Genomic DNA, 144,179 nt, shown 5'->3' on the forward strand with positions numbered 1-144,179 from the left:
ATAGGAATCTGAAACTTCTCATAATCAAACACCCAAATGCGCTCGATAACACCAAAATACGACAGATTTGCAAATTTGGGGTTTAAGTCCTTCACACTTGATATGTGCATTGCTTCAGCTACCACGGTGACACCACTATTCTGCATAGTACTTTTATCATCTTGTTCTTTGGTATAAAATGTGTATCCATTAATCGCGTATGCGCTATAAGAAAAAACATGGAAACTTGGACCATATGCTAAGCATCTCAACCTTTCTGTTATTGAAGCGGGATCTGAATAATACTTTGAATAAATATGATCCTTAAACCAAGGTATAAAACATCGATTGTGCTCTCGTACTATCCAATTTTCATTTCTATTGGGATTTAAACCTCGGAGAACATCCTTGTGAATTTCAACATACGGCTCAACCTCATTCTCATTGTGCAGAACATACAAATGCACTTGATCCCGTTCGACCCTTGATACTGCCACGATTTTATTTCCAATTAGATTTTTTCCTTCTTTCTTTTCGACAAGCTGAGACTTGGGGAGTCCGATTGACTGAACATTAGACAAATATTCAGTACAAAACTCAATCGCTTCTTCAACAATGTATCTTTCAACCATACAACCTTCTGGTCGACTTCGGTTCTTCACGTACCCTTTTAATATTTTCATATAACGTTCAACAGGGTACATCCATCTCATATAAGCTGGTCCACACAATTGTGTCTCTTTCACAAGATGAACAACTAGATGTACCATTATGTCAAAAAATGATGGAGGAAAAAACATTTCAAGCTCACACAAAGTAATAACGATTTCTTTTTGCAACATTGGTAAGATCGCAGGATTGATCACCTTACTGCAAATTGACTTGAAGAAAGAACACAACTTAGTTATAGAGCTTCTTACTTTTTCTGGAAGAATAGAACGTATACCTATTGGGAGAAAATGTTCCATTATAACATGGCAATCATGGGTCTTTAAACTCTTTAACTTGAGGTCTTTCATAGACACAAGTCTTCTAATATCTGAAGAGTACCCTTCTGGAACTTTAACTTCACTTAGAAACTTACACAATGTTTTTTTCTCCTTTCTAGATAGAGTATAAGCAGCAGGCGGTAGATATGTTCGTTTTCCTTTCTTCAAGGGTCCTAATTCAGTTCTTATTCCCATCGCTATCAAGTCCTTTCTTGCCTTAAGGCCATCCTTAGACTTTCCTTGTATATTGAGTAACGTGCCAATAACACTTTCAAATACATTTTTTTCAATATGCATAACATCAAGAAAATGTCTCACATACAAGGACTTCCAATACGGCAATTCAAAAAAAACTGACCTCTTCTTCCACCCACTTTTGACAAGTGTGTGGGCAAAAGGCTTGCCAAACTGAGTATCCAAATCTTTCACCTTTTCAAAAATTTGATCACCCGTCAATATAGGTGGAGCTCTGCCTTGTTCTGTCTCTCCATTGAACGCCTTTCTCCATCCACGGTAGTGATGATTTGAATTTAAGAATCTCCGATGACCGAGAAAAACATTCTTCTGACCAAACTCCAAGCGCTTCCAATCTGTTTTATCTTCACAAACAGGACACGCACATTGACCTTTTATGCTATACCCTGATAGATTTCCGTATGCTGGAAAATCATTAATTGTGCCAAACAACATCGCCCTCAAGTTGAAACTTTCTTTCCTATATCCATCATAAACCTCCACACCGGTCTCCCACAAAATCTTTAAATCTTCGATTAAGGGCTTCAAGTACACGTCTATGTCATTCCTTGGTTGTTTAGGTCCAGAAATCAACATAAACAACATCATGTACTTACGCTTCATACATAGCCATGGAGGTAGGTTATAAATCATAATAATCACAGGCCATGTACTGTGTGAGATACTCTGGATACCGTGTGGGTTCATTCCATCAGTAGATAATGCCAAGCGAAGGTTTCTTGATTCTTCTCCAAATTCAGGATAATCATTATCAATTTTCAACCACTATGGTGAATCTTCCGGATGTCGATACTTTCCATCTATAATTCTTTCATCTGCATGCCAGGTCAAGTGTCTTGAATCGGTTTCACTACGAAACATGCGTCTAAATCTCGGAATAACAGGAAAATACCACAAGACCTTTGCTGGAGACAACTTGTTCTTATATCGCGAGACACCGCATTTAGGACACTCATTTAACGATGCATACTCATTTCGAAACAAAACACAATCGTTTGGACATGCATGTATCTTATCATAGCTCATGCCAATAGAGCACAACATCTTTTTGGTCTCATATGTTCGATTGGGAAGAACATTATCCTCAGGAAGCATATCTTTCAAAAGGGCTAATAACTCTGTGAAACTTTTATCCGACCACCCATTGCCCGCCTTTAAGTTGTACAACTTTAATACCGCAGACAATCTTGTGAATTTAGTGCAACCATCATACAAAGGTTTCTCTGCATCACTTACCAACCTCTCAAACATTTCGGGACAATCCTTAAGATCTCCTTCAAGTGCTTCTGCAATCTCTTCAACTCGATCACAATCGTATGTATCTGCGCCACTATAGTTTGAGGCATAGGTCGTACTATCCCCCGGTTCAATATTCTCGTTACTTTTCTCACCATGCAAATTCCAACATGTATAACTTCGATCAATTCCATGCCTCATTAGATGCGATGTCAACTGAACTGCGTCAACCCGTTTCCCATAACAACAACCCAAGCAAGGACATATCATTCTACTGGGGTCTTCGGCGTGCGCAACGGCAAACTTAACGAATTCTGATACCCCATTCTCGTACTCTCTCGACAACCGATTGGAAGACATCCATGTATTATCCATTACTAATTAGAATAAATAAAAAACAATTTCAGAAGAGTTCAAACACATTTGGACCTAGGTTTCTAATGATACTGGTGTTGACACAAAATCAGATGTTCATAGGTCGTATAACCCATTGCATCCGCAATCATGGTCACTAAAAACCAACCGTCAATTTCCTAGTGCATCCGCTATCATGGTCGAAACAAACGTAGAAGGAGGAAACGCGCAGTAATAAGGTAAAACAGAAATTGGGCAAAGCTAAAACAAAGCAATAACATAAAACAGTAATTGGGAAAAGCGTGTACCTTTGATTGGTAGAAGGAGGAAACGCGCATGTAGATCTAACAGAGGTGGAAGGAAAACGCCTCAGAACCCTAACGTGAAAAAGAACGCTAATAACAGATAGTGAAATAACAAAACGCGCAGTATGTTATAATTTTAATGTTTACTAAAGGAGACATTAGAGGGCGCTTGTGGAAAAAAAGCGCCCTCTAAAGGGGGCCTAAGAGGGCGCTTATGAAAGCGCTCTCTAAGGCTTTCCAGAAGCGCTTTATAAACTGGAAATATACATGGACTTAGAGAGCGCTTTTTCAAAAGCGCCCTCTAAGGGTAACCTTAGAGGGCGCTTTCACAAAAGCGCCCTCTATTGTTGTCCCTCCATTTTTTTTTGGCTTCACTTTAGAGGGCGCTTTGTTACAAAAGCGCCCTCTAAAGGGGGCCTAAGAGGGCGCTTCTAAAAGCGCTCTCTAAGGCTTTCCAAAAGCGCTTTATAAACTGGAAATGCACATGGACTTATAAAGCGCTTTTTTAAAAGCGCCCTCTAAGGGTAACCTTAGAGGGCGCTTTCTAAAAAGCGCCCTGTATTGTTGTCCCTCTATCTCCTCCTTATTTTTTCGCTTCACCTTAGAGGGCGCTTTATTACAAAAGCGCCCTCTAAAGTGCGCTGTCTATTCCAGTTGTTCGCTCCTTATTTTTTCTCTTAACTTTAGAGTGCGCTTTTGTAATAAAGCGCCCTCTAAGGGGCGCTATCTATTCCAGTTTTTGGCGTAGTGAAGTCGGTCCATTTTTCGAACCAAAGGCACTGATACCATTTGTTAGGGGAGTTTTTCATTAGGGAGCATCGAACATTATGAGACTTCTTTTTTTATTGCAACACCATTGTGAGAGACGCACCACATATTCACCTAAACCTTAAGGTGATAGGTGGGTGGGTTCTCTCTGTTATAAATGCTCAAGTCTCCATATTTCCAACGAATGTGGGACTATTATCCACACTACTCATACTTGATACATTCTCAACAATCACTTCAAGATTATAACAAAGACACAATGTGCACCCGTTAAAAAGAAATAGAGAAACACAAGATTCACTGCAACATTTTAACAAACACACAGTGTGCACGCGTGTCAAACGGAAACATAAATAAGCTAACAGAAGTTGAATTCTCTAATATCTAATGTTAACCAACACAATAATGCAATAACCATAGAATATTAATAAATAAACAAAAATGCCAAAATCTAAACAAAGAGAATCATCTTACAATCTTATTTTTCATTATCATAACAATTTTAATTAACGGGGATGAAGGTAAACAAGTCTTATTTTTCTAATGCTCATGTATGTTTTGTTTTTCTTGCATCAACATTGAGATGCTTATCCTCTCTAATTTCGATATCGCAAAAAATTACACATGAGATGCTTCAAAATCTATTAAAAAAATAAAGAATCATAAGAAGAAGAATTATTGAGATGAATAACACTCATATACAACCACATAATTAACAAAAACATGAAGATGATGAATAATAATAAACCAAAATAAATGACTCATAAAAATTACAAATATGAAATTGAAACAGATCTAAGATTTGTGTTGAGTATAAATAATTTTTTTTAACATAAGGAACAATTATTTGAAGAAAATTAAGTAGAACACCACGAAGAAGATGAAGAAAAATACCATGAACAACCAATAAAAAAAGGAATCAATAGTAAGTGAGAATTTTTTTAACTTTTGATCTTCTACTAAATTCAACAAATGTTATATTTTCTGTGAAACTGATGGTATTGTAAGGTTGCTAATGCTATGATACATGGGTTGTGAAATACAAAGAGTTTAAAACGTGGAAGTCAGCGTATAAAAAAACGAAAAAGTTTATGTTTGAAGAATAGATAAGTGAAGGAATCATTGGGAACGATAAAAATATGCATGGTTTATAGAGAAAAAAAAGTAAGCCAAACATATTTATATCTTTATACTAAGTAAAATTAATCATTAATTATTCCTTAACATTTGCGAAGTTATGTGTAAGAAGTAATGGCATTTGCAGAGATAGTTCATTGAAAACAAATTGGAAGCAATAATGCATTCAATACAAAAGCAGAATCACATTAAAAAAAGTAGAAGAAAATTAAGAAATTAATAAAGTGATTAGGATTGAAATGACCATTATGGATATAAAAAACTTTGTTTAATTACTCTTAATCATGATTTATACGTAAATTTAGTAGTAGTTTATTTTCTTATACTAAATATAGATTCACACATGGTTACAGTTGGTGTGGTTGCGAGATCAAACAATAACGAAGAATTGTAAAGTATTATCATATTTGATAATTATAAATTTTGGTATCTATTAATTAAATTACTTTGTTATAAACATTTAAAGAACAACTTTCATTTATTAAATAGTATGAATTTCATTGTGAGACTTATTTTTTTAGAGCAACACCATTGTGAGACACACGCCACATATCCACCTAAAACCTTAAGGTGATGGGTGAATGGGTTTCTATTTTATAAATGTTCAAGTATCCATTAATTAAACCAATGTGGGACAATTGTCCATACTAATCACACTTGATACATTCCCAACACCCTATTAAGTGTGACTCAACAATGCTCCCCCTTAAGTGAAAGCTCTCGCCATTGACACTCTTCAAAGAAACATTTCTCATTCACTACAATGGTGCCATTGAAACTTTTCAATGGAACATTTCTTATTCACCACACTTGCGTTGATGATTTTCGATACAAGTAAGTCGGTCCATTTCTCGAACCAAAGGCTCTGATACCATTTATTGGGGGAGTTTTTCACTAGGAGGCATTGAACATTATGAGACTTCTTTTTTTAGAGCAACACCTTTGTGAGAGACACACCACATATTCACCAAAACCTTAAGATGATAGATGAGTAAGTTCTCTCAGTTATAATTGCTCAAGTCTCCACATTTCTAACGAATGTGGGATTATTATCCACACTACTCGTACTTCATACATTCTCAACAACCACTTCAAGATTTCAACAAACACATAGTGTGCACCCGTGAAAAAGAAATTAAGAAACGTAAGATTCACTGTAACATTTTAACAAACACAATGTGCACGTGCGTCAAATAGAAACATAAATAAGCTAACAGAAATTGAATTCTCTAATATCTAATGTTAACAAACACAATAATGCAATAACCATAGAATATTAATAAATAAACAAAAATGCCAAAATCTAAACAAAGAGAATCAATTTGCAATCTTATTTTTCATTATCATAACAATTTTAATTAACAGGGGTGAAGGTAAACAAGTCTTATTTTTCTAATGCTCATGTAAGTTTTGTTTTTCTTGCATCAACATTGAGATGCTTATCCTCTCTAATATCCAGATCGCAAAAAATTACACATGAGATGCTTCAAAATCTATTAAAAAAATAAAGAATCATAAGAAGAAGAATAAGTGAGATGAATAACACTCACATACAACCACATAATTAACAAAAACATGAAGATGATGAATAATAATAACCCAAAATAAATTACTGATAACAATTACAAATTTGAAATTGAAACAGATCTAAGATTTGTGTTGAGTATAAATAATTTTTTTTAACATAATGAACAACTATTTGAAGAAAATTATATAGAACACCACGAAGAAGATGAAGTAGAATACCACGAACAACCAATAAAAAAGGAATCAATAGTAAGTGAGAATTTTTTAAACTTTCGATCTTCTACTAAATTCAACAAATGTTACATTTTCTGTGAAAATGATGGTATTGTAAAGTTGCTAATGCCATGATATATGTGTTATGAAATACAAAGAGTTTAAAACGTGGAAGTCATTGTAAAAAAAATAGAAAAAGTTTATGTTTGAAGTATAGAAAAGTGAAGGAATCATTGGGAACGATAAAATATGCATGGTTTATAGAAGAAAGAAAAAGTAAACCAATTATATTTTAACCTTTATACTAAGTAAAATTAAGAATTATTCCTTTACATTTGCAAAGTTATGTGTAAGAAGTAATGGCATTTGCAGAGATAGTTCATTGAAAACAAATTGGAAGCAATAGTGCATTCTATACAAAAGTAGAATCACATTAAAAAAAGTAAAAGAAAATTAAGAAATTAATAAAGTGAATAGGTTGAAATGACCATTATGGATATAAAAAACTTTGTTTAATTACTCTTAATTAGGATTTATACATTAATTTTGTAGTATTTTATTTTCTTATACTAAAAATAGATTCACACATGGTTACACTTTGTGTGGTTGCGAGATCAAACAATAATGAAGAATTTTAAAGTATTATCATATTGGATAAATATAATTTTTGGTATCTATTAATTAAAATACTTTGTTATAAACATTTAAAGAACAACTTTACTTTATTAAATAATATGATTTTCATTGTGGGACTTCATTTTTTAGAGCAACACCATTGTGAGACACACACCACATATTCACCTAAAACCTTAAGGTGATGGGTGAATGGGTTTTATTACTGATAAATGTTCAAGTATCCATTATTCAAACCGATGTGGGACTATTGTCCATACTAATCACACTTGATAAATTTCCAACACCCTCTTAAGTGTGAGTCCATAATGCTCCCCCTCAAATGAAAACTCTCGTCGTTGACACTCTTCAATGGAACATTTCTTATTCACCATAATGGCATTGTTGACACTCTTCAATGGAACATTTTTTATTCACCACAGTGGCATTGTTGACACTCTTCAACGGAACATTTCTTATTCATTGTAGCGGGGTATTCGTTACCTTTAGATTTATTGATTAAATAAAAAGTAAATCATACAATTTGAGTCGCCACCGCACTTCTATTTATCCAAAGGAAATGTTAGAAAGCGAAAAAAAACCGAGAAGTTGTATCAAATCAAAAACTAATAAAAATGTAAGAGATCTGGGTAAGGGGATTGGTTATGCAATGGGAAGGTTTTAAGCACCCAGAACATCCTTAGTACTCTAAGGGAGCCCTTTTTACGAATGTTGTAAGGTAGGTTGGTATTTGTGAAAATATTTGTGCAAACATGATTGGGGAGATGAGAGAAGAATATACAAATTATTTACAATTTTTGTGTTTGAATGGATAAACCCATTGCCTACGTACCATCTTCAAAAGGTAGGAGCAAAACCTCGTAGTTCGGGGTAAAAATCTCAAAAGAAGTTGGTGATTTGATTGGCCAAAAGCCTTAAGGTCTTTTGTTATCAAAGGGAGAAAACTCAACCTAAAACCACAAATCCACCATGTGAGGAGAGCTTCAACATGCTAGTGAGGGGTTAGCCCTATAATAAGCATGGAAGACTTATTGTCCATCACTAAGGATATAGGTGAGTATTATATCAACCTCTAGAATAACTCAAACCTAATAGCTAATGTTTATGAAAAGCTTTAACACAAATGGTCATTGGAACCACAAAAACAATTGAGTGAGTTGTATTCACAAATGAAAAGTATTCACAAAGTAAGGTCAAAGTTGACTTAAGATTCAATTCAAAATAAGTATTATGAAAAGAGTTTGGAAAATCAAAGCCATAGTGCCTAGGTTTTTAATTTAAAAAAAACAATGTTAATGTTTGCACAAAAGTTTGGCTTGGGTTAGAGTGGAGAGAAGAAGAGAATGGCTAGGTCCTAAACATGCAAAGGTGAAGGAAGAGAAATAAAACCACATTGGAGTTCCCTTCTTGAGATCATAAAGATGATCCAAGTTGCTCCATTCCTTTGGATTTAGCAAGCAATAAGCAAATAACTCAAGCAATCAAGCAAACAATCAATCAAGCTCCTAGGAATCTTCCAATTGGCTTTTGTATCTCTTATCTTGAATGTTCATGACAATGGTTCTTCTAATTGGCTCAAGTTTGGGATCCCTAGCACACAAGAATACAAAAATCAAAAAGTTCCACAATGCAATAGAAAGAATGGACAAGAGTGAGTTTAGAATTAGGATCCTTTCAATGTTATCTTCAAGATTTAGCATTCTAAAGGCATGAGGCCTAGTTGCTCTTTGACAATTTTAGCATTCTAAAGGCATGAGGCCTAGTTGCTCTTCAAACTCCATTAGCATAGGTACGGTCCTAAAAGCTAAGTCCTTTCTCCATTTGTATTGGGTTCACACAAACAAAACAAAACAAACACAATAGTATATACACAATAATGTGCTCAAGTGAGCAAAAGGCAAATTGCATTAACATAAACATGAGCTCAAGTGAGCAAAGGGTAAATACAAATGAATTAATGAACAAGATATTAAATTGCATTAAAGTAAATTGCAATAAAGTAAATTGCAAGAATTAAATGCTTGAATTAAAAGTTAGTAATTAGTAGTTAGTGTTAGTGTGCCATAAGGCAATTTAGTGCTATGTTAAGCAATCGTAAGTGGACTAATGTAGTAGTCACACCTATCTGAGGCCGGTCAATAAAACTATAGGCAACAAACACAAGTTAGAGATCATCACTAGTAAGCCAAGCTCCTACAACTTGCCATGCCAAAAGAAAAGAAGAAAGATCTTGTATGGATTTAGGTTTTTTGCTTGACCAAGAAGCAACCTATCTCTAATGCAAAGAAATTCACTTGATCTTTGATCAATATGAATTTGATTTGGATCAAAGAAGGTTAAGCCCCTCATATGTCAAGGCTAACCACCAATCATTAACTCATTGATCAAAAAGAAAAAAGAAGAAGAAGAAGAAGAAGAAATGAAAATGTACATAATTGAAATTCAAATGACATAAGCAAAATACATTGATCAAATATGAAATGAATCAACATCAATCAATGGTAAACAGAAGTGAGATGGAACTTAGAAGTCAAGAAACAATAAAAATATTTTTGGTATTTTTTGGAATCAAAATAATACTTGAATTAAAATAAACAAATAAAGGTCAAACTTCAAATCTATTTCAAATAAACTTGGAAAAGTCCAAAGGGATCATCCTAAGTTCAACATGGTCAAACAAGGTTTGACAAAATTTTCCATCATTTTTAGAAACCAGAAACTAATTTTAAACAGTTAAAAATGAAAAGAAAATAACATAATTGAACTAAAATCTCAAATAAATCTCAAATCAATTAAGAAATTGATGAGAATATTTTTCATAGATTCATCATCATTAAAAGATGTTAAGAAGATATTTTTGGCATTTTTGAATATTGGAAACTATTTAAAATGAATTAAAAATAACCAGAAAAGAGAAAATTCACAAAAAAAATATTAAATGGAATCATAAAAAATATTAAAAATCTTTTTCAGAAACTAGAATTAAAAAGGGAAATAATGCAATTAGTCCCATATTTTTTGGATTAAAAATGAAGAAGTTATGAATTTTTGAAATAAAATGAAATAAAAGAAAATAGAATGGAAAATCAGAAATTAGAAAAATCATGGAGGGTCTGATCAAGGTCTCATTAATTGACGTGGCGCATCAGATGGTTGAGAGATGCGCGCTGTAGCACCTCAAATTTGCACCTCCCATTTGTACATTCATTTCATTTTTAGGTCATTAACATTGAATTAACATTGCATAGTACCTTGCATTTTATCAGTCAAGACTGGTATCAGGAGGATTCATTTGTGCAAGAGATCAGGCATTTCCAGGAGATAAAGGCCCTATGGTTGTTCTAGAGAGCTTACATGAATCAAGGTTCATTTTAAAGCATTTGTACCAAATATCAGAGGCTCAAAGTCATCAGTACATGTCCAAGTCATCTGAGACCCATAAAAGTCAACTGCAAAGTCAACTGAGGGCTAGGAGGTGGAGAAATGGTCTGAGACACTTCATCCATGTCCAAAAAAGGTTTATTCATCATGTCAAGTGTCTACCTTGAAGATTTTGAAGTCAGATCAAAAGTTTCCAAAAATGGAAAGTGACCTGTAATTTCAAGTTTCCAAAAATGGCAAGTTTTTGGACCAACTTCAACTCAACTTTCTAACATCAAATAAGCTTCAAATGAAATTTTGTCTAACATTAAAGTTGAAGATCTTTCTCTCCCATTTCCAAAAAGTCCAAGATCATGAATTTGTGATGAATGGTTAAGGAGTTATGATCAAATCATTGCAAAGTGTGCTTGAAACTTCAAAAGGCCATATCTTTTGAACCAAGACTCCAATTTGAGTGCTCCTTTTTGCATAATTCTTCTCATGACATGAATTTTCCAAATCACTCATTACATGGCATGAAATTCATTCACACAACCATTTCCTCATGCATGCTATTTTTGAAGGGAAATTGCCAAAATCTAAATTGGTTGATCACATGCATATAATTCCAATTCCAATGTGTGCATGGGCTGATTTTGAATGAATTTGGGCCCTCTTTGTGCACTGTTCACGTAGCCATTCCATGCATGAGGTGAAAATGGCAATTTGTGCATACACCTTATATCTTCATAATCTCAATTAACCATGGCTTAAAATTAATTTCAGATTAATTAAGAGGAGGTATATAAGGTTAATTGTAACTGCATTGCTGAGAACAGAGGATTCTAGATCTAGAATTTGAGTTTTCTTCCAAATTTTCTCTTACAAAAAACTTCAAAATTATTCACATAAGAACCAATTTTCTTGGTAAATTCATGATCCTGGTGCAGTTTAGAGCAAGAATCAATCGTTACTTGGTCCAATTCGTGCCAAAATCGTGCATGCTCAAAGCTTGAAGATGGAGATGAATCTTGAGGATTGAGCTCGATTGAGTTGGTTTTAGCTGCAAAACTTCACATCAAGCTTCAGTATACTAGTTGAGAAGAATATCTGGAGCTAGAGAGAGCTGTAGCACGCGTTTTCATTGCACTGTTCTTCAAGAAGGTGAAATTTCGATCTCCATTATTTTCCAATCTATGTACATAGACTTGTAGAACTTTTAACACTGATGATTCTGGTATGAATTTCATGGAAAATGGTGAAATATTGCATGAGTTATGCTTAGTAGAAGTTTGTATGATCATTTTGTTTCTCTTCGATTTGCCTTTGTTATGAGGTTTTAGACTGAATTAATCATTGATTTGGAATGTGTGATGTAAGAGCTTTCGATTGGTATGATTATTTCGTGTTTCTGGGAAATTTTGTTTGAGCTTCATACTGTTCATCACCGTCTTCGCGAGGAAGACGGTGTTTTCCACCGTGAGGGGCTGCAAGAACCACCGTCTGGTTCAGGTCTACGTGGCTAGGGTTTTTGTCCTGTTCAGTGCTTGTGTGTGCGTCCCTGTGTCCATTCCATTGGTCCAGGCTTCTTTGACCTTCGCCACGCATACGTTTGACCATGACTGGGCATGCCAGTGAATAAATGAAACGCCAGTGTTTCAGTAAGTGGAGCCTCATTTGAATTCGTACTTGGTTCGATTCTGGCCGAGGCAAGTTTTCAAATTAATCCACATTTTTCCATTTCCCTCCATATTTGCCTATGCTTCATTTTTATTTCACATATTTTTTAGCCAACTTTAAAAAATCATAACTCATTGAATATTAATCCAATTCACCTCCAATTTTTTGCCAAATGATCCTTGTGATGTCTAGTTTTTTTTGGTGTGATCTCCTGATTTTTACCATGTCTGGATTTTTGAATGTGATGGATTGATTGAACATAATGCAAAATGTTATATGTGATGCTATTTGGCTCATGAAATGCTCAAAAATAATCCAATGGCCATGAAATTTTGTGTGTAGGCTCTTAACATGTTGATTGACATTTTAGGCTTGGTTTGACATTTTTCTCATGTTCCATCCCTGTTTTATGTACATGTTAATATGGTGTGACAATGCATGTCACACAATTGGATGTCCTATTTGATCATTTTCATTGATAGACCAATTGATCTCTTCTGTTTACAATTTTTGGTATGATGGTTGTATTGGACATATTGTATGCTCATGAAAATTTCCAAAATAGCTTGATGCATCTCTAATTTAATGTGCATTTTCTCACTTGTATGCCCAATTGATGATCATGTTGTGTGTCTTTGCCATATTTTGTTCCCCACATGACTTTGCTTGATGATTTTGGTTTGGTCCTTTTTAGGACTTGTTCTTACTTGATTAAATGTGATTCATGTTGAATATAAAGTTCTATTTTGGATTTTTGATCCACTTTTGACCCTAGGCTTTGACCTAGTGGTTTGAACTCACATTTGAGTTGTGCATTTCAGGTTCAAGCTTCTAGTCTTGATGGATGATGTTGATCTCATAAATTGAGATGCAAAATGATGTGTTCCACTAACATTTGCTGTTTTGTAGGTTCTTTGAGTGATGAAACAATTTGAGTTGCTTGCCTCTTAGGCCTTGTACTGTTTGTTTGTCTGTGAATAGTTTGTCTGAATACCATACTGATTGTTTGGTTGTTTACACAGGTACTTTAGCCGCTTTAACTCATTATTTGAGTTGTTTTGCTTTGCTTGTGGTTGGCATACCACTTAGGTAAATTCTTACTCTTCATGTAGTCTGGAAGACCTGTCATGTTACTTTGGCAGGCACCTGTCTGAAGCCCTCCTTAAGAGGCAATGTTTGTGGTTGTTTATCTTTATGCCTTGTACATTCAAAGACCTCATAAGTGAAGAGGCATTGGCAGATAGAAGGGATGTGCAATTCATCCCCTGCTATTCAGTCGTGTCTTTCATCTTGCTCACACCATGTGTTGATGCACTTTGAATAAGAACCCAAAATCTTGTTGTGTCAGTCATTGTGGAGTAGAGTTCCTGATTCTGGACTTCCACACTTTCATTGTTTGAAGCTCTCCCAGGCCAGGGATAAGAGCTATGAGGTCTGACCCTCATTTCCCATTTCACCTGCTTCACCCTAACTCTCAATGTTAGGGTTAAGAGCTAATAACACCCTATTCCAGTTGGCTTCTTTGTCGAGGTTGATATGACCCCTTAACTAAAGCCCAACCTTGTATGAGCCACTTGTTTGCATATAGTGTGTGTGCTTGCTCTCTTGTGCTTGTGTTTGCTTTTGTGCTGTTTAGGCTGGCTTGCTCCCTGTGCAAGTTAGGTTAGGATTAGAGACCTCAACATAGGGATCGTATGCATGACAACTTCTAGGCTCGAGTCGTAGTCTCCCTAGTAGCTTGTTATCTCCCTTGTCTCTGGTTAGGATAGAAGTTCTTTCTCTGTTAAGGGGAACTACGTCGCCCTGATCCTCATACCAGATGAGGTACGTAGGCAGGAGATGAGCTGATCTCTCCGGGCGCCCTTTTTCTTTTTTCAACCTCTTTGTGTTGTGTTGGAGTCTGACGTAAGTCCAGCGATTGGTAGTCGGTTTCCTGTGTGTGTTTGTTTGTCTGGAGTCTGACATAAGTCCAGCGATTGGCATTCGGTTTCCTGTGTGTGTTTGTTGGTTCAGAGTCTGATGTAAGTCCAGCGATTGGCATTCGGTTTCCATGTTTGCCTGTGTGTCTGGAGTTGGATGTAAGACCAGCGATTGGCATTCCGTTTCCAGTTGTGTGTTTTGTTTGGCGTGCGTTAGCCGAGCTACGAGTGCTCTGATTCTCTCTCTGGTTAGAGAAGATACGTATGCATAGGATGCGACATCCTAGCGAGCACGTTTCCCATGTCCCTGAACTACGTCCACTCTGATGTTTATGTTTGACAAACTACGTAGGCCCAGGATGCGATATCCTGCCGAGTACTTTCCTTTCGTCTTTCATCTGTGTTTCCTTCCAGTGTGTGTGCAGTGTTTGAGTAGTTATCTAGCAACCTTCCTTCTATTCTTTCTGAGCGTGGATCCCGTCGAGTACGACGGATGCGTAGGGGTGCTAATACCTTCCCTTCGCATAACCGACTCCCGATCCCATCAACCTCTAGTCGCGAGACCATTCCTTTCCAGGTTTACTTCGAGCGTTTCCTTTCCCTCCTTTGGGATAAATAACGCACGGTGGCGGCTCTGTGTTTCTTTTCCCGCCGGTTTTTCGCGTAATGCGACAGCTGGCGACTCTGCTGGGGACTATCCCGAGAAGTTGACCTATTGCTGGTCCATCTTCCCTAAGCGAGTCAATCCTAGTGCTCTTTAGGATAGGTTTTGGTTGCTTTTACTGTTTTATTTATTGCATTTATGATTATGTTGTGATTGTATATGTTTGCATTTATGTTTGCATTTATGTTTGCACGCATCATACTTTCATTGTACTGGCTGTGTATCTGTCTCTCTGTGGGGTGGGAGTTACAAGAGGTAAAAGGCCCAATACCCAGGCTATGAGTGAACTTTAGGACACCTAGGAATAAAGTGATTCATGGGAAGCGGGTGGTATAACGCCACTTAGCGGAACATGATATCACGAGCAGTTCAGATTCTGATGGGGTATTATCGTTGCATACATCTGGTGTGTACATGATGATATTCTTGAAAGGGTTGTTTATCCTGCGTTTCTCTTGACCTTACCCTGGCTTAGATGACACCCGTGAATGGGGAGGGAATGAATCATTACAGGTACTGTTGGTGACTTGATCTGTTGGTGACTCTTGGTTCCTGTTGGTGACTTGGTTCTGAAGTATGGGTTCCAGATGACTTTGGGTTCCAGATGATCTTGAGTTGTGGTTTCTGGTTCCGAAGCCGAAGTTCTGATCTTGTGCTCCGTGATACACAACCAACCAGTCATAATTGCATCATTTGCATCATAGCACGTTTATTTTCAAAAAATAAAAAAAAATGATAAAAAAAAGAAAAGAAAAAAGTCAAAAAGATAATCTCCTCATGCATATCATTTCTCAGGTTCATTTAGGAGTCTGTTCATTGTGAGAGATGGCAACCATTCCAGAGTTGAAGAGGAAGACTTGCACCTACAGTTTTCACCGTGAGCCGTTGACATCTTTGGTAGAGTTGAGCAATCTTGTGACCGGTGGTAATCAGAAGGTGTTTGATGATCAGTATGGGGATATTCTGGCACTGCTGAAGATGGTGGTAGATCCAGTACCTTTGCAGACTCTCCTACAGTTCTATGATCCGGAGCTCCGTTGCTTCACCTTTCAGGATTATCAGTTGGCTCCCACTCTTGAAGAGTATTCCATCCTGATGAATGTCCCGATCAGATATCAGGTGCCCTTCTTGGATGTTCCAAAGGAGGTGGATTTAAGGGTTGTTGCTAAAGTTCTCCATTTGGGTATCAAAGAAGTGAGTGACAATTGGAAGTCAAGTGGTGATGTTGTGGGTTTTCCTTTGAAGTTCTTGGTGAGAATGGCTAAGGAGAAAGCAAAGAGAGGTAATTGGGAAGCTTTCAATGCTCAGTTGGCTATCGTGGTCTATGGAGTTGTGTTGTTTCCGAGCATGCCTAATTTTGTGGATCTTGCTGCTATCACTATTTTCATTGGAGGAAACCCGGTTCCTACCTTGTTAGCTGACACTTATTATGCTATTCACAGCAGGCATGGTAAGGGTGGAGCTATCAGGTATTGTCTCCCATTGTTACTCAGATGGTTCTTGTCCTTTCTGCCAACCAGTGGACCTTTTGTGGATACCCAGAACACTCATAAGTGGACTCAGAGGATTATGTCTCTCACATCCTATGACATCAAGTGGCAGGCTTACCGGATGAATGTGCGTAATGTCATCATGAGTTGTGGAGAGTTTCGTAATGTGCCACTCATAGGGACTAAGGGTTGCATCAATTACAACCTGGTTCTTTCTCTTCGTCAGTTGGGATTTGTTATGAATGGAAGACCGCTAGATGCTGAGATAGCTAAGAGTGTGTACTTTGAGAAACAGAGTGATCCTGTTAGGTTGGAGCAAGTAGGAAGAGCTTGGAAGACCATTGGTGTCAAAGATGGATCTGTTCTAGGGAAGAAGTTTGCTATTGCTATGCCTGCCTACCTTGATTGGGTAAGGGAGAGAGTTGAGACCTTGTTATTACCCTATGATAGGATGGAACTGTTGCAGGAGCAACCGCCTTTGATCCTTTCTGAGAATGTGTCTGCTGAGCATTACAAACAAGCCTTAATGGAGAATCGCCGGTTGAAAGAGAAGGAACAAGATATCCAGATGGAGCTTTACAAAGCCAAAGCTGATAAGTTGAGTCTGGCCCATAAACTCAAAGGAGTGCAGGGTGAAAGTGCTAGTAGATTGGGAAGCAAAAAGAGGTCCTATGAGGAAGTAGAAGCAATGTTGGAGGGAGAACACCATGAGCGCTTGAAGTTGCAAAGGGCGGAAGCCAATTACCAGAAGAAGATACGAGACTTGGAAAAGCAGCTTAAAGACAAGGACATTCAGTTGAAGAAGGAGGTAGACCTGAGGCATGCATCAGAGAGCCAGCTCGGAGAAGAAGTTGTGGAGCTCAGAAGGCAATTGAAGGAGAAGATCACCCCTTTACCCGAGTGTTCAGAGTGTGGCCGGTTAGTTGATCAGTGCCAGTACCTGAAGACTCTCATTCCTAGAGGACGACTTTCTTAGTTTATCTTGTTGTTTATTTTGAGAGTCACCTCCAGGATTGTTGGATGGGATTCCTTGTACTCTGATGATTTGAATTTGTGATTGAACTATGTTTGTATGGTCTTTTTTTTTTTGCTCATGTCTATAGATGAGATTGTTGATGTTTCACCTTTTGCTCCTTATCCTGGGTAGGTTGCTTCTTTGTTGTTTTTGTTGCAGGTTGCCATTTTTCAAAAGTGAATAAGGCTCTTGAATGCTTGGGAAATGATAAAACCTACCATATGCATCATATGCATCATGCGCATCATACACATATCATTCTTGCATTACAGGTATTCTTGAAGAAGACTTCTCATTCTGGTTCCTGTTTCAGGCAGGATTGTTGATCGTCGTCCACACCGCTACGCGACCAGGTTGAATCAACAAAATCAATAGAGAGACATGGATCAAGTTCAAGCTGAGTTGGCTGAGATGAGGGCTAACATGGCCCAGTTTATGAATATGATGCAAGGGGTTGCGCAAGGGAAAGAGGAACTTCGAGCCCTGGTTCAGAGACAGGAAGCTGCAATTCCACCCGTCAACCATACTTTGCCAGAGGGAGGCCCAATCAATGACACTGTTACTGCTGCTGCTCCCATCAACAACTACGCTGTGGGTGATGAGTTGAGGGGTATCAGAATAAACGGACAACCTATTGCTCCAGAGACTGCTAATGTTAGAGCAACCCGTGCTCCAGTTCGTCATCCTGCTCCGTTGGTTGACATACAGGAGGACATGTTTACTCTCCTCAGTGATGATGATGAGGTTGGAAGGATTGAAGAGAGGGACAAAAAGGTTGATGCCCTAGCTGAGAAGATCAGAGCCATGGAGTGTCAGAACTCTTTGGGATTCGATGTGACCAACATGGGATTGGTTGATGGGCTGAGAATCCCATACAAATTCAAAGCGCCATCCTTTGATAAATATAATGGCACTTCTTGTCCTCGCACTCACGTGCTGGATTACTACAGAAAGATCTCTGCATACACTGACGACGAGAAGATGTGGATGTACTTTTTCCAAGACAGCTTGTCTGGAGCTTCCTTGGACTGGTACATGGAGCTGAAGAGAGAATCCATTAGAAGCTGGAGGGATCTGGGTGAAGCCTTCTTGAGGCAATATAAGCATAATATGGATATGGCTCCAAGCAGGACCCAACTGCAGAGCTTGTTTCAAAAATTTGGTGAAAGCTTTAAAGAGTACGCCCAGAGATGGCGTGAATTGGCCGCAAGAGTGCAACCTCCTATGTTGGAGAGAGAGCTTACCGATATGTTCATCGGGACTTTGCAAGGTGTGTTTATGGACCGTATGGGGAGTTGCCCGTTCGGTAGCTTTTCTGACGTTGTTATCTGTGGAGAGAGGACTGAAAGTCTCATCAAAGCAGGTAAGATTCACGATTCTAGTTCTTCATCTTCAAGTTCGAAGAAGCCATTTTCTGGGGCACCCAGAAGAAGAGAGTGTCGCATCCGCGAAAAACAACCGGCGGGCTAAAACAAAAACAAACAGAGCCGCCACCGTGCGTTATTTATCCCAAAAGAGGGAAAGGAAACGCTCAGAGTAAACCTGGAAAAAGCATGGTCTCGCGACCAAAGAGAAAGGGATCGGGAGTCGGTTACGCAATGGGAAGGTATTAACACCCCTCACGTCCGTCGTACTCGACGGGATCCACGCTCTAAAAGAAAGAAAAGGTTGCTAAAAAACACCACACACACACACCGAAAACAACACGGGTGGGGTTCGGAGGAAGAGGGCTCACTAGGACATCACATCCTATGCCTACGTATCTCGTCTGGAACGAGAATCAGAGCTGTCGTAGTTCGGCTCACGCACGCCAAACAAGACACACATAAACTTAGGCAAACTTGGAATCCGAACGCCAATCGCTGGACTTACATCGGCTTCCGAACCAAACAAACACAATCAGGATACGGATAGCCAATCGCTGGGCTTACATCCATATCCTGACACACAAAAGGGTTAACAAGCAAACACACACAAAAAGGAAAAAAAGTGCCCGGAGAGACCTCGCACGGTCTCCTGCCTACGTACCTCATCTGGTATGAGGATCAGGGCGACGTAGTTCCCCCGAAAGGGAGAAAGACTAACCAGACACAAAGGGAGACGCAATACTAGGGAGCTGGACTCGAGCCTAGGCGTTATCATGCATCATTGCCCTATGTTATGGTTTCTACCTACTTGCACAACAGCAAGCTAATCCTATCCAGGAAGAAAGCAAGCATGCAAGCATAAACAAAGCAAAGCAAACATTCCATGTAGCACACACTATATCCAGTCAAGTGGGCTCAAACAACGGGTCAGACCGCCAAGGCAAGTCATCTGTACAAGGGTAGTGTTAGCTCTTAACCATGACATTGAGAGTCAGGGTGAAGCTGATGAAAGGTGAGTGAAGATTAGACTTCACAGCTCTTATCCCTGGCCAGGGAGAGCTTCAGACAAAGGAGTGTGGGTCCAGAAAGAGGGAACCCTTCTACACTCATGACTCTGACACAACTGTACAAATGTACAAGATCTTGGGTTAATGTCCCAATGCGTCAACACAGTGGTGTGAGCAGAGGGACGACTCAACAAGAATAGCAGGGGATGGATTGCACATCCCTTGGGTTCTGCCAATTGCCTTAATCAAGGTCTTTACCTACTTGGGGACAAAATTAAACAATCACAAACATCGCCTCTTAAGGAGGACTTCAGACAGTTGCCTGGCCAAGTAACAGGCCAGGTCTTCCAGACTACATGGAGACAAGAAAGTCTACCTCAATTGGTTTATACAACCAAGCACAGCAAGCAAGTTCTTAAAGAACTGTTAGCAACTAATGTACCTGAAATCAATCAAATATCATCAGTATACCAGACAAACCAACATTAAACAGCAAAAGTCAAACAGTTAATCTGTACAGTCAAACACAAGTTAATGCACACAAGTGCAAGCCATGAGCTCAAACTCAAGCATCAAACCCTACAACACAAAGTCAATGTTAATCATAAACAATTCACAAGTCAACTTAATTAACTTGCATTTTCCTCCTTAAGGCATTTGCATCTCAACCTGAAAATCCAAACCAAACATGAGAAACAAGACCACTAGGCCAAGCCTAGGGTCCAAAGGGAGATGAAAAAATCAAAACAGCAAGTGAAAATTATCCATAATCTCAATCAATCAATTTAGAAGCAAATGCAATTGATCCCATGCTCATATCATTCATTATCATCATTTCATGCACAAAAAGGTATCACACATGCAATTTGCAACTTCAAATGACCAAACAGAATGATCAACATCAAATCCATACCAAAACAATTCAATTAATTCCACAAAAATTCAAGTCTAAACATAACATATCCAATGAATAGCATATCAAATTTCAGCTCAATTGGACAAAAGGAAGTAGGTCAATGAAAATCAGAAAGTTCAGACAATTTCAAACAAGCCAACACAAGGCATCAACACAAGCATCAATCTTCCAAAAATCATAAAACAGTGACACAACATGATAAATGAATGGGATCAAAACCACAATGACCTATAATGTGTCTACAATCCACATGTCAAATTTCACATCCATCCAATTAAACATGCGAATTTCACAAATCAAATGCCAACATGTGTCACAAAAAATCACAAAATGAGCCAACAGAAGAGAAAATCTCAATCAATTAGGAAATGTCATCAAAAATTCCAGAAAAATTCACATGTGATCTCAACATACATATGTTCATTCATGCAAAATTTCAGCTCAATTCAACATCCCTAAGCACATCAAATAAAATCATGAAGTTCATCAAGCTTGGTGTGACACAAATTGTCACACCTCTATTCAAAAATTCATATCTCAACAACCAAGTATCAAAAAATTACAAACTCTACATCAAAATCACCATCAAAGAGTCCAGAATATGCACAAAAAATTTCATCCATTTCTTTGAAAGCATCATCATTTTATGAAAGATATGGCAAAGCATGTACCAATGTGACACTACCAAGCAAACCCTAGGCATTTTAATTTTTTACACGTGCACAAAAATCACAAAAATCATGATTAAATTCTACACACTACAAGGAGAATCATGCAAAAAATCTCACTCAATTTGGACAAGAAATGAATCCTCTATGAATTTTTAAAGATCATGTGAAAAAAATGAAATAAAATGAGAAAAAGAAATAGAAATAAAACAAATTAATTCTGATAATGGCACAAGCGTAATTTTTAACAGCGGGACCAAAACGGCGTCGTCCTTCATTAATGTGTTGGCGCGTTCCTATTGGCCTTTGGGAGCGGGAAACAACTATTCAAACCAAGGCCAGGGAATTGAAGATCTAAGCGCGCGTTTAGGCACGTTCTTCATCAAGAACAACTTCCATTTTCCAGAAAATGATGAACAACAAATCTCAACCAAATGCTACGAACTCTATATCAAAAGAACCGTCTCAACTAGCACATCACGAATATGTAATTGATTTCTCCTAATTCTCAACACGCAAGGCAAATCGAATGAAAAAAGAATGCACATCAAAACTTTAGATCCAAATATCTCATCCAATATTCAACCAAATCAAAAACCACAAGTTGCATCGTGTTCTACATCACAAGATCTACCTAAACCACATCAAGATTTTGAGAATTAGAGAGTTCGAGTTCTGACCTTAAAATGATGGCAGTGGTGAATCCGCGAGCTTCACCGTCCAAATTGTGAAAACAGACGATGATTAATGTCCAGGAAGATGATTGGAAAAGGTTCCTTGGCTCAATGATGCTCCAGTTGCAAGAACCTTCGATTTGCCATGAATGAGCTCACTTCCAACAGTTGCGATTCTTGAAGGTTTTTGCCTCGATTATATGAAACAGTTCTTCACCAAGGTTTATGGAGTGTGGATCAAACAAGATTGATGAAGATTTTGATGAGAATTGGTGAAAAATGTGTGATGAAGTTTGAGAGAATTTGGTGAAAAATGGAGGGAAATTCTGTTATGCCTTGAAGAATGTGATGTGTTTTGCAATTTCTGTTATGATTAGTGATATATACCCCTGCTTAATCCATTTTGCTAATCACAATTAGCAAATTGAGTGAAATTAGTGTTAATGCCATTTTCATGTGCTATGTCAAAAATGTCCTTCTCCAAATTATGCAATGTGACAGCAAATGACAGTTGGAGCAAATTTCATTTGGCATTTGTGAAGTGTTGGAAGTGGTCTCATGTGCATTGGCCTTGTATTTCTCAATTTCACTATCTCACACCAAAAATTCAAAAGAATCCACTTGAAAAATGACTTTTTGCCTTGACCATTTTTGATGAATTTTGACCATACATCATGAAAGTACATGTGAAATGGGGTTTGCTCAAAGAAAGATCACCCAAATTGGACATTCCATGTGAAAGTTATGCCACTTTGATTTTAGGCATTTTTGGAAAATGATTGGGCCATAACTTGTCAACCATACATGGGAATTTCAAGTTCTTGGACTTTTTGGAAAGGTGAGAGCAAGATATACAACTTTCATGTTGAACAAAATTTCATTTGAAGCTTTTTTGGACATGTAATTTTGAGGTGAAAAAGTTTCCATTTTTGGAAACTTTCATTATAAGTCACTTTCTATTTTTGGCAACTTTTTGTCTGACTTTATTTTTTTCATTATTGATGTTTGAAATGTCAAATGAAACTTGTTTAGACATGAATGAAGTATATCCAACCCTCTCCCACCTCCAAATCCATAAAATCAAGCACAGTTGACCACAGTTGACTTTTTTAACTGATAGATGAATTTGGCAATGCACTGATCAAGTTGAGCCCCAAACTCCTGATGAAATGGCTCAATGATGAAACCCTAGCTTCCATAAGCTCAATATAATCACATGATGACCCCCATGTCCATTGTAGACCCCATCTCCTTGCCATGCCTTGATTGGCCCAATGCAGCTGATTAGGGTTGACCAGTGGTCAAAACCCTAATCTCAAGGTATCTGATCAATCTCTTGAACCTCTTGGATGATATCAAGACCATGATGATGATGATGTATCATTTCAACCAAGATCAAGACCAATCTCCTTGAGAATCATGAAACCCTAATTTGAATCACCAACCCTCAGATAGTTAATGATCAATCCAATCAATGAAACCATCAGCTTGCATATATCCACCTCTTTATCTTCTGATCAAGACTTGGAAGATGACTTGCACAATGTAACCACATGATATGCAAATATGCAATGCCTAATGACCTACAAAATGATATGCAATATGTTAAGCTAGTCCCAAGAGAGGAGGGCAAATTTTGAGGTGTTACAGCTGCCCCTATTCAATCCACTGTGAATCTGTCAATATGAATAGCCTCGGCTTTCAGATGACCAGAATGAAGAGTGATCGAATACCAAGAACAGACGAACAATTTGCACTCTGATGGGAAAATAAATAACAGCGCCTGTCAGAATCGGCAAGGAACACAATCTCTGAAGAAAAATGCGTCTGGTACGGATAAAGTCGGCCTGATCACCGAAACAACCACGTCGACCTGGATACCAAAATAAATGGTAACGCAGGGATAACCATAGCCTGAACACCACACCCGCTGGGGATTATTATTACTATTTTTATGCTTTTCTTGAACCCCGAAAATTTTTCTTCTCTTTTTTCATTTTCTTGAACCCCGAAATTTTCTTTTGCGCAAATGATCCCGGATCATAGCATTTGAACCCCGTTCTCCTGTTTGCCAACATAATGAACCCCATTCTCCATTTGAACCTCAGTCGCCTGACGATAGCTCGCGATCGCCATTGTGAACCCCGTTCTCCAGAAAACACCTCGTGTCTCCTTTTCTCCATTTGAACCCCAATCTCCAGAAAATGCCTCAACACTTCCCTTTCTCCAGTTGAACCCCGTTCTCCCACTTCTCGTGATAATTCCGCTGGCAACATCGGAAATAACACCAAACCACTCTGAGGGCGACATATCAGAGGGTACACCTTCACAAAAGGAAGGTAACATGTGCATCTCTTCCTCAGAAGACACCCATAACGACCTCCACTGGCCTCCGCCAAAGTCTTAGGTGACACATGAACAGAAGATACTCCTGAAGACTTCATCCCGGATACAATCTTCAACTCCAATCTCCATATGAACCCCAGAAAATGCCTCAGCATTTCCTTCTCTCCGTTTGAACCCCGATCTCCAGAAAATGTATCAACATTTCCTCTTCTCCATTTGGACCCCGATAGTCGCGCTGATCGCGTAACGTCCTTTGATTTCATTTCCATCTCCGTCCGACGGAAAAAGGTCCTCCAGTATCGCACTACTGGGGAATATTACTGATCTGACATCACGATGCTAAACTCCTCAGAGTAACATCTTCACCATCCGGCGAAACCAAAACCTTCAAGCGGTAACCACGGCTTGAATTGCGCTGATCGCATAACATTTCCCATCTCCGTCCGACGGAAAAATTTCTCCAGTATCGCACTACTGGAGAACACCTTTGATTAAAACCACGATGCTAAGCTCCTGGGAGTAACACCTTCACCTTTGGGCAAAACCGCCTCTCAAACAGTAACCACGGCCTGAGACTAGCTTATGCTTGCAATATGATGCATGACTTTTTCTGCGTAATGCTCCACAATTATGGAAATGCTACGCGATTTATTTTTCCTATGCAATATGCTATGCTTACGCTACATGATGAATGCATAAAAGGCATCCCCCTCAAGGGACTCTTCTGAGGAGCTCGAGACACTCTGCTGAGGAACTCGCCAATACTCCGATCTCCACCCTGCTGGGGAATGACACTGCTGCTGCTGGGAAAAGGCAACCCTTGCTGGGGAAAACCTTCTTTGCACCCAATCCGCTCGGGAAACTGCTGGGGATAAGAACCACCAACGCACTCTGTGGGGATACAACAGTCTTTGACTTGCTGGGGATATCAATCCCAACTCTGCTTGGAGAACCCTCACAAATACCTGGCGACTTCACTGGGGAAATGCTCACAGATATCTCTATTGGGGAAACAGCAACCTCCAGGCCTGGGGAAGCATCGATCTGACACCTGCTGGGGATAACGAGCCGGACCCTGCTAGGGGAACCACAGACCTTGGATCTGCTGGGGATTTGGTCCTCATGACTCTGCTTGGGGATATACATCCCGACTCGTCTGGACCTTTTCTGCTCCATCATCTTGTATTCCCAACCGCTCCGTGCTCGACGGAGAGCGAATTCCTGGGATTATACAAACTTTTCAATTTTCCGACTTTGAAGAGTCTTCTTGATTAATTCCAAGGATCGTTGTACGTCCTGCCGTCTCTTCATCGTTCTTCTATTCATTCGTCCCTTATTGGACTCCACGGGGATTTGTTTTGTCAACAGCTTCCACATCACAACCTGCAAGTGAGTGAAAACATCTAACAGCATCTGCAAAATAGACCGTCAGATAAAACCGTGCCCCAGGCGTGTCAAGATTTCAACACTTGGGTCACTCAACCTTCCGAATAAGATTTCAAGCCTCAATCTTATAAGCATGCATTGAAAGGGACCTGTATGTCTTAAAATGCAAGATTCTTTATCAAAAATAATCGGATGTTTTTGCAATCAAAGCGGTAATGAAAAACAAAAACAAAATTATTTGACTGAATATGCATTTTATTCATTGAAAAGTGTGGCTCAAATTGAGCAATACAAAGGAAGCAATTCCTGAAAAGAGGTAATTGCGCACAAAAGGAAAAATCTATCCTAATGGCAATGTGAAACCCGTGATCTCATCGAGTTCCAACTCGGTTACACCCCATATGTCCTCAGACTCTCCGTGCTTTCTGCCTTCTGAACAAGACGTTTCCGATTGATCCCTACCGGGTATTATCCATGATGCTTTAACCAAAGCGCAAACGATCATGCCAGACGCAATTGTTCGTTTCAATCCCTCTTTTGCCTGGACCGCCCTTTCGGGTTTTCAGTCCACCGGGATACCCATTTTTGCCCAAGTCGCCTTTTCAGGTTTTCGAGTTGCCGGGTGTACAGTTTTTCTTCTTTATCCCTAATTTTTGCCCGAACCTTTTCTTCTTCTTTTTTTTCGGTTCGCCGGGAAGCCCATTTTTGCCTGGACTATTTTATTCTTTTCGTCCAGCGAGTCCATTTATACGAAGTATTTTTTAACTGCGTCCGCATTCACAGGGGATGGAAAATCCTCGCCATCCATGGTCGTTAGCAACAAGGCTCCGCCAGAGAAAACCTTCTTGACCACGAACGGACCTTCATAATTCGGTGTCCATTTGCCCCTTCGATCGTTTTGAGGAGGAAGGATCCTTTTCAGCACCATATCACCTACGTGATATACCCGAGGTCGTACCTTTCTGTCAAAAGCACGCTTCATCCTCTGCTGGTATAACTGCCCATGACAAATGACTGCCAGCCTCTTTTCCTCAATTAGGCTTAACTCCTCATACCGGGTCCTTACCCACTCAGCCTCGTGTAATTTCACGTCCATCAGGACTCTCAAAGAGGGAATCTGAACCTCAACCGGTAGTACAGCTTCCATTCCATATACCAATGAGAAAGGCGTTGCCCCAGTAGATGTACGCACCGACGTTCGATACCCATGCAATGCAAACGGCAACATCTCATGCCAGTCTTTATAGGTTACCACCATTTTCTGCACAATCTTCTTGATATTCTTGTTGGCTGCCTCAACCGCCCCATTCATCTTCGGACGATAGGGAGAAGAATTGTGATGCTCAATCTTGAATTCCCGGCACAGTTCTGCCATCATCTTATTGTTCAAATTAGAACCATTATCAGTAATGATTCTCTCGGGAACCCCATATCTGCAAATGATGTCTCTCTTGAGAAATCTGGCAACGACCTGCTTCATCACGTTCGTATAAGAGGCTGCTTCTACCCACTTGGTGAAGTAATCAATAGCCACTAATATGAATCTGTGCCCATTCGAAGTTGTAGGCTCAATCTTTCCGATCATATCAATGCCCCACATAGCAAACGGCCATGGAGACGACATTAAGCTCAACGGATTTGGAGGCACGTGCACCTTATCAGCATAAATCTGGCATTTATGACACTTCCGACGAAATTGAAACATTGGGCCTCCATTGTCATCCAATAATAACCTGCTCTCAGCAGCTTCTTCACCATTGCATTCCCACTGGCATGGGTACCAAACGATCCTTCATGAACCTCTTTCATCAATTGGCTTGCTTCTTTATCATCGACGCATCTGAGCAAGACCCAATCAAAATTCCGCTTGTACAAAACCCCATCTTTATTCAGATAGAACACCATGGCCAACCTCCGCAGAGTCTTTCGGTCCTTCTTGGATGCTCCCTCAGGATACTCTTGAGTCTCTAGATAGCGCTTGATATCGTAATACCACGGCTGCTCATCATCAGGCGCTGTATCAACAGCAAACACATAAGCCGGTCTATCCAAACGACCTACTTCAACACTGGGGAACTGATTCCACCACTGCACCTTAATCAAGGCGGCCAGTGTAGCCAAAGCATCTGCCAAAGGATTCTCCTCTCTGGGCACATGATGCAACTTCACCTTGGTGAAAAATGTCAACAATCTCCTCGTATAATCCCGGTACGGCACTAAATGAGATTGATGCGTATACCATTTCCCGTTAACCTGATTTATCACCAGAGCTGAATCTCCATATATGACAAGGTTCTTGATCCTCAAATCAATCGCCTCTTCAATCCCCAATATGCAAGCTTCATATTCAGCCACGTTGTTGGTGCACTCAAATGTTAGCCGGGCAGCAAAAGGAATGTGGGATCCTTTCGGCGTAACCAAAACAGCACCAACACCGCTTCCATTCACGTTAACGGCCCCATCAAACATCAGAATCCATTCGGATTCAGGGTCAGGCCCCTCCTCCGGGATTGGTGCCTCGCAATCTTTCGATTTGAGAAACATGATGTCCTCATCAGGGAATTCAAACTTCATCGGTTGATAATCATCAATAGGTTGCTGGGCGAGGTAATCAGACAATACACTCCCTTTATTGCCTTCTGAGAGGTATACTGTATATCATATTCTGTTAAAATCATTTGCCACCTCGCAACCCGTCCGGTCAATGCTGGCTTCTCAAAAATGTACTTGATTGGATCCATCTTGGAAATCAATAAAGTGGTATGAACCAGCATGTACTGCCTTAGTCGGCAAGCAGCCCAGACCAAAGCACAACAAGTTTTCTCGAGCAGTGAATATCTTGTTTCACAGTCGGTAAACTTTTTGCTAAGGTAGTATATGGCGTGATCTTTTCGACCAGACTCGTCATGCTGCCCCAATACACATCCCATAGACCCCTCGAGGACTGTCAAGTACAGAATTAACGGTCTTCCCTCCACAGGAGGCATCAAAATCGGAGGCTCTTGCAAATACTCTTTTATCTTTTCAAATGCCGCTTGACAATCATTATTCCACCTGACCGTTTGATCTTTTCTCAATAACTTGAATATCGGTTCACACGTGGCTGTTAGATGAGATATGAACCGTGAAATGTAGTTCAATCTACCTAAGAAACCATGAACCTCCTTCTCTGTTCTCGGTTCAGGCATTTCTCTTATTGCTTTTACTTTCGCAGGATCAACCTCGATTCCTTTCTCACTCACAATGAACCCCAGCAATTTACCGGACCGCACTCCGAAAGTGCACTTGTTCGGATTCAACCTCAGTCTGAACTGTCTCAGCCGGTCGAACAACTTGGCCAGATCTACCAAATGTCCCTCTTCTGTTTGGGACTTTGCTATCATGTCATCAACATAGCATTCAATTTCATGATGAATCATATCATGAAACAAAGTCACCATGGCTCTCTGATAAGTAGCACCGGCGTTCTTGAGACCGAATGGCATCACCTTGTAACAAAAGGTGCCCCACGGTGTGATGAACGTTGTTTTCTCCATATCATCTGACGACATTTTGATTTGATTATAGCCAGAAAAGCCATCCATGAAGGAAAACACCGAGAATTGAGTTGTATTATCTACCAACACATCGATGTGAGGTAGTGGAAAATCATCCTTCGGACTAGCTCTGTTCAGATCTCGGTAGTCCACACACATTCTCACTTTACCATCTTTCTTTGGGACTGGCACAATGTTCGCGACCCATGGCGGATAATTAGTGACAGCAAGGAAACCAGCATCCCACTGCTTCTGCACTTCTTCTTTGATTTTCATCGCCATGTCAGGTCGAGTTCTGCGCAGTTTCTGCTTCACAGGAGGACAATCTGTTCTCAACGGTAGCTTGTGCACAACGATATCGGTATCCAATCCTGGCATATCTTGATAAGACCAGGCAAAGATGTTGACATACTCTTTCAACAACACTACCAACCTGCTCTTGACACTTTCCTCCAAAGCAGCCCCGATTTTCACCTCTTTCTTGACCTCATCGGTACCCAGATTCACCACCTCAATCTGCTCTTCATGTGGCTGAATCACCTTCTCCTCTTGTTTCAACAACCTGGCTAATTCCCCTGGCAGTTCACAATCTTCTTCGTCTTCTTCTTCTGCATGATAGATTGGATTGTCGAAGTCATACAAGGGTGTAACAGGATTGTTATCAATGAGATCCGGAGAGGAATCGCATCTGCATGAATGTTGATTCATGCATTGCTTTAGAACCGGTGTGAGTCAAATAAAAAAAGAAAAATGAAAACATTGCCATTTTTATTTTGTTTTTATTTTTAAACTGCAAAAATAAATGAAAAACAGGGAACACCGCTTTTAACTGAAAAACATCCTTTTATTAATGATGCAAATTTGCAAATTTTAAACATGAGGTGGCCCTTACAATGAACCATTACGTGTCGGGCAACACGTATGGCTTTCATGCATATAAAACCAAAACAGGAAAAATATTACTCTTCCAGCAGAGTGACCCTGATGATCTTTTCAGCCTTCCAGTTCTGGATTCCCATCCCTGGTGCGCACGGCTTTATCCACTGGTCCATCTCGCAGTCGCTATCAGCTTCCTCACTCATCATGCAAATGTGATCCGGATCCAGCATTCCGGCACTAGTGAACGTGACTGACGTACGACGTCCTCTGCCCTGTCCTGAGCCTCTGCCAGGCTGATACCCCACTCCGAAGCGGTCCTTCTTCGCAGAGACATCCATCATCCTGCCCCAGCCAGGAGCCTCTCCATTCTTCACCACCTCAGCGGCCTGCTTGTATGAAGATATGGACGGTTTTTCCTCCTCCTTTGCAAAAAGAGCATTCTCCACCTTAACGGTTTCGAACGCTTGACTTGGCGTCTCCCAGATTTCGCCGTCCATCTCAACGTATTTGAATGAGGACAGGTGGCTGACAAAGATGTCCTCCTCTCCACAAACGGTGACAACTTGTCCTTCCCATATATACTTCAACTTTTGATGTAAAGTCGATGTTACTGCCCCAACAGCATGAATCCATGGCCTACCCAACAAGCAACTGTATGCTGGCTGAATATCCATGACATAGAATGTCGACTTGAACACCTCCGGGCCTATCTTTACAGGAAGCTCCACCTCTCCAAACACGGCCCGCTTTGACCCATCAAACGCCCGCACTATCAAATCAGTGGGAGTCAGGATCAGCCCGTCACAATTCAGCTTAGCCAGAGCCTTCTTTGGCAACACATTCAATGAGGAGCCGGTATCAACCAGGACATGCGAAAGCACGGCCCCTTTGCATTCCATTGCGATGTGTAACGCCCGGTTATGATTCCTTCCATCCACAGTCAGGTCCATGTCCGTAAAACCCAGCCCATGGCTGGCATGCACATTAGACACGACCGTCTCCAACTGGTTTATGGTTATCTCTTGAGGAACATAGGTTTTCTTCAAGATTTTCAATAAAGCCTCCCTGTGCCCCTCAGAGCTTAACAGCAAAGATAAAATTGATATCTTGGAGGGAGTCTGCTGCAGATGGTCAACCAACTTGTACTCAGACTTTTTGATGATCCTCAAGAATTCCTCTGCATCATCATCAAGTTTCTCTTCCGACCCCACCGGCGCCGGTGTCACCACTGGAGTACCATTATTCACCACTGCTTTCCCTTTCGCCCTGGCTAAAGCCTCGGCCTTTTCTTTTTTCTCTTTCTCTCCTTCTCCTCCCCTCAAGGCATCTGGTGCAAACAATCTGCCACTGCGAGTGAAACCGCTGGTACCGGCATTATCCACCTTTGACACGGTGGTTTCACTGGCAACTTGGTCCTCTACCCTCTCACCGTTACAGTATACTTCTCCCCCATAATGCCATGGCACGGCATCATCTTTGTCATACGGAATTGGTCCAGGTACCGTGATGGTAACTGGAGCCGCCTCAGCTAGATTAGACAAATCCACCGGGTCAAAATAAATTGTTATGGTGGAGACCTCATCTTTCCCCTTATCAACTTTCTCGATCAAAATACTCCCATCGTCCATCAGACCCTGGACAGTCTTCCTCAACAATTCACACCCGTTCTGAACAACAGCGCACTCAGCACAATCCATACCACAGCCCAGATTAACCCCATTCAACAACAACTGCCGTTTGACCTCAGCCAACGGAGTCTTCAGTTGATCAACAGTAGACAGCCCAACTCTACTCTCTTCAGAAATAGCATTCACCCCCCTTTGACCATGCGCAGGCATGGGATTAACATTGACGTTGGGAGATGGTGCGAAGTTGATAGCTTTCGAATCCACCAAGTCTTGAACCACGTGCTTAAAAGCTTTGCAGTTCTCTACATTATGTCCGGGAGCACCCGAATGGAATTCGCATTTTGCATTCTCATCATAATTGGCTGGCCTCTGATCAGGTCTCAAAGGTGCCAAAGTTCTGAGTTGTACCAGCCCCAAATCTATCAACTTTTTCAACAAGAAAGAATAAGTCATCGGTGGCCTGTCAAACTGCCTGTCATTCATTCGGCCCCTGACCTGGTAACCAGCCCTCTGTGGCCTCTGTTGAAACGGTTGTCTCTGTTGTTGAGGTTGTTGTTGTTGCTGCTGATTATCAGCAGGAATGGTTACCGCAGCAGTGTGCTGGAAGTAACGATCCCTACTGGGTCCCCTCTGTGTATAGACGGCACTGGTATCCCCCTCCTTCTTCCTCTGACCATTCCCAAAAGGCTTTTTCGACCCTGAAGAAGAAGCGTTACCCTGAATCTTCCCGAGCTTCAGCCAGCTCTCGATCCTCTCCCCGGCCACGATTATATCCGAAAAGTTAGTCACCGGACAACCAACCATCCTCTCAGCATATGCCCCTTGCAGGGTCCCCATAAAGAGATCAGACATCTCTCTGTCAACTAGTGGAGGTTGCACTCTGGCAGCCAACTCCCTCCATCTCTGGGCGTATTCTTTAAACCCTTCGCTATTCTTCTGAGACATACCCTGTAGCTGGGTACGACTCGGGGCCATATCAGCATTGAACTGATACTGTTTAAAGAATGCGTCCCCAAGATCTTGCCAATTCTTGATATCTGAGGATTTGAGCTTGGTGTACCATTCCAGTGAGCCTCCGGACAGGCTGTCCTGGAAGAAATACATCCACAGCTTTTGGTCCATAGTGTAAGCTGAGATCTTACGGACAAACGCCTGAAGATGAGTCTCAGGGCAGGAACTCCCATTGTATCGATCAAATGCGGGCGCTTTGAACTTTTGCGGGATCACAATCCCCTCCACCAGCCCCATGTTTGACATGTTGACCACCCCAGGAGTGGCATAACTTTCTAAAGCCCGGATCTTTTTAGCCAGCAGCTGAATCTCTTTGTTCTGTGGCGGGGCACCATACTGACCAAAAGGTTCATTGTGCATTGAAAACTGATCGGCCTCTCTATCTTCCTCTCTGTCGTCATCAACACCGAAGAAAGGCGGGAACAGACTGTCTTTCATATTCTGACCCGGTTGACAACCCGCAGTACCGAAACCGGCAGCATTGTTCACCATACCCACAGTTGCTCTCTTGCCACCATCTCTGGAACCACCCAGCCCCTGGTTGGAGACACCATCCAGGTTCACACCACTGTTTGCCGCTGAAGCCCGCTCGAGCTTCTCAACTTTGTCAGTTAGAGCCTTTTGACCAACTGCAAAACCTTGCATGATGTTGATCAGCTCGCTCATCTTGTCCTTCAGCTCGAGGATATCTGTGTTCGGAAGATCCATCAGTCGAGGAGTATTGCGTCTGGTGAAGTATCTGTGAGGACGGGTTGAGTGCAAAGGTACAGCTCTGCGAGCACGAGCAATGATTCCTGTAACAATCAAGCACGTTAGAACTGATACCTGCAAAATAAAACACAAGTTATTATGATCATGCATGAATGCAGTGTTTATCCACATGAGGAACACTTTGTCTCTTGATCCTGGCTTCATCGAGACAAATAATAATCCGGTATCAATATTCTGACGTTCAGCATTTGATTTCATCATACAGATCAGAGATATATGATTTAGCAAGATACACCCAACCATGTGTGTGCTTGTGAGTGCATACGGTAAAGCAAATAAAGCTTGAAGATCAATCACTGAATGAAAAACAACCATCACATAACAAAATGCACAATAAGTGCCATAGTCATACATCAAAGCTGATATAAATCGAATACAATTCTCCAGAATCAAGAAGGAAATACAAGCAAATGAATTACGTCAACAAGCCTGACGGTAATCCACACAAACAATACAGGCTATCCTGATGAGGGTCCCACAGATGGCCCTATCTCATCAACCATCTTCGCGAACTCTGCGGCGAACCTGAGCTCGGTGTTCTCCTGCTGTAATCTCCCCACCTCTTTCTGGTGAATCTTCATCTGCCTGAAGTAATGATCTCTCTCAGCAATGCAATGATCTCTCTCGGCGATGCAATGATCTCTCTCGGCGATGATCTTCACATTCTCTGATTCCTTGGTCTTCAACTTGGCTTCCCACTCAGCAATGAGAACTCGGACTTTGTCGTCCCTCTGATCTCTCACGAGGATTTGCCTCCTCTTCTCGTCTTCAATGACCCTTGTAGCTCTGGCTAGCCTCTCCTTGGTGATGTCATGCTCCTTTGTTGAATATGCCAAAGCCTGACTGACCTTCCCATAGTAGACAGTATCCATCTCAAAATGCTTTGCTTCCAGGGCATGCCGCTTGTCTTGATCTTCCATCCTCACTTTGATCTCCTGGTTGGCCATCTGAACCCGAGCAACAGTCATCTCCAATTCCGCTTTCTCTGCAAGCAACTGATCTCTCTCCCGCTTCATCTCTAGGAACTCATCCATACTCACTGAAGAAGGAGATTTCTCAACCAATGGATACCAAGGATCGACCATAGGAAATGGTAGACAAGTAAGCTCCACTCTCTTACTGAGCCAGTCATCGAACGGAGGAAAAGATCTGTTATTAGCTCTACCCCAAGAAACCTTGCCTTTCCTTTAAATGCTACGCCATGCCTCGGATACTAGCTTCAACCTGGCCTGATTGCCCCCAGCTGGGAAGTACAAAGTCTCCTGAACCTCACTCTTGAACGGAGGAAGCTCCATAGCGAATCCCATTTGTCTCTTAAGAAGTGTCGGGTTATAATTAATGCAACCCTGAACTCCTATAAGCGGCACATTGGGAAAACCCCCACAACTGCAGATGAAATCTTGTCCAACCCTACTACTGTGAGTCCAAGCTATGTCTTTGGCCCTCAAACCCATCAGCTTGGTTGCCCAATTAACATTTTGGCCAAGCAGAACAAAAGCACCCTTGGAAGGCAAGTACCCCATAAACCACTTGTATAGCAATTGAGCGCAACATCGAATCAACCCCCCACGCCTCTTCTCATTCCGATTGTGGACCGAGTAATAGACATCTCCGATCAAGGTAGGAATAAGATTCTTCTGAACAAACAAGCGGATGGCATTAATATCCACGAAGCTCTTCTGGTTAGGAAACAGAATAACCCCATAAATGCCCGCAGCAATCAAAGCACAGACAGCTTTCCAGTTACCCAACTCCGCCTGCTCCTTAGCCTTAGCCTCTAGGAAACTCAGATGAAAACCAGGCAACTTCCCCTTCTCTTTCAAACTTCCCTTCACCACCTCCGGACTCAAATAAAGAGCACGGGAAATTCCTCCAATGTCGGGTTCTTCCTTAGTAACATAGAAAGGAACCTGATTTCTGATCTGAATGCCCAACATGTCAGCATAATCCTCCATCAAAGGCCCGAGTAAGTAATCTGGGAAGACAAAACACCTCAAACCAGGATCATAGAACTGGAGAAGAGTATGAATGGCGCTCCTGTCTCTGTCAGTGAGTCTGAAAACCATCTTCAGAATACCCCCATACATCTCACGAAACAGCCCCACATGGTCGGGTGTAATCAAAGCTATCATATCCTTCAGCATACCAATCTCTGGGTCAAAGAAGCTATAGGCAACATCGTCCTTCAAACCGAGCCTTCTCATATCTGAGCAGAAAGTCTCTCAACCAGGATCTCGATCAAAAGGGTCCCTGCATATGGATAAACATGTGTTAGATGCAGGTAAATGCAAGATGTAATGATGCTGATGAATGCATGCAATGCATTGCCATCCTCCGAGTCGTCTGATCATCTGTTGCTCTGAGTCACAACCTTGATCTCTGAACTGATCACAACCATCTGAAGGAATATGTAACCACAAATCCATCTCCAAGGTTCCGAAATAAACGGAAGATACATCACCATCATCATCAGAAAATCTCTGAGCAGATACCCATAATCATCTCTGAATCGGCCCGGGGAATCCTGAAATAAACGGATCCCCACTGATAAATAACCCGGACAACACTCCGGCGTCTCAGAAATAAATGGCCATAAATCCGACTTATAAATAGGACCCTGATCAACGGAACCAAAAGTCACCATCAAAGTCACCATCTGAACATGCATCTGTAAGAATCACCCTCCCCTCACAGGTAAATTCTAATCAGGTCATCCTAAGGCGGATAATAGTCTCGACAATCGGGCGGAGATACTCAATGGGTTTGCCCTTTCGGGTGTGCCATTGTAGCTCCCTTAAGACCGTCTAAACCAAAGATCCGGGAAAGATCGGTCACCGAAGTCAATAGCTCAAAAGAGATAACCCAACCAAAGTGGGAAACCCCACTGAGGAAGAGCACTCTCAGATGAACCTCGTCCGGCTTGTGGTATGTCACGTCGCAACAGCATGCCCAACCAGCATGTGAGGAACGTGAGACCACACTAATCCTAGGTGTACACTCGGGCCTGGGTTTTAGCCCCACTCAGAACACCCACCCCAAAACAGAAGAACCACCTGCACAGAGGACGGCAACATGATAGTATGATGCATGCAAATATTTATGCAAATATATACACAGTCAGAATAATAAATGCAATAAATAACAACACAAGCAACCTAAACTATCCTAGAACGCTAGGAGAGACTCGCTTAGGGAAGATGGACCAGCACAGGTCAACATCTATGAGGATCCCCAGCAGAGTCGCCAGCTGTCGCATCTGCGAAAAACAACCGGCGGGCTAAAACAAAAACAAACAGAGCCGCCACCGTGCGTTATTTATCCCAAAAGAGGGAAAGGAAACGCTCAGAGTAAACCTGGAAAAAGCATGGTCTCGCGACCAAAGAGAAAGGGATCGGGAGTCGGTTACGCAAGGGGAAGGTATTAGCACCCCTCACGTCCGTCGTACTCGACGGGATCCACGCTCTAAAAGAAAGAAAAGGTTGCTAAAAAACACCACACACACACACCGAAAACAACACAGGTGGGGTTAGGAGGAAGAGGGCTCACTAGGACATCACATCCTATGCCTACGTATCTCGTCTGGAACGAGAATCAGAGCTGTCGTAGTTCGGCTCACGCACGCCAAACAAGACACACATAAACTCAGGCAAACTTGGAATCCGAACGCCAATCGTTGGACTTACATCGGCTTCCAAACCAAACAAACACAATCAGGATACGGACAGCCAATCGCTGGGCTTACATCCATATCTTGACACACAAAAGGGTTAACAAGCAAACACACACAAAAAGGAAAAAAAGTGCCCGGAGAGACCTCGCACGGTCTCCTGCCTACGTACCTCATCTGGTATGAGGATCAGGGCGACGTAGTTCCCCCGAAAGGGAGAAAGACTAACCAGACACAAAGGGAGACGCAATACTAGGGAGCTGGACTCGAGCCTAGGTGTTATCATGCATCATTGCCCTACGTTATGGTTTCTACCTACTTGCACAACGGCAAGCTAATCCTATCCAGGAAGAAAGCAAGCATGCAAGCATAAACAAAGCAAAGTAAACATTCCACGTAGCACACACTATATCCAGTCAAGTGGGCTCAAACAACGGGTCAGACCGCCAAGGCAAGTCATCTGTACAAGGGTAGTGTTAGCTCTTAACCCTGACATTGAGAGTCAGGGTGAAGCTGATGAAAGGTGAGTGAAGATTAGACTTCACAGCTCTTATCCCTGGCCAGGGAGAGCTTCAGACAAAGGAGTGTGGGTCCAGAAAGAGGGAACCCTTCTACACTCATGACTCTGACACAACTGTACAGCTGTACAAGATCTTGGGTTGATGTCCCAATGCGTCAACACAGTGGTGTGAGCAGAGGGACGACTCAACAAGAATAGCAGGGGATGGATTGCACATCCCTTGGGTTCTGCCAATTGCCTTAATCAAGGACTTTACCTGCTTGGGGATAAAATTAAACAATCACAAACATCGCCTCTTAAGGAGGACTTCAGACAGTTGCCTGGCCAAGTAACAGGCCAGGTCTTCCAGACTACATGGAGACAAGAAAGTCTACCTCAATTGGTTTATACAACCAAGCACAGAAAGCAAGTTCTTAAAGAACTGTTAGCAACTAATGTACCTGAAATCAATCAAATATCATCAGTATACCAGACAAACCAACATTAAACAGCAAAAGTCAAACAGTTAATCTGTATAGTCAAACACAAGTTAATGCACACAAGTGCAAGCCATGAGCTCAAACTCAAGCATCAAACCCTACAACACAAAGTCAATGTTAATCATAAACAATTCACAAGTCAACTTAATTAACTTGCATTTTCCTCCTTAAGGCATTTGCATCTCAACCTGAAAATCCAAACCAAACATGAGAAACAAGACCACTGGGCCAAGCCTAGGGTCCAAAGGGAGATGAAAAAATCAAAACAGCAAGTGAAAATTATCCATAATCTCAATCAATCAATTTAGAATCAAATGCAATTGGTCCCATGCTCATATCATTCATTATCATCATTTCATGCACAAAAAGGTATCACACATGCAATTTGCAACTTCAAATGACCAAACAGAATGATCAACATCAAATCCATACCAAAACAATTCAATTAATTCCACAAAAATTCAAGTCTAAACAGAACATATCCAATGAATAGCATATCAAATTTCAGCTCAATTGGACTAAAGGAAGTAGGTCAATGAAAATCAGAAAATTCAGATAATTTCAAACAAGCCAACACAAGGCATCAACACAAGCATCAATCTTCCAAAAATCATAAAACAGTGACACAACATGATAAATGAATGGGATCAAAACCACAATGACCTATAATGTGTCTACAATCCACATGTCAAATTTCACATCCATCCAATTAAACATGAGAATTTCACAAATCAAATGCCAACATGTGTCACAAAAAATCACAAAATGAGCCAACAGAAGAGAAAATCTCAATCAATTAGGAAATGTCATCAAAAATTCCAGAAAGATTCACATGTGATCTCAACATACATATGTTCATTCATGCAAAATTTCAGCTCAATTCAACATCCCTAAGCATATCAAATAAAATCATGAAGTTCATCAAGCATGGTGTGACACAAATTGTCACACCTCTATTCAAAAATTAATATCTCAACAACCATGTATCAAAAAATTACAAACTCTACATCAAAATCACCATCAAAGAGTCCAGAATATGCACAAAAAATTTCATCCATTTCTTTGAAAGCATCATCATTTTATGAAAGATATGGCAAAGCATGTACCAATGTGACACTACCAATCAAACCCTAGGCATTTTAATTTTTTACACATGCACAAAAATCACAAAAATCATGATTAAATTCTACACACTACAAGGAGAATCATGCAAAAAATCTCACTCAATTTGGACAAGAAATGAATCCTCTATGAATTTTTAAAGATCATGTGAAAAAAATGAAATAAAATGAGAAAAAGAAATAGAAATAAAACAAATTAATTCTGATAATGGCACAAGCGTAATTTTTAACAGCGGGACCAAAACGACGTCGTCCTTCATTAATGTGTTGGCGCGTTCCTATTGGCCTTTGGGAGCGGGAAACAACTATTCAAACCAAGGCCAGGGAATTGAAGATCTAAGCGCGCGTTTAGGCACGTTCTTCATCAAGAACAACTTCCATTTTCCAGAAAATGATGAACAACAAATCTCAACCAAATGCTACGAACTCTATATCAAAAGAACCGTCTCAACTAGCACATCACGAATATGTAATTGATTTCTCCTAATTCTCAACACGCAAGGCAAATCGAATGAAAAAAGAATGCACATCAAAACTTTAGATCCAAATATCTCATCCAATATTCAACCAAATCAAAAACCACAAGTTGCATCGTGTTCTACATCACAAGATCTACCTAAACCACATCAAGATTTTGAGAATTAGAGAGTTCGAGTTCTGACCTTAAAATGATGGCAGTGGTGAATCCGCGAGCTTCACCGTCCAAATTGTGAAAACAGATGATGATTAATGTCCAGGAAGATGATTGGAAAAGGTTCCTTGGCTCAATGATGCTCCAGTTGCAAGAACCTTCGATTTGCCATGAATGAGCTCACTTCCAACAGTTGCGATTCTTGAAGGTTTTTGCCTCGATTCTATGAAACAGTTCTTCACCAAGGTTTATGGAGTGTGGATCAAACAAGATTGATCAAGATTGATGAAGATTTTGATGAGAATTGGTGAAAAATGTGTGATGAAGTTTGAGAGAATTTGGTGAAAAATGGAGGGAAATTCTGTTATGCCTTGAAGAATGTGATGTGTTTTGCAATTTCTGTTATGATTAGTGATATATACCCCTGCTTAATCCATTTTGCTAATCACAATTAGCAAATTGAGTGAAATTAGTGTTAATGCCATTTTCATGTGTTATGTCAAAAATGTCCTTCTCCAAATTATGCAATGTGACAGCAAATGACAGTTGGAGCAAATTTCATTTGGCATTTGTGAAGTGTTGGAAGTGGTCTCATGTGCATTGGCCTTGTATTTCTCAATTTCACTATCTCACACCAAAAATTCAAAAGAATCCACTTGAAAAATGACTTTTTGCCTTGACCATTTTTGATGAATTTTGACCATGCATCATGAAAGTACATGTGAAATGGGGTTTGCTCAAAGAAAGATCACCCAAATTGGACATTCCATGTGAAAGTTATGCCACTTTGATTTTAGGCATTTTTGGAAAATGATTGGGCCATAACTTGTCAACCATACATGGGAATTTCAAGTTCTTGGACTTTTTGGAAAGGTGAGAGCGAGATATACAACTTTCATATTGAACAAAATTTCATTTGAAGCTTTTTTGGACATGTAATTTTGAGGTGAAAAAGTTTCCATTTTTGGAAACTTTCATTATAAGTCACTTTCTATTTTTGGCAACTTTTTGTCTGACTTTATTTTCTTCATTATTGATGTTTGAAATGTCAAATGAAACTTGTTTAGACATGAATGAAGTATATCCAACCCTCTCCCACCTCCAAATCCATAAAATCAAGCACAGTTGACCACATTTGACTTTTTCAACTGATAGATGAATTTGGCAATGCACTGATCAAGTTGAGCCCCAAACTCCTGATGAAATGGCTCAATGATGAAACCCTAGCTTCCATAAGCTAAATATAATCACATGATGACCCCCATGTCCATTGTAGACCCCATCTCCTTGCCATGCCCTGATTGGCCCAATGCAGCTGATTAGGGTTGACCAGTGGTCAAAACCCTAATCTCAAGGTATCTGATCAATCTCTTGAACCTCTTGGATGATATCAAGACCATGATGATGATGATGTATCATTTCAACCAAGATCAAGACCAATCTCCTTGAGAATCATGAAACCCTAATTTGAATCACCAACCCTCAGATAGTTAATGATCAATCCAATCAATGAAACCATCAACTTGCATATATCCACCTCTTTATCTTCTGATCAAGACTTGGAAGATGACTTGCACAATGTAACCACATGATATGCAAATATGCAATGCCTAATGACCTACAAAATGATATGCAATATGTTAAGCTAGTCCCAAGAGAGGAGGGCAAATTTTGAGGTGTTACAGAGAGGGAGAGACTAATGTTGTGCAACACAGAAGGAATCCAAACAGAGGACATTATCGCCAGATTGCTGCTGTAACTATCCCAGCACCTCAACCACGACAACAACAACAACAAAGAGGACCACCACCACCACCACCACAACAACAATAGCAACGTCCATTTCAGCCGAGACAGAGAATGCCGGATTGTCGTTTCGACCCGTTGCCGATGACATATGCTAAGTTGCTACCCGAATTGCTCAGGTTGGGGTTTGTCGAATTACGCACTATGGCTCCGTTGACGAAGATTCCCACTGGGTATGATGCCAATGTCTATTGTGACTTTCATTCCGGTGCACCAGGACACCATATTGAAAACTGTAGGGCTTTTCATCATAAGGTCCAAGATCTGATTGATGCCAAGACAATCAACTTTGCTCCGGTGCCGAATGTTGTGAATAATCCTATGCCTCAGCATGGTGGGCATAGGGTGAATAATGTGGAAGGTGAGGAGGCCTTAGATTTGATAGTCAGTGTTGATGAGGTTCAGACTTCGCTGTTGGTAGTAAAAGAACGTTTGTTGAAAGGGGGAGTGTTCCCGGGTTGTGATGAGGGTTGTTCAGACTGTGTTGACCGAGAGAATGGTTGTGAGAAGTTGAAGAAAGGTATCCAGGAACTGATTGATGAGGGTTGCCTGCAGTTTACTCGGGCTGAGAAAGGTCGTGGGGTGGTCTCAACCGTCACAATTTATTTCAAGCCGTCTGAGGGTCCTGGACGTGCCCCAAGACTTGTTAATGCACCCGTGGCTGGTGGTACTCCAGTGACCATATCTGCTCCAGTAACGGTTGGTACTCCTACTACTATTGTTGCTTCTGATAGAAGATATGTTGAGAATAGTAGGGCCGTTCCTTGGAAATATGACAATGCCTACCGTAACAACCGAAGGTCAGAACATCAGACCAGACCGGCGAATCAGGCTCCAGTGACCATTGGTGTGCCAATCAAAGCTCCTGTAACTGTTGGTCCGGCTGTGGACAATGTGGGGGGACCAGGAGGTTTTACAAGAAGTGGTCATCTGTTCGCACCACAGACTTTGAGAGACAACAATGCTGAGGCTCTTGCCAAAGCAAAAGGTAAGCAGGCTGTGGTTGAGGAAGAACTTGTGCAGAAGGAGGCGCCTGAGGGTTCATTTGAGAAAGATGTGGAGGAGTTTATGAAGATCATTAAGAAGAGTGATTATAAGATTGTGGATCAGCTGAATCAAACTCCGTCCAAGATTTCTATACTCTCATTGCTATTGTGCTCTGAGGCACACCGTAATGCCTTTCTAAAAATGTTGAATTTGGCTTACGTGCCTCAGGAGATTTCTGTCAACCAGTTGGAGGGTGTTATTGCGAATGTCAGCACACGGCATGGTTTGGGGTTCACGGACCTGGATTTGACACCTAAAGGTCGTAATTACAACAAAGCTCTGCATATCACCATGGAGTGTAAAGGCACAGTGTTGTCACATGTGTTGGTGGATACTGGATCCTCGTTGAATGTGTTGCCCAAAAAGATTTTGAGCAAGATTGATGTTGAAGGGATTGTTCTCACGCCGAGTGATCTCATTGTTCGTGCTTTTGATGGATCCAAACGGTCTGTTTTTGGTGAAGTCACGTTGCCAGTAAAGATTGGCCCAGAAGTGTTCAATATTGTCTTCTATGTGATGGATATTCAACCAGCATATAGTTGCTTATTGGGGCGTCCCTGGATACATGGGGTTGGAGCAGTGTCGTCAACTCTCCATCAGAAACTGAAGTATGTATGGAATGGTCAGATTGTAACCGTGTGCGGTGAGGAGGACATTCTTGTGAGCCATTTATCCTCTTTCAAGTATGTGGAGGTGGATGGCGAGATCCATGAAACTCTGTGCCAAGCGTTTGAGACCGTTGCTATCGAGAAGGTGGCTTTTGCTGAGCAGAAGAAGCCAGGTGTCTCAATTGTGTCCTACAAGCAGGCTGTGGAGGTTGTTAAGTCTGGTAATGCAGAAGGCTGGGGCAAGATGGTTGATTTACCCGTCAAAGAAGACAAATTTGGTATTGGTTATCAGCCTCTTCAGGCAGAGCAAGGTGAGCAGAAAGGGCCGAGTACCTTCACCAGCGCTGGGTTGATGAATCATGGTGACGTCTTTGCAACCGGTAGTGAAGATGGTGACAGTGATTATGATGTGGACAGTTGGGTGCGCCCGTGTGCTCCAGGGGAGATGGTGAATAATTGGGCAGCCGAAGAAATGGTCCAAGTTACTCTTCAGACAGAGTAATTTTCTTTTGTTTTTCATTCTGCACAAAACCCTACGTTCTGCCCGGGGCGTAGTGGTTCATTGTAGGGCCACATCATGTTTTCAATGATTATCATTAATAAAGGACATTTTGCAAACAAATTTGTGCTCACTGTCTTTCTGTTTTTTATTTTTCATTTTTCAAAACAATAAAATGGCAATGTTTTTTGTTTTTGTGACTTTCTTGAACTCTTTTCTAAAATAAAGCATTAAACATGCAGAATTGATCCTGCGGACTCCATTAAAAACAATTTTGTTATGGCTCAGTATGATTTCAATAAACCCATCTACCAAGCTGAAGAGGAGAGTGAGGAAGATTGTGAACTCCCTAAAGAACTGGTCAGATTATTGAAGCAGGAGGAAAGGATCATCCAACCTCATTAGGAGGAGTTGGAAGTTGTTAACCTTGGTACTGAGGACGCTAGGAGAGAGATCAGAATCGGGGCTGCTTTAGAGGAATCTGTCAAGAGAGGGCTGATTGAGATGCTGAGAGAATATGTGGAGATATTCGCCTGGTCGTATCAAGATATGCCTGGGTTGGATACAAACATTGTGGTGCACAGGCTACCTCTCAGAGAAGATTGTCCTTCGGTAAAGCAGAAGCTTCGCAGAACTAGTCCTGATATGGCGGTCAAGATCAAGGAAGAGGTTCAGAAGCAGTTGGATGCGGGTTTTCTGGCAGTTACCAGTTATCCCCCTTGGGTGGCCAACATCGTACCTGTGCCGAAGAAGGATGGTAAGGTCAGGATGTGCGTCGATTACCGAGATCTAAACAGAGCCAGTCCGAAAGATGACTTCCCATTACCTCACATTGATGTATTGGTTGATAACACTGCTCAATCCTCGGTTTTCTCTTTCATGGATGGTTTCTCTGGCTATAATCAGATTAAGATGGCGCCAGAAGACATGGAAAAGACGACATTCATTACACCTTGGGGCACATTCTGCTATAAGGTGATGCCATTTGGGCTGAAGAATGCCGATGCTACCTATCAGAGGGCTATGACGACTCTCTTTCATGACTTGATGCATAAAGAAATTGAAGTGTACGTGGATGATATGATTGCGAAGTCTCAAATAGAAGAGGAGCACCTGGTAAACTTGCAGAAGTTGTTTGAAAGGCTGAGAAAGTTCAAACTGAGGCTGAATCCGAACAAGTGTACGTTTGGGGTAAGATCCGGGAAGCTGTTAGGCTTCATTGTCAGTGAGAAGGGGATTGAGGTTGATACGAAAAAAGTCAAAGCTATTCAAGAAATACTTGAACCAAAAACGGAAAAGCAGGTCCGTGGGTTTTTAGGGAGACTGAACTACATTGCACAGTTTGTATCTCACCTAACTGCCACGTGTGAACCGATATTCAAATTGCTAAGAAAAAATCAAGCAATTAGGTGGAATGATGACTGTCAGAAAGCTTTTGATAAGATAAAAGAGTATTTGTAGAAACCTCCAATCCTTATACCTCCAGTTCCTGGGAGGCCTCTGATAATGTACCTTTCAGTGACTGAGAACTCGATGGGGTGTGTATTGGGACAGCATGACGAGTCTGGTCGAAAAGAGAATGCCATATACTACCTTAGCAAAAAGTTTACCGACTGTGAAATAAGATATTCGCAGCTTGAGAAAACTTGTTGTGCTTTAGCCTGGGCTGCTCGCCGACTGAGACAGTATATGCTGAACCATACTACCTTGTTGATTTCTAAGATGGATCCAGTGAAGTACATCTTTGAAAAGCCGGCTCTCACTGGACGTGTGGCTCGTTGGAAGATGATTTTAACTGAGTATGATATCCAGTATACGTCGCAGAAGGCCATCAAGGGTAGTATTCTATCAGACTACCTTGTCGAGGAACGAATCGATGATTATCAGTCGATGATGTTTGAGTTCCCTGATGAAGACATCATGTATCTAAAGATGAAAGATTATGAAGAGCCTCTTGTCGAGGAAGGACCGGATCCTGATGACAAGTGGACATTGATGTTTGATGGGGCTGTGAATGTGAATGGCAACGGTGTGGGGGCTGTACTTATTAATCCTAAAGGGGCACACATACCTTTTTCTGCCAGATTGACTTTTGACGTAACCAACAACGAGGCTGAGTATGAGGCTTGTATCATGGGGATTAAAGAAGCCATCGATCTAAGAATCAAAACTCTGGACATTTATGGAGATTCCGCTCTAGTGATTAACCAAGTCAATGGAGATTGGAATACTCATCAGCCGCATTTGATTCCTTATCGAGATTACACTAGAAGGATCCTGACTTTCTTCAAGACGGTGAAGTTGTATCATGTCCCCCGAGATGAAAATCAGATGGCTGATACCTTGGCTACTTTGTCTTCTATGATCAAAGTCCATTGGTGGAATCAGGTGCCACATGTTGCTATGAATCGACTCGAGAGGCCTGCGTATGTGTTTGCAGCCGAGTTTGTTGTTGATGAGAAGCCGTGGTACTATGATATTAAGAATTTCCTCAAAAGCCAGGAATATCCTGAAGGAGCGTCAAAGAATGATAAGAAAACCCTGAGAAGGCTAGCTGGAAGCTTTTATTTGAATCAGGATGATGTGTTGTACAAGAGAAACTTCGACATGGTTCTGCTCAGATGCGTGGATAGACACGAAGCAGACATGTTGATGCAAGAAGTGCACGAAGGATCTTTCGGTACTAATGCTAGTGGTCATGCAATGTCTAAAAAGTTGTTGAGAGTCGGTTATTACTGGATGACTATGGAATCCGATTGTTTCAAGTATGCTCGGAAGTGCCATAAATGTCAGATCTATGCTGATAAGGTGCATGTACCACCAAGCCCTCTGAATGTCATGAATTCGCCTTGGCCATTCGCGATGTGGGGCATCGATATGATTGGAAAGATTGAGCCTACTGCTTCTAATGGACATCGCTTCATCCTGGTTGCGATTGACTACTTCACTAAGTGGGTGGAAGCAACTTCATATGCTAATGTTACCAAGCAAGTGGTTGCCCGATTCATCAAGAAGGAGATTATCTGTCGTTATGGGGTTCCTGAGAGAATCATTACTGACAATGGGTCGAATCTCAATAATAAGATGATGAAGGAGCTTTGCAAAGATTTCAAGATTGAACATCATAATTCTTCTCCTTACAGACCAAAGATGAATGGTGTTGTAGAGGCGGCAAACAAGAATATCAAGAAGATTGTGCAGAAGATGGTCGTGACGTACAAGGATTGGCATGAGATGCTGCCTTTCGCTTTGCATGGGTACCGTGCTTCAGTACGTACGTCGACCGGGGCAACCCCTTACTCCCTTGTGTATGGTATGGAAGCAGTCCTACCAGTTGAAGTGGAGATTCCTTCTCTGAGAGTCTTGCTGGATGTCAAGCTAGACGAAGCTGAATGGATCCGAACAAGGTTTAATGAGTTGAGCCTTATCGAAGAGAAGCGGTTAGCAGTTGTATGCCATGGGCAATTGTATCAGAGAAGGATGAAGAAGGCCTTTGATCAGAAAGCGCGTCCTCAAAGCTATCAGACAGGTGATTTGGTTTTGAAGAGGATCCTTCCTCCCGGTACAGATAACAGGGGCAAATGGACTCCGAATTACGAAGGTCCATATGTTGTTAAAAAGGTTTTCTCTGGTGGAGCCTTGATGCTTACAACTATGGATGGTGAAGATTTTCCGTCCCCTGTGAACTCAGATGTAGTCAAAAAGTACTTCGCATAAATTGACCCGCTGGACGAAAAGAATAAAATAGTCCAGGCAAAATTAGGGCATCCCGGCGAACCAAAAAAAAGAAGAAAAAGGTTCGGGCAAAAGTTAGGGATAAAGAATGAAAAGAATATGTACACCCGGTAAGTCGAAAACCCGCAAGGGCGGCTTAGGCAAAAATGGGTATCCCGGTGGATTGAAAACCTGAAAAGGCGATCCAGGCAAAAGAGGGATTAAAGCGAAGAGTACAGTCTGAGTTATCTGTACTTCATCGTGCTTCAGTGTCTACCATCTCGAAGGATGCGACCGGTCCAATCATTCTTCTCAGAAAGCAAGGAATTTGGGGAAATTGAGGATCTGTGAGTCATAACAGAATTGGGAAATAGTGGATGCCGTATTCACATTGCCATTAGGATAGATTTTTCCTTTTGTGCGCAATTATCTCTTCCTAGGAATTGCTTCCCGATGTATTTGCCTTTTCAGGCCCATTTTCAATCAATAAAAGTCGTTATTCAGATAAATTGCTCTTTTATTTTTTATTTTGCTGTTTTGTTTGCAAAAAAAAAAACGTCCGAATTTTTGATAAACATTGCATATAAAAAACATGAAGGCTAGACAATAACGTGCAAAAAGATAAAACATTTGAAAATCATTTTGAATGTTGAGTACACTTGGGTGTATCTTGTCCATGCAATCCCCTGGGGCATGTATGCCTCGCTGTTTTGCAGGTTATTACCTTTGATTCCTGGCTGAAGTAGATAAGCCACGGTTTGTTCAGAGATGTTTCGACACTGTCCAGTAGTGTGAGAGGTTGGGTTGCCCAAAGCAAGTTCAGGACTTGTCTCCCCAGCATATTCGAGATCAGTGTAATCCCCAGCAGGGTTGAGTGGCAGTTCCCCCAGCGGAGGTGGGAATTGTTTGTTTATTTCCCCAGCGGAATCCCTAAGCGGATCGGGTTCAGTAGAGGTCATCCCCAGTGAGGATCATCTGTTCCACAGTAGCAGTGCTATTCCCCAGCATGATTGAGAGGTTGGTGTTTTCCCAACAGATGACTCCCCAGTTGAGTTGGTTTCTCTGTCGTTCCCAGAGTGTCAGATCAGCAAACATCCGCAGCAGATTTGTTGTGACTCCCCACAGAGTTGGAAGATTCAATCAGATTTGGGCGCTCAGCAGAGTGATCCTTTGCTTCCCAACAGGAGTCTTCCTCCTTTGCATCTTGCATGTAGTAATCATTGCATCCTCAAATCGCGTAGCATTTCCATTCAGTATGGAGCATTACGCCATAGAAAAACTCAAACATATGCATACATGTGTTACACCAGATTGGATGATATCCCCAGCAGAGACGGATCATATTTCAACACCTGTATGGCACATTTGCAGCAGTTGTTCCTGACAGCATTCAGGACTGATAATCCACAGAGAGATTTATTTCCTCACTCGTCCGTGAAAGGAAAGCGTGACTCCCCAGCGTAGTCCCCAGCAAGTGTCTGGCCTTGTTTTGACACATGTAGATGTCATCCTTGTGATATTGGTAAGTGTCATGTCAACACCCGTATGTGTTACTTTTTGATGTCGGTAAACATCATCTTTCGATGTCGGTAAACATCGAGTCTCATCCCAGTCATCGGTAAATGTCTGGTTGTGTTTGTTTTTCCCAGTCATCGGTAAATAATTGGTTGTGTTTGTTTTTCCCAGTCATCGGTAAATGTCTGGTTGTGTTTGTTTTTCCCAGTCATCGGTAAATGTCTGGTTGTGTTTGTTTTTCCCAGTCATCGGTGTCGCATCCGCGAAAAACACCCGGCGGGCTAAAACAAAAACAAACAGAGCCGCCACCGTGCATTATTTATCCCAAAAGAGGGAAAGGAAACGCTCGAAGTAAACCTGGGAAAAGCATGGTCTCGCGACCAAAGAGAAAGGGTACGGGAGTCGGTTACGCGAGGGGAAGGTATTAGCACCCCTCACGTCCGTCGTACTCGACGGGATCCACGCTCTAAAAGAAAGAACAGGTTGCTAAAACAAACATCACACACACACACTGAAGATAACACAGGTGGGGGATAAGAGGAACGGGCTCGCTAGGACATCGCGTCATATGCCTACGTGTCTCGTCTGGAACGAGAATCAGAGCTGCCGTAGTTCGGCTCACGCACGCCAAACAAGACACACACATAAAAAGGAAAACATGGAACTCGAACGCCAATCGCTGGACTTACATCGGCTTCCGAACCAAGCAAACACAATCAGGATACGGACAGCCAATCGCTGGGCTTACATCCATATCCTGACACACAAAAGGGTTAACAAGCAACAAGCTACTAAGGAGTCGGGAACTCGAGCCTAGCAACTGTCAAGCAAACACACAAAAAGAAAACAAAGTGCCCAGAGAGACCTCGCACGGTCTCCTGCCTACGTACCTCATCTGGTATGAGGATCAGGGCGACGTAGTTCCCCCCAACGGGGGAGAAAGACTAGCCAGAAACAAAGGGGAGACACACTACCAGGGAGCTGTACTCGAGCCTAGTGTTATCATGCATCATTGCCCTATGTTATAGTTCACTATCTACTTGCACCACAGCAAGCTAATCCTATCCAGGAAAAACAAGCATGCAAGCATAAACAAAACCAATCAAACATTTCAGATAGCACACACTATATCCAGTCAAGTGAGGCTCAAACAATGGGTCAGACTGCCAAGGCAAGTCATCTGTACAAGGGTAGTGTTCGCTCTTAACCCTGACATTGAGAGTCAGGGTGAAGCTGATGAAAGGTGAGTGAAGATTAGACTTCACAGCTCTTATCCCTATCCAGGGAGAGCTTCAGACAAAGGAGTGTGGGTTCAGAAAGGAGGAACCCTTCTACACTCATGACTCTGACACAACTGTACAGCTGTACAAGATCTTGGGTTGATGTCCCAATGCGTCAACACAGTGGTGTGAGCAGAGGGACGACTCAACAAGAATAGCAGGGGATGGATTGCACATCCCTTGGGTTCTGCCAATTGCCTTAATCAAGGACTTTACCTGCTTGGGGATAAAATTAAACAATCACAAACATCGCCTCTTAAGGAGGACTTCAGACAGTTGTCTGGCCAAGTAACAGGCCAGGTCTTCCAGACTACATGGAGAATAGAAATTCTACCTCAATTGGTTTATACAACCAAGCAACAGCAAGCAAGTTCTTAAAGAACTGTTAGCAACTAATGTACCTGAAATCAATCAAATATCATCAGTATACCAGACAAACCAACAGTAAACAGCAAAATGTTAATCTGTATAGTCGAACACAAGCTAATGCACACAAGTGCAAGCCATGAGCTCAAACTCAAGCATCAAACCCTACAACACAAAGTCAATGTTAGTCATAAACAATTCACAAGTCAACTTAATTAACTTGAAGCAATCTCCTTAAACCATTTGCATCTCAACCTGAAAATCCAAACCAAACATGAGAAACAAGACCACTAGGCCAAGCCTAGGGTCCAAAGGAGATAAAGAAATCAAAACAGCAAGGGAAAATTATCCAAAATCACAATTAAACAATTTAGAAGCAAATGCAATTGGTCCCATGCTCATATCATTCATTATCATCATTTCATGCACAAAAAGGTACCAAACATGCAATATGCAACCTCAAATGACCAAACAGAATGATCAACATCAAATCCATATCAAAACAATTCAATTAATTCCACAAAAATTCAAGTCTAAACAGAATATATCCAATGAATAGCATGTCAAATTTCAGCTCAATTGGACAAAAGGAAGTAGGTCAATGAAAATCAGAAAGTTTAGACAATTTCAAACAAGCCAACACAAGGCATCAACATAATCATCAACTTCCAAAAATCATAAAACAGTGACACAACAAGATAAATGAATGGGATCAAAACCACAATGACCTATAATGTGTCTACAATTCACATGTCAAATTTCACATCCATCCAATTAATCATGAGAATTTCACAAACCAAATGGTAACATGTGTCACAAAAAATCACAAAATGACCAAACAGAGGAGAAAATTCCAATCAATTAGGAAATGCCATCCATAAATCCAGAAATATTCACATGTGATCTCAATATACTTATGTTCATTCATGCAAAAGTTTGGCTCAATCTAACATCCCTAAGCACATCAAATAAAATCATGAAATTCATCAAGCTTGGTGTGACACAAATTGTCACACCTCAATTCAAAAATTCATATCTCAACACCCAAGTATCCAAAAATTACAAACTCTACATCAAAATCACCATCAAAGTGTCCAGAATATGCACAAAAAATTTCATCCATTTCTTTGAAAGCATCATCATTTTATGAAAGATATGGCAAGACATGTACCAATGTGACACTACCAAGCAAACCCTAGGCAATTTAATTTTTACACGTGCACAAAAATCACAAAAATCATGATTAAATTCTACACATTACAAGGAGCATTATGGAAAAAATATCACAAAATTTGGATAAAAAATGAGTTAGATATGATTTCCTAAAGATCATGTAATCAAAAATGGAATTGAAATGAAAAAAAGAAAATGAAATAAGAAATTAAATCCAGAAATGGCAAAAGCGTAATTATTGGAACGAAAGCCAAAACGCAGTCGTATCACTAAATTGCCTGGCGCGCGCTCATTGGAAGCCGGTGGCGGTAAACAAAAATTTAAACAAGGCAAAGGAAATTTTGGATCGAACGCGTCCTTCTTCATCATGTTCAGCAAACACCAAAACCGAATTTCCAGAAAATCGAAATGCAAAAATCTCAACCAAAATTAACAAATCATATATCACTGTGACCGGTGAATCACGTACATCACGAATATGAAAAGCATTTAACCTAACTCTAAGCGTAGCAACGGGATCGAGCAAAAGAAGAAATGATCATCAAACTTCAATTCGATATATCTCTCTCAATACTTAATCAAAATCAAAACCACGGGCAACATGATACTCTATGTTGAAAGCTCTACAAAAGCCATATCAAGATTCATGCAATGGAGGAAATCGAATTTTACCTTGTAGATGATGGCAGATGTTGATTTGGCACTTTCAAGGTCCAACAAGTCAAAACAGATGGAGATTAATGTCCAGGAAGATGATTGGAGGGATTAGGTTAGCTCGGAGATGCTTCAGTTGCAAGATTCATCCATTTGCCATTGTTGTGCAAGCTTTCCAACAGTCCAATTCTTGAAGCTTTGGCCACGAATTCAATGAAACAGTCCTTCAATGATGATTGTGGAGTGTGAATCCACGAAGAAGGAACCAGATTGATGAAGAATTTGTGGAGAATTGTGAAAAAAAGTGATGAAGTTTTTGAGAGAATTTTGTGGTTTTGGAGGGAAATTCAGTTACAAGTCTTGGAATATGGAATTGTGATTATGATTCTGTTATGATTAGCAACTTATACTCACTCCTTAATCCACTTTGTTAATCCAAATTACCAAAATTGGCTTGATTAGTGAAAATGCACTTTTAAGTGAAAGTTCAAAAATGACCTTGCCAATTAACCAATGTAACAGTGCCATGACAGTTGGAGCAAGTTTCATTTAGCATTTGGAGTGTGTTGGAAATGGTTTCATGTGCATTGGCCTTGTATTTCTCAATTTCACATGTTCATGCCAAAAATGCTAAATAGTCCACTTGAAATTTGACTTTTTTCCTTAACCATTTTTGATGAATTTTGATTATGCAACATGAAAGTACATGTGAAATGGGGTTTGCTCAAAGAAAGATCACCCAAATTGGACATTCCATGTGAAAGTTATGCCACTTTGATTTTAGGCATTTTTGGAAAATGAATGGACCATATCTTGTCAACCATACATGGTAATTTCAAGTTCTTGGACTTTTTGGAAAGGTGAGAGAAAGATCTACAACTTGCATGTTGGACAAATTTTCATTTGAAGCTCTTTTGGACATGTAATTTTGTGGTGAAAAACTTTCCATTTTTGGAAACTTCCATTACAAGTCACTTTCTATTTTTGGAAATTTTTCTCCTGACTTTATTTTATTCATTCTTGAGGTTTGAAATGTCAAATGAAACTTGTTTAGACATGAATGAAGTGTATCCAACTCTCTCCCACCTCCAAATCCATAAAATCAAGCACAGTTGACCACAGTTGACTTTTTCAACTGATATATGAATTTGGCAATGCACTGATCAAGCTGAGCCCCAAACTTCTGATGAAATGGCTCAATGATGAAACCCTAGCTTCCATAAGCTCAATATAATCACATGATGATCCTCATATCCATTGTAGACCCCATCTCCTTGCCATGCCCTGATTGGCCCAATACAACTGATTAGGGTTGACCAGTGGTCAAAACCCTAATCTCAAGGTATCTGATCAATCTCTTGAATCTCTTGGATGATAACAAGACCATGATGATGATTATGTATCATTTCCACCAAGATGAAGACCAATCTCCTTGAGATATCATGAAACCCTAATATAGACCCCACATCCTCAGATGATTAGTGATCAGTCCATTGAAACCCTAGCTTCCATATATCCACCTCTTTATCTTCTGACCAAGACTTAGGAGGATGACTTGCACAATGTAACCACATGATATGCAATATGCAATGCCTAATGACCTACAAATGCTATGCAATAAGTTAAGCTAGTCCCAAGAGAGGAGGGCAAATTTTGAGGTGTTACAGCTGCCCCTATTCAATCCACTGTGAACCTGTCGATATGAATAGCCTCGGCTTTCAGATGACCAGGACGAAGAGTGATTGAATACCAAGAACAGACGAACAATTTGCACTCTGATGGGAAAATAATTAACAACGCCTGTCAGAATCGGCGAAGAACACAATCTCTGAAGAAAAATCCGTCTGGAACGGAGAAAGTCGGCCTGATCACCGAAACAGCAACGTCGACCTGGATACCAAAATAAATGGTAACACAGGGATAACCATGGCCTGAATACCACACATCCGCTGGGGATTATTATTACTTCCTTTTTTATGCTTTTCTTGAACCCCGGAAAATTTTCTTCTCTTTTTCATTTTCTTGAACCCCGAAATTTTCTTGCACAAATGATCCCGGATCATTGCATTTGAACCCCGTTCTCCTGTTTGCCAACATAATGAACCCCATTCTCCATTTGAACCTCAGTCGCCTGACGATAACCTGTGATCGCCAATGTGAACCCCGTTCTCCAAAAAACACCTCGTGTCTCCTTTTCTCCATTTGAACCCCAATCTCCAGAAAATGCCTCAACACTTCCCTTTCTCCAGTTGAACCCCGTTCTCCCACTTCTCGTGATAATTCCGCTGGCAACATCGGAAATAACACCAAACCACTCTGAGGGCGACATATCAGAGGGTACACCTTCACAAAAGGAAGGTAACATATGCATCTCTTCCTCAGAAGACACCCATAACGACCTCTACTGGCCTCCGCCAAAGTCTTAGGTGACACATGAACAGAAGATACTCCTGAGGACCTCATCCCGGATATAATCTTCAACTCCATCTCCATATGAACCCCAGAAAATGCCTCAGCATTTCCTTCTCTCCGTTTGAACCCCGATCTCCAGAAAATGTCGCAACATTTCCTTTTCTCCATTTGAACCCCGATAGTCGCGCTGATCGCGTAACGTCCTTTGATTTCATTTCCATCTCCGTCCGACGGAAAAAGGTCCTCCAGTATCGCACTACTGGGGAATATTGCTGATCTGACATCACGATGCTAAATCATCAGAGTAACATCTCCACCATCCGGCGAAACCAAAACCTTCAAGCGGTAACCACGGCTTGAATTGCGATGATCGCATAACATTTCCCATCTCCGCTCGACGGAAAAATTTCTCCTCCAATATCGCACTACTGGGGAACACCTTTGATTAAAACCACAATGCTAAGCTCCTGGAAATAACACCTTCACCTTTGGGCAAAACCGCCTCTCAAACAGTAACCACGGCCTGAGACTAGCTTATGCTTGCAATATGATGCATGACTTTTTCTGTGTAATGCTCCACAATTATGGAAATGCTACGCGATTTATTTTTCTATGCAACATGCTATGCTTACGCTACATGATGAATGCATAAAAGGCATCCCCCTCAAGGGACTCTTCTGAGGAGCTCGAGACACTCTGCTGAGGAACTCGCCAATACTCCGATCTCCACCCTGTTGGGGAATGGCACTGCTGCTGCCGGGAAAAGGCAACCCTTGCTGGGGAAAACCTTCTTTGCACCCAATCCGCTCGGGAAACTGCTGGGGATAAGAACCACCAAAATGCTCTGTGGGGATACAACAGTTTGTGACTTACTGGGGATATCAATCCCGACTCTGCTTGGAGAACCCTCACAAATACCTGGCGACTTCACCGGGGAAATGCTCACAAATAGCTCTATTGGGGAAATAGCAACCTCCAGGCCTGGGGAAGCATCAATCTGACACCTGCCGGGGATAACGATCCCGACCCTGCTAGGGGAACCACAGACCTGGGATCTGCTGGGGATTTGGTCCTCACGACTCTGCTTGGGGATATACATCCCGACTCGTCTGGACCTTTTCTGCTCCATTATCTTGTATTCCAAGTCGCGCCGCGCTCGACGGAGAGCGAACTCCTGGGATTAATACAAACTTTTCAATCTTCCGACTTTGAAGAGTCTTCTTGATTAATTCCAAGGATCGTCGTACGTCTCACCGTCGTCTTCATCGTTCTTTCATCCATCTGTCCCTGACCGGACTCCCTGGGGATTCGTTTTGTCAACAACTTCCACATCACAACCTGCAAGTGAGTGAAAACATCTAACAGCACCTGCAAAACGGATCGTTAGATAAAACCGTGCCCCAGGCGTGTCAAGATTTCAACACTTGGGTCACTCAACCTTCCGAATAAGATTTCAAGCTTTCAATCTTATAAACATGCATTGGAAGGGACCTGTTTGTCTTAAAATGCAAGATTCTTTATCAAAATAATCATATGTTTTTGCAATCTAAGCGGTAATGAAAGACAAAAACAAAAATTATTTGACTGAATATGCATTTTATTGATTGAAAAGTGTGTGGCTCAAATTGAGCAATACAAAGGAAGCAATTCCTGAAAAGAGGTAATTGCGCACAAAAGGACAAATCTATCCTAATGGCAATGTGAAACCCGTGATCTCATCGAGTTCCAACTCGGTCACACCCCATATGTCCTCAGACTCTCCGTGCTTTCCGCCTTCTGAACAAGACGCTTCTGATTGATCCCCACCGGGTATTATCCATGTGCTTTTAACCAAAGCAAATGATCATGCCAGACGCAGTTGTTCGTTTCAATCCCTCTTTTGCCTGGACCGCCCTTTCGGGTTTTCAGTCCACCGGGATACCCTTTTTTGCCCAAGTCGCCTTTCCAGGTTTTCGACTTGCCGGGTGTACAATTTTTTTTTTATCTTTATCCCTAATTTTTGCCCGAACCTTTCTTTCTGTTTTTTGGTTCACCGGGATGCCCATTTTTGCCTGGACTATTTTATTCTTTTCATCCAGCTGGTCTCTTTATACGAAGTATTTTTTAACTGCGTCCGCATTCACAGGGGATGGAAAATCCTCACCATCCATGGTCGTTAGCAACAAGGCTCCACCAGAGAAAACCTTCTTAACCACGAATGGACCTTCATAATTAGGTGTCCATTTGCCCCTTCGATCGTTTTGAGGAGGAAGGATCCTTTTCAGCACCATATCACCGCCGTGATATACCCGAGGTCGAACCTTTCTATCGAAAGCACGCTTCATCCTTTGCTGGTATAACTGCCCATGACAGATGGCTGCTAGCCTCTTCTCTTCAATCAGGCTCAACTCTTCATACCGGGTCCTTACCCATTCCGCCTCTTGCAATTTGACGTCCATCAGGACTCTCAAAGAGGGAATCTGAACCTCAACCGGTAATACAGCCTCCATTCCATATACCAATGAGAAAGGAGTTGCCCCAGTAGATGTGCGTACCGACGTTCGATACCCATGCAATGCAAACGGCAACATCTCATGCCAGTCATTGTAGGTTACCACCATTTTTTGCACAATCTTCTTGATATTCTTGTTGGCTGCCTCAACCGCCCCATTCATCTTCGGACGACAGGGAGAAGAATTGTGATGCTCAATCTTGAATTCCCGGCACAACTCTGCCATCATTTTATTGTTCAAATTAGAACCATTATCAGTAATGATTCTCTCGGGAACCCCATATCTGCAAATGATGTCTCTCTTGAGAAATCTGGCAACGACCTGCTTCGTCACGTTCGTATAAGAGGCTGCTTCTACCCACTTGGTGAAGTAATCAATAGCCACTAATATGAATCTGTGCCCATTCGAAGCTGTAGGCTCAATCTTCCCGATCATATCAATGCCCCACATAGCAAACGGCCATGGAGACGACATTAAACTCAACGGATTTGGAGGCACGTGCACCTTATCAGCATAAATCTGGCATTTATGACACTTCCGCACGAAATTGAAACATTGGGCCTCCATTGTCATCCAATAATAACCTGCCCTCAACAGCTTCTTCACCATTGCATTCCCACTGGCATGGGTACCAAACGATCCCTCATAAACCTCTTTCATCAATTGGCTTGCTTCTCTATCATCAACACATCTGAGCAAGACCCTATCAAAATTCCTCTTGTACAAAACCCCATCCTTATTCAAGTAGAACACCATGGCCAACCTCCGCAGAGTCTTTCGGTCCTTCTTAGATGCTCCCTCAGGATACTCTTGAGTCTCTAGATAGCGCTTGATATCGTAATACCACGGCTTCTCATCATCAGACGATGTATCAACAGCAAACACATAAGCCGGTCTATCCAGACGACCTACTTCAACACTGGGAAACTGATTCCACCACTGCACCTTAATCAAGGCGGCCAGTGTAGCCAAAGCATCTGCCAAAGGATTCTCCTCTCTAGGCACATGATGCAACTTCACCTTGGTGAAAAACGTCAGCAATATCCTCGTATAATCCCGATACGGCACTAAATGAGATTGATGCGTATACCATTTCCCGTTAACCTGATTTATCACCAGAGTTGAATCTCCATATATGACAAGGTTCTTGATTCTCAAATCAATCGCCTCTTCAATCCCCAATATACAAGCTTCATATTCAGCCACGTTGTTGGTACACTCAAATGTTAGCCGGGCAGCAAAAGGAATATAGGATCCTTTCGGCGTAACCAAAACAGCACCAACACCGCTTCCATTCACGTTAACGGACCCATCAAACATCAGAATCCATTCGGATTCAGGGTCAGGCCCCTCCTCCGGGATTGGTTCCTCACAATCTTTCGATTTGAGAAACATGATGTCCTCATCAGGGAACTCAAACTTCATCGGTTGATAATCCTCAATGGGTTGCTGGGCAAGGTAATCAGACAATACACTCCCCTTGATCGCTTTCTGAGAGGTATATTGTATATCATATTCTGTCAAAATCATTTGCCACCTCGCAACCCGTCCGGTCAATGCTGGCTTCTCGAAAATGTACTTGATTGGATCCATCTTGGAAATCAATAAAGTGGTATGAACCAGCATGTACTACCTTAGTCGGCGAGCAGCCCAGACCAAAGCACAACAAGTTTTCTCGAGCAGTGAATATCTTGTTTCACAGTCGGTAAACTTTTTGCTAAGGTAGTATATGGCATGCTCTTTTCGACCAGACTCGTCATGCTGCCCCAATACACACCCCATAGACCCCTCGAGGACTGTCAGGTACAAAATTAACGGTCTTCCCTCCACAGGAGGCATCAGAATCGGAGGCTCCTGCAAATATTCTTTTATTTTTTCAAATGCCGCTTGGCAATCATTATTCCACCTGACCGTTTGGTCTTTTCTCAACAATTTGAATATCGGTTCACACGTGGCTGTTAGATGAGATATGAACCGTGAAATGTAGTTCAATCTACCTAAGAAACCACGAACCTCCTTTTCTGCTCTCGGTTCAGGCATTTCTCTTATTTCTTTTACTTTCGTAGGATCAACCTCGATTCCTTTCTCACTTACAATAAACCCCAGCAATTTACCGGACTGCACTCCGAACATGCACTTATTCGGATTCAACCTCAGTCTGAACTGTCTCAGCCGGTCGAACAACTTGGCCAGATCTACCAAATGCCCCTCTTCTGTTTGGGACTTTGCTATCATGTCATCAACATAGCATTCAATTTCATGATGAATCATACCATGAAACAAAGTCACCATGGCTCTCTGATAAGTAGCACCGGCGTTCTTGAGACCGAATGGCATCACCTTGTAACAAAAGGTACCCCACGATGTGATGAACGTTGTTTTCTCCATATCATCTGGCGACATTTTGATTTGATTATAGCCAGAAAAGCCATCCATGAAGGAAAACACCGAGAATTGAGCTGTATTATCTACCAACACATCAATGTGAGGTAGTGGGAAATCATCTTTCGGACTAGCTCTGTTCAGATCTCGGTAGTCCACACACATTCTCACTTTCCCATCCTTCTTCGGGACTGGCACAATGTTCGCGACCCATGGCGGATAATTAGTGACAGCAAGGAAACCAGCATCCCACTGCTTCTGCACCTCTTCTTTAATTTTCATTGCCATGTCAAGTCGAGTTCTGCACAACTTCTGCCTTACTGGAGGACAATCCGATCTCAACGGTAGCTTGTGCACAACGATATCGGTATCCAACCCTGGCATATCTTGATAAGACCAGGCAAAGATGTCGACATACTCTTTCAACAATACTACCAATCTGCTCTTAACACTTTCCTCCAAAGCAGCCCCGATTTTCACCTCTTTCTTGACCTCGTCGGTACCCAGATTCACAATCTCAATCTGCTCTTCATGCGGCTGAATCACCTTCTCCTCTTGTTTCAATAACCTGGCTAATTCCCCTGGTAGCTCACAATCTTCTTCGTCTTCTTCTTCAGCAAGATAGATTGGATTGTCGAAGTCATACAAGGGTGTAACAGGATTGTTATCAATGAGATCCGGAGAATGATCGCATCTGCATGAATGTTGATTCATGCATTGCTTAGAACCGGTGTGAGACAAATTGAAAAAGAAAAATGAAAACATTGCCATTTTTATTTGTTTTTATTTTTAAACTGCAAAAATAAATGAAAAACAGGGAACACCGCTTTTAACTGAAAAACATCCTTTTATTGATGATGCAAAATTTGCAAATATATGAGGTGGCCCTTACAATGAACCATTACGGGTCGGGCAACACGTAAGGCTTTCATGCATATAAAATCAAAACAGGAAAAATATTACTCTTCCAGCAGAGTGACCCGGATGATCTTTTCAGCCTTTCAGTTCTGGATTCCCATCCCTGGTGCGCACGGCTTTATCCACCGGTCCATGTCGCAGTCGCTATCAGCTTCATCACTCATCATGCAGATGTGATCCGGATCCAGCATTCCGGCACTAGTGAAAGTGACTGATGTACGACGTCCTCTGCCTTGTCCAGAGCCTCTGCCAGGCTGATACCCCACTCCGAAGCGGTCTTTCTTTGCAGAAATATCCATCATCCTGCCCCAACCAGGAGCCTCTCCATTCTTCACCACCTCAGCGGCCTGCTTGTACGAAGTAATGGACGGTTTTTCCTCTTCCTTCGCAAAAAGAGCATTCTCCACCTTAACGGTTTCAAACGCTTGACTCGGCGTCTCCCAGATTTCGCCGTCCATTTCAACGTACTTGAATGAGGACAGGTGGCTGACAAAAATGTCCTCTTCTCCGCACACAGTGACGACTTGGCCCTCCCAGATATATTTCAGCTTTTGGTGCAAAGTCGAGGTCACTGCCCCAGCAGCATGGATCCATGGGCGACCCAACAGGCAACTGTATGCCGGCTGAATATCCATGACATAGAAAGTCGACTTGAACACCTCTGGGCCTATCTTCACAGGAAGCTCAACCTCTCCAAACACGGCCCGCTTTGACCCATCAAACGCCCTCACTATCAAATCAGTGGGAGTCAGGATCAGCCTGTCACAATTCAGTTTAGCCAGAGCTTTCTTTGGCAACACATTCAATGAGGAGCCGGTATCAACCAGCACATGCGAAAGCACGGCCCCTTTGCATTCCATGGCGATGTGTAATGCCCGGTTATGATTCCTTCCATCCACAGTCAGGTCCATGTCTGTAAAACCCAGCCCGTGGCTGGCGTGCACGTTAGACACGACCGTCTCCAACTGGTTAATGGTTATCTCTTGAGGAACATAGGCTTTCTTCAAAATTTTCAATAGAGCCTCTCTATGCCCCTCAGAGCTTAACAGCAAAGATAAAATTGATATCTTGGAGGGAGTTTGCTGCAGATGGTCAACAAGTTTGTACTCAGACTTCTTGATGATCCTCAAGAACTCTTCTGCATCATCATCAAGTTTTTCTTCCGACCCCACCGGCGACGGTGTCACCACCGGAGTACTATCATTCACCACTGCTTTCCCTTTTGCCCTGGCTAAAGCCTCGGCCTTTTCTTTTTTCTCTTTCTCTCCTTCTTCACCCCTCAAGGCATCCGGAGCAAACAATCTTCCACTGCGAGTGAAACCGCTGGTACCGGCCTTATCCACCTTTGAAACGGTGGTTTCACTAGCAGTCTGGTCTTCTACCCTCTCACCATTACAGTACACCTCTCCACCATAATGCCAAGGCACGGCATCATCTTTGTCATACGGAATTGGCCCAGGCACCGTGATGGTAACTGGAGCCGCCTTAGCAAGAGTAGACAAATCCACCGGATCAAAATATATTGTTATGGTGGAGACCTCATCTTTCCCCTTATCAGCCTTCTCTATTAAAATACTTCCCTCGTCCATCAGACTCTGAACAGTCTTCCTCAACAATGAACACCCATTGACAGAAACAGTGCACTCAGCACAATCATCATTACAGCCCGGATAGACCCCATTCAACAACAACTGCCTCTTAACCTCAGCCAGAGGGGTCTTTAATTGATCAACAGTAGACAACCCAACTCTACTCTCTTCAGAAATAGCATTCACCCCCCTTTGACCATGCGCAGGCATGGGATTAGCATTAACGTTGGGAGATGGTGCGAAGTTGATTGCCTTCGAATCCACCAAGTCTTGAACTGTGTGCTTAAAAGCTTTACAGTTCTCTATATTATGTCCGGGCGCACCTGAGTGAAATTCGCATTTAGCATTTTCATCATAATTGGCTGGCCTCTGATCAGGTCTCAAAGGTGCCAAAGTCCTTAACTGTACCAACCCCAAGTCTTGCAATTTCTTGAACAAGAAAGAGTAAGTCACCGGTGGCCTGTCGAACTGACGGTCATTCATTTTTCCCCGCACCTGATAACCAGCCCTCTGAGGCCTCTGCTGAAATGGTTGTCTTTGTTGTTGAGGTTGTTGTTGTTGCTGCTGCGGTGCAGGCTGATGCTCAGCAGGAATGGTTACCGCAGCAGTGTGCTGGAAGTAACGATCCCTACTGGGTCCCTTTTGCGCATATACCGCACTGGTATCACCTTCCTTCTTCCTCTGACCATTACTGAAAGGCTTTTTCGACCCTGAAGAAGAAGCGTTACCCTGAATCTTCCCGAGCTTCAACCAGCTCTCAATCCTCTCTCCAGCCACTACTATATCAGAAAAGTTGGTCACCGGACAACCAACCATCCTCTCAGCATAAGCCCCTTGCAAGGTCCCCATAAAGAGATCAGACATCTCCCTGTCAACTAGAGGAGGTTGCACTCTGGCAGCCAACTCCCTCCATCTCTGGGCGTATTCTTTAAACCCTTCATTGTTTTTCTGAGACATACCCTGCAGCTGGGTACGACTCGGAGCCATATCAGCGTTGAACTGATACTGTTTAAAGAATGCGTCCCCAAGATCTTGCCAATTCTTGATATCCGAGGACTTAAGCTTGGTGTACCATTCCAGTGAGCCTCCGGACAGACTGTCTTGGAAGAAATACATCCACAACTTTTGGTCCATGGTGTATGCGGAGATCTTACGGACAAATGCCTGAAGATGAGTCTCGGGGCAGGAACTCCCATTATACCGATCAAAAGCGGGCGCTTTAAATTTCTGTGGGATCACAATCCCCTCCACCAGCCCCATGTTTGACATATTGACCACCCCAGGAGTGGCATAGCTCTCCAAGGCCCTGATTATCTCAGCCAGCAGCTGAATCTCTTTATTCTGCGGCGGGGCACCATACTGACCAAAAGGTTCATTGTGCATGGAAAACTGATCTGCCTCTCTGTCCTCCTCTCTGTCGTCATCAACACCGAAGAAAGGCGGGAACAGACTGTCCTTCATATTCTGACCAGGTCCAGGTTGACCACCAGCAGCACCAAAACCGGCAGCATTATTCACTACACCCACGGTTGTCCTCTTACCACCATCTCGAGAACCACCCAGCCCCTGGTTGGAGACACCATCCAGGTTCACACCACTGTTTTCCGTTGAAACCCGCTCGAGCTTCTCGACTTTGTCAGCTAGAGCCTTCTGACCAACTGCAAAACCTTGCATGATGTTGATCAGCTCGCTCATCTTGTCCTTCAGCTCGAGGATATCTGTGTTCGGAAGATCCATCAATCTGGGAGTATTGCGCCTTGTGAAGTATCTGTGAGGGCGTGTTGAGTGCAAAGGTACAGTTCTGCGGGCACGAGCAATGATTCCTGCAACAATCAAGCACGTTAGCAACAGATATCTGCAAAACAAACACAAGTTATCATGATCATGCATGAATGCAGTGTTTATCCACATGAGGAACATTTTGCCTCTCGATCCTGGCTTCATCGAGACAGATAATAATCTGGCAGCAATATTCCGACATTCAGCATTTGATTTTATCATATAGATCAGAGATATATGATTTCAGCAAAATACCCCCAACCATGTGTGTGCTTGTGAGTGCATACGGCAAAGCAAATAAAGCTTGAAGATCAATCACTGAATGAAAACCACCATCACATAACAAAATGCACAATAAGTGCCAAAGTCATACATCAAATCAGATACAAATCTCCAGAATCGGGAAAGAAATACAAGCAAAATGAATTCCGTCAACAAGCCTGACGGTAATCCAACACAAATGACAAAAGCTAGCCTGATGAAGGTCCCACAGAAGGCCCTATCTCATCAACCATCTTCGCGAACTCTGCGGCGAACCTGAGCTCGGTGTTCTCCTGCTGTAATCTCCCCACTTCCTTCTGGTGAACCTTCATCTGCCTGAAGTAATGATCTCTCTCAACAATGTAATGATCTCTCTCGGCGATGATCTTTACTTTCTCCGCTTCCCACTCTGCAGCAAGGGCTCTTGCTCTGTCGTCCCTCTGGTCCCTCACGAGGATTTGCCTCCTCTTCTCATCTTCAATGACCTTTGAAGCTCTAGCCAATCTCTCTTTGGTAATGTCGTGCTCCTTTGTTAAAGATGCCAAAGCCTGACTGACCTTCCCATAGTAGGCAGTATCCATCTCAAAGCGCTTCGCTTCTAGGGCATGTCGTTTGTCCTAATCCTCCATCTTCACTCTGATCTCCTGGTTAGCCATCTGAATCCGAGCAACACTCATCTCCAATTCCGCTTTCTCTGTAAGCAACTGATCTCTGGCTCTCTTCATCTCAAGGAACTCTTCCATACTAACAGTGGAAGTCGGACCCTCAATCATAGGACACCAAGGATCACCTCCCGGAAATGGTAGATGTGTAATCTCAATTCTCTTCCGCAACCAATCATCAAATAGAGGAAAATACCGACTGTTGACCTTGCCATAAGGGACTTTACCCTTTCTCTGGATATCACGCCACTCATCCAATACTTGCCTTAGCTTGGCCTGATTGCCATCAATCGGGAAGTAAAAAGACTCCTGGATCTCCCGCCCGAGAGGAGGACCCTCTACAGCAAACCCCATCTGCCTCTTGAGAAGCACCGGGTTGTAATTGATGCAACCCTGAACTCCCACAAGAGGCACATTGGGAAGACTCCCACAACTGTATATAAAATCCCGTCCAGCCATACCATTATGAGTCCAAGCGATGTCAGCAGCCCGCAAACCCATCAACCTGAATGACCACCTGACAGTAGGATCAAGATGAGCAAAAGCACCTCGGGAAGGCAAATACCCCATAAACCACCTGAATAGCAACTGAGCACAACATCTGATCAAACCACCACGTCTCTTCTCGTTCCTGTTATGAACCGAGTAGTAAACATCTCCGATCAGAGTAGGAATAGGGTTTCTCTGCATGAACAATCTGATAGCATTATGGTCCACAAAGCTCTTCTGATTAGGAAACAAAATAATCCCATAAATGCTCGCAGCAACCAAAGCACAAACCGTCTTCCAGTTACCCGCAACAGCATATTCCTTGGCTTTAGCTTCCAAGAAACTCAAGTGAAAACCTGGTAATTTTCCCTTTTCCTTCAAACCCTCCTTGACCATTTCCGGACTCAAATAAAGAGCACGGGAAATCCCAAGGACATCGGGCTCCACCCTAGTAACATGGAAAGGAGTCTGATCACGAATCTGCATACCCAGGATGCTGGCATAATCCTCCATCAGAGGCCCCAACAAATAATCTGGAAACACGAAACATCTCAGCCCCGGGTCATAGAACTGGAGAAGTGTATGAATGGCGCTCCTGTCACTATCAGTGAGTCTGAAAACCATCTTCAGGATACCACCGTATGCCTCCCTGAACATCCCCACATGGTCGGGTGTAATCAATGCTATCATCTCCTTCAGCACACTGATCTCTGGGTCAAAGAAGCTATAAGCGACATCGTGCTTCAAACCGGTCCTCATATCTGAGCAGAGAAAATCTCTCAACCAGGATCTCGATAAAAATGTCCCTGCATATGGATAAACATGTGTTAGATGCAGGTAAATGCGAATGTTAATGATGCTGATGAATGAATGCAATGCATTGTGCCATCCTCCAAGTCATCTGATCCTCTGTTGCTCTGAGTCACAGCCCTGATCTCTGAACTGATCACAACCATCTGAAGGAAAATGTAACCACAAATCCAAATCAAGGGTTCCGAAATAAACGGAAGATACATCATCATCATCAGACAATCTCTGAGCAGATAACCATAACATCTCTGAATCGGCCCGGGGAATCCTGAAATAAACGGATCCCCACTGATAAATAACTCGGACAGCACTCCGGCGTCTCGGCAATAAATGACCATAAATCCGACTCATAAATAGGACCCTGATCAACGGAACCAAAAGTCACCATCTGAGTCACCATCTGAACATGCATCTGTAAGAATCACCCTCCCCTCACAGGTAAATTCTAATCAGGTCACCCTAAGGCGGATAATAGTCTCGACAATCGGGCAAAGATACTCAATGGGTTTGCCCTTTCGGGTGTGCCATTGTAGCTCTCTTAAGATCGTCTAAACCAAAGATCCGGGAAATGATCGGTCACCAGAGTCAACAGCTCAAATGAAGTAACTCAACCAAAGTGGAGTACCCCACAGAGGAAAGCACTATCAAATGAACCTCGTCCGGCTTGTGGTACATCACGTTGCCAGGCACATGTTGACCTAACATGAAGGAGGCAACATGAGACCACACTAATCCTAGGTGTATACTCGGGCCTGGGTTTTAGCCCCACTCAGAACACCCACCCCCACAGAGGAACCACCTGCACAGAGGACGGCAACATGACAGTATGATGCATGCAAATATTTATGCAAATATATACACAGTCAGAATAATAAATGCAATACATAGAGCACAAGCAACCTAAACTATCCTAGAGCGCTAGGAGAGACTCGCTTAGGGAAGATGGACCAGCACAGGTCAACATCTCAAACATTCCCCAACAGAGTCGCCAGCTGTCGCATCCGCGAAAAACAATCGGCGGGCTAAAACAAAAACAAACAGAGCCGCCACCGTGCGTTATTTATCCCAAAAGAGGGAAAGGAAACGCTCGAAGTAAACCTGGGAAAAGCATGGTCTCGCGACCAAAGAGAAAGGGTACGGGAGTCGGTTATGCGAGGGGAAGGTATTAGCACCCCTCACGTCCGTCGTACTCGACGGGATCCACGCTCTAAAAGAAAGAATAGGTTGCTAAAACAAACATCACACACACACACTGAAGACAACACAGGTGGGGGATAAGAGGAACGGGCTCGCTAGGACATCGCGTCCTATGCCTACGTATCTCGTCTGGAACGAGAATCAGAGCTGCCGTAGTTCGACTCACGCACGTCAAACAAGACACACACATAAAAAGGCAAACATGGAACCCGAACGCCAATCGCTGGACTTACATCGGCTTCCGAACCAAGCAAACACAATCAGGATACGGACAGCCAATCGCTGGGCTTACATCCATATCCTGACACACAAAAGGGTTAACAAGCAACAAGCTACTAAGGAGTCGGGAACTCGAGCCTAGCAACTGTCAAGCAAACACACAAAAAGAAAACAAAGTGCCCGGAGAGACCTCGCACGGTCTCCTGCCTACGTACCTCATCTGGTATGAGGATCAGGGCGACGTAGTTCCCCCCAACGGGGGAGAAAGACTAGCCAGAAACAAAGGGGAGACACACTACCAGGGAGCTGTACTCGAGCCTAGTGTTATCATGCATCATTGCCCTATGTTATGGTTCACTATCTACTTGCACCACAGCAAGCTAATCCTATCCAGGAAAAACAAGCATGCAAGCATAAACAAAACCAATCAAACATTTCAGATAGCACACACTATATCCAGTCAAGTAAGGCTCAAACAATGGGTCAGACTGCCAAGGCAAGTCATCTGTACAAGGGTAGTGTTCGCTCTTAACCCTGACATTGAGAGTCAGGGTGAAGCTGATGAAAGGTGAGTGAAGATTAGACTTCACAGCTCTTATCCCTGTCCAGGGAGTGCTTCAGACAAAGGAGTGTGGGTTCAGAAAGGAGGAACCCTTCTACACTCATGACTCTGACACAACTGTACAGCTGTACAAGATCTTGGGTTAATGTCCCAATGCGTCAACACAGTGGTGTGAGCAGAGGGACGACTCAACAAGAATAGCAGGGGATGGATTGCACATCCCTTGGGTTCTGCCAATTGCCTTAATCAAGGACTTTACCTGCTTGGGGACAAAATTAAACAATCACAAACATCGCCTCTTAAGGAGGACTTCAGACAGTTGTCTGGCCAAGTAACAGGCCAGGTCTTCCAAACTACATGGAGAATAGAAATTCTACCTCAATTGGTTTATACAACCAAGCAACAGCAAGCAAGTTCTTAAAGAACTGTTAGCAACTAATGTACCTGAAATCAATCAAATATCATCAGTATACCAGACAAACCAACAGTAAACAGCAAAATGTTAATCTGTATAGTCAAACACAAGCTAATGCACACAAGTGCAAGCCATGAGCTCAAACTCAAGCATCAAACCCTACAACATAAAGTCAATGTTAGTCATAAACAATTCACAAGTCAACTTAATTAACTTGAAGCAATCTCCTTAAACCATTTGCATCTCAACCTGAAAATCCAAACCAAACATGAGAAACAAGACCACTAGGCCAAGCCTAGGGTCCAAAGGAGATAAAGAAATCAAAACAGCAAGTGAAAATTATCCAAAATCACAATTAAACAATTTAGAAGCAAATGCAATTGGTCCCATGCTCATATCATTCATTATCATCATTTCATGCACAAAAAGGTACCAAACATGCAATATGCAACCTCAAATGACCAAACAGAATGATCAACATCAAATCCATATCAAAACAATTCAATTAATTCCACAAAAATTCAAGTCTAAACAGAACATATCCAATGAATAGCATGTCGAATTTCAGCTCAATTGGACAAAAGGAAGTAGGTCAATGAAAATCATAAAGTTTAGACAATTTCAAACAAGCCAACACAAGGCATCAACACAATCATCAACTTCCAAAAATCATAAAACAGTGACACAACAAGATAAATGAATGGGATCAAAACCACAATGACCTATAATGTGTCTACAATTCACATGTCAAATTTCACATCCATCCAATTAATCATGAGAATTTCACAAACCAAATGGTAACATGTGTCACAAAAAATCACAAAATGACCAAACAGAGGAGAAAATTCTAATCAATTAGGAAATGCCATCAATAAATCCAGAAATATTCACATGTGATCTCAACATGCATATGTTCATTCATGCAAAATTTTGGCTCAATCTAACATCCTTAAGCACATCAAATAAAATCATGAAATTCATCAAGCTTGGTGTGACACAAATTGTCACACCTCAATTCAAAAATTCATATCTCAACAACCAAGTATCCAAAAATTACAAACTCTACATCAAAATCACCATCAAAGTGTCCAAAATATGCACAAAAAATTTCATCCATTTCTTTGAAAGCATCATCATTTTATGAAAGATATGGCAAGACATGTACCAATGTGACACTACCAAACAAACCCTAGGCAATTTAATTTTTTACACGTGCACAAAAATCACAAAAATCATGATTAAATTCTACACATTACAAGGAGCATTATGGAAAAAATCTCACAAAATTTGGATAAAAAATGAGTTAGATATGATTTCCTAAAGATCATGTAATCAAAAATGGAATTGAAATGAAAAAAAGAAAATGAAATAAGAAATTAAATCCAGAAATGGCAAAAGCGTAATTATTGGAACGAAAGCCAAAACGCAGTCGTATCACTAAATTGCCTGGCGCGCGCTCATTGGAAGCCGGTGGCGGTAAACAAAAATTTAAACAAGGCAAAGGAAATTTTGGATCGAACGCGTCCTTCTTCATCATGTTCAGCAAACACCAAAACCGAATTTCCAGAAAATCGAAATGCAAAAATCTCAACCAAAATTAACAAACCATATATCACTGTGACCGGTGAATCACGTACATCATGAATATGAAAAGCATTTAACCTAACTCTAAGCGTAGCAACGGGATCGAGCAAAAGAAGAAATAATCATCAAACTTCAATTCGATATATCTCTCTCAATACTTAATCAAAATCAAAACCACGAGCAGCATGATACTCTATGTTGAAAGCTCTACAAAAGCCATATCAAGATTCATGCAATGGAGGAGGAAATCGAATTTTACCTTGTAGATGATGGCAGATGTTGATTTGGCACTTTCAAGGTCCAACAAGTCAAAACAGATGGAGATTAATGTCCAGGAAGATGATTGGAGTGATTAGGTTAGCACGGAGATGCTTCAGTTGCAAGACTCATCCATTTGCCATTGTTGTGCAAGCTTTCCAACAGTCCAATTCTTGAAGCTTTGGCCACGAATTCAATGAAACAGTCCTTCAATGATGATTATGGAGTGTGAATCCACGAAGAAGGAACCAGATTGATGAAGAATTTGTGGAGAAATGTGAAAAAAAGTGATGAAGTTTTTGAGAGAATTTTGTGGTTTTGGAGGGAAATTCAGTTACAAGTCTTGGAATATGGAATTGTGATTATGATTCTGTTATGATTAGCAACTTATACTCACTCCTTAATCCACTTTGTTAATCCAAATTAGCAAAATTGGCTTGATTAGTGAAAATGCACTTTTAAGTGAAAGTTCAAAAATGACCTTGCCAATTAACCAATGTAACAGTGCCATGACAGTTGGAGCAAGTTTCATTTAGCATTTGGAGTGTGTTGGAAGTGGTTTCATGTGCATTGGCCTTGTATTTCTCAATTTCACATGTTCATGCCAAAAATGCTAAATAGTCCACTTGAAATTTGACTTTTTGCCTTAACCATTTTTGATGAATTTTGATTATGCAACATGAAAGTACATGTGAAATGGGGTTTGCTCAAAGAAAGATCACCCAAATTGGACATTCCATGTGAAAGTTATGCCACTTTGATTTAAGGCATTTTTGGAAAATGAATGGACCATATCTTGTCAACCATATATGGGAATTTCAAGTTCTTGGACTTTTTGGAAAGGTGAGAGCAAGATCTACAACTTTCATTTTGGACAAATTTTCATTTGAAGCTCTTTTGGACATGTAATTTTGTGGTGAAAAACTTTCCATTTTTGGAAACTTCCATTACAAGTCACTTTCTATTTTTGGAAATTTTTCTCCTGACTTTATTTTCTTCATTCTTGAGGTTTGAAATGTCAAATGAAACTTGTTTAGACATGAATGAAGTGTATCCAACTCTCTCCCACCTCCAAACCCATAAAATCAAGCACAGTTGACCACAGTTGACTTTTTCAACTGATAGATGAATTTGGCAATGCACTGATCAAGCTGAGCCCCAAACTTCTGATGAAATGGCTCAATGATGAAACCCTAGCTTACATAAGCTCAATATAATCACATGATGATCCCCATATCCATTATAGACCCCATCTCCTTGCCATGCCCTGATTGGCCCAATACAACTGATTAGGGTTGACCAGTGGTCAAAACCCTAATCTCAAGGTATCTGATCAATCTCTTGAATCTCTTGGATGATAACAAGACCATGATGATGATTATGTATCATTTCCACCAAGATGAAGACCAATCTCCTTGAGATATCATGAAACCCTAATATAGACCCCACATCCTCAGATGATTAGTGATCAGTCCATTGAAACCCTAGCTTGCATATATCCACCTCTTTATCTTCTGACCAAGACTTATGAGGATGACTTGCACAATGTAACCACATGATATGCAATATGCAATGCCTAATGACCTACAAATGCTATGCAATAAGTTAAGCTAGTCCCAAGAGAGGAGGGCAAATTTTGAGGTGTTACAATCGATAAATGTCTGGTTGTGTTTGTTTTTCCCAGTCATCGGTAAATGTCTGGTTGTGTTTGTTTTTCCCAGTCATCGGTAAATGTCTGGTCGTCCTTTTTGATGTCGGTAAACATCATCTTTCGATGTCGGTAAACATCGAGTCTCATCCCAATCATCGGTAAATGTCTGGTTGTGTTTGTTTTTCCCAGTCATCGGTAAATGTCTGGTCGTCCTTTTTGATGTCGGTAAACATCATCTTTCGATGTCGGTAAACATCGAGTTTTTCCAGTCATCGGTAAATGCCTGGTTATGAAGTGTTTTCTTTATCAAATCCCCAGTAGAGTCATCGGTAAACATCTTGTTTGGTTCCAATTATAAATACCCTTTTCCTTCCCAGTTGGAGCTGCCATCGGTAAATGGCCCCGCTTTCCTTGATATCAGTATATATCAAGTCGACTATTCCAAGTCGCCATCGGTAAATGGCCTCGCTTTCTTCGATATCGGTAAATATCGAATGCCCAACTTAGTCGCCATCGGTAAATGGCCTTGCTTTATGTGACATCTGTTCCCCAGCAGCCATCGGTAAATGGTCTTGCTGACGTTGATATCGGTAAATATCAAGTTGTTTTTGAAGCCACCATCGGTAAATGGTCTTGCTTCCTTCTAATGTCAAATTCCCAGTTGAAGCCACCATCGGTAAATGGTCCCGCTTCCGTTGGATGTTGTTTCCTAGCCGCCATCGGTAAATGGCCTCGCGTTTCTTTGATTCATCCCCCGCAGAGTGCAAATTCTACTGTTCTTTGGTATTCAATCCCTGTTTACCTTGAAGGTCTGACAGCCGTTGCTCTCATCCGTTCAGGTTCCCAGTTGATTGAATAGGGGCAGCTGTAGCACCTCAAATTTGCACCTCCCATTTATACATTCATTTCATTTTTAGGTCATTAACATTGAATTAACATTGCATAGTACCTTGCATCTTATCAGTCAAGACTGGTATCAGGAGGATTCATCTATGCAAGAGATCAGGAATTTCCAGGAGATAAAGGCCCTATGGTTGTTCTAGAGAGCTTACATGAATCAAGGTTCATTTTAAAGCATTTGTACCAAATATCAGAGGCTCAAAGTCATCAGTACATGTCCAAGTCATTTGAGGCCCATAAAAGTCAACTGAGGGCTAGGAGGTGGAGAAATGGTCTGAGACACTTCATCCATGTCCAAAAAAGTTTTATTCATCATGTCAAGTGTCTACCTTGAAGATTTTGAAGCCAGATCAAAAGTTTCTAAAAATGGAAAGTGACCTGTAATTTCAAGTTTCCAAAAATGGCAAGTTTTTGGACCAACTTCAACTCAACTTTCCAACATCGAAGAAGCTTCAAATGAAATTTTGTCCAACATGAAAGTTGAAGATCTTTCTCTCCCATTTCCAAAAAGTCCAAGATCATGAATTTGTGATGAATGGTTAAGGAGTTATGATCAAATCATTGCAAAGTGTGCTTGAAACTTCAAAAGGCCATATCTTTTGAACCAAGACTCCAATTTGAGTGCTCCTTTTTGCATAATTCTTCTCATGACATGATTTTTCCAAATCACTCATTACATGGCATGAAATTCATTCACACAACCATTTGCTCATGCATACTATTTTTGAAGGGAAATTGCCAAAATCTAAATTGGTTGATCACATGCATATAATTCCAATTCCAATGTGTGCATGGGCTGATTTTGAATGAATTTGGGCCCTCTTTGTGCACTGTTCACGTAGCCATTCCATGCATGAGGTGAAAATGGCAATTTGTGCATACACCTTATATCTTCATAATCTCAATTAACCATGGCTTAAAATTAATTTCAGATTAATTAAGAGGAGGTATATAAGGTTAATTGTAACTGCATTGCTGAGAACAGAGGATTCTAGATCTAGAATTTGAGTTTTCTTCCAAATTTTCTCTCACAAAAAACTTCAAAATTCTTCACATAAGCACCAATTTTCTTGGTAAATTCATGATCCTGGTGCAGTTTAGAGCAAGAATCAATCGTTACTTGGTCCAATTCGTGCCAAAATCGTGCATGCTCAAAGCTTGAAGATGGAGATGAATCTTGAGGATTGAGATCGATTGAGTTGGTTTTAGCTGCAAAACTTCACATCAAGCTTCAGTATACTAGTTGAGAAGAATATCTGGAGCTAAAGAGAGCTGTAGCACGCGTTTTCATTGCACTGTTCTTCAAGAAGGTGAAATTTCGATCTCCATTATTTGCCAATCTATGTACATAGACTTGTAGAACTTTTAACACTGATGATTCTGGTATGAATTTCATGGAAAATGGTGAAATATTGCATGAGTTATGCTTAGTAGAAGTTTGTATGATCATTTTGTTTCTCTTCGATTTGCCTTTGTTATGAGGTTTTAGACTGAATTAATCATTGATTTGGAATGTGTGATGTAAGAGCTTTCGATTGGTATGATTATTTCGTGTTTCTGGGAAATTTTGTTTGAGCTTCATACTGTTCATCACCGTCTTCGCGAGGAAGACGGTGTTTTCCACCGTGAGTGGCTGCAAGAACCACCGTCTGGTTCAGGTCTACGTGGCTAGGGTTTTTGTCCTGTTCAGTGCTTGCGTGTGCGTCCCTGTGTCCATTCCATTGGTCCATGCTTCTTTGACCTTCGCCACGCATACGTTTGACCATGACTGGGCATGCCAGCGAATAAATGAAACGCCAGCGTTTCAGTAAGTGGCGCCTCATTTGAATTCGTACTTGGTTCGATTCTGGCCGAGGAAAGTTTTCAAATTAATCCACATTTTGCCATTTCCCTCCATTTTTGCCTATGCTTCATTTTTATTTCACATATTTTTTAGCCAACTTTAAAAAATCATAACTCATTGAATATTAATCCAATTCACCTCCAATTTTTTGCCAAATGATCCTTGTGATGTCTAGTTTTTTTTTGGTGTGATCTCCTGATTTTTACCATGTCTGGATTTTTGAATGTGATGGATTGATTGAACATAATGCAAAATGTTATATGTGATGTTATTTGGCTCATGAAATGCTCAAAAATAATCGAATGGCCATGAAATTTTGTGTGTAGGCTCTTAACATGTTGATTGACATTTTAGGCTTGGTTTGACATTTTTCTCATGTTCCATCCCTGTTTTATGTACATGTTAATATGGTGTGACAATGCATGTCACACAATTGGATGTCCTATTTGATCATTTTCATTGATAGACCAATTGATCTCTTCTGTTTACAAATTTTGGTATGATGGTTGTAGTGGACATATTGTATGCTCATGAAAATTTCCAAAGTGGCTTGATGCATTTCTGATTTAATGTGCATTTTCTCACTTGTATGCCCAATTGATGATCATGTTGTGTGTCTTTGCCATATTTTGTTCCCCACATGACTTTTCTTGATGATTTTGGTTTGGTCCTTTTTAGGACTTGTTCTTACTTGATTAAATGTGATTCATGTTGAATATCAAGTTTTGTTTTGGCTTTTTGATCCACTTTTGACCCTAGGCTTTGACCTAGTGGTTTGAACTCACATTTGAGTTGTGCATTTCAGGTTCAAGCTTCTAGTCTTGATGGATGATGTTGATCTCATAAATTGAGATGCAAAATGATGTGTTCCACTAACATTTGCTGTTTTGTAGGTTCTTTGAGTGATGAAACAATTTGAGTTGCTTGCCTCTTAGGCCTTGTACTGTTTGTTTGTCTGTGAATAGTTTGTCTGAATACCATACTGATTGTTTGGTTGTTTAAACAGGTACTTTAGCCGCTTTAACTCATTATTTGAGTTGCTTTGCTTTGCTTGTGGTTGGCATACCACTTAGGTAAATTCTTACTCTTCATGTAGTCTGGAAGACCTGTCATGTTACTTTGGCAGGCACCTGTCTGAAGCCCTCCTTAAGAGGCAATGTTTGTGGTTGTTTATCTTTGTGCCTTGTACATTCAAAGACCTCCTAAGTGAAGAGGCATTGGCAGATAGAAGGGATGTGCAATCCATCCCCTGCTATTCAGTCGTGTCTTTCATCTTGCTCACACCATGTGTTGATGCACTTTGAATAAGAACCCAAAATCTTGTTGTGTCAGTCATTGTGGAATAGAGTTCCTGATTCTGGACTCCCACACTTTCATTGTTTGAAGCTCTCCCAGGCCAGGGATAAGAGCTATGAGGTCTGACCCTTATTTCCCATTTCATCTGCTTCACCCTAACTCTCAATGTTAGGGTTAAGAGCTAATAACACCCTATTCCAATTGGCTTGTTTGTCGAGGTTGATATGACCCCTTGACTAAAGCCCAACCTTGTATGAGCCACTTGTTTGCATATAGTGTGTGTGCTTGCTCTCTTGTGCTTGTGTTTGCTTCTGTGCTGTTTAGGCTGGCTTGCTCCCTGTGCAAGTTAGGTTAGGATTAGAGACCTCAACATAGGGATCGTATGCATGACAACTTCTAGGCTCGAGTCGTAGTCTCCCTAGTAGCTTGTTATCTCCCTTGTCTCTGGTTAGGATAGAAGTTCTTTCCCTGTTAAGGGGAACTACGTCGCCCTGATCCTCATACCAGATGAGGTACGTAGGCAGGAGATGAGCTGATCTCTCCGGGCGCCCTTTTTCTTTTTTCAACCCCTTTGTGTTGTGTTGGAGTCTGACGTAAGTCCAACGATTGGCAGTCGGTTTCCTGTGTGTGTTTGTTTGTCTGGAGTATGACATAAGTCCAGCGATTGGCAGTCGGTTTCCTGTGTGTGTTTGTTGGTTCGGAGTCTGATGTAAGTCCAGCGATTGGCATTCGGTTTCCATGTTTGCCTGTGTGTTTGGAGTTGGATGTAAGACCAGCGATTGGCATTCTGTTTCCAGTTGTGTGTTTTGTTTGGCGTGCGTCAGCCGAGCTACGAGTGCTCTGATTCTCTCTCTGGTTAGAGAAGATACGCATGCATAGGATGCGACATCCTAGCGAGCACGTTTCCCATGTCCCCGAACTACGTCCACTCTGATGTTTGTGTTTGACAAACTACGTAGGCCCAGGATGCGATATCCTGTCGAGTACTTTCCTTTCGTCTTTCATCTGTGTTTCCTTCCAGTGTGTGTGCAGTGTTTGAGCAGTTATCTAGCAACCTTCCTTCTATTCTTTCTGAGCGTGGATCCCGTCGAGTACGACGGATGCGTAGGGGTGCTAATACCTTCCCTTCGCATAACCGACTCCCGATCCCATCAACCTCTGGTCGCGAGACCATTCCTTTCCAGGTTTACTTCGAGCGTTTCCTTTCCCTCCTTTGGGATAAATAACGCACAGTGGCGGCTCTGTGTTTCTTTTTCCGCCGGTTTTTCGCGTAATGCGACACGCGCACATGATACACCAAAGTCAAAAGAGCAACACATGGCATTAATGAAAGTTATAACATTACACGGCCAAGATTAGATCAGAAGCCAAAGATCCAAGGGCTGGGAACTCAGCCACGTGGGGATGGTGATGGAAAGCACCATCTTCTCCGGTGAGCTTCACAGTTCCGGCCAAAAATTGCAGGTTTCAAAACCTTCACCAAAATGCACGATCTATATATCTTTAGAAAGCTGGGGTGATGTACATCACCCCTGTGCCATTGGTTTCCACTCAAGATCTCTATAGAGAGAGAAATCTGAGATGGAAATTTATGATGTTCATACTGAACTTGCTCAATTCATGAAATTAAATGTGCACAGATCAATTGCCTCTCACATGAGGACTTCAGAGGTACCAACAAACACAAGAAATGATCAATATCCAAGGAGTTTCGAATCAAAACAGTTTGAGGGAAAACCTTTGAAGAGAAGCTTTCAAACACTTGATTTACTCCTATTCTTTGATGCAACTTGTTCTTGAGATGGCAAGGAAGCAAGGTCTAGGAATTGAAGTTCAATGATCAACCAATGAAGTTGAAAATTGAACTTGAAAATTGAAAGAGAAAAGCAAAATTCCTTTTAATTGAGGTTGGGATTTTACTTCTGTAGCAATTCAGGCGCCTTGAGGTTGGTTCTTGAAGAGGAATGGAGCTTCTATTTATAGCCAAGCATGCTGCAAGCAATGAAATATTCATGTGCATGTGAAGTTGGGTCCTCCATGCATGGGCCTGTACAGGCGCATGGGAGGCCCAAACTTGATTGGTTTTGCATGCTGATGATGAAACAAATGATTTTGGACGTGTACATGGAAAGGCAATGTGGTGTGCAAGCAATTTAATCATGTTATGCATAATTGAACACAAATCTTCTCCTCTTCGAAAATGCCATTTGCCAAATTGAAACATATGCATGTGGGTAATTGTTGGAAAGGTATTGACATGAGGAACATATGTTATGTTGAACAAAAATCCATTTGGAGTTGGGAAAATATTGAAAACTAATCATGAAGTTCAAGGTGCAAAACATGTGTATGAGAATTTTCCCAAAATGACCCAACTTCAATCCCTTATGTTTCAATGATGCAAGCCTCAAATGACAAAACCTTCAACATGAAAGTTGTATATATTTTCAAGACAATAAATTTGGACTTGAATTTTGCATCATTTGGATTTTTGATGAGAAAGTTATGGGCACTTGAAGTTGGACTTTTTCAAGATTCAATGGCTTTGGTCCAAAATGACCTATAATGTTTTATATTATCACATGTGTTTATTTTAGGATTATGAAATTTTGTCCAACATAAAAATTGACGTAGACATCTTAAAAGTTCCAATGCATTTGATCCCACCTCAAAATCATAAAAAATGAAGGAGTTAGGTCCTTGGGAAGTTGACCCAAAATTAGGGTTTCAGTCAAAATGACCTATAATGTTTTGAGATGAATGATGGCCTCAAATAAATTTTTTATGAACATGAAAGTTGTTCATATGGTTCTTAAGAACATTTTTGATTTTGGGGTCATCTCCATTTGACAAACAAATCAAAATTTAGGTCTCAGTGGATTTCAAAATAGTCAGATGAATTGGCTGATCAACTTCTCAAGTCCAAACTTCAAGTCTTAATGAATTTATGATTGAGTACACTCACATAAGCTTAAATATGCATGAAATTATGAATGAAAGAACTTCCCTTGATTGTATTTGATCATGGGTTGAGGTTGCTTCATGAACAAGGCACAATCAATGCACAGTTGAATTAGGGTTTCCTTGGGAAACAATCCTCAAGCCCTTTGGTTTATCTTGATCAAATTGTCAAATTGAGATACTTGGGAGGCATATATGATGATTGAGAGCTTTGGGAACCATTTTATTGTTTGCTTTCAACTTCATCTGGCCACATCAATGAGTATAGGGGTCTCCTAGGAGCCTTGGATCACATGATTGCTCAAGCTTCAAAACAAAACAAGTTAGTGACATATTTTTGTGCTTTTGGTTAGTAGAAACAATAAGAAAAGTAATAATATACAATTCAAGCATGCTTGGTGGTCTCAAACCAACTCACACAAGTCCCAACCCAAGGGTTAAGGAGCCAAGATGCTATGATCCTTGAGGCAAATGCAATGTGCAATGATATGATGCCATGAGGGATCTTAGGGTCAAAGTCGGGGTCTTACATTCACCACACCGATGCCGTTGAATTTCGATACAAATAAGTCGGTCCATTTCTCGAACCAAAGGCTCTGATACCATTTATTGGGGGAGTTTTTCACCAGGGGGCATTGAACATTATTAGAATTCTTTTTTTTAGAGCAACACCTTTGTGAGAGACGCACCAAAAATTCACCAAAACCTTAAGGTGATAGGTGAGTGAGTTCTCTCAGTTAAATTGCTCAAGTCTCCACATTTCCAACGAATGTAGGAATATTATCCATACTACTCATACTTGATACATTCTCAACAATCACTTCAAGATTTTAACAAACACATAGTGTGCATCCGTGAAAAAGAAATAGACCAACGTAAGATTCACTGCAACAATTTAACAAACATAGAGTGCACGCGCTCAAATAGAAACATAAATAAGCTAACAAAAATCGAATTCTCTAATATCTAATGTTAACCAACATAATAATGTAATATCCATAGAATATTAATAAATAAATAAAAAATGCCAAAATCTAAACAAAGAGAATCAATTTGCAATCTTATTTTCCATTATCATAACAATTTTAATTAACGGGGATGAAGGTAAACATGTATCATTTTTCTAATGCTCATGTACATTTTGTTTTTCTGACATCAACATTGAGATGCTTATCCTCTCTAATTTCCAAATCGCTTAAAATTACACATGAGATGCTTCAAAATATTTACAAAAATAAAGAATCATAAGAAGAAGAATCATTGAGATGAATAACACTCACATACAACAAAATAATTAAAAAAAAACATGAAGATGGTGACTAATAATAACCCAAAATAAAATACTCATAAAAATTACAAATTTGATATTGAAACAAATCTAAGATTTGTGCATAGTATAAATAATTTTTGTAAACAAAAAGAACAATTGTTTGAAGAAAATGATATAGAACACCATGAAGAAGATGAAGAAGAACACCACGAACAACCGATAAAAAAAGGAAACGATAGCAAGTGAGAATTTTTTTACCTTTTTATCTTCTACTAAATTCAACAAATGCTACATTCTCTGTGAAACTGATGGCATTCTAAAGTTTATAATGATATGATATATGGGTTATGAGATATGAAGAGTTTAAAAAGTGGAAGATTCAGTGTATAAAAAAATAAAAAGTTAATGTTTGAAGTATAAAAAAGTGAAGGAATCATTAGGAACGATAAAAAATGCAAGGTTTTTAGAAAAAAATTAAACCAGTCATATTTTAACCTTTATATTAAGTAAAATTAATCATGAATGATTCCTTTGCATTTGAAAAGTTATGTGTAAGAAGTAATGGCATTTGCAGAGATAGTTCATTGAAAAGAAATTCGAAGCAATAGTGCATTCAATACAAAAGTAGAATCACATTAAAAAAATTAAAAGGAAATTAAGAAACTAATTAAGTGATTTGGATTGAAATACCATTATGGATATAAAAAACTTTGTTTAACTACTCTTAATCAGGATTTATATGTTAATTTGGTAGTAGTTTATTTTCTTATACTAAAAAAAGATTCACACATGGTTACACTTTGTGTGGTTGCAAGATCAAACAATAATGAAGAATTGCAAAGTATTATCATATTTTATAATTATAATTTTTAGTATCTAATAATTAAAATACTTTTTTTATAAACATTTAAAGAACAACTTTACTTTATTAAATAGTATGAATTTCATTGCAGGACTTCTTTTTTTTAGAGCAACACCATTGTGAGAGACACACCATATATTCTCCTAAAATCTTAAGGTCATAGGTGAATGGATTCTCTCACTTATAAATGTTCAAGTATCCAAATTTCCAATCAATGTGGGACTATTGTCCATACTAATCACACTTGATACATTCCCAACACCCTCTTAAGTGTGAGTCCATAATGCTCCCCCTCAAGTGAAAGCTCTCGTCGTTGACACTCTTCAACGGAACATTTCTTATTCACCACAATGACATTGTTGACACTCTTCAATGAAACATTTCTTATTCACCATAATGGCATTGTTGACACAATTCAACGAAACATTTCTTATTCACCACACTGGCACCGTTGTATTTCGATACAAATAAGTCAGTCCATTTCTCGAACAAATGACTCTAATACCATTTGTTTGGGGAGTTTTTCACTAGGGAGCATTGAATATTATGAGACTTCTTTCTTTTAGAGCAACACCTTTGTAAGAGACGCACCACATATTCACCTAAAACCTTAAGGTGATAGGTGAGTGAGTTCTCCTAGTTATAAATGCTCAAGTCTCCACATTTCCAATCAATGTGTGACTATTATCCACATTACTCATACTTGATACATTCTCAACAATCACTTCAAGATTTCAACAAACACATAGTGTGAACCTGTGAAAAAGAAATAGAGAAACGTAAGATTCATTGCAACATTTTAACAAACACACATTGTGCACGCGCGTCTAACCTAAACATAAATAAGCTAACAAAAATTGAATTCTCTAATATCTAATTTTAACCAACACAATAATGCAGTATCAATAGAATATTAATAAATAAACAAAAATGAAAAAATATAAACAAATAGAATCAATTTGCAATCTTATTTTTCATTACCATAACAAGTTTAATTAATGGGGATGAAGGTAAACAAGTCTCACTTTTCTAATGCTCATGTACGTTTTATTTTTCTTGCATCAACATTGAGATGCATATCCTCTCTAATTTCCAAATCGTGTAAAATTACACATGAGATGCTTCAAAATCTATACAAAAATAAAGAATCATAAGAAGAAGAATCATTGAGATGAATAACACTCACATACAACAACATAATTAACAAAAGCATGAAGATGGTGAATAATAATAACCCAAAATAAAATACTCATAAAAACTACAAATTTTAAATTGAAACAGATCTAAGATTTGTGTAGAGTATAAATACCTTTTTTTAAACATAATGAACAATTGTTTGAAGAAAATGATATAGAACACCATGAAGAAGATGAAGAAAAACACCACGAACAACCGATAAAAAAAGGAATCGATAGTAAGTGAGAATTTTCTTACCTTTCGATCTTCTACTAAATTCAACAAATGCTACATTCTCTATGAAACTGATGGTATTGTAATGTTACTAATGATATGATATATGGGTTATGAAATATGAAGAGTTTTAAAAGTGGAAGATGCAGTGTATAAAAAAAGAAAAAGTTAATGTTTGAAGAATATAAAAGTGAAGGAATCATTGGGAACAATAAAATATGCATGGTTTATAGAGAAAAAAAAGTAAACCACACATATTTTAACCTTTATACTAAGTAAAATTAATCATTAATTATTGCTTTGTATTTGCAAAGTTATGTGTAAGAAGTAATGGCATTTATAGAAATAGTTCATTGAAAACAAATGGGAAGCAATAGTGCATTCAATACAAAAGTAGAATCACATTAAAAAAGTTAAAAGAAAATTAAGAAATTAATAAAGTGCTTAGGATTGAAATGACTATTATGGATATAAAAAACTATGTTTAATTACTCTTAATCAAGATTTACACGTTAATTTGGTAGTAGTTTATTTTGTTATACTCAAAATAGATTCACACATGGTTAAAGTTGGTGTGATTGCAAGATCAAACAATAATGAAGAATTTCAAAGTATTATCATATTTTATAATTATAAGTTTTGATATCTATTAATAAAATACTTTTTTATAAACATTTAAAGAACAACTTTACTTTATTAAATAGTATGAATTTCATTGTGGGACTGCTTTTTTTAGAGCAACACCATTGTGAGAGACACGCCACATATTAACCTAAAGTCTTAAGGAGATAGGTGAATGCGTTTTCTCACTTATAAATGTTCAAGTATCCATATTTCCAACCAATGTGGTATTTTTGTTCGTACTAATCACACATGATACATTCCCAACACCTCCCTTAAGCGTGAGTCCACAATGCTCCCCCTCAACTGAAAGCTCTCGCCGTTGACACACTTCAACATAACATTTCTTATTCACCATATTGGCACCGGTGTATTTCGATACAAGTAAGTCAGTCCATTTCTCGGACAAATGACTCTGATACCCCTTTGTTGGGGCGGGGGGGGGGGGGGGGGGTTCACTAGGGAACAGGGATTACTATGTGACTTCTTTTTTTAGAGCAACACATTTGTGAGAGACGCACCACATATTTACCTAAAACTTTAAGGTGATAGGTGAGTGGTTTCTCTCAGTTATAAATGCTCAAGTCTCCACATTTTCAATCAATGTGGGACTATTATCAACATTACTCATACTAGGTACATTCTCAACAATCACTTCAAGATTTCAACAAACACATAGTGTGCACCCGTGAAAAAGAAATAGAGCAACGTAAGATTCATAGAAACATTTTAACAAACACGCAGTGTGCACGCGCGTCAAACAGAAACATAAATAAGCTCACAGAAATTGAATTCTCTAATATATAATGTTAACCAACACAATAATGCAATATAAATAGAATATTAATAAATAAAAAACAAAAACGCCAAAATCTAAACAAAGAGAATCAATTTGCAATCTTACTTTTCATTATCATAACAATTTGAATTAACGGGGATGAAGGTAAACAAGTCTCATTTTTCTAACGCTCATGTAAGTTTTGTTTTTCTTGCATCAACATTGAGATGCTGATCCTTTCTAACTTCCAGATCTCGTAAAGTTATGCATGAGATGCTTAAAATCTATACAAAAATAAAGAATTATAAGAAGAAGAATCATTGAGATGAATAACACTCACATACAACGACATAATTAACAAAAACATGAAGATGATGAATAATAATAATCCAAAATAAAAAACTCATAAAAATTACAAATTTGAATTTGAAACAGATCTAAGATTTGTGTAGAGTATACATAATTTTTTTAAACATAATGAACAATTGTTTGAAGAAAATGATATAGAACACCACGAAGAAGATGAATAAAAACACCACGAACAACCGATAAAAAAAGAAATCGATAGTAAGTGAGAATTTTCTTACCTTTTGATCTTCTACTAAATTCAACAAATGCTACATTCTCTGTGAAACTGATGGTATTGTAAAGTTACTAATGCTATGATATATGGGTTATGAAATATGAAGAGTTTAAAAAGTGGAAGATGCAATGTATAAAAAAAGAAAAACTTAATGTTTGAAGTATATAAAAGTGAAGGAATCATTGGGAACAATAAAATATGCATGGTTTATAGAGAAAAAAAGTAAACCATGCATATTTTAACCTTTATACTAAGTAAAATTAATCATTAATTATTCCTTTGCATTTGCAAAGTTATGAGTAAGAAGTAATGGCATTTGCCGAAATAGTTCATAGAAAAAGAATTAGAAGCAATAGTGCATTCAATACAAAAGTAGAATCACATTAAAAAAATTAAAAGAAAATCAAGAAATTAATAAAGTGATTAGGATTGAAATGACCATTATGGATATAAAATAGTATGTTTAATTACTCTTAATCAAGATTTATACGTTAATGTGGTAGTAGTTTATTTTCTTATACTCAAAATAGATTCACACATGGTTAAAGTTGGTGTGGTTGCAAGATCAAACAATAATGAAGAATTGCCAAGTATTATCATATTTTATAATTATAAGTTTTGTTATCTATTAATTAAAGTACTTTTTTATAAACATTTAAAGAATAACTTTACTTTATTAAATAGTATGAATTTCATTATGGGACTTCTTTTTTTAGAGCAACATCAATGTGAGAGACACACCACATATTCCCCTAAAATCTTAAGGTAATAGATGAATGGATTTTCTAACTTATAAATGTTCAAGTATCCATATTTTCAACAATGTGGGATTATTGTCAATACTAATCACACTTGATAAATTCCCAACACCTCCCTTAAGTGTGAGTCCACAATGCTCCCCCTCAAGTGAAAGCTCTCGCCATTGACACACTTCAACGGAACATTTCTTATTCCCCACACTGGCACCGTTGTATTTCGATACAAGTAAGTCAGTCCATTTCTCGGACAAATGACTCTGATACCCCTTTGTTGGGGAAGTTTTTCACTAGGGAGCATTGAATATTATGTGACTTCTTTTTTTAGAGCAACACATTTGTGAGAGACGCACCACATATTTACCTAAAACTTTAACGTGATAGGTGAGTGGGTTCTCCCAGTTATAAATGCTCAAGTCTCCACATTTTCAATCAATGTGGGACTATTATCAACATTACTCATACTAGATACATTCTCAACAATCACTTCAAGATTTCAACAAATACATAGTGTGCACCCGTGAAAAAGAAATAGAGCAATGTAAGATTCATAGAAACATTTTAACAAACACGCAGTGTGCACGCGCGTCAAACAGAAACATAAATAAGCTCACAGAAATTGAATTCTCTAATATATAATGTTAACCAACACAATAATGCAATATAAATAGAATATTAATAAAAAAACAAAAATGCCAAAATCTAAACAAATAGAATCAATTTGCAATCTTACTTTTCATTATCATAACAATTTTAATTAACGGGGATGAAGGTAAACAGATCTCATTTTTCTAACGCTCATGTAAGTTTTGTTTTTCTTGCATCAACATTGAGATGCTTATCCTTTCTAACTTCCAGATCGCGTAAAGTTACACATGAGATGCTTAAAATCTATACAAAAATAAAGAATTATAAGAAGAAGAATCATTGCGAAGAATAACAGTCACATACAACAACCTAATTAAAAAAACATGAAGATGATGTATAATAATAACCCAAAATAAAATACTCATAAAAATTACAAATTTGAAATTGAAATAGATCTAAGATTTGTGTAGAGTATACATAATTTTTTTAAACATAATGAACAATTGTTTAAAGAAAATGATATAGAACACCACGAAGAAGATGAAGAAAATGTAACAACCCGTATAATATATATCTAGAATAATATCATACAAGTGTTAAATTTTGGTACTGTCACACATAAGTGCCTAATGGCATCAATATATATACATGTCCAAGCTAAAAACATCAATGAAACATGTTATACAATAACGCCTAAACAATAAAAATCTAAGAACTATGTACAATATCTTCATTGCACACAACTCCATAGCGGAAGATCATAATAAATAGCATCCCTTGAAACATCCATAACAGCTTCTCAAAATTCAATCTGTAAGGATTACCTGAAAAATAACTACAATAATGGGATAAGATAATAATCTCAGTGAGTTCTCCTATCCTATGGGTCCCCTCGGCTCTACAGGGTTCTCTAATCAATATTCAACTCATATCCAACTCAAGTCAACAAGGGAAAGAAGACTTGAGCGATGGGGAAACTATCTCGCAATTGTATGGCAACATGCATTTGAGTTCTCATAACTCAACCGCGATCATTATTTAGATCACGACGCATCAATTCCCGAACGGACTTACGTCTAAGCCAGGCCCGGTTCATGCATGCTCGTATGATTCGACTTTCGCGGTGGATATCAGGTTCCCCTATGGGACTCGAACCCACTTATAAGAACTATCACTCGTATGGGACTCTAACCCACTTTGAGTATCTTTCACCGTATGGGACTCTAACCCACTTAGGTGTCCACCTTTCCCCCATGTCTGCCATGGTTGGGGCTCAAACCCAATTGAGGCTCGAATCATTGGTCCCACATCCCAATGCTTACTCATCTAAGCATACCAAAAGAGATGTGTACCACCACAGAAAAACAAACATTCTGAATACATGATCGGTTCCATAATCATTGGTTCCATGAACCATAACAAAATTCGGTTCCACAAATCATTGGTTCCATGAACCATAACAAAATTCATTAATCACAGGTGACTTCATTCACCACATTACACAAATAATAACATGACATGTTCCATACAATGCGTCTCGTTCTTAATCATGGCAACAATTCGTCCACGACCTCACATAAGCGTCGTACGAATGAATACCGTAATCTCATACATATATCACATATGTTCCATAACCTAGATCATATTTCTAAGTTATTAATCACGTTATTCTCCTAGGTTTCCTCACTCATCTTTGTAAAGTTTTAATCATGTTACTTCACCTTTCACATAACAACAATATTTAATTTTCATCATGATAAAATTCATGGCATTTATAAATCACATAATATTTTATAACATGGAATAATAATAATAGCCCTTTACGTTATCTTTCTAACGCATCAGTCCGTGTCCAAAACGGAGATATACCACTCAATTAATTCATTAATCTATCTTAATCAAGATTTAGATTAATATTTATTCATTGCATAAGCATTCAACAACAACCTCTCTAGCCTAGTGGTGAGGCTTGTACAGTTTCAAGGAGGTCCTGGGTTCGAACACCCCCTTGGTGACAAGTTCTGTACCGAAAAATTTCAATTTCCATTAATTCTTAGTAACTTCTTTCCTTAAATAACTCCTCTTTTATTTTCATTTCCATCTACCATTTTACCTACCATTTTCACATAACATGATTTTTCAACAACAACCATGTTCAATTACAACAACACCATAATCATAGAAAACATGGTTAACTCATGATTCATGGAATATTTCATGAATAACTTATATTATTATGAATTCAAGTGATTAACCTCCATAACTTCAACAACAAAACACATCAAAATTAAACACCCAAGTATCACAATTTCAACAACAACAACATGATATCAACATATAGCATGGATAGGGAGTATGAACACAACAAGTTCATCACAAATTCACACAAATCTTAACCCCACAAATATAGGTTATTTTCCCCCAAATGCTAAAACTATCTAAGAACTCACCTAGTAGAAGAAGATGAAGTTGGTGATGATGAAGATGAGATGATGAAGATGATGGTGGTGGTGGTTTCCTTCCTCTTCTTCTCTTCTTCCTCTTCCTCTTTTCCTCTTTTCCTCTTCTCTACTCTTCCCTTTCTTCTTTTCTTTCTTTCTGATAACTCTTTCTCTCTTCTATTCTTATCCTCTTTCTACTACTTCTTATCCTTTTCTTCTTCTTCTTTCTACACCACACAAAATACATATATAATATTTATAATATATAATATCAAGTAGTAATAAAATATCTCAATTGATATTTTATTTTCCAGTACCAATTGACCAATTATTAATGTTACCAAAAATGTCCTCTCTTGTACTTATTAATATTGGTCTGTCTCTTTTGTTAATAATTATCTCTTTAGAGTTCACTGGTTACTCTATTGGTCCCAATTGACAACATTTAGAGCACATATGAGCTCTAATTGTTACAACTAACAAAAGATATAGTACACAGGTACTCAATTGATCTCAACTGACAACTAATTGAGCATTTAAGGGAATAAGGGATATTACATTCTCCGCCCCTTAAATTGAAATTCGCCCCCGGATTTCCTCCACTCGACAAACAAACAAACCTTGAATCAACATCTTAGACCAACACTTGACTTCACTTCAATTCCAAGTCTCTGACATCCTCATTCTTCTAACTTGTCTTTGCTGACAAATTTCCTTCTTCATGAACTCTTGAAACTTCTAGATTTCCATCATAATCTCATTCTGATATTAGATTAACATTTAGACTTGCTCTCACTTATTTTATCCGATATACCGCTCAACATCAATGGGTCACTTTCTTCCCGGAAACCATGACTTCCCTTCCTTTCACTGAGTTATGTAGCACCTCAAATTTGCACCCTACCTTTTTGTACATTCATTTCATCATTAGGTCATTAACATAACATAGTCCATTGCATAGCATTGCATTGTTCTTTGTCCAAGTGCAAGTCATCAGATGGATTGGGTCAGAATGATCAGGAGAATCAGTCAATCAAGCAAGTGAGTGCCATTTTCATTGAGACAAAGCCCTAGGGTTGATTTTTCAAGCTCATATGGTCCAAGGATCATTTTGAAGTGGTTTGGCCAAAGGTTGGAGGCTCAGAAGTCACCAGTCATTGTTCAGTCAACCAGAAACCCTAGAAAGTCAACTGTGGTCAACTGTGCCTGATTTTATGGATTGGAAGGTGGGAAATGGTTTGAAAGGCCTCATTCATGTCCATATAAGTCTCATTTGGCATGCCAAAGACCAAGGTTGAAGATTTGGAGGCCAGACAGAAAGTTTCCAAAATTAGCAGATGACCTGTAATTTCAGCTGCCCAAAATGGAAACTTTTTCTCCTCAAAATAACTTCATCATACAAGCTTCAAATGGAATTTTGTCCAACATGAAAGTTGAAGATCTTGTTCTCACCATTCCAAGAAGTCCAAGAACTCAAAAATCCCATGTGTGGTTTGCAAGATATGGTCAGATGAATTTCAAAAAAGACCCGTAATCAGGAGGCCATAACTACCACATGGTTTGTCCAAATTGCAAGTTCTTTATATGCACAAACTCCATTTGACATGTACTTCAAGGGTGCATCGTTGGATTTTTCCAAAAATGGCCAAGGCAAAAAGTCACTTTTCAACTGGACTGTTAAATTGGCTCAAGGGCAAAATTGTCCAAATGTCAAAATATTTGGAATTTTGAGATGGGACTTTTTGTAACACCTCAGGAATGGCATTTGGAATGTGTTTGAATCCTCATTTCATGGCTAGGCCTCATAATTTGAGTTTTGGCTTGAAGAATGAAAGTGCATAAATTGGACATTTTCCATCACATGGTGAAATTCAAGAATACTTATCCAATTGAAGTGGGAATTGTTTCTACACATTGCATAGGACATTTTGGACTTGTTGGAACCAAAATTGGGCTGCAATTTGGACTGTTATAGAGAAAGGGCATTTTTGGCCATTTGGGAAAAATTGCACATTTGCTTAACATTGCAATTTGGATTAAGGGCTTGTTAATCATGATTAAAGCTATCATATAAAAGCTTAAACATCTCAAAAACGTAACAGAATCCATTTTCCACAGATCTAGATCAAAATTCTCTCCATTTTTTCTGGATTTTTCTCAAGAACACACCATTGCATATTGAACCGAATCTCACTCATTTCTTCATCAATTTGAGCAATTCTTGGTGCTGCAACTTCCATTCAACCTCATCTTCGACTGTTTGGAGGAATTGGTTTCAAAGGATCCACGATTTGCAGCTGTACAATCAAGGTCCTCCAATGGTGATTATTGATTTTGAACAATAGGAGCACAATTGAGCAAAACGGAGCTTCGTATCACCTTGCCTGTAGCCTGTACTGTTTCTGTTTCAGCAAGACGCGCGCTAACTCCATTGGATTCATTACTGCAAACTCCAGGTATCTCAAAATTCGATCTCAATCTTTCAATGAATAATTGTGTGCGTGAGAAAGAGCATGTCACGTAGGTTATCAGGCTGGTTTCAGAATTGAAAATGATCAATCGTAGGCTTAGAAATCTTAACTCGAAGTTTAGATCTAAAACCCTAACGCATTCGATTCTTGAGATTTAGGAAGTTTTAGGTTAATTGGAATGTATATTCATGTTCTCCTTGATCATACGGTTCGAATGGATGTAGTCTCGTGCGTTTTGGTTAGGTTTTGAGAGTTACGTGTTCTTGAGCCATGGTTGAACTTTCTGGAAATTTATCGTTGAAGATGATGATAATATGCTGTTTGATCCTATTTCCAGTTTGAAATTTTGAATTCCAAGTTTACCGCCCCCGCCTTACTAATTACGATTCTGCCATTATTGTTTTAATTTAATTAATTTCAATTAATTCCAAAAAATCATAAAAAATACCTAACACCTTAGAAAAATCATAGAAAAATGTAGAAAAATCACAAAAATATAAAAATAATTTTGTTGACTTTGTCTTTGACTGTAGATGATTTTTGACCTATTGGTCAAAGTTGTGCATGGAATATTTTTCATTTGACCTAGGGTTTCTTCCACATGTGTATATTTTGATACCTTAGACTAATTTGATCATGAAATTCTCATATTGTATGATAAATGGCTGAAAATTTTTGTGATGATCCTTGACTGATTGATGCTTATTTCCATATAAATTTTATGAGTTTTTGATACCTGGCTATGGAGTTATGAATTTTTGAACTTAGGTGTGACAATTGGTGTCACACCTCTTGATGCCAATTTGTTGGATTTTTTAGTATGACCTATCCTTGTTAGAATTGATTGAAATTTGGCATGGATGCTCATTAACATGTTAGGATCCTTTGTGAATTTTTGTGGAATTATTCATTGTGTTTTCTAATTGATCATGATTTTTCATTTCTGATGATTGAATTTGCAAGCTTGTGTGACATAGGTTGGTAGATTCATTGTGAAATGCTCATATGGTACTGTATCATCATGAAATTTGATATGCTTGTAATAGACATATAATGTGACATCCCTGTTTTGGTCTCATCCATTTCTTTTTTGTTTTCATTAAGATATGGATTTTTGAAGTGGAAGTATGTATTGATGTTGTGATTTGGAGCATGAAATTGTGACTGTTTTTGTTGATTTTCATTGATGTGGTTCCATTTGCCCAATTAAGCTGAAATTTGGTGTGCCATCCCTTGATTATCCCCTGTTTAGGTGTAATTTATTTGAGAATTTTTGGGATTGTGTTGATGTGGATTTGAATGCCATAGTTCTGTTTGTATGCTTAGTGCTTCCTTTGAACTAGTTTGCCTTATTTTGTGCATAGAATGAGCATGATGAATGATATGACCATGAAATTTGATAGAGTGCTTCCTAACACATTAAGCTAGCATTTAGCTTTGGTCCCACTAATTTCCCATTTACCATCACTGTTTACCATTTAATTGAAGTAGATGCCCATCTTTGGACCTCATTTGGTTGTGTTTTTGCATGCTTAGACATGTTGAATTAATTCCCATTGTTCCATTAGTCCAAATTGCTTGAAATTTGACATGTAGCTTGTTGAATGTCCTCTGTTTAGGATATAATTTTTGTGGAATTTTCCATGCTGTTTTGATATTTTTTGTGATGTGATCTTGCTGATTGCTCATATGTGGTTTAACATTGTTCACTTTGCCTTATATGTTGCATAAATTGAAATGTGTGCATAGTTAGGGTGTGGGACCAATTGGTATCCCTTTGTAATTGAAATGGCTTGACTTTGATCATGAATTGGTTGCTGTTTTAGGATTTTTCCATCTTTTTGACCCTAGGCTAGTCCTAGTGGTCATGTTACTTACATTTGAATGTGATTGTGGCTTTTCAGGTTAAGAAGTTAATGATTAAGGGAATTGTTTCACATTTGGGATATTTTACTTGACTTGTAAACTAATGTGGCTGTTTTGTAGGATGTTGGTTCACATTGAGCTTTGTGCTATGCACATTATTGTTTGGTTATGATTGTACATTGTTGATTCTCGTATTGTTGTCTGATTATGAATGAGATACTGATTCTGTTTGACTGTTTCCAGGTACCCTTAGTTGCTCAGTTCTCTTAAGAACTTGCATTGCTTTGCTTATAAGCAATTGGCATTGAGGTATAGAACTTTCTTCTTCATGTAGTCTGGAGACCCGGCTGTTACCGGGCCGGGCAAACTGTCTGAAGTCCTCCTTAAGAGGCAATGCTTGTGTATGTTTATATTTGTCCCAAGCAGGAAAAGTCCTCATTTGAGGCAATTAGTGGAAGGTAGGGATAAGCAATCTATCCCCCACTATTCTGTGAGTCTTCTCCTTGCTCCCATTACATGGTTGTAGCATTGAGATCCAAGCCCAAGATCTTGTACATTGTACAGTCGAGTCTATGTCCTGAGCGTAGAAGGGTCCCCCCATTCTGGACCCACGCTCCCTTGTCTGATGCTCTCTCTGACTTGAGATAGAAGCAATGAGGCACACCCCTCATCACCTTTCATCTGGCTTCACCTTAGCCCCTCAATGGCAAGGTTAAGAGCTAACCTGACCCCGATACAGAGGCTTGTTTGTTGAGGTTGATATGACCCCTCGACTAAAGCCTAGCCTTGATGTTTGAGCCCCTTGTTGGTGTGTTTATTTCATGCTGTATATGTTTGTGTGGTGTGATTGTATCCCCTAGGTTTGCTAGACTCCGCGTAGTCTCGTTTGCATGTCAATTAAGGTAGCACGGTTCCTTCGTATAGGACTTCCTTTCTTGCTTGAGCTTTCCTAAAACACAAACAAACATTATCCCCTCTTAAGGATACGTCAACTCCTTCTACTACAGGTGAGTAAGTCTCCAAAGGTCGAGCATCCGGTAGATTGTGTAGTGACGTCGTCCACTTAAAAAACACAAACCAACAGGAATAGTTTAGCCGAACTACGGCAACTCTGATTCTCATGTTCAGATGAGATACGTAGGCACGAGATGCGATGTCTTGTCGAGTTTGACTAACAACTAACACTAATTCTTTTCTCTCGCCCTCGTTGCGATTGAGACCTCCCCTTTCTCTTGCCCTAGTTGCAATCGAGACCCTTCTTCTTCCTGTGTCTTGTTGTGTGCTTGGAAGCTGATGTAAGTCCATCGAGTGGCATTCGGGTTCCAGTGTGCGTGTGTTTTGGTTCGGATGCTGATGTAAGTCCAGTGATTGGCATTCAGGCTCCATGTTAGCCTTCTTGTGTGTGTTTTGGTTCGGATGCTGATGTAAGTCCAGTGATTGGCATTCAGGCTCCACGTTTGCCTTTGCCTGTGTTTGTTTGTGCGCGTGTTTGCCGAGCTACGAATGCTCTGATTCTTCTTCGTCCAAAGGAGATACGTATGCATAGGATGCGACATCCTAGCGAGCATGTGTCGTTTCCCCAGTCCGAACTACTTTGACTCTGATGTCTATGCTTGATAGACTAAGTAGGCCCAGGATGCGATATCCTGCCGAGTCAGTTTCAGTCTGTTTTCTTGTGTCTCTTTCAGCCAGTGTGTGTGTGTGTGAGCAATGTTTTAGCAACCATTTTCCTTCCTATTGTGCGTGGATCCCGTCGAGTACGACGGATGCGTAGGGGTGCTAATACCTTCCCTTCGCATAACCGACTCCCGATCCCATTCTCTTTGGTCGCGAGACCATGTCTTTTCCAGGTTTACTCTGAGCGTTTCCTTTCCCTCTTTTGGGATAAATAACGCACGGTGGCGGCTCTGTTGTTCTTGTTTTCCGCCGGTTTTTCGCGTAATGCGACAGCTGGCGACTCTGCTGGGGACTGTAGAGAAGTTGACCTGTGCTGGTCCTTCTCCCCTAAGCGAGTCTCTCCTAGCGCTCTCTAGGTTAGGGCTTTGGTTGCTTTTTGCTGTGTTATTTATTGCATTCATTTCATTTACTGTTTGCATTCAATGTGTGCATTAATGTTTGCATTCATTCATATTCATCTGCTGTGTTGGCTGTGTTTTCTCTGATTGGGGGTGGGATTTACTCGAGGTAAAAGGCCCAATACCCAGGCTATGAGTGCAATCTAGGAAACCTAGGAATAGAGTGATTCATGGGAAGCGGGTGGTATGGCGCCACTTAGCGGAACATTGATATCACGAGCAGTTCAGACCCTGGTGGGATATTATCGGTGCATACATCGGGTGTGCACAGGATGATATTCTGCGAAAGGTTATTTATGCTGCGTTTCTCTCGACCTTACCCTGGCCTAGATGACACCCGTGAGTGGGAGGGAATGATTATTACAGGTACAGTTGCTGACTGGTTGGTGACTTGTTGGTGACTCTTGGTACTGATGGTGACTGTGAATTGTGGACATTTATTTCTGGGACGCCGGAGTTCTGTCCGTAGTTTATCAGCGGGTTCCGTTTATTTCGGATCCCCGGGTTGAATTTGAAAGTACCGGTTCAGAGGATCTGGCTGTCATCCGTTCAGTGGATGTTCCTGTGATAGTAATGTAATCTCCGGTTCCGTTTATTTCGGAACTCCCCAAGTCGGATTTATGGTGACTTAGTCCCGATGACTGTGACTGGTCCAGAGATTTGATGGGTCCTCAGATGACTTGGTGGCACAGTGACCTGCATTCATGCATTTGCATCGGTCTCATTTCGCATTCATCTGCATTCAACCCATGTCTATCCGTACTCAGGGTCCATTATTTTTATTAAGATTCTGGTTGAGAGACATCCAGATGTCGGATTGTTATTAATGAAAAATTCTCTGTCTCTGTGAAACCAAAATCAAAGGACAGATATTCCTGGTACGGGTAGACGCTGCATGTGTGAGTCATACTAACCCATTTGCTGTTTTGTAGGTATCAGCTAGTGTGCATAGCTCGTCTGCTCAAACATCCTGCTAGGGGCAACAAATCCAAACTGATGGATCCACTCAACACCGGTAAAGGCAGACATGTTTGGGATCGGTTATCGGCCAGATCAAGAGTCGTCTAGACCAAACAGAGGACGTCGTCCATCGTACATCTTTGTCAGTGCAGGAATGTTGGATTCTGATCATGCTTGTTCAGTGAGTGAAGAGATCGACCGCGACCACGAGCTCGAGTTGTAGATAAAGTCGTGCGTACCAGGCAATTGGAAAGCCTCCAAAATCACCATTGTCGCTCATCCGGAAGTGTAGTGTTTCTGTGTTTTGATTTTGTCTGCATGAAAGCCATACGTTCTGCCCGAAACGTAATGGTCCATTGTAAGGGCCATCTCATGTGTTTCATTGTGCAACATTTTGCATCAGTAATAAATGGATGTTTTTGTGATTAAAAGCGGTGTTCCCTGTTTTTCACTTATTTTTGCAGTTTTAAAAAATAAAAATGGCAATGTTTTTATTTCCTTTCCTTTTGATTCATTTGGTTCCGACCTCAAAAGTGACTATTCTCCTGATCTCATTGATAACAATTCGGTTACACCTCTGTATGACTTCGACAATCCGCTCTATCATACCGAAGAAAAAGGCAAAGAAGATTATGATCTGTTGGAAAATTAGCCAGGGCGTTGAAACAAGAGGAGAAGGTGCTTCAACTGCACGAGGAGCGAGTCAAGATTGTCATCCCAAGTACCGCCGAGGTCAGAAGGGAAACGAAAGTTGAGGCCGCTTCAGAGGCAAGTCGAGAACAAAATGGTAGCCCTGTTGAAAGAGCAGGTTGATATCTTCACCTGGTTGCATCAAGATACACCAGGGTGGAATACCCATGTTGTGGGGCACGAGCTACCATCGAGAGAAGATTATCCTCTAGTGAAGAAGAAGGCCGGTGCCACGAATCAAAGGGCTACGGTGACTTTGTTTCATGATATGACTCATCGTGAAAGCGAATGCCATGTTGATGACATGATAACAAAGTCCCAAGCAGAAGAGGGGCACCCGGTGGACTTGATCAAGTTGTTTGACCGGTGGAGATAACTCATACTGTTGAGTCTAAGTCAGTGCACTTATGGAGTGTTGTCCAGCAAGCTGCCGAGGCATGTTGTGAATAAAAGAGGAATCGAGGTTTTTCCTGCAAAAAAAAAAAAGAGAAGAGAAAAAACAAAAACAAAAAATACTAGAAACGCCTGAACCAAAAAAAAAAAAAAAAAGAGAGAAAGAAATCAATGGTCAGGTGGAATGATGACTGCCCAGGGGCATGGAAAGAAAAAATGAGTAGCAGGAACCTCTGATTCTGATACCTTCCTTGGAAGAAACAACTGTTAATCAGGTACTTGACAGCCCTCAAGGGGTCTAGGAGGTGTGTGGTGGGTCAGCATGACTAGTCTTGTCGAAAAGAGCATGCAATTTACCTAAGCAAAAAGTTTATCGGCTGTGAAACAATACACTCACTGTTCGAGAAAACTTGATGTACTTTGGCATAGGTTGCTCGCCGATTGAGACAGTGTATGCTGATTCATACCACCTTGTGGATGTCCAAAATGGATCTGATCAAGTATGTGCTTGAGAAGTCAGCAATGGACCGGACGAGTTGCGAGAGGGCAAATGGTGTCGACTGAATACGATATTCGGTATACCTCCCAGAAAGCAATCAAGAAGAGGGTATTGTATGGTTATCTCGCCCAACAACCCATCGATGATTCTCAACCAAGGAAGTTTGAAGTCCCTGATGAGGACATCTCGAGGTACTCAAATCGAAAGATTGAGAGTGACCGATCCCGGAGGAGGGGCCTGACCCTGAATCCGAACGAGTTCTGATGTCTGATGGGGAGAGTTTAAAGTGAGTGAGCTAGTGCTTCCCCGATGACAGTTGAAAGCACCAACGATGGTGGCTGAGTACGAAGTTGGTATCCTGAGTGTCGTACTTCGATACATGCATCTACTGGGGCAACACCTTCCTCATTCAGTATGAGATGGAAGTGATATTGCCTGCTGGAGGCTAGATCTCATTGTGGAGAGTCCAGGTGGACATAGAATTGAAAAAGGCTGAGCGGATAAGGACTCGGTATGACACGTTGAGCCTGACCGAGAAGAAAAGGGCTGACAGTTACTTGTCAAGGGGCAGTTGTACCCAGTAGATGAAACGTGTTGTTAACTAAGAAGTGCGACCTCGTGCATGCCACGTGAGAGAGTTGGTTTTGAAAAGGATCCTTCCTCCTCAAGACGATCATGGGGCAGATGGACAAACAGTTATGAATGTCCATTCGGGGTCGAAAAGGTCTCCTCTGACAGAGCCTTGTGATCGATGACCACGAATGATGAAGATTTTCCAATCCCTGTGAATGCGGACGCAGTTAGAAGATACTTCGTGAAAAAAAAGAGACCCGCTGGACAAAAAGAATAAGAGAGTCCAGGCAAAAAAGGGCATCCCGGCGAACCAAGAAAAAGAGAGAAAAGGTTCGGGCAAAAGTTAGGGATAATAAAAGGAAAAAACTGTACACCCGGCAAGTCGAAAACCCCACAAGGGCGACTTGGGCAAAAAAGGGTATCCCGATGGACTGAAACCCGAAAGGGCGGTCCAGGCAAGAGAGGGATTGAAACGAACAACTGCGTCCAGCATGATCATTTGTGCTTTGGTTAAGACATCACAGCTAGTCTCCGACGGAGGTCGATTGGAAGCGTCTTGTTCAGAAGACAGAAGGTGAGGAAAGTCTTGAGGACATATGGGGTATAACCGAGTTGGAACCCGATGAGATCATGGTTTCACATTGCCATTAGGGTAGATTTTTTTTCCTTTTGTGCGCAATCACCTCTTTCCAGGGGTTGCTTCCTGTGTGTTGCTCGATTCTGAGCCATCCTTTGTGTTTCAGTCAATAAAATACGTGTTCAGTCAAATAGTTTTGTTTTTGTTTTCATTACCGCTTCGATTACGAAAACATCCGTTCGTTTTGATAAGAATATTTGCATTTTGAAACATGGAGGTCCCTTCCGATGCATGCTTATAAGATTGAAATCTGGAAATCTTATTCGGAAGTTTGAGTGACCTAGATGTTGAAGTGTTGGCACGCCTGGGGCACACTTTTATCTAACAATCTCTTGTGCAGGTGCTGTTAGATATCTTCATTCGCTGGCAAGTAGTGATATGGAGCCTTTTGACAAAAGATCCCCACAGAGTCCAACCAGGGGCAAGGGATAGACGAACGGTGAAAGGACGACGAAAGAAGGACGACGATCCTGGAAGGTTTAATCAAGAAGACTCTTCAAAGTCTGAGGACTGGGAAGTTTGTATAATCCCAGGAGTGCGATCCCCGTGGAGTACGGAGGAGTCGGGAATACAAGGGGATGAATCAGAACAGTCCAAGATGAGCCTGGGAGTTCTCAAAAGTGGAAAGTCAACACTGTGGTAGGATGGTGAACACCAGTGTTCGACGAATCGAAGGGCGGCCCGTGTCCGATAGGCCGTATTTCCCCAATGGGTTTGAGAGTGTCATCTCTCTAGCAGATTCGAGATCAGTGCCTCCTCAGCAAGCCTGAAGGTTACCATATCCTCAGCGGAGTTGTGATTGTTTTCCAAGTCTGAAGCTGTCTTCCCAGCAGAGTTTGTGTTGATGGTTTTCCCTCAGCGAGGTCCCCAAGCGGATCGGGTTCGGAGAAAATCATCCCCAGTAGAGATAAGCGTGGGTTGCCTCCCCTAGCAGGGTAACCTCTAAGCAGTATGGGTTCGATAGAGTTCACCCCCAGCAAAGGTTTGTCTTTCCCCAGCAGGGCGGAAATTGACGTGGTAATGAGATCCTCAGCACAGTTCCTGGAGTTCCCCGGTGTTGTCTCTGGAGGAGACGTGTGTTTATGCATCCATCATTTAGATAAGCATAGCATATTGCATCATTAGTGCATAGCATTTCCATGATCATGGGGCATTGTGTAAAACAAAAAAAAAAACTCATGCATCAACATTGCAAACATGTCCATTAGCCCTAGGCCGTGGTGACCAGCCGAGATTGGGTTGTTGGAAGAGTTGAGCATCGCGCTATTGGATCGGCTTCAGAGTTGGGTCCCCCAGCATGGTTGAGAGGTCGGTGTTTTCTCAGCAACGACTCTTTAGTCGAGCGGGTATCCCCAGCAGCACAAATTCCCTAGCAGATGTGGGTGTGTCTGATCTTTCCATGTAGAGTATACCCCTTAAGCAGAAAAGTGTCTACCATTTCTTTCTGCGCTCCCCACTGAGTTAGATCCTCGTGGATGACGGTTGCTTCCGTTCCCTCCCTCACGGGACGGGTTTCCCTATCGAGTTTTTTCCTCATTAGGATGAGTCTTGATTCAGTCTGCCTTTTGGGATTGATCCTAAATTGGCTCCCTGTCGGCTGTCTCTTGTACTTCCCTGGGGCATAAATGAATAGTTGCTCACTAACCGGCACTCATTCATCCTATCCTCAGCGGAATTTGTTGGCTTCTACCTACAAACCGGTAGCTGTAAGTCCTATCGTCGTGGTTTTCTACCTACAAGCCGGTAGTTGTAAAATCCCACTTTCATCCCCTTGGCGGAGTTAACCCTGTGTGCTCATCTCGTTGATGACTGGTTACTTTTCCCTGGTTTTCTGCCTACAAACCGGTAGATGTAATCCCCTCTTTGCAGTTATCAGTATCCAATTTGCGGTATCGATATTCTTTTCCCCTCTGGATACTTGCCTTGATCAAGCAGTATTGTCCCCAGTGGGTCTCCCCCTTTCTTTTGGGTATTTGCTCCGAGTTAGCAACTTTATCCTTTTTTTGATTGGTCATCTTTTGCATACCTAGTCTGGTACCCTGATGCCTTTCTTTTCGGTCGTTTATCCATTTAACAACCTGCAATCCGGTTATGGGTAATCTGCCATGCGAGTGTATTATCTACGTTTCGACGGCTATAGATGATATATCTCATGCACTCTCTGGTCAGTCTCTTGATTGCTTTCTCCAGCAGAGTAAGATTCGTATTCCTCGTGGAATCGAATGTCCATCCTTTAACAAGTTTGCCTTTGCTCTCTTCAGGATGATGTCGGTTGATTTATCCATTTAACAACCTACAACCCGGTTATGGATAATCTTCCATGCGAGTGTATTATCTACGTTTTGACGGCTATAGATAATACATCTCATGCACTCTCTGGTCAGTCTCTTGATTGCTTTCTCCAGCAGAGTAAGATTCGTATTCCTCGTGGAATCGAATGTCCATCCTTTAACAAGTTTGCCTTTGCTCTCTTCAGGATGATGTCGGTTGATTTATCCATTTAACAACCTACAACCCGGTTATGGATAATCTTCCATGCGAGTGTATTATCTACGTTTTGACGGCTATAGATAATACATCTCATGCACTCTCTGGTCAGTCTCTTGATTGCTTTCTCCAGCAGAGTAAGATTCGTATTCCTCGTGGAATCGAATGTCCATCCTTTAACAAGTTTGCCTTTGCTCTCTTCAGGATGATGTCGGTTGATTTATCCATTTAACAACCAATCCGGTTATGGATAATCTTCCATGCGAGTCTATTATCTACGTTTTGACGGCTATAGATAATATGTCTCATGCGCTCTTGGGTCGAAGTGTTGTCCTCCCCAGTCGAGTAAGATTCGTATTCCTTGTGGAATTGAATGTCCATCCTCTAACAAGATCGCTTTTCTAGCCCTCTTCAGGATGTTGAGTGTTTTGGAACACAAACCAATTCACGCTTTGGTCGGTCACCCGTTTCATACCTACAACCCGGTATCCTTGGTGTTCCTTCCCGTTTGCTCGCTGTCGTGACCTTGTTCCCCAGTGAGATCTCCTGCAAGTGTTTAGCCTTGACCTGACATATGTAGATGTCAGTATCATGTCAGCACCCGCGTGTGTTGTTTCTTTGGTGTCGGTAAACACCATCTTTCGGTGCTTTCCCAGTCATGCGTAGTGTCGGGTATTCTTTGGTGTCTGTAAACATCATCTTTCGATGTTCATAACGTCGCCCCTTCCCTAGTGAAGTTTCCTCCTCTCCGTTGGTGTCGATAAACGTCGAGTTTTTCCCTATCATCCGTTGATGATTTGGTTGCGTCCTTCTCTCCCCAGAAGAGTCCTCCTCTCTGTTGGTGTCGATAAACGTCGAGTTTTTCCTATGCGTCCGTTGGCGTATAGTTGATATCTTTCCCCACAGGGTCGTCCCCAGAAGTTTCCTCCTCTCCGTTGGTGTCGATAAACGTCGAGTTTTTCCTATGCGTCCTATGACGTATAGTTGATTGTTCCCCGCAGATCATTTGGTAATACCAGATGATTCCCCTCAGAATATTCCTCCTCTCCGTTGGTGTCGATAAACGTCGAGTTTTTCCTATTCGTCCTATGATGTCTAGTTGTACCTTTCCCCAAGTGGATCTACCTCCCCGTTGGTTTCGATAAACGTTGTGTTTTTCTCATTCGTCCGCGAACGTTTGATTGTGTACCCTATTCCCAGTTCATTCATTAATGTCTGGTTGATTCCCAGCCAGAATTCCCAGTAGACGTCCTATTCGGTTTCCGGTTGTGGTGCCTTTCCCTCGTGAAGTGGCTTTCTCCTTCTCCCTTTCGTCCTATGACGTCTGGCTGAGTTTTCTCCTTCTCCCTTTCGTCCGATGACGTCTGGTTGAGTCTCCCTTTTCGTCCTATGACGTCTGGCTGAGTTTTCTCCTTCTCCCTTTCGTCCGATGACGTCTGGTTGAGTCTCCCTTTCGTCCTATGACGTCTGGCTGAGTTTCCTCCTTCTCCGTTGGTGTCGATAAACGTTGAGTCTCCCTTTCGTCCTATGACGTCTGGCTGAGTTTTCTCCTTCTCCGTTGGTGTCGATAAACGTTGAGTCTCCCTTTCGTCCTATGACGTCTGGCTGAGTTTTCTCCTTCTCCCTTTCGTCCGATGACGTCTGGTTGAATCTCCCTTTCGTCCTATGACGTCTTGGCTGAGTTTTCTCCTTCTCCGTTGGTGTCGATAAACGTCGAGCTTCTCCCTTTCGTCCTATGACGTCTGGTCGAGTCTTCCCATTCATCCTATGATGTCTGGTTACCTCTCCGTTGGTCTTGGTAAACGCTGAGTTTTTCCCCATTACGTCCGCTGACGTATGGTTGTATTTCTCCTTCCATTCATTCATTAATGTCTGGTTACCTCTCCGTTGGTCTTGGTAAATGTTGAGTTTTTCCCATTCCGTCCGCTGACGTATGGTTGTATATCCCTCTCCCTTCATCCGATGATGATTGGTTACCTCTCCGTTGGTCTCGGTAAACGTTGAGTTTTTCCCACTGCGTCCGCTAACGTATGGTTGTATCCTTTCCTGGTTATCCCCAGTAGAGTTGAGTTACCTCTCCGTTGGTTTTGGTAAACGTTGAGTGTTTCCTAGTTGTCCGTTGGCATCTAGTTGAGATGATTTCTGTTCCCCTTCATCCGATGATGATTGGTTACCTCTCCGTTGGTCTTGGTAAACGTTGAGTTTTTCCTGGTTGTCCGTTGGCATCTAGTTGAGATGATTTCTGACCCCATGCATCGTGTGTCGATGTCTGGATGTGGTTGTACCTCTGAAGAAGAAAAAAAAAAAAAAAAATCCCAGCAGTGTGCAAATTTCTACGGTACTTGGTATTCAATCCCTGTTTACCCTGAAAGTCTGACAGCCGTTGCTCTCATCCATTCGGGTTCCCAGTTGATTGAATAGGGGCAGCTGTAGCACCTCAAATTTGCACCCTACCTTTTTGTACATTCATTTCATCATTAGGTCATTAACATAACATAGTCCATTGCATAGCATTGCATTGTTCTTTGCCCAAGTGCAAGTCATCAGATGGATTGGGTCAGAATGATCAGGAGAATCAGTCAATCAAGCAAGTGAGTGCCATTTTCATTGAGACAAAGCCCTAGGGTTGATTTTTCAAGATCATATGGTCCAAGGATCATTTTGAAGTGGTTTGGCCAAAGGTTGGAGGCTCAGAAGTCACCAGTCATTGTTCAGTCAACCAGAAACCCTAGAAAGTCAACTGTGGTCAACTGTGGTCAACTGTGCCTGATTTTATGGATTGGAAGGTGGGAAATGGTTTGAAAGGCCTCATTCATGTCCATATAAGTCTCATTTGGCATGCCAAAGACCAAGGTTGAAGATTTGGAGGCCAGACAGAAAGTTTCCAAAATTAGCAGATGACCTGTAATTTCAGCTGCCCAAAATGGAAACTTTTTCTCCTCAAAATAACTTCATCATACAAGCTTCAAATGGAATTTTGTCCAACATGAAAGTTGAAGATCTTGTTCTCACCATTCCAAGAAGTCCAAGAACTCAAAAATCCCATGTGTGGTTTGCAAGATATGGTCAGATGAATTTCAAAAAAGACCCGTAATCAGGAGGCCATAACTACCACATGGTTTGTCCAAATTGCAAGTTCTTTATATGCACAAACTCCATTTGACATGTACTTCAAGGGTGCATCATTGGATTTTTCCAAAAATGGCCAAGGCAAAAAGTCACTTTTCAACTGGACTGTTAAATTGGCTCAAGGGCAAAATTGTCCAAATGTCAAAATATTTGGAATTTTGAGATGGGACTTTTTGTAACACCTCAGGAATGGCATTTGGAATGTGTTTGAATCCTCATTTCATGGCTAGGCCTCATAATTTGAGTTTTGGCTTGAAGAATGAAAGTGCATAAATTGGACATTTTCCATCACATGGTGAAATTCAAGAATACTTATCCAATTGAAGTGGGAATTGTTTCTACACATTGCATAGGACATTTTGGACTTGTTGGAACCAAAATTGGGCTGCAATTTGGACTGTTATAGAGAAAGGGCATTTTTGGCCATTTGGGAAAAATTGCACATTTGCTTAACATTGCAATTTGGATAAAGGGCTTGTTAATCATGATTAAAGCTATCATATAAAAGCTTAAACATCTCAAAAACGTAACAGAATCCATTTTCCACAGATCTAGATCAAAATTCTCTCCATTTTTTCTGGATTTTTCTCAAGAACACACCATTGCATATTGAACCGAATCTCACTCATTTCTTCATCAATTTGAGCAATTCTTGGTGCTGCAACTTCCATTCAACCTCATCTTCGACTGTTTGGAGGAATTGGTTTCAAAGGATCCACGATTTGCAGCTGTACAATCAAGGTCCTCCAATGGTGATTATTGATTTTGAACAATAGGAGCACAATTGAGCAAAACGGAGCTTCGTATCACCTTGCCTGTAGCCTGTACTGTTTCTGTTTCAGCAAGACGCGCGCTAACTCCATTGGATTCATTACTGCAAACTCCAGGTATCTCAAAATTCGATCTCAATCTTTCAATGAATAATTGTGTGCGTGAGAAAGAGCATGTCACGTAGGTTATCAGGCTGGTTTCAGAATTGAAAATGATCAATCGTAGGCTTAGAAATCTTAACTCGAAGTTTAGATCTAAAACCCTAACGCATTCGATTCTTGAGATTTAGGAAGTTTTAGGTTAATTGGAATGTATATTCATGTTCTCCTTGATCATACGGTTCGAATGGATGTAGTCTCGTGCGTTTTGGTTAGGTTTTGAGAGTTACGTGTTCTTGAGCCATGGTTGAACTTTCTGGAAATTTATCGTTGAAGATGATGATAATATGCTGTTTGATCCTATTTCCAGTTTGAAATTTTGAATTCCAAGTTTACCGCCCCCGCCTTACTAATTACGATTCTGCCATTATTGTTTTAATTTAATTAATTTCAATTAATTCCAAAAAATCATAAAAAATACCTAACACCTTAGAAAAATCATAGAAAAATGTAGAAAAATCACAAAAATATAAAATAATTTTGTTGACTTTGTCTTTGACTGTAGATGATTTTTGACCTATTGGTCAAAGTTGTGCATGGAATATTTTTCATTTGACCTAGGGTTTCTTCCACATGTGTATATTTTGATACCTTAGACTAATTTGATCATGAAATTCTCATATTGTATGATAAATGGCTGAAAATTTTTGTGATGATCCTTGACTGATTGATGCTTATTTCCATATAAATTTTATGAGTTTTTGATACCTGGCTATGGAGTTATGAATTTTTGAACTTAGGTGTGACAATTGGTGTCACACCTCTTGATGCCAATTTGTTGGATTTTTTAGTATGACCTATCCTTGTTAGAATTGATTGAAATTTGGCATGGATGCTCATTAACATGTTAGGATCCTTTGTGAATTTTTGTGGAATTATTCATTGTGTTTTCTAATTGATCATGATTTTTCATTTCTGATGATTGAATTTGCAAGCTTGTGTGACATAGGTTGGTAGATTCATTGTGAAATGCTCATATGGTACTGTATCATCATGAAATTTGATATGCTTGTAATAGACACATAATGTGACATCCCTGTTTTGGTCTCATCCATTTCTTTTTTGTTTTCATTAAGATATGGATTTTTGAAGTGGAAGTATGTATTGATGTTGTGATTTGGAGCATGAAATTGTGACTGTTTTTGTTGATTTTCATTGATGTGGTTCCATTTGCCCAATTAAGCTGAAATTTGGTGTGCCATCCCTTGATTATCCCCTGTTTAGGTGTAATTTATTTGAGAATTTTTGGGATTGTGTTGATGTGGATTTGAATGCCATAGTTCTGTTTGTATGCTTAGTGCTTCCTTTGAACTAGTTTGCCTTATTTTGTGCATAGAATGAGCATGATGAATGATATGACCATGAAATTTGATAGAGTGCTTCCTAACACATTAAGCTAGCATTTAGCTTTGGTCCCACTAATTTCCCATTTACCATCACTGTTTACCATTTAATTGAAGTAGATGCCCATCTTTGGACCTCATTTGGTTGTGTTTTTGCATGCTTAGACATGTTGAATTAATTCCCATTGTTCCATTAGTCCAAATTGCTTGAAATTTGACATGTAGCTTGTTGAATGTCCTCTGTTTAGGATATAATTTTTGTGGAATTTTCCATGCTGTTTTGATATTTTTTGTGATGTGATCTTGCTGATTGCTCATATGTGGTTTAACATTGTTCACTTTGCCTTATATGTTGCATAAATTGAAATGTGTGCATAGTTAGGGTGTGGGACCAATTGGTATCCCTTTGTAATTGAAATGGCTTGACTTTGATCATGAATTGGTTGCTGTTTTAGGATTTTTCCATCTTTTTGACCCTAGGCTAGTCCTAGTGGTCATGTTACTTACATTTGAATGTGATTGTGGCTTTTCAGGTTAAGAAGTTAATGATTAAGGGAATTGTTTCACATTTGGGATATTTTACTTGACTTGTAAACTAATGTGGCTGTTTTGTAGGATGTTGGTTCACATTGAGCTTTGTGCTATGCACATTATTGTTTGGTTATGATTGTACATTGTTGATTCTCGTATTGTTGTCTGATTATGAATGAGATACTGATTCTGTTTGACTGTTTCCAGGTACCCTTAGTTGCTCAGTTCTCTTAAGAACTTGCATTGCTTTGCTTATAAGCAATTGGCATTGAGGTATAGAACTTTCTTCTTCATGTAGTCTGGAGACCCGGCTGTTACCGGGCCGGGCAAACTGTCTGAAGTCCTCCTTAAGAGGCAATGCTTGTGTATGTTTATATTTGTCCCAAGCAGGAAAAGTCCTCATTTGAGGCAATTGGTGGAAGGTAGGGATAAGCAATCTATCCCCCACTATTCTGTGAGTCTTCTCCTTGCTCCCATTACATGGTTGTAGCATTGAGATCCAAGCCCAAGATCTTGTACATTGTACAGTCGAGTCTATGTCCTGAGCGTAGAAGGGTCCCCCCATTCTGGACCCACGCTCCCTTGTCTGATGCTCTCTCTGACTTGAGATAGAAGCAATGAGGCACACCCCTCATCACCTTTCATCTGGCTTCACCTTAGCCCCTCAATGGCAAGGTTAAGAGCTAACCTGACCCTGATACAGAGGCTTGTTTGTTGAGGTTGATATGACCCCTCGACTAAAGCCTAGCCTTGATGTTTGAGCCCCTTGTTGGTGTGTTTATTTCATGCTGTATATGTTTGTGTGGTGTGATTGTATCCCCTAGGTTTGCTAGACTCCGCGTAGTCTCGTTTGCATGTCAATTAAGGTAGCACGGTTCCTTCGTATAGGACTTCCTTTCTTGCTTGAGCTTTCCTAAAACACAAACAAACATTATCCCCTCTTAAGGATACGTCAACTCCTTCTACTACAGGTGAGTAAGTCTCCAAAGGTCGAGCATCCGGTAGATTGTGTAGTGACGTCGTCCACTTAAAAAACACAAACCAACAGGAATAGTTTAGCCGAACTACGGCAACTCTGATTCTCATGTTCAGATGAGATACGTAGGCACGAGATGCGATGTCTTGTCGAGTTTGACTAACAACTAACACTAATTCTTTTCTCTCGCCCTCGTTGCGATTGAGACCTCCCCTTTCTCTTGCCCTAGTTGCAATCGAGACCCTTCTTCTTCCTGTGTCTTGTTGTGTGCTTGGAAGCTGATGTAAGTCCATCGAGTGGCATTCGGGTTCCAGTGTGCGTGTGTTTTGGTTCGGATGCTGATGTAAGTCCAGTGATTGGCATTCAGGCTCCATGTTAGCCTTCTTGTGTGTGTTTTGGTTCGGATGCTGATGTAAGTCCAGTGATTGGCATTCAGGCTCCACGTTTGCCTTTGCCTGTGTTTGTTTGTGCGCGTGTTTGCCGAGCTACGAATGCTCTAATTCTTCTTCGTCCAAAGGAGATACGTATGCATAGGATGCGACATCCTAGCGAGCATGTGTCGTTTCCCCAGTCCGAACTACTTTGACTCTGATGTCTATGATTGATAGACTAAGTAGGCCCAGGATGCGATATCCTGCCGAGTCAGTTTCAGTCTGTTTTCTTGTGTCTCTTTCAGCCAGTGTGTGTGTGTGTGAGCAATGTTTTAGCAACCATTTTCCTTCCTATTGTGCGTGGATCCCGTCGAGTACGACGGATGCGTAGGGGTGCTAATACCTTCCCTTCGCATAACCGACTCCCGATCCCATTCTCTTTGGTCGCGAGACCATGTCTTTTCCAGGTTTACTCTGAGCGTTTCCTTTCCCTCTTTTGGGATAAATAACGCACGGTGGCGGCTCTGTTGTTCTTGTTTTCCGCCGGTTTTTCGCGTAATGCGACAAGTTACACAAAACATAATTACAACATTTTATCTGGACTTGCTCTCACTTATTTTATCCGATATACCGCTCAACATCAGTGGGTCACTTTCTTCCCGGAAACCATGACTACCCTTCCTTTCACTGAGTTACACAAAACATAATTACAACATTTTATCTGGACTTGGTTAATCAATACTCATTAATTCTTCATAAGAAAATTTATTGATTCCCTGACCATAAATAATATTGACTGCTCTTTTCTTGTTATTCCTTCAACAAATGCAACAACTTTGTAATCCATTTATTGATAATCCCATAAACTTCACTTGATATGTTACTGTATGCTACAAGCCCTTACTCCTACTTCTTCCCTTCTCTCGTACTACTCCAATAAGATAGAACCATTAGCACGAGATTATATTACCCTCATCCTTACCTCCATTCTTACGAGTAACTATCTCCCTGATCCCCATAGACTTGATTGAGCTCTTTCATCCATCACCTTCCATTGTGATACTCTGATTCCAATAGTGGAATACTTGGGATTCCTAGGCACTACTGTTTAGCTAACAATCTTCAAAGAAACACACTTACCCTCAGAGTGCCTATTGTCCAAAATTGTACTAGAACCTTACCGACTTCCATTAGTAGAATAACTTCCTTGATGACTCACAAAAGTGTAGAATAAAACCAACACTCTTCATAAGATAGGTATCCAGGAGTTACATTGCTACAACCATAAAAACGTAGAACATCTAAATTCATCATGTGTTTGATGCAGCTAAACCAAATTAGTTTGACAATTTCCGGTTCCGGTTACTATATTCCATATCAAATCCTCTTGTAGGGCTTTAATTCATTCAAGATTTCTCCTGACACATAATCTCGACCAATAACAAAGTAACACCGTCAAGGAACTTTAAATCATAAACAAAACACCACTTCTAAGGAACTTAAGCAATCTAGAACATAACTATGAGTGTCCATACACCTCATAGAGCCACACACAATACTTCACACATATCTAGAGACAACATTTCACTTCGTATCCAAAATCATTCATCTCAATCGTCTTGTCCCATCTTCCATAATCTTAGCTCATGCTCTTACTAATATACAGTCCGAGTTACATGTTTAAATTTAGGAATAACTGATTCTCGTTCCTCCTGGGAAGTAAAACTCATGAATCTTTCCAATAGGGTAGAGTATCATCGTACACATCCACTACCACCCTCAGGGAGTCTACATCTAAGGCTATGAATCCGAATGAACTAATCAATTTCATACCATGACCAACCACTTCACACCTTAGCAATATATGCCACATACCTAGCTAATCTCTTCCAGATCATCACTTAGTAGGTCTCTTCCAAGTCTGTTCCGTATAGTTATTCATAATCATAATAGTGGTACTTCCCAGACTTACTTAAACTGAGCATGGTCCACCAGGTTGGTTTTCCCACGCGTCTAACTTCCATAATATCTCCTCAGATGACCAACTACACACTACACCTTCAGAAATCCCAATTCCAAAACTACCAATCTAACTTGTGGTGACTTACAACTCCATCATCAATTTGTACATCCACAACGATACATTTATGCCAATTAAGACACCCTTAGCTCCAACACGGTGTGAATGTTTATACTCCGCGACCAACCAACCAAACACTTCTCAAGAAGATAAATAACAACTAGACTTCTAATAAGCCAATATTACTCTTGTAATTAAAAAAATGCACTTAAGATGAACCTTATCATTGCCACACACTTATGACTGGAATTTTCTTCTAAACCAATACCTACTACACACTTCGTCATACCGGGGTTACTTGTCCCTATGACTTCCCACGAATAATCCTCATTGCCTCCCAATAAACTCTTGCAACATAACATATTCAACATGCTACACTTAGTCCACATGCTCCAGCTTAGCTTATCTTTCATTGTCTATCATAAGATCAAATTCTTAGAATACAAGACTCACTACTCAACAAAATGTATGTTACTTTACATCCATCTCAAGACAAGGAATCCATTACGCTTACTTGTGACCATAATGCTGCTATCACATACTTCTCTTAATACCAAGGTTTAACTTCCTCTATTCCACTACATACTCTAGAAATCCTTGATGTGAACAATCATCAACTACACGCCCATAACTTCATCTTAATGAATCTTAATGGTCCCATTGTGCCTTTATCTAAAATGTAGCCCATTACGACAGTTGTATTGCAACATCCACACTACTTCCACACTCGGTGTTCACTTGTCTTCCCATGGTAATTCTCCCAGTTCCAATTACAAAACCATTCTACTAGAAGTCCTTAAATCCAACCTAATTTCTCTTATCCTCAACCAGTTCTCATACAACCAAAACCCACTGGAGCTTCCATTACTATATAATATGCGTTATCTGTCTCCAACACAAACTCTTATAATTGATCTTTAGGTAACTCATCATTCCATAATGGTCTCTTACTAACACTGAACCGCTGACGAGCTATCTCAAATCCAATCTCCCTTCTAAAACTGAACATACTTGGTTTATCTTCTATCCTCCATTGGTTCATACATGTTTCACTTGGAATAGGCAACCATGTCCTCGAGTCTCTCCTTAGACTTCACCACTACCTTAGGATCCCAACAAGACTGAACGCCCTTATCCATCAAGTCTTTAACCACTTGCAAGATACAATTCCAAATATATATATGCTACATGAAGTTTTCTCGTTCTTCCAAAATATTTTAGTGGCCTTAGAAACTGAAACACTAATACACTACCTCACTTCCAGACCTTATGCCTTATGCGTAACATAACCATCCTTTCTCCTTTACCATACGGAATTACTCACCATACTATTCCATATTAGTGAGTGTATCTTATCCCACTAGCAAATTCATTCATCCCTCAAAATTCTAACAAACTCATCCGATAGAATTCCCCAATTTCTCAACTCCGTTAACACTGCAGAATCCCTTGAACGATACACTACTCTCCAATTCCATAATACCCAAATCACAACGCCTTTGAAACTTCAACTGGGCCATCTAGTTCTCCTTACTTTCTAACTCTTGGCTTGAGCCTACTCTCAAAGCACAAGTTCAACCCACACTTCGGAGTCCTCGTGGTCGCTAAACCTCGTGGTCTCTTTTGTTAATAATTAATCTCTTTAGAGTTCACTGGTTACTCTATTGGTCCCAATTGACAACACTTAGAGCACATAGGAGCTCTGATTGTTACAACTAACAAAAGATATAGTACACGGGTACTCAATTGATATCAACTGACAACTAATTGAGCATTTAAGGGAATAAGAGATATTATAGAAAAACACCACGAACAACCGATAAAAAAAGGAATCGATAGTAAGTGAGAATTTTCTTACCTTTTGATCTTCTACTAAATTAAACAAATTCTACATTCTCTGTGAAACTAATGGTATTGTAAAGTTACTAATGCTATGATATATGGGTTATCAAATATGAAGAGTTTAAAAAGTGGAAGATGCAGTGTATAAAAAAAGAAAAACTTAATGTTTGAAGTATATAAAAGTGAAGGAATCATTGGGAACAATAAATTATGCATGGTTTTATAGAGAAAAAAAAGTAAACGAGTCATTAGTTAACCTTTATACTAAGTAAAATTAATCATTAATTATTCCTTTGCATTTGCAAAGTTATGTGTAAGAAGTAATGGCATTTGCCGAGATAGTTCATAGAAAACAAATTAGAAGCAATAGTGCATTTAATACAAAAGTAGAATCACATTAAAAAAATTAAAAGAAAATTAAGAAATTAATAAAGTGATTAGGATTGAAATGACCATTATGGATATAAAAAACTATGTTTAATTACTCTTAATCAAGATTTATACATTAATTTGGTAGTAGCTTATTTTCTTATACTCAAAATAGATTCACACATGGTTAAAGTTGGTGTGGTTGCAAGATCAAACAATAATGAAGAATTGCAAAGTATTATCATATTTTATAATTATAAGTTTTGTTATCTATTAATTAAAATACTTTTTTTATAAACATTTAAAGAATAACTTTACTTTATTAAATAGTATGAATTTCATTGTGGGGCTTCTTTTTTTAGAGCAACACCAATGTGAGAGACACACTGCATATTCCCCTAAAATCTTAAGGTGATAGATGAATGGATTTTCTAACTTATAAATGTTAAAGTATCTATATTTCCAATCAATGTGGGATTATTATCCATACTAATCACACTTGATAAATTCCCAACACCTCCCTTCAGCGTGAGTCCACAATGCTCCCCCTCAAGGGAAAGCTGTCGCCATTGACACACTTCAACGGAACATTTCTTATTCACCACACTGACACCGTTGTATTTCGATACAAGTAAGTTAGTCCATTTCTCGGACAACTGACTTTGATACCCCTTTGTTGGGGGAGTTTTTCACTAGGGAGCATTGAATATTATGTGACTTCTTTTTTTTAGAGCAACGCATTTGTGAGAGACGCACCACATATTTACCTAAAATTTTAAGGTGATAGGTGAGTGGGTTCGTCTCCATATTTTCAATCAATGTGAGACTATTATCAACATTACTCATACTAGATACATTCTCAACAATCACTTCAAGATTTCAACAAACACATAGTGTGCACCCGTGAAAAAGAAATAGAGCAATGTAAGATTCATAGAAACATTTTAACAAACACACAGTGTGCACGCGCGTCAAACAGAAACATAAATAAGCTCACAGAAATTGAATTCTCTAATATATAATGTTAACCAACACAATAATGCAATATAAGTAGAATTTTAATAATTAAACAAAAACGCCAAAATCTAAACAAAGAGAATCAATTTTCAATCCTATTTTTCATTATCATAACAATTTTAATTAACGGGGATGAAGGTAAGCAGGTCTCATTTTTCTAATGCTCATGTAAGTTTTGTTTTTCTTGCATCAACATTGAGATGCTTATCCTCTCTAATTTCCAGATCGCGTAAAATTACACATGAGATGCTTCAAAATCTATACAAAAACAAAGAATCATAAGAAGAAGAATCATTCAGATGAATAACACTCACATACATTAAAATAATTAACAAAAACATGATGACGGTGAATAATAATAACTCAAAATAAAATACTCATAAAAATTACAAATTTGAAATCGAAACAGATTTAAGATTTGTGTTGAGTATAAATAATTTTTTTAAACATAATGAATAATTGTTTGAAGAAAATGATATAGAACACCACAAAGAAGATAAAGAAAAACACCACGAACAACCGATAAAAAAAGGAATCAATAGTAAGTGAGAATTTTCTTACCTTTTGATCTTCTACTAAATTCAACAAATGCTACATTCTCTGTGAAACTGATGGTATTGTAAAGTTACTAATGCTATGATATATGGGTTATGAAATATGAAGAGTTTAAAAAGTGGAAGATGCAGTGTATAAAAAAAGAAAAAGTTAATGTTTGAAGTATAGAAAAGTGAAGGAATCATTGGGAACCACAAAATATACATGGTTTATAGAAGAAAAAAAAGTAAACCAGCCATATTTTAACTTTTATACTAAGTAAAATTAATCATTAATTATTCCTTTGAATTTGCAAGGTTATATGTAAGAAGTAATGACATTTGCAGAGATAGTTCATTGAAAACAAATTGGAAGCAATAGTGCATTCAATACAAAAGTAGAATCACATTAAAAAAGATAAAAGCAAATTAAGAAATTAAAAAGTGATTAGGATTGAAATATCCATTATGAATATAAAAAACTATGTTTAATTACTCTTAACCAAGATTTATACGTTAATTTGGTAGTAGTTTATTTTCATATACTCAAAATAGATTCACACATGGTTAAAGTTGGTGTGGTTGCAAGATCAAACAATAATGAAGAATTGCAAAGTATTATCATATTTTATAATTATAAGTTTTGGTATCTATTAATTAAAATACTTTGTTATAAACATTTAAAGAACAACACAACTTTATTAAATAGTATGAATTTCATTCTGGGAGTTCTTTTTTTTAGAGCAACACCATTTTGGGAGACACACCATATATTCACCTAAAATCTTAAGGTGATAGGTGAATGGCTTTTCTCACTTATAAATGTTGAAGTATCCATATTTCCAACCAATGTGGGATTATTGTCCATACTAATCACACTTGATACATTCCCAACACCTCCCTTAAGTGTGAGTCCACAATGCTCCCCCTCAAGTGAAAGCTCTCATCGTTGACACACTTCAACGGAGCATTTCTTATTTATCACACAGGCACCGTTGTATTTCGATACATGTAAGTCAGTCCATTTCTCGAATCAATGGATTTGATACCATTTGTTGGGGGAGTTTTTCGCTAGGGAGCATTGAATATTATGAGACTTATTTTTTTAGAGCAACACCTTTGTGAGATACGCATGACATATTCATCTAAAACCTTAAGGTGATAGGTGAGTGGTTTCTCTCAGTTATAAATGCTCAAGTCTCCATATTTTCAACCAATGTGGGACTATTACCCACAGTACTCATACTTGATACATTTTCAACAATCACTTCAAGATTTCAACAAACACATAGTGTGCACCCGTGAAAAAGATATAGAGCAACAGAAGATTCAAGGCAACATATTAATAGACACAAAATGTGCACGAGCATCAAACAGAAACATAAATAAGCTAACAGAAATTGAATTCTCTAATATATAATGTTAATCAACACAATAATGCAATATCCATAGAATATTAATAAATAAACAAAAGCGCCAAAATCTAAACAAAGAGAATCAATTTGCAATCTTATTTTTCATTATCATAACAATTTTAATTAACGGGGATGAAGGTGAACAAGCCTCATTTTTCTAATGCTCGTGTAAGTTTTGTTTTTCTTGCATGAAGATTGAGATGCTTATCCTCTCTAATTTCCAGATCGCGTAAAATTACACATGAGTTGTTTCAAAATCTATACAAAAAAAAGAATCATAAGAAGAAGAATCATTGAGATGAATAACACTCTCATACAATAACATAATTAACAAAAACCTGAAGATGATGAATAATAATAACCCAAAATAAATTACTCATAAAAATTACAAATTTGAAATTGAAATAGATCTAAGATTTGTGTAGAGTATAAGTATTTTTTTTAAACATGATGAAAAATTGTTTGAAGAAAATGATATAGAACACCACGAAGAAGATGAAGAAGAACACCACGAACAACCAATAAAAAATGGAATTAATAGTAAGTGAGATTTTTTTAAACTTTTGATCTTCTACAAAATTCAACAAATGTTACATTTTCTGTGAAACTGATGGTATTTTAAAGTGTCTAATGTTATGATATATGGGTTATGAAATACAAAGAGTTTAAAACGTGGAAGATGTAGTGTATAAAAACTAGAAGAAGTTAATGTTTGAAGTATAGAAAAGTGAAGGAATCATTGGGAACGATAAAATATGCATGATTTATAGAGAGAGAAAAGTAAACCAATCATATTTTAACCTTTATACTAAGTAAAATTAATCATTAATTATTCATTTGCATTTGCAAAGTTATGTGTAAGAAGTAATGGAATTTTCAGAGATAGTTCATTAAAAACAAATTGGAAGCAATAGTGCATTCAATACAAAAGTAGAATCACATTAAAAAAAGTAAAAGAAAATTAAGAAATTAATAAAGTGATTATGATTTAAATGACCATTATAGATATAAAAAGCTTTGTTTAATTACTCTTAATCAGGATTTATACGTTGATTTGGTACAACTTTATTTTCTTATACTAAAAATAGATTCAAACATGGTCATAGTTGATGTGATTGAGAGATCAAACAATAATGAAGAATTGAAAAGTATTATCATATTTTATAATTACAATTTTTGGTATCTCTTAATCAAAGTACTTTGTTATAAACATTTAAATCACAACTTTACTTTATTAAATAGTATGAATTTCATTGCGGGATTTCTTTTTTTTAGGTGATATGTGAATGGGTTTTCTCACTTATAAATGTTCAAGTATCCATATTTCCAACCAATGTGGGACTATTGTCCATACTAATCACACATGATACATTCCCAACACCCCCCTTAAGTGTGAGTCCACAATGGTCTCCCTCAAGCGAAAGCTCTACCCGTTACCACTCTTCAATGAAACATTTCTTATTCACCACACTGACACCGCTGAATTTCGATACAAGTAAGTTGGTCCATTTCTCAAACCAAAGGCTCTGATACCATTTGTTGTGGGAGTTTTTCACTAAGCAGTATTAAACATTATGAGACTTCTTTTTTTAGAGCAATACCTTTGTGAGATACGCACCACATATTCACCTAAAATCTTAAGGTGATAGGTGAGTAGGTTCTCTCAGTTATAAATGCTCAAGTCTCCACATTTCTAAATAATATGGGACAATTATTCACACTACTCATACTTGATACATTATCAACAATCACTTCAAGATTTCAACAAACACATAGTGTGCACCCGTGAAAAATAAATAGAGAAACCTAAGATTCAAGGCAACATTTTAACAAACACACAGTGTGCACGCGCGTCAAACAAAAACATAAATAAGCTAACAGATATTGAATTCTCTAATATCTAATGTTAACCAACACAATAATGAAATATCCATAGAATATTAATAAATAAACAAAACGCCAAAATCTAAACAAAGAGAATCAATTTGCAATCTTATTTTTCATTATCATAACAATTTTAATTAACGGGGATGAAGGTAAACAAGTCTCATTTTTCTAATGCTCATGTAAGTTTTATTTTTCTTGCATCAACATTGAGATGCTTATCCTCTCTAATTTCCAGATCGCGTAAAATTACACATGAGTTGCTTCAAAATCTATACAAAAAAAAGAATCATAAGAAGAAGAATCATTGAGATGAATAACAGTCTCATACAATAACAAATTAACAAAAACCTGAAGATGATGAATAATAATAACCCAAAATAAATTACTCATAAAAATTACAAATTTGAAATTGAAACATATCTAAGATTTGTGTAGAGTATAAATTTTTTTAAACATAATGAACAATTGTTTGAAGAAAATGATATAGAACACCACAAAGAAGATGAAGAAGAACACCACGAGTAAGTGAGAACTTTTTTACCTTTTCACCTTCTTCTAAATTCAAAAAATGCTACATTCTCTGTGAAACCGATGGTATTGTAAAGTTGTTAATGCTATGATATATGGGTTATGAAATATGAAGAGTTTAAAAAGTGGAAGTTGCAAGGTATAAAAAAAGAAAAAGTTAGGGTCTGTTTGAAATGCATCTTAAAAACTCTTTTTTAGTTTTTGAAAATTTAAAATTTAAAAATTTGTTTGAATATAATGTTTTGTAAAAGTATTTTTAAAAACTCTTTTCTATTTTTCAGTTTTTAAAAGAAAAAAAGTAAAACTGTTTAGTTGTGTTTTGCTTCTTACTTTTTAGTTTTTAATATTATAAAACTTTTAGAAAAAACATAAAAATTTATAATTTTCATTAATAACATTAATGTAATTTTAATAATTTTTATATTTTAAAAATAAAATAGAAAAACGTATTTGAAAAAGTATGTTATTTATTTTATTTATGCTCTTTTTATGTTTAAGTAATCTTTTCAAATATGTTTATTTATTTTACTTAATTTTTTTTGTGTGTTTCTTAATTATTTTCACTATATAATTTTTTTTGCTATTAAATGTGGAATCCCATTTTTTACTTGTTTTTTTATTATTATTATTATTATAAACAAGTGTTATGTGATTTGTAAAATTAAAAATTGATTTAACCCAATTATTTGTATTCGACCAAATATCAATTAATTTTCTTAAGTTTGTAATATTTTATACAATAAAATAGATTTTAAAAGTAAATGACAAAATATATATTTTTATTCTCTTCTTAAAATACTATTAAAAGATTAGATTATCAAACAAGTTTTTTCATTTTCATATTTTCAAAACAGTTTTTAAAAATTAGTTTATCAAATAATTTTTTTTAATTTTCTTCTTAAAAATAGTTTTTTAAAATAGATTTGAAAAATAAATTTTAAGAACTAAAATTGAAAAGTGTTTCAAAGAGGCCCTTAATGTTTGAAGTATAGAAAAAAGAAGGAATCATTGGGAACGACAAAATATGCATGGTTTATAGAAGAAAAAAAAGTAAACCAACCATATTTTAACCTTTATACTAAGTAAAATTAATCATTAATGATTCCTTTTAATTTGCAAGGTTATGTGTAAGAAGTAATGGCATTTGCAGAGATAGTTCATTGAAAAAAATTGGAAGCAATAGTGGATTCAATACAAAAGTAGAATCACATTAAAAAAAGTAAAAGAAAATTAAGAAATTAATAAAGTGATTATGATTGAAATGACCATTTTGGATATAAAAAACTTTGTTTAATTACTCTTAATCAGGATTTATACTTTAATTAGGTAGTAGTTTATTTTCTTAATCAGGATTTATACTTTAATTAGGTAGTAGTTTATTTTCTTATACTAAAAGTAGATTCAAACATGGTTACAGTTGGTCTGATTGCGAGATCAAACAATAACGAAGAATTGCAAAGTATTATCATATTTAATAATTATAATTTTTGGTATATAGTAATTAAATTACTTTGATATAAACATTTAAATAACAACTTTACTTTATTAAATAGTATGAATTTCATTGTGGAATTTCTTTTTTTGAGATCAACACCATTGTGAGAGACACACCACATATTCACCTAAAACCTAAAGGTGATATGTGAATGGGTTTTCTCACTTATAAATGTTCAAGTATCCATATTTCCAACCAATGAGGGACTATTGTCCATACTAATCAACACCTCCTTAAGTGTGAGCCCACAATGCTCCCCCTCAAGTGAAAGTTCTCGCCGTTGACACACTTCAACGGAACATTTCTGATTCACCACACTGGCGCCGTTGAATTTCGATACAAGTAAGTCAGTCCATTTCTCGAACCAAAGGCTCTGATACCGTTTGTTGTGGGAGTTTTTCACTAGGGAGCATTGAACCATATGAGACTTTTTTTAGAGCAACACCTTTATGAGAGACGCACCACAGATTCACCTAAAACCTAAAGGTGATAGGTGAGTGAGTTCTCTCAGTTATAAATGTCAAGTCTCCACATTTTCAACCAATGTGAGACTATTATCCACCCAACTCACACTTGATACATTCTCAACAATCACTTCAAGATTTCAAAAAACACATAGTGTGCACCCGTGAAAAAGAAATAGAGCAACGTAAGATTCACTGGAACATTTTAATAAAACACACAGTGTGCACGCGCCTAAAACAGAAACATAAATAAGCTAGCAGAAATTGAATTCTCTAATATATAATGTTAACCAACACAATAATGCAATATCCATAGAATATTAATAAATAAACAAAAGCGCCAAAGTCTAAACAAAGAGAATCAATTTGCAATCTTATTTTTCATTATCATAACAATTTTAATTAACGGGGATGAAGGTGAATAAGTCTCATTTTTCTAATGCTCGTATAAGTTTTGTTTTTCTTGCATCAACATTGAGATGCAATAGTGCATTCAATACAAAAGTAGAATCACATTAAAAAAAAGTAAACAAAAATTAAGAATTTAATAAAGTGATTATGATTGAAATGACCATTATGGATATAAAAAATTTTGTTTAATTACTCTTAATTAGGATTTATACGTAAATTTGGTAGTAGTTTATTTTCTTATACTAAAAATAGATTCACACATGGTTATAGTTGGTGTGGTTGCGAGATCAAACAATAATGAAGAGTTGTAAAATATTATCATATTTTATAATTATAATTTTTGGTATCTATGAATTAAAATACTTTGTTATAAACATTTAAAGAACAACTTTACTTTATTAAATAGTATGAATTTCTGTGTAAATAGAAAATCTTTAAGCTGAAAAAAAATAGTTTTATTTCTTTGTGTTCCATTTTATTTAAGGTCCGTTATTAATATTAGAATAATGTTTATATATATATATATATATATATATATATATATATATATATATATATATATATATATATATATATATATATATATATATATATATATATATATATATATATATATATATATGGCATATCTATAATGAAAATACTTTTTTATATGACAATAAGAAGAATATTTATTAGTCTTTAGATTAAAAACAAATTATTGAGATTAAGGAGTTCATTTAAGGATCATGTGTGTCTACTTCATATGCATAATAAATGATGAAAGAGACATACACATGTCCCTTAAATGAATGTTTTAATCTTAATCATTTATTTTTAATCTAAAGACTAATAGTTATTTTTATCATTCTAATATAAAAATAACTTTAAAAATTAAACTATTTCAATTAATGTTTAAAAATTGGAATGGTCATCAAACTTGTGAGAGTACCGATTCCTTGATTTATTGATTTCAGTTGAATAAACCAATTATTCTTACAAAAATATATAATGAATCCTTAAAAACATTAATGATATTTAAATAAATTAAAATTTTCAAAATATCAAAATTTCACAAGTTTATTTTTTAAATTAAAATTTTAAACATAGTCATCTCACACAACAAAATTATACAAAATACAAATCTAAATAAATTTTGAACAAAGTCAAATTGCAATTTAAACTGAATAAAAAAATAACTACAAAAGTACAAATAAGTGCATTGTCTAATAAATTTAATTTGAAGCAGAGAAAGTTGTTCTAACTAAGTTTTATACAAAATCTATTTATTTTTAATTTAATTTAATTTTTTTTAAAATTATCAAAACTAAATCGTTAGGTCGGAGGAAAAAAATAAGCATTTAACCCGTCAATTTTCTAAAACGGTTGGTTCTCGTTGATTCGGTCCGGTTTTTAAAATATTGATTTAATGTTGTTATTTATAAAATAAAATATTTAATTCTTGTTAATATTTATAATTTAACAATAAGATTTTATTCATACATAATTATTACATCCCAATATTCAACTTAATTTAAAATTGGGGGTATTATATTAGGTATCTTCCTTGTGGAAGATGGTGGATAAAAACATCCACACTGCACACGAATACATTCTGGTTTCTCGTTACCACATATTTTCCGACAATCTTGATCGATTTTACATGAATTCTTTCCTTCGGATGCCAAACAAAAATCTACATTTTCGACCAAAATATGTGTGTAAGATTAGTGTTGAATGAAAAGAATGAAAGATTTAAAGTTTAAATTAATATATAAAAGTTAAACATGCTGTGAATATTAGTGTTGAATTTATTATACCTGATGTGAACATACTATAATCTTCTTTACGTACCTATTTATATATGCATATTATGATGTGATAATGCTTGTACTTAAAAAAGAAAAAAAAATATAATAAAAATTATATCTAGAATATTTCTTCCAACTAATATTAAAAGTTATAATATTTCTTTACCAAAAAAAGTTATAATATTTTATTAAATATTTAAACAGCAGTTACCTAATTCTCCATAATCCTATATTTAGAAATAAAATAGTAGTTATCTAATTCTCTATATTCAAAGCTTAAAAGTTACTATAATGAAAATAAAAATACTATTATGTTTTAGAAAAACACTAATAAAGAACCCATGATTTCATACGAGAGTTTGTTTATATATTTTTTAAAATAATGATTAATAAATATTTATTTTTTAATATTTGAATTAATTATTGTAGTGTTTCCATTTCATATAATTTTTACAAAAGTAGTTTATAATTTTTTTTAAAACATATTTGAATCAATAATTTCATTTATCACGTTTCAAATAACTATTACAATAGGATAAACAAAACTTATTAAAATGTACAATTGCAAAAAAGTTAAGATTAACTTGTAGCGGTAAATTCATGACTATCAAGCTATGGATAAACTTGACATCAATAAAACTAGAGTCGCCACCATGCTTTTATTGTTTTCAAAGGAAAAGGGAAAAGTACAAACAAAACCCAAAGATAATAAGTTTTCAAATCAAAACTAATAAATGACAGAGATTAAAGGTAAGGGAGTTGGTTACACAGAGGAAAGGTGTTAGCACCTAAAGTGTCCTAGGTACTCCTAGGGAGCCCTCTTTTGCGTGCATATGTTTTTTTGGTATAAATGATGTTTGATAAAATATTGAGTGTGGGGATGAGAAAATAATTCGTTGATTATATTTTTGTGTTTGACAAGACCTTCGGTCTTGTGCCTACGTACCAACATAAAAATGAGGGATCAAAATCTCGTAGTTCGTGATAAAAATTTCAAAGAAGTTGGTGAATTGATTTTAACAAAGGTTTAAATGAAAAGGAAAAAAAAAGTCAAAGATTTGAATGGGGTTGTTAATTATTTTTGTCTTTTGAAATTTAAGTCAATATGGTTAAGTTTATTTACAAATTTGATTTAAGAAAAAGTTTAAAAATCCAATGGCATAAGGCCAAAGTTTATAATCATTAAAACATGTTTAAGTTTGAAATCACAAGCAAAGAATTTTTTTGAAAAGAGAGAGAGATTTTGAAATTAAAGAATTGGGGGGAGATGAAAAGACTACCCTAAGCAAAAATTTAAAAGTTAAGAGTTGAAAAGATCTGACCAATGAGATGCAATCCAACAGACAAGAATGCCATATAGAAACCCATTTTTCTTTGGAATTTGATCAAGCAATAAGCAATAAGCAATAAGCAATGAGCAATATCCATACATCATAAAGATCAAGGCATCAAATAAAGATAGTCAGAATATCCAAGCAAGCAACTCCAATAACTAGCAGTCTTCAATGTCTTCCAATGCATCAGATGAAAATATCCCTTGAAGTGAACTCATAACAATCATCAGACATCATCAATAACAAAATAACAATTAAGCACAGAGACAAAGTAGCAGATGAATCAAAGAGATCCAAGGTCTTGCATCAGATGAAAGTCACTATCAAAGATACCCCAGTCTTAGATGTTGGCATTGGCCAACTCCTTTAGCACAGGGAATGTTGTCTAGTTCTAGGTCCAAAAGTTCAGATCAAGTCCCAACAGTCCACCAAATGTTTTTTAGGACTTTTATTATTATTAGGTGTTTTAGGGTCCTAAGACCTCAAACAAAATCAAAACACACAAACAAATATATACAATCACAAGATATGGCTCAAATGAGCAAAGTGAAAATGACTTAAATATAAACAAGTTATATGAAATGTAAATGGCAATAAATGATAAATGACTGAAATTTAAATTGGATAAAGTAAATGACTTGAAAGTAAAAGCATAATGAATAAGAGTTAGTCAATGGTAAGTCAAATGTTAGTGTTGAGTTTTAATTGATTAAGTCATTCTTTGGAGAACACTCAACCATTCATTTACAAGTATGAACCCTTAAACCAAGACATCTTCAATGAGAAGGGTTCCAACTTGGATAATTCAACAAGTATGCCACTAACTCTCATGAAAGGAAAAAAGTTCAAGTCTCCACACAATGCCATGAAGAATGGGAGACTTACAATCTCACTTACTAGAATGTTAAGCTTTGAGGGTCAAATTTAGCTCTATGTTAAGCAATCGTAATTGGACTTATGTAGAAGTCACAACTATCTGAGGTCAGACAATAAAAATATAGGTGTTAATGCATGTTAGATATTTGGTACAAATAATCAAACTCCTAAAACATACCACACACTAAAATAAAATGGGAGGGACCTATCTCAGTCAGACTTGAATTGATTCATCTGACACAAGGTCATTGATGAATCAATTAGCATTTAGACATTAGAGATTTCATTTGTCAAATGAGGGAATGGGGAAGAATAGGGATGAGGATGAAGAGGGAATGGGAAATAGAACACACAAATTAAACATGAGAGGAATTTCATCTGATCAATATCATTCATTCATTTTGGGAGATGAAATATACATTTCATCAAATCCAATGGTTTTGATCAAACAAAAGTCAAATCAACCATGACCAAAGCCCAAACAGAAAGTCAAACATCACAAGACCATAAAAATGGCTCAACATAATTTTTAAACATTTAATCAATTAAAAATCACATTAAAAATGAATTAAAATGCATTTTAATTTGGACAAAACCTCAAATCCCTTCAAAACACCAAATAAATGGCTAAGGGATTTATCCTAGGTCAAACAAGGTCAAAGGACCTTAGACAAAAAATTTCACAATTTTTAGAAAGTCATAAGCATTTTAAAACAATTAGAAATATGCACAAAAACATTTAATTCATGTAAAATACCAAAAGTAATCCAAAAAATGATTTTAATTCAAAATATGGAAGAGAAAAATATTTTTTGGTGAAAGTCCCATATTTTTTGGATTAAAAATGAAGTTTCTATGAATTAAATAAAATAAGTCGATTAAATGGAAATTCAAAAAATACAAAAAAACAAGGGCCATCAGATCTGCCTCATTAATTGAGGTGGCAAATATGATGGCCAAGTGTGTGCTTCACACCATACACCTCAGTCAACGCGTCATAGGGATGCTAATTACAAGGAGCGGTCAAGATTAAAACATTTCAAATGGATCAGAAGGTTTAGAGAGTTAGAACGCACAACCGGAGCCCTAGCTCCGGTCTTCTTCTTCGGTGGACCTCACCGGACTGGTCTACCACCAACCTTCACCAAAATAATAATTGTGGACATGATTTTAAAGGAAAAATGCTCAGGAGCTCGAATCTGACCTCCATTTCATCCAATTCCAAGTATATTGAAAGATACATGGATTTGAAATTTGAGGTTCATGATCTAAGTTTCTTCTATTCGACCTTAAAGTAACTCAATCTTGTTGCCTACATTGGTAGGACTTCAGATAACCAATAATCAAGCAAAATAGTTGAGAAATAAGGGAGAATCGAAGAAGAGAAGTTTGAGAAAAATCACCTTCGGGTAGCTTCAATTCAACTTGATCTTGCTTTCAATTTACCTTGGCTCGACTCTAGAAGCTTGTAGAAAGTGAAATGGATCAAGGAGAGGCTTGGGTTCTTGGAGTTTCAATCTCAAAACAGAAGGAGAATTGAAACTCGATTTCAAGTGAAATCTTCAAGTTTATCCTTTAACGGAGGTTAGGGATGCAAGGGTTCAAATCTTGGGTAGAAGGGATCCTCCTTCTGATCATAATGGACCTGTATTTATAGGGTTATACCTTGCTTTTCACGCACATGGATTTTTTTTCCAAATTTAGCAACATTGGTGCATGGATGCATGGGCAATGATTTGGGCCCAATTCGTGATGTGATCTCACTCCAATTCGTGCACAATGGAAATGGTTTCTTAACCGAAGTTGAATATCTTTCATATCTCTTCAATTTGATCACAAATTTGAACTCATTTGGATTTGGCATGAGGGAGTTATGAATTTTAGAAGTTGACCTATAATGTTTACTCTTGGAACATTCCCTTGCAAGTTGAATTTGACATTTCTCAAAGAATCAAAGTTGGATAGGACATCTTGAAATTGATTATGAAACTTGTATAGAATTCATATCATAAAAATTGAGATAGTTATGGTCCTTAGAAGTTGACCTCTTAAGTAGGGCATAAACAAAATGACTTATAATGTTTCACCATAAAAGATGACTTTACAAGCAAAACTAGATCTTGATGTAAAACTAAAAGTTGTTTGCAATATCATAAGGAGTAACTTTTCTTTTTGAATAATTTTCATATGACAAAAATTGTAGGAGATAGGGTCTATGGAACCCCAGTTTTGACCAGTTGACTTTCTCTAGTCAACCTCTTTGAACCAACTTTCGAACTTAAAGTTCTCTTGACATTTTGGACTAATGTAGGATAATATATGCATAAGATGATGTTAAATGAAGTATCCCTTGATATCTTTGACCAATTGCTGAATAAACGTGCTAAGAAAGTCACACAAGATACCTAGATGAATTAGGGCTTCCAAGGCATATAAGCTTCAAACTCTTGATGAATTCTTGAGAAAAATGATAAATTAAGAACACATGGATCCACATATGATGTATAGAACCATTGTGAACCATCTCTTGATTGATCTTCTTGCACTGAGGGTCTTAAACCCTAGTTGTGAGCTTGATAGGGCATTGGTGGATGCTCACACTATCTATAAAAGAAACAAAGCTATACATAGACATATTTTTGGTATTTTCGTTAGTAAAAAACGAAAAATAAAGTATGATATAATCAAATGTTCTTGGTGATCTCTCCCAATGCAAACCCAATGAATGAGGGATAAGGAGGATGCCAATGTGTAATCGCAAAGTCAATGCAAATGATGAGATAGCATAAGGGATCTTAGGGTCAAAATTGGGGTCTTACAGCTACCTCTACTTAAGGACATTCTAACTGAGGATGTTAAGGTTAAAATCTTTGTATCAACTTAGTAGAATGGACTTAAATAACAACATCAAGAAATAACTTTTGGTCCCTAAGAGACCTCATGATGCATATGATATGAATGTTAAAATAATCTTTGTGGGGGACATATTGTTGTTGGTGTAAGCCCTAGAGACAAATACTTTTTGTACTTGTATCGAATTATTTATTAATAGTAAAAGGTTTTTTCTTTATTATGTTTGTCTAATAAAGTCCCTAGAATAGATAGTCCGTTTAATGTATCAAGTGTGACTTAATCATGAGATCACATTAAACATAAGGACACTATTCTTAAAGTATCCATAGTCGAGCTTTATTATAAGTGGGATAACATTAAAGAATTAAGTCTATTATGTATATAGATTGATGATCACATCTCATGAATCATGGATAAGGAGTTATCAAGTCTTAAACATAGGTATGAATATTAAGAGTAATATTTATACTGGATTGACCCGCTATGAGAATACTATATAGAATGTTATGCAAAGTCTCATAAGTTATTCTCATGGTGATAATGTGTATACCACCCTTCGACCTGAAACCACTATGGACCCTAGATGTAGAGTCGAGTGCCTTATTGCTGATCAAACATTGTCCATAACTAGATGACCATAAAGACAGTTGATGGGTACTCCATGAAGCATACTAAGGGACATGAGTGACCTAGATGGAATTTGCCCATCCTGCGCAAAAGGATAAATGTCTATGGGCCCAATATTGATATGGACAAGGATGACACGGTCTATGCTTTGTGTTCAATATAGACATAAGGGCAAAAGGGTAATTGTACACATAAGTATTATCACACAAAGGATTTGTCAGATCACATGACATTTTTGTGTCTTGGGTAACAGTGATGTGTTGCTAGATACCGCTCACTGTTTATTATGTTAAATACATGATTTAATATAATTGCCAATGCCGCGAAAACCTACAGGGCCACACACAAAAGGACGGATTGATGAGAGATAGAGTAACTAAGGAATACCGTATTTTACGGTGCACTTAAGTGAATTCTAGAACATCATAAGGTACCGTGTACTTAAGTAGAATATGAAATATGGTAAGGTACCACGCACTTAAGTGAATTTGGCATATTATAAACATACACTTGAGTGGGCTTTTTAGCTTGCAGCACACACAAGTGGTTCTATAAGTAGAACCCTTATGTAGAAGCATTTGTGCAGTTGCAATTTCGTTTCTCTCTCTCTCTCTCTCTCTCTCTCTCAGTCAAAGCCTTCATTCGTAGCAGCTAGCACTGAGATTGAAGTAATCCGTTCATGTGGACTGAGTAGAGGCGTTGTCATCTGTAAGATCCCAATTGTGGCCCTAAGATCCCTCAGGGCATCATAGCATTTCATGTGCAAAGCCTCAAGGATCATAAGCATCTTGGTTCCCCTTACCTTTGGGTGGGGACCTCTTGTGAGTGGTTTGAGATCACCAAGCATGCTTGAATTGTATATCATTGCTTTTCTCATTTCATTTACTAACAAAAAGCACAAAAATATGTCACTAACATCTTTTGTTTGTAGTTTGAGCAATCACAAGGTCAAAAAGCTTCTAGGTGATCCTTGGTGCAAAGATATGGCCAAGAGAAGATGAAGGCAAGCATGGCAATGGTTCCCAAAGCTCTCATCCATCAAATATGTCTCCCTAGCATCTCAATTCATCATTATGATCAAAATAATTCAAAGGGTTTGAGGTTTGTTCCTCAAGGAAACCCTAATTCATCAGATCACCCACAATGCCTTGCTAATGAAGCAACCTCAGCCCATGGTCAAATACAATCAAGGTAAGTTCTTTAATTCATCATTTAATTCATATTTGAGCTTATTTGAGTGTCCTCAATCATCAATTCATCAAGATATGAGTTATGGACTTGAGAAGTTGATCAGTCAATTCATCTGACTATTTTGAAATGCACTGAGACCTAACGTTTTATGTGTTGGTCAAATGGAGATGATCCCAAAAGAAAAAATGTTTTTAAGGACAATATGAACAACTTTCATGTTCATCAAAAATTGATTTGAAGCTTGGAAGATCATCATCTATTCCAAGACATTATAGGTCATTTTGACTGAAACCCTAATTTTGGGTCAACTTCCCAAGAACATAACTCATTAGTTTTTGATGATTTTGAGGTGGGATCAAATTAATTGGAAAGCTTATTTTGTATACTTCAAATGTTATGTTGAACAAAATTTCAAAATCTCAAAAGAAATACATGTGATAATGCAAAACATTATAGGTCACTTTGGACCAAATGCATTGAAAGGCAAAAAAGTCCAACTTCAAGTGCCCATAACTTCTTCATCAAAAATCTAAATGATGCAAAATTTAAGTTCATATTGATTTTCTTGAAATGATATACCACTTTTATGTTGAAGGTTTTTCCATTTGAGGCTTGCATCATCAAAACAGAAGGGCTTGAAGTTGGTTCATTTTGACAAAATTCTCAAAAGCATGTTTTGCACTATGAACTTCATGGCCTGTTTTCATAAATTTCCACACTTCAAATGAGTTTTTGTCCAACATAACATTTGTTCCTTATGTCAAGACCTTTCCAACCATTACCCATATGCTTATGTTTGGATTTCCTAATTGGCATTTTCGAAGATATGAAGTTTTAGGCACAATTATGCAATTCATGATGAAACGTCATGCACAATCCATTGCCTTGCAAACTACACGTCCATTTGCCATATGCATGAGTTCAGCAGGTTATTCCAAGCTTCATTGGGCCTTCCACATGATCATACAAGCCCATGCAAGGAAAATCCATTTGCCATGCACACGAGTAAAATCACTTGTTCAGCCAATTCCAACTATAAATACATGTGCTATGCTTCATTATGAACTAACCTAAAGGCGCCTGAAAGGCTGCAAGAGTGAATTCCCAACCATACCAAAGGAACTAAATCCATTTTCTTCAAAAATTTCAGATCTGAAATTCAATTGAATTTGGTTGAATCTTCAAATTTAAAGTTCCTAAACCTTCATCATCTGATCCATTGAACTTCTGTTTTGCAAAAGGAACCAAGGAAAGGAGCTCAAAACTTCACAATTCAAAGGTGTGCTTCAACTGGTTTTTTCTTCGAAACTCCCTATTCCTTAATCTATTGGCCTTGATATTGTGTTGTCTGAAGTCCTCTCTATAGAGGCATCATTGTTGTATGCTTAATTTTCAAAATCAAGCAAGTTCATGATGAACACCATCAAGCTTCCATCTCTGATTTCTCTCTTAATAGGAATCTAGAGTGGAAGTGAGTGGTATAGGAGTGATGTACATCACTTCCTCTTTCGATTGATGCCTAGATCGTTCATTTTGGTGAGCATTTGAACCTCTGTGTTTTTTTGCCCTCGCCAGAGCTCACCGGAGAAGACGGTGGCGCTGGCCACCGTCTCTTTGCTAGATTGAATCTGGACCATTGGATGCGCTTCCCACGATTTAATCCTGGCCCTTGTTATGTTTGACTCTATTTAATGCATGGTACCACGCGCTTGACTCATGTACATGGTAAGAGCGCACTTGTGGAGCGTCTGATCCGCCACGTCAACTAATGAGGCTTGATCAGGCGCCTCTCCTTTTTTCTGATTTTCTTAATTTCCATTTTATTTCTTTTATTTCATTTAACTTCAAAAATTCATAACTCTCTCATTTTAATTCCAAAAAATATGGGACCAATTGCATTATTTCTCTTTTTAATTCTAGTTTCTAAAAATGATTTTTAATATTTTTTTTCATCATTTGATATTTTTTGTGAATTTTCTCTTTTCTGGTTATTTTTAATTCATTTTAAATAATTTTTGATATTCAAAAAATACAAAAAATATTTTCTCAACCTAATTGAATGATGATGGATCTATGAAAAATATTCTCATCAATTTATTAATTGATTTGAGATTTATTTGAGATTTTAGTTCAATTAGGTTATTTTTATTCATTTTTAATTGATTAAAAATAGTTTCTGACTTTTAAAAATGCTGAAATTTTTGTCAAACTTTGTTTGACCTTGTTGAACTTGGGATAAATCACTTGGACTTTCCAAAGTCGATTTGAAGTGATTTTGAAGTTTGACCCTCCTTTAATATTTTAATTCAAGTTTATTTTTGAATATTAAAAATGCTAAAAATATTTTGCTCATGTCTTGATTTCCAATCTTCATCTCATTTCTATTTTTGATTGTTTGACCATGATCCTCAATGTCATTGGTCAACACTTGTTGATTGGTACATTCTATTTCATTTAATGTCCTTTATTCTTTTCATTTCCATTTCCATTATTCATCTCCTTCTTCTTCTTCTTTCTTTTTGATCAATGAGTTAAAGGTTGATAAGTTAGTATTGATTAGGGAGGCTTAATCTTCCTTGATTCAAATCTAATTCATCTTGATCAATTGATCAAATGAATGGCTTTGCATTAAGGATAGGTTGCTTCCTAAATCATGCAAAGGACTTAAACCAATACAAGATCATTTCTCATCTTTTTTTTTGGCATGGCAAGTTGTTGGAACTTGGTTCACTAATCAAGACTTCTAACTTGTGTTGTTGCCTACATTATTATTGGCCGACCTCAAATAGTTGTGACTTCTTCATAAGTCCAATTACGATTGCTTAACATAGCGCTAAATTTGCCTTATGGCACACTAACTACTAACACTAATCATTAACCATTAACATTTACTTTTTGCACTTTACATTTATGCAATTTACTATTCTTGTACATATTATTCATTTGCTCTTTTTCCTTTGCTCATTGGAGCACATGTTTATGTTAATGCAATTTGCCTTTTGCTCACTTGAGCACATAATTGTGTATATACTTTTGTGCTTGTGTTTTGTTTGATTGTTGTTGACCATAATGCAAAGAAATGGACAAACAGACTTAGACTTTAGGACTTTCCCTATGCAAAATTGGAGTCAAAGAGCAACTAGGCATTGGGCCTTTAGAGTGCTATAAAAGTCAAAGAGCAACTAGGCATTGGGCCTTTAGAATGCTTAATGTTGAAAGATGACCTTGAAAGGACCAACTTCTAAACTCTTCTTGTCCATTCCTTGTTGGTTTTGCTAGAATCTTTTGATGTGTGTGTTCTTATGCTAGGGATTCCAACTTGATCCAAATTGAGGAACCATTGCCATGAGCTTCTAAGAGAGAGGGACCCAAGACACATTGAGGAGCTTTCCAAGAGTTCATTTGATTGTTGATTGCTTGAGTTTATGCTTATGTGATTGCTTATTCCAAAGGATGGGAGCTACTTGGATCATCAATATGATCTCAAGAGAGGAACTCCATTTGTGGTTTTATTCTCTTATTCCTTACCTCTTGTATGTTTAGGACTTTAGCCATTCTTCTTCTTCTCTCCACTCTAACCCAAGCCAAAACTTTTGTGCAAACATTTAATACTTCTTTTCAAACATTAGAAACCTAAGCCTTATGCTTTTGATTTTCAAACTTTCTTTTCATAACACTTATTTTGAATTGAACTTCTAAGTCAACTTTGACCATTTTGTACATACTTTTCATTGGTAAATATAACCCATTCAAATATCTTTTTGTGGTTTCAATGGCCACCTTCTTAATCAAACTTTTTCATAACCTTTAGCTATTAGGTTTGAGTTATCCTTGAGGTAGATGTAATACTCACCTATATCCTTAGTGATGGACAATGAGTCTTTCATGCTTATTATAGGGTTAACCCCTTACTAGCATGTTGAAGTTATCCTCACATGGTGGATTTGTGGTTTTAGGTTGAGTTTTCTCCCTTGGATAACAAAATACCTTAAGGCTTTTGGACCAATCAATTCACCAACTCATTTTGAGATTTTTAACCCGAACTACGAGATTTTGATCCTAATCTTTTTTAAGATGGTACGTAGGCAATGGGTTCATCCATCCAAACACAAAATGTAAACAAACTTGTATATTCTCTTCTCATCCCTTCAATCATGTTTGCACAAATAAATTTTTACAAAATACCAACCTTACAACAAATGTGAAAAGGGCTCCCTAGGAGTACCTAGGATGTTTTGGGTGCTTAAAACCTTCCCATTGCATAACCAACCCCCTTACCCAGATCTCTGACATTTTTACTAGTTTTTAATTCGATAAAACTTTTAGATTTTTGTTCGCTTTCTAACCATTCCTTTGGATAAATAGAAGTGCGGTGGCAACTCGACTTGTATGGTTTATCTTAGATTTAGTCAATATCTCTAATGGTAACGAATACCCCGCTACAGAAAAGTGGCGACTCTGTTGGGGATAACAAGATTCCTAGTGGGTTTAGCCTACTTTTCATATTGTGTTCTATGTATTGTATATTGTTTTGTGACATATTTTTTGTGCAATTTGGGATTACTGTATTGTATGCAATGATTGAATTGCTTGAATATTAATTCCTTGTATGCTTGGTGATCTTTGTGAGATGAGTTCTATACCCGAACTCGAGTGCACTTAGGATAGGAGAATGGCATAGTCTTGTTGACTTGTGTGGAGTTATTCCTTAGCAAGTTGACTTGCAAGTCCATTCACTTGGTGGAGGTCATGTTGGGATCAATAATGTCACACAAGTAGTTGTGGTTAGACATTACTCTTTCCAATATAGACCTTAGAAGCCAAGGACTTTAGTTTACCAAGCTCATCTTGGCCTATTTTTAGGATGTAGTGCGAAAGTCGTTCAAGTGTAAGATTTGATACGATTGTTACGCGATACTACACTCATAAGAGTCTCTCTTGAGAATATTTTTGGAGTACGAGTAGTCGTTTCTCCGATAATATCCGAAAGATGGGATTATGACTATGGGAACCTCTTGTAGAACATGTTTGGCAGGTTAAACCCTAGTACACTCCCTTTGGGTGGTTCTAAACCGAGACTCCATGCTCGTGACTTGCAACAAACCCTTGATTCATGGTTGATCCGTTCATGTATCCTTAATATGAATGGAACTTGGGTGTTGATAAGGTGTAAACCATAATCCACCAAAATGGATTATGGATATTAAGGATGCCATGATCCATCCCATGACCTTTGTTTGGTGTGCTTTGCTTGATCCTTGAGTGTGGTTGTTGCATTCATGCATTCATGCACCCATTTGCATTCATATCATCAATAATGAAGAAAATTTTCAAGGAACATAAGAGGTCTATTTGCAAATTTTCAGACATGGAAAGACAAAGAAGGAATACAAAGAAGTACAGCTTCAGACAACCCGATTTGAATGAATTAAGGAATTTGACATCCTATGTATTAGATCCCTTGGGTTTCAAGGCTCGTTTTGGGAAGCTTCTTCCTCTTCTGACTACTCAGGTGGATGAAGGATTGATGAGTGTATTGGTGCAGTTTTATGATCCTTTGTACCATTGCTTCACATTTCCGGATTTTCAGCTTTTACCCATGCTTGAAGAATATGCCTACCTTGTGGGTATACCCATTCTAGACCAATTGTCGTTCAATGGCTTGGGGAGTATTCCTACTTCTCGAGAGATATCCGACATGTTGCATATAGATGAATCTCTGGTTGGTGCTCATATGACTACCAAAGGCGGAATTCAAGGTCTCCCTTCTGAGTTCCTCATTGCTCAAGCTACTATGTATGGAAAGGCCATGAGTGAGGACGCCTTTGAGGCCATATTTGTACTTCTCATCTATGGGTTAGTGTTGTTCCCCAACATCGACAAGTTTGTGGATGTGAACGCTATTAGGATTTTCTCTACTCTTAATCCTGTTCCGACTCTGTTGGTTGACACTTATTTTTCTTTGCATGTGAGGAATGCAAAGGGTGGTGGTGCCATTGTGTGCTGTTTTCCTCTGTTGTATAAGTGGTTTATTTCTCACTTACCGCAGACGGTCGCCTTCAAGGAGAACAAGGGATGTCTACGGTGGTCCACGAGACTTATGTCTCTCACTAATGATGATATCTCTTGGTACAGCCGTGTGTATGATGGCGTGCAAATTATCGACTCTTGTGGTGAATTCTCCAATGTGCCTCTTCTTGATACATGTGGTGGGATTAACTACAACCCTATTTTGGCGCGTCGTCAGCTTGGGTTCCCCCTAAAGGATAAACCCAATAACATTCTGTTAGAGGGTGTGTTCTTTCAGGAGGGTAAAGATCCCCAAGGCTTGAAGTCCAGGATGGTCCGCGCTTGGCGCAAGATTCATAGGAAAGGAAGGAAGGAGTTGGGTCCCAAGAATTGATTCGCTTTGGAGCCTTACACTGCTTGGGTTCGGAAAAGAGCTTCTGAGTACCTCATGCCGTACGAATATCCGAGACCTACACCTTTGGTTATGGCTGGGCCATCAACCCTCCCTGACCAAGGAGTAGAGGAGTTGAGAGACGAAGACCGTTCACGCGCTTGGATCTGTGAACGAGAAGAGTTGCTTCAGCAGATCAAGGAAAAGGATGCTTTGATTGAGTTTCTCGAGCATCAGGTTATTGATGATCCCAATGATGCATAAACTTCTCTACTTCCTCAGTCTTCTAGGTTCTGGCCAGGGGCGCTGCCCCTTCAACCCCGCAAGGGGGCGTTTCCCGGGCAGCGGACCCCCGGCTAACTCTGCGTAGTGTGACCGGTCGCCGAAATTTAATTTGGTTTTAATTAATTAAAAGAATTAAAATTAATAATAATAATAATGTGTTTATTATTATTTTCTTGTGGTGATCGGTTATGGCCTAAGTTTTCCTTTATTTTATTTTGGGTTTTTAAAATACGACCTGCGTGTCGTGCCTCTCTTTTAATCTCTTAATGTAACTTCTTTTCTCATCTCACTCCCTCGTATGTAAAACGAGTTTCTTTTATGTAATGTAATGTTATGAAGAAAGAGAAGAATTCAATATCAAAGGAGGACAACCTTGAAGATCTTGCTTGGAGAAGCTTAGATCGTTATTAGGTTCGCTTAGGTTCTCTCATTGGCTTGGAAGAACAATTGCGCTAGGGGCCATAACTGTTTCATTATGTATGTTGATGCATGTGAATGTATGTTGATGCATGTGAGAGACGATTTATATGATAAATAAGCCGGTGAAATCAGAATAATTGCAAATTCCCTACAATTAAATATTAAGTTTATGCTTTCCAAGTTTTAGCACTCATCAAGACTAGTATCGAATAATGTAGGTTTCGCCTACGCGAGGTGCATGTTTTATATTAGTAAGGTGCGATGGGATAATTGTAATATCCAATTGCTAAAACAATGGGTCAAACTTAACTAAACAAATTATAATAAGATTATAAATGTTTAGAAGCAAGAGTTGGAAATGATCCATGTGATGGATTGGAATAAGGAGTTATTCACCCAACTAAAATATTCGAGAGTTGTATTAGATACAATTGGAAGAAGTTCCTACCTAAATAACCTAGTTTTGTGTAATCCGCCTACGCGAACTTAAAACAAAGTGAAATGTGGATCTTGACCCACTAGAAAATCTTCCAACGGGATTTTCCGAATCAAATGGTGAGGGTCATTTCTTTTGAGTAAAATAGTGGGAGCATATTTAATTAAAGGCCTAATTAAATATGTTATTGATACTTATATTTTTATTATTTTCATGTAGATTACCATGACAACAAACACCTCTAACAACATTTTGCGATCAATCCTTGACAAGGAAAAATTGTCTGGGACAAATTTTCTGGATTGACACCGAAATCTGAGGATTATCCTCAAACATGATAGAAAGTTGTATGTCTTGGAGAAACCTGTTCCTGAAGAGGAACCTCCTAGTTCTGCACCTAAGGCAGAAAGAGATGCTTATAAGAAGCATGTCGATGATGCCAATGAAATTGCTTATCTCATGCTAGCTACCATGAACTCAGAGTTGCAAAAGTAACATGAGAACATGGCAGCGTTCGATATGATCAAACACCTGAAGATGCTCTATCAAGAGCAAGCAAGGCATGAAAGGTTTGAAGTTTCAAAAGCCCTTTTTCAAGGCAAGTTAGCTGAGGGAGCCCATGTAGGTCCCCATGTGCTCAAGATGATTGGGTATGTGGAAAACCTTGAGAGGTTGGGGTTTCCCCTCGGAAAGGAACTTGCGACTGATTTGATCTTGCAATCGTTGCCAGATAGATTCAGTAAATTTGTCCTAAATTTCAATATGAATGATATGGACAAATCTCTTCCTGAACTGCTAGCCATGTTAAGAACTGTTGAGCAGAATCTGAAGTCAAAAGGGAAGTTCATTCTGATGATCGGAAATGGAAAGAGATAGAACAAAAGACCCACCAAGTAGGGTGATAAAGGGAAAGGCAAGGAAGTTGCCAAACCCAAACCCATTGTTGCTTCTTTGAAGCCTAGTGGAGGCATAGAAAAGGAAGGCACCTGCTTCCATTACGGTAAGACCAGACACTGGAAGAGAAACTGCCCAAAGTACCTGGAAGATAAGAAGAATGGAGTAGAGACTTCAACTTCAGGTATTTTTGTTATTGAAATTAATTTATCTACTTCTGCATCATGGGTATTCGATATTGGATGCAGTTCTCACATTTGTACCAATGTGCAGGGGCTAAAAAGGAGTAGAGATTTGGAAAAAGGTGAAGTTGGCCTACGAGTTGGCAATGGAGCAAAGGTTGTTGCTTTAGCCGTAGGAACTTACGTATTGACTTTACCTAGTGGTTTAATAATTCAGTTAGAGAACTGTTATTATGTACCTGCAATTAGCAGGAATATTATTTCCGTTTCTTATTTGGACAAGTTTGGTTTTTCATTTATAATAAAGAAAAATTGTTGCTCAATTTATTTGAATGATATATTCTATGCTACTGCACAAATGAATAATGGACTATATGTCCTTAATCTTGAAATGCCTATTTATAACATTAATACTAAAAGGATGAAACCTAATGAGTTAAATCCAACTTACCTTTGGCATTATCGATTAGGCCACATAAATGAGAAACGCATTTCCAAACTCCATAAAGATGGACTCTTGGACTCTTTTGATTATGAATCATATGGGACATGCAGATCTTGTTTAATTGGAAAGATGACAAGGTCTCCATTCACAGGAAAAGGTGAAATAGCTAATGATCTTTTGGCCCTCATACATACTGATGTATGTGGACCACTGAACTTATCAGCCAGAGGAGGTTTTCAGTACTTCATCACATTTACTGATGATTTTAGTAGATATGGTTATGTGTATTTAATGAAACACAAATCAGAGTCCTTTGAAAAGTTCAAGGAATTCAAGAATGAAGTACAAAACCAACTAGGTAAATATATTAAAACTCTTCGATCGGATCGAGGTGGTGAGTATTTAAGCCTAGAGTTTGATGACCATCTGAAAGAGTGTGGGATCCTATCCCAACTTACTCCTCCTGGAACACCCCCAATGGAATGGTGTATCTGAGAGAAGAAATCGAACCCTGTTAGACATGGTCCGATCCATGATGAGTCACCCCAATCTTCCAAACTCCTTTTGGGGACATGCACTATTGACATCAGCTTACACACTTAACCATGTTCCATCCAAAAAGGTTGAGAAGACACCATATGAGATATGGACTGGTAAGAAACCACATATGTCTTACATGAAGATTTAGGGTTGCGAAGTTTATGTGAAACGACAAATTTCAACTAAGCTTGAGCCCAAATCTGACAAATGCTTATTTGTGGGGTATCCTAAAGAAACAAGAGGGTATTACTTCTACAATCCTTCTGAGGGAAAAGTGTTTGTCGCTCGAACTGGAGTTTTCCTAGAAAAGGATTTTATTTCCAAAGGAATCAGTGGGAGGAAAGTGGAGCTTGAAGAAATTCAAGAATCACAAAGCATTGACACACCTATGGAGGAATTAGAGCAGGAAACACAAGTAATTGTGGAAGAGAAACCTGCTCAAGTAGAACAAGACCAGCGTAGGTCAAGCAGGATACGTCACCTACCTGAGAGATATGGATATCTCATAACTGATCAAGGTGATGTATTACTCATGGATCAAGATGAGTCTGTGACCTACCAAGAGGCCATAATTAGTCCCGAGTCTGAGAAGTGGCTAGAAGCCATGAAATCTGAAATGGATTCCATGTACACAAACCAAGTTTGGACCTTGGTAGAGCCTCCTGTAGGAGTTAACCCTATAGGATGCAAGTGGGTCTTCAAAAAGAAGACTAACATGGATGGTAAGGTACATACCTATAAGGCAAGACTGGTTGCAAAAGGATATAAAAAAATTCATGGGGTTGACTATGATGAAACCTTTTCACGAGTTACAATGCTTAAATCTGTTCGGATTTTACTTGCTATCGTTGCATATCATGATTATGAAATATGGCAGATGGATGTCAAAATTGCTTTCCTTAATGGGAATCTTCTTGAGGATGTGTACATGACACAACCTGAAGGATTTGACATACCAGAAGAAGCCCAAAGATATGTAAGTTACAAAGATCAATCTATGGATTGAAGCAAGCTTCCAGAAGCTGGAATCTTTGTTTTCATGAAACAGTAAAACAATATGGATTCATCAAGAAGGAAGACATGCCGTGTGTCTACAAGAAGGTTAGTGGGAGCATGATCGTTTTCCTGGTATTATATGTAGATGACATATTACTCATTGGAAACGATGTCCCTACCCTGCAACAAGTAAAGTCTTGGTTGGGGAAATGCTTTTCTATGAAGGACCTAGGTGAAGCAACCTATATATTAGGAATCAAAATTTATAGAGATAGATCACAAAAACTGCTTGGCCTAAGTCAGAGTACGTACATAGACAAAGTGCTGAGACATTTTAATATGCATGATTCCAAGAAAGGATTCATACCTATGCAACATGGCATGTGTCTATCAAAAACACAATCCCATTCAACTAAGGGAGAAATGGATCGCATGAATAAGATTCCATATGCATCTGCAATAGGATCTATCATGTATGCCATGTTATGTACTCGACCAGATGTCTCGTGTGCTTTAAGTGCAACGAGTAGGTACCAATCTGATCCTGGTGATGCTCATTGGGTAGCTATCAAGAATATCCTTAAGTATTTGAGAAGGATTGAGGACTCATTCTTGATATATGGAGGTCAGGAAGAGCTGGATGTAATTGGATACACCGATGCTAGCTTATAGATAGATAAGGATGACTTTTGATCGCAATCTGGTTATGTGTTTTGCTTAAACGATGGCGCTGTGAGTTGGAAAAGTTCAAAGCAAGATACAATTTCTAATTCTACAACCGAGGCCGAGTATATTGCTGCCTCAAGTGCAGCAAAGGAAGTTGTTTAGATCAAAACGTTCATTAGTGAACTAGGCATAGTTCCTAGCATTGTGGATCCCATTGGTCTCTATTGTGATAAAAATGGTATTATCGCACAAGCTAAGGAACCTAGATCTCACCAACGATCCAAACACATACTTAGGCGTTATCACCTCATTCGAGAGATAATAGATAGAGGAGATGTGAAAATATGCAGCGTACCTACACTTGACAATATTGTTGACCCACTGACAAAGCCTCTTGCGCAGCAGAAGCATGATGGCCATACTAGATCTATGGGCATTAGGGGTATGCTTGATTGGCTCTAGTGCTAGTGGGAGATTGTTGATGTAAGCCCTAGAGGCCAATACTTTTGGTACTTGTATAGAATTATTTATTAATAATAAAAGGCTTTTTCTTTATTATGTTTGTCTAATAAAGTCCCTAGAATAGATAGTTCGTTTAATGTATCAAGTGTGACTTAATCATGAGATCATATTAAACATAAGGACACTATTCTTAAAGTATCCATAGTCGAGCTTTATTGTGCAGTGTGATAACATTAAAGCATTAAGACTATTATGTATATAGCATGATGATCACATCTCATGGATCATGGATAAGGAGTTATCAAGTCTAAACATAGGTATGAATATTAAGAGTAATATTTATACTGGATTGACTCGCTATGAGAATACTATATAGAATGTTATGCAAAGTGTCATAAGTTATTCTCATGGTGATAATGGTGTATACTACCCTTCAACCTGAAACCACTATAGACCCTTGATGTAGAGTTGAGTGCCCTATTGCTGATCAAACATTGCCCGTAACGGGATGACCATAAAGACAGTCGATGGGTACTCCACGAAGCATGCTAAGGGACATGAGTGACCTAGATGGAATTTGCCCATCCTGCATAACAGGATAAATGTTTATGGGCCCAATATTGAACTGGACCAGGATGACACAGTCTATGCTTTGTGTTCAATATAGACATAAGGGAAAAAGAGTAATTGTACACATAAGTATTATCACAAAAAGGATTTGTCAGATCACATGATATTTTCGTGTCTTGGGTAGCAGTGATGTGTTGCTAGATACCGCTCACTGTTTATTATGTTAAATACGTGATTTAATATAATTGTCAATGCCGTGAAAACCTACAGGGTCACACACAAAAGGACGAATTGATGAGAGATAGAGTAACTAAGGAATACCGTAATGTATGATATACTTAAGTGAATTATAGAACATCGTAAGGTACGGTGTACTTAAGTAGAATACGAAATATGGTAAGGTACCACGCGCTTAAGTGATTTTCGCATATTATAAGATATGGGCCACATACACTTGAGTGGGCTTTTTAGCTTGCAACTCACACAAGTGGTTCTATAAATAGAACCCTTCTGTAGAAGCATTTGTGCAGTTGCAATTTCGTTTCTCTGTCTCTCTTACTCAAAGCCTTCATTCGTAGCAGCTAGCACTGAGATTGAAGGAATTTGTTCGTGTGGACTGAGTAGAGGCGTTGTCATCGTTCAACATTCGTGATCGCTCCACAGATTTGCATCAAAGGTTAAAATCGCCACAAGAAATAACGATTCTATCGCTGATCATGCTCATTCGTAAGGATCACTAAAGGAGAAATTTTAAATTCCCCTGCATTTTGGATCGCTCTTCTCCTACAATTGCCACAAAGGAAAAACAATCTGGAGAGATTGAAGTATAGAAAAGTGAAAGAATTATTGAGAACGATAAAATATGTATGGTTTATATAAAAAAATAAACCAATCATGTTTTAACCTTTATACTAAGTAAAATTAATCATTATTTATTCATTTGCATTTGCAAAGTTATGTGTAAGAAGTAATGGCATATGCAAAGATAGTTCACTGAAAACAAATAAGAAACAATAGTGTTTTCAATACAAAAGTAGAATCACATTAAATTAAATTAAATTAAATTAAATTAAGAAATTAATAAAGTGATTAGGATTGAAATTACCATCATTGATAAAAAAAGACTTTGTTTAATTACTCTTAATAAGGATTTATACGTAAATTTGGTAGTAATTTATTTTCTTATATTAAAAATAGATTCACACATGATTACTGTTGGTGTGGTTGTGATATCAATCAATAATGAAGAATGGTAAAGTATTTCATATTTTATAATTATTATTTTTGGTATCTATTAATTAAAATACTTTGTTATAAAAATTTAATGAACAATTTTACTTTAATAAATAGTATGAATTTCTTGATAAATAGAAAATCTCTAAGTGATTTTTTTTTAATTCTTTGTGTTTCATTTTATTAAAGGTCCATTATTAATATTAGAATAAAGATTATATACATATCTATAATAAAAATACTATTTTTATATGATAATAATAAGAATATTTATTAGTCTTAAAAACAAATTATTGAGATTAAAAAATTCATTTACGGAACATGTGGGTCTATTTCATATGAATAATAAAATAAATATTTTAATCTCAATCGTTTATTTTTAATCTAAAGAGACATACGCATGTTCCTTAAATGAAGAATAAAATGAATATTTATTAGTCTTTAGATTAAAAATAAATGATGAAAGAGACATACGCATGTTCCTTAAATGAATGTTTTAATCTCAATTATTTATTTTTAATCTAAAGACTAATAGTTATTCTTATCATTCTTATATAAAAATAGCATTCTCATTTGATAAATCTCATATATATATATATATATATATATATATATATATATATATATATATATATATATATATATATATATATATATATATATATATATATTTTAAGAATGATAAAATGATAAACTATTTCAACTGATATTTTAAAACTTGTAATGGTCATCAAACTTGTGAGAGTACCAAGTCACTGATTTATTTATTTCGGTTGAATAAATGATTTGTTTTTTAAATATAATTATTAATTCGATCTAATTGGATGAGTGGATATTTAAAAACAATCACGATACTTAAATAAATTAAAATTTTGAAAATATCATAATTTCACAAGTGTATTCTTTAAATTAAAATTTTAAACATAGTCATCTGAGACAATAAAATAGTACAAAATACAAATCTAACGAAATTTTGAACAAAATCTAATTGCAATTTAAACTGAATAACAAAATAAGTGCAAAGAAGTCTAGTGTCTATTTATATTTTAATTTAATTTTTTTTTAAATTATCAAAAATAAATTGTTATGTCGGAGGAAAATATCGTTGGTTCTCGTTACTTAATTCAATCTATTCGACTGACCTATTCGGTCCGGTTTTTAAAATACTGATTTAAAGTTCTTATTTATAAAATAATATATTTATTTTTTGTTAATATTTTTTATTTA

Source organism: Lathyrus oleraceus, chromosome 5 (assembly GCF_024323335.1).
Source record: "Lathyrus oleraceus cultivar Zhongwan6 chromosome 5, CAAS_Psat_ZW6_1.0, whole genome shotgun sequence".
In the NCBI taxonomy this organism is placed as follows: Eukaryota; Viridiplantae; Streptophyta; class Magnoliopsida; order Fabales; family Fabaceae; genus Lathyrus; species Lathyrus oleraceus.